This window comes from Copadichromis virginalis, linkage group LG7 (genome assembly GCF_057382275.1).
Source record: "Copadichromis virginalis isolate Kocher_CV1m ecotype Utaka linkage group LG7, C_Virginalis_male_GT1.1, whole genome shotgun sequence".
NCBI lineage: Eukaryota > Metazoa > Chordata > Actinopteri > Cichliformes > Cichlidae > Copadichromis > Copadichromis virginalis.
In genome coordinates, this window is record NC_140624.1 from 10,566,649 (window position 1) to 10,710,827 (window position 144,179).

The 144,179-nt window shown below is 39.3% G+C and overlaps 3 protein-coding genes and 1 long non-coding RNA gene across 5 annotated transcripts; 1 reads left to right on the forward strand and 3 right to left on the reverse strand.

Annotated features, from left to right (window-relative positions):
- Window positions 1-485: 485 nt before the first annotated feature.
- pclob (piccolo presynaptic cytomatrix protein b) lies at window positions 486-60,572 on the reverse strand. Of its 2 annotated transcripts, none has more exons than XM_085461659.1 (37): window positions 59,675-60,572; window positions 52,682-53,533; window positions 50,718-51,548; window positions 49,919-50,560; window positions 48,885-49,124; window positions 47,739-48,716; window positions 46,131-47,072; window positions 44,982-45,818; window positions 43,979-44,833; window positions 42,641-43,864; window positions 40,842-41,819; window positions 31,789-32,646; window positions 24,582-31,320; window positions 20,847-22,402; window positions 20,491-20,756; window positions 19,296-20,106; window positions 17,964-19,002; window positions 16,591-16,659; window positions 16,235-16,261; window positions 15,073-15,161; window positions 14,866-14,941; window positions 14,623-14,748; window positions 13,256-13,364; window positions 12,965-13,032; window positions 12,630-12,862; window positions 11,901-11,948; window positions 11,649-11,779; window positions 10,673-10,699; window positions 10,126-10,219; window positions 9,359-9,430; window positions 8,774-9,068; window positions 8,260-8,454; window positions 6,118-6,259; window positions 5,921-5,979; window positions 5,204-5,341; window positions 4,956-5,101; window positions 486-3,821 (listed from the first exon to the last, which is right to left on the reverse strand). In XM_085461659.1, the coding sequence occupies exons 1-37, from the start codon at window positions 60,485-60,487 to the stop codon at window positions 3,678-3,680; spliced, it is 22,749 nt and encodes a 7,582-aa protein (XP_085317785.1). In that variant the 5' UTR covers window positions 60,488-60,572; the 3' UTR covers window positions 486-3,677. The 2 variants fall into 2 exon arrangements, with proteins under 2 accessions (XP_085317785.1, XP_085317783.1); XM_085461657.1 differs by having other exon boundaries at window positions 44,982-45,824; window positions 48,885-49,423; window positions 50,215-50,560; window positions 59,675-60,520.
- On the forward strand, window positions 59,097-61,100 carry LOC146704486 (uncharacterized). The gene is made up of 2 exons (XR_014921174.1): window positions 59,097-59,204; window positions 59,836-61,100. It is a non-coding gene; the product is annotated as an uncharacterized LOC146704486 (long non-coding RNA).
- A 13,342-nt stretch (window positions 61,101-74,442) lies between these two features.
- Window positions 74,443-94,804, reverse strand: sema3e (sema domain, immunoglobulin domain (Ig), short basic domain, secreted, (semaphorin) 3E). Its single transcript, XM_085461661.1, has 17 exons — window positions 93,902-94,804; window positions 86,072-86,232; window positions 83,501-83,560; window positions 83,100-83,219; window positions 81,439-81,532; window positions 81,049-81,165; window positions 80,258-80,400; window positions 80,059-80,173; window positions 79,559-79,628; window positions 79,337-79,481; window positions 78,787-79,012; window positions 78,474-78,565; window positions 78,015-78,056; window positions 77,611-77,780; window positions 77,169-77,239; window positions 76,757-76,890; window positions 74,443-76,453 (listed from the first exon to the last, which is right to left on the reverse strand). The coding sequence occupies exons 1-17, from the start codon at window positions 94,032-94,034 to the stop codon at window positions 75,953-75,955; spliced, it is 2,394 nt and encodes a 797-aa protein (XP_085317787.1). The 5' UTR covers window positions 94,035-94,804; the 3' UTR covers window positions 74,443-75,952.
- A 10,668-nt stretch (window positions 94,805-105,472) lies between these two features.
- On the reverse strand, window positions 105,473-128,670 carry sema3ab (sema domain, immunoglobulin domain (Ig), short basic domain, secreted, (semaphorin) 3Ab). The gene is made up of 17 exons (XM_085461660.1): window positions 127,922-128,670; window positions 119,778-119,938; window positions 119,273-119,335; window positions 117,303-117,422; window positions 116,388-116,478; window positions 115,491-115,610; window positions 114,636-114,778; window positions 113,378-113,492; window positions 113,212-113,281; window positions 112,951-113,095; window positions 112,624-112,843; window positions 112,407-112,498; window positions 112,261-112,302; window positions 111,651-111,808; window positions 110,164-110,231; window positions 109,298-109,443; window positions 105,473-108,345 (listed from the first exon to the last, which is right to left on the reverse strand). Exons 1-17 carry the CDS (start codon window positions 128,037-128,039, stop codon window positions 107,818-107,820), a joined length of 2,400 nt encoding a protein of 799 aa, XP_085317786.1. The 5' UTR covers window positions 128,040-128,670; the 3' UTR covers window positions 105,473-107,817.
- Between the last annotated feature and the right edge of the window lie 15,509 nt (window positions 128,671-144,179).

The following is a 144,179-nucleotide window of genomic DNA, read 5'->3' on the forward strand; positions in this document are numbered from 1 at the left end:
AGAGAGAATTTAAATAAATAAATTTAACAAACGAAAAAATAGACACAAAACTCGTATCTGTTTGATGAGAATAAACCACAATGGGATGTTGAAAATAGGTCTACATCATAATCACAAGCACGACAAATTGGTACAGCGATTATGTGTTCCACTCCAAACTCACTTCTACTAAACAATTTTTAAAGAATCACGGTGCCTTTTTTAAATTGTTTTTGGCACTAGGATGTCAGTTTGTGCATACTTAATGTAGGTTTTTCTTTCAAGACCAAGTTTGCAGTGTCCACATGGAGCAGACGGTCAGAAGTTGAATTCACGTGTCCGTAGGCACGTCTAATTAACAAATAATGATTAAGCTGCTCCAAACACAGAAAATGAGTTTGTTCCTTAAAATAATTAACAGAGCAAGGTCTATTATCACTTTAAAAAGTTATTTTTTAAGTAATAATAAAGAAAGCTGTTAACAAAACAAAGCTCAACTCCAAATGTGCAATATAACTCTTCTTAATATTTATTCTTTTAGACTCAGGGGAAACGCTGATTTTTTTTACAGCACGATTTGCATATCTCAACACATCCTGTGTACAACCACAAAACCATAACAGTATATGTTTTGTTTTTACACTGAGTGAAAAACAAGACAATTTTACAAGCATATTTCTTTACACTCAGCATACAGATAAATCTATACATATTCTCTCTCTTTTTAAACGTAATCTTTAGGCAAAATATACCGACAAACCATCAACAAAACATGCAACATCCAAAACATAAAGTTTTAGACAACTATTGAAGTTGAGTAGATTTTTTTTTCCCCCTTTGTGTTGTTTCAGCAGTTTACGGGACGTAGTTGCACACATAGTCATTGGTTGACAGCACAGGTTTTGATTACACAGTCAACTCCCCTTTTACAGCTATAGACATGAACTGCTGTACAATTATATGTCTTTTGTGATTTTTTTTTTCAACACTCACATGCTCAGACTTTGGACAATATAAACATTCAATCTTTGTAGAAAATAAACACTTTATGTACACATGTCAAACAACTTGAGTCACATTCACACCCCTCAGAACAACAACAAATGAATGGATTCACGATTACAGGCAACAGCTGATCTAAACAAACAGTATTTAGCTTGGGTGAAGTCTAATGAAACACAGGGGTTGAACAGTCAAGGCTGAGCATTGAGATAATATGTCTAATTTACTGTACTGTGTACACAAACTTTTTTAAGTACACTGAGAGCATGATGCAGTTTAGAGTGATATTTATCCCCCCCCACATTGTGCATTACGTTTAGGAACCCCAGTGTGTCTGCATGTTTTTTCTTTTTCCACATAGATACAAAATGCACACCACAATATTTCCTGCCATCACATACACCATGACTCAGTTCATTTCAGTGCATAAACACAAAACACGTAATCCCGCATGTCATGATGGAACAAATGAGACAACGCAATAATAAAGTGCACAAGATCCATGTAGATGTTAACAGCCGTTAACGTCAATATATATTAAAATCAGTAAAAAAATCAGAGTATTTCATATTTTCTTTCATCGATGTACAAATTAAAGTTATTTTCTTACAGTTATTTTGAGAACATATGTTCACACTTAAAACATTTTAATTCCAAAAACACAAATGCATTCAAACGTATATGTTGCATAGAATTACTTCAAATGAAACAATGGATCTGGAATGTAAAAAAGAAATATAACTGTTAAGAATTTAAACATAAATCACGGTTGGCACAACAAAATAATTGTCAGCATTGAAAAATTAACCTTGTTTTCTTCCTCACTATACTCTCTTTTTTGTTTGCTTGTTTGTTTTACTTTGTAATTATTATAGGCGATAAGTGACATCTTGCTCTATGTTTGTAGTCTCCAGTGATATATTATAAATAGTTGCATTGGCTTTGTGATGTGCCTAAACACACTAACAGTAGTTCTGAGGGTCAATTTTTCATTCTGTACAGGTAAAGGTGACAAAACATTGTAAGACGAATACAGATAAATACATGGGTCACCTACTCACACCTTAGTACTGAGACTAGGCCCCATGCTTTCATTTGATCCTATACATCACTGTACGCCAGTGGGCCTGAGTGTTTTGGTTGCAGGCAGTGAAAGAGGCTGGTTCAATGTGTTGTAATGGGAGTCACTGACACAAAATAGTTAAGTGTTTTACAGTACAGCCAGACACACAAAAGAACCTTGACGTTTGAATGGTAAAGCATTTTTTTTTCTTCCTTTTGAAATAATTTTCAGGGAAAACTCAGACCAGAGGGACTTACTAACACAGAGACAGCAGGGCTGTCATACTGAAGTAATGACAGTTGCAGATCTACAGAGGATTTTGACACATATTGTATGAATTACATGTCTGACGATGGACTACACAGAAGGAAATATTAGCAAAATCTGAGCCACTATAACAATCTTAAAGCAAAATGTTGTACACTTGAGACGGATGTGTGAAACTCACCTTCCACAGTTGTAACATTCAACACAGCAGATGCTGTTCATTGTTAATTTAAATTTTAATTCTAATCTTTCCTAACAATATCATGCTAGTAAAATAGTAATCAGCCACTAGAGGTTGTCATTGACCTTGGATTTTATTTTTATTCTGTCACAGCCCTGTTCGATATAGTGGTGCATTAGTGTGATCAGAGAACCAAGGGAGCTACTGAACATGATTATTAACATCCTTGAGCTCACATAGGTCCACATTCACATAATAGTTATTGTGACTGCCTACACCATAGATTACTGGATTGTCAGTGCGCCACTCACAGCCTCAATCTAACAAGTCTGTGTATCTGTCCCATATTATATATATTTGTATATATAATCTAGTGACAAGAGAACAACTCTTATACTGTATATTATATTTAGATATATTCTGCATCTGATATCTGTGTATACTATATAAACGTCACACTGTACAATGTGATTCTCTGATATGCTCTTATATTTGCATGTGGGATATCTACAATCAGAAGTGCTGTACATTTAATCCTCATCCCACAGCAAAGGTCAACTGTCTGACTCAGGCCTACATAAGCTCTTTATTGTGTTTTTTTTTCCTTTTTCAATGAAACTGAAAGAATATTGTACAAAAAATGTATGCATTTCTTCATCAGTTAATATTCCAAGACCACTTAAATCCACACACATCACGATCGTAGCACAACCACGTCTCTCATATGAAGGAAATAAAATGAATTCCATGATTCTGTTTTTCATCTTTCCCTTTGTTAGATATGTTTGTTCAGTAGTGCAGAATCACATCTCGGCGTCTCACGTGGATTATGGAAATAGAACTGTGGTAAGAAAGACGTCACTGCCCTCAAAGCCATATTGCTGCTGAGTGTCTATCAGTGCCAGCTTTTTATGTTTGCATGTTAAATCCAAAACCAGCAGAGACTTGAAATGGGAAGAGGTGGAAATGTGCTGGCAGTGTTGGACTGATATAATTGCAATGTTAGTAGCACATAATAAACCTTTATTTTATGATTTATAAACCGAAGCAACGAATTAAAGGAATCTTTTTTCTTTGCTCTTATTCTCATTCTCTTATTCATTTTTTTTTGTCACATCTCTGAACTATGCACTTTGCATTTAGTGTTGGCTGATCTGCTGCATCTGGATCTTTTTGGTGTGGTGTTCAGGGGTTGGTCTGAGTGGAACTGACGAACAGCTTGTGCCAGCTGACCACTCTCTTCCTCATGTCCACCTTGTCAAGCCAGATGTAGGCTTCACCTATCAAGGTTTTCTTCATGAACTTCCCTCCATTAGACACCAAGAAAAGCTGGGAATGCATGAGAAAGACAAAGAGAATTTGTCAGTAAGTTATCTATATGTGCTTTGCCAGCTCAAAAAGTGCATGTTATTCAGTATGATTATTAATAGTTGCAAGCAGATTGTTACAAGTATATCTATAAGTCTAAAATTTAATGCATTTTATAGACCTGGAAATTTTAGAGCCCATATGAGCTATTTACAGCAGAAGAAACAGCTTTTAACCACGTTGTGAGTACCAGAGGAAACTCTGCAACTTCCCTATGTTTGGAACACTAAAAACACGGCCTTATGGCCGCACCTGCAGCCACACACCTCTGCAGTTGGGCTGTGTTATATATTGAAGTGCTGATTGGGCCATACCAAGTGCAGCTCTTGCCACCCATAGATGTGCATAAGTGACTTGTTTAGCCTTCTGCTGGGTATTTTTGATTTGAAGTAATTATTAAACTAAGTGTTGCTTTGTTTGTTTGGTGTTAGATAATTTGTTAGGATTTGTGTTCCCCTTATGTATCAACTTGGCCTGATCAGCCAGTATTTAAGTCCCCTTTGGTTCTTGCAGTTAGCTCAGTTTTGTTTGCTGAGTAGTTAATCTGGAGATATGTCAAGTTGCTGTTTTTGGATTAAGTTTTTTTCTATTCATTTGACTTCTTTTAAAGGCCCTGTATTATTAGTTCATTTTGTATTTTTTTATTTTTTATTTTTTTTTACAATTTTGGGGGGTAAACCCACTTTTTTCTAAATACTCACTGTGTCCTCGTGCTTAACCAGCCTAGTCTCTCACTCATCGCAACAAAAAAAGTTGGGAAGAGTGTAAACTAGTCATCCACAACTGGTTGTAATAATAAAATAAGATTATTTTTAAACAACACTCTCATATTATGGGATATTTGTGACTCCTTGTCAATACGCATAACAAATATTAGGGAAATCTATTTATGTTTTGTGTGTCTGAAAGAAAAAAAACCCAACAGAATATTGCCAAGTATATTGGATTTTTAAATCACCAAATATTGGTATCAGTCATAAATAGCCTTTATTGTCCAGACTCTAACACAATCATGATTTATTAAGTTTTATTGACTCATCGTATTTGACAATTAGCAGGGGTCTGAAAGTTATTTAGGTGCCTGTTGTACACTACCTGTATGGAGTGTCCAGTTGGGTTTAGGGGGAATCTGAAGGTCTCATTGAAAGAAGGCTCTCTATCATGTCGACAAATTCTCGTCTTCTTCTTAATGATCCTCTTCTGGGTGGCCACATTCACCACATACAACTTCACATACAGATCTGGATGCAAGTTGGATAAATAATAATATGAATTCATAAAAAGAGGACTATTGAGATTAAAAAATCAAAATGCATGTACATCAGTACTGATTGGTTCCACACCTGGCAGGTGGTCTGGGCTTTTGAACTTGTAAGTGATGTTTCTGCACTGAAGGATCTCCAAGACCAGTTGGTCCCCTTCTGTTTTCACCTCCTTCTTGAGAGCAACCTTGATCTCCCCCATTACTTGTGTTTTACCAGCTAACACGAAACAGAAAGAGCAAAATCAAAATCACATCAGGGAATATATCGCCAAAGTTTCACGTGTATCTCACCAGTTCTACATGTCCTGAAATAATTAAGAATTTTACAAGACAAGCTGATTTAAACTTGGTAAATTAGTTGTCAGGCACCATGGAAATGACCTCCCGACCTTCATCATTGTAACAGCTGCCAGGCTATACCCTAAAATGACCCTCTGCTCTTTGTAACAAATTGAAACTAGAGAGGGAAGGGAGGCATCGTGACACCTGAGCTACATGAAATGTAGATATAACAGCAGTTGTGGGACAGCATGGCAACCACTTCTCTCAAGCCGTGCAGTAAGTTATTATTCGGGTTAATATTGTTCATTGACAATAAGCACTTAGCTGACAATTTGACCTCGCAACTTAATAATGACATTAGCAACACCATTTAGAGGCAGTTAATTAGGTGGCTTGGTTACAAAGAAATTGAAAAAAAAATACAACAAAACCACCATTGCACAAAACACTCAACAGGGGGAGCCCTCTGACCAAGAAAGCAAACATTTGAAAACGTGACATTTCTAGAGCTTGCCTTCATTTTCTGCAGTCTCAAGTTGGTTTTTGTCTGTGCCATTAGGAATAGTCTTACCGCTGTGAGAAAAAACAAAAAAAAACAGAACAAATGAATTTATGAACACTGTTTTATACATTTAAAAGAGTATAACATGACATATACATTAACAACCGTTAATGCATAATATGCTTGCATGGAGCTACAAACAGTCTTACATCCGTGGCACTTGAAAAATGGCACTGTCCACTCCTGTGCCTGCTCCATCTTCACTATCCAGACCTCCATAAGCGTCTCCAACCAGGCTCGGGGCAGATAGTACCACTGACCCTGAAACATCACTCAGCCGGTGTCCTGGTCCTGTGGGTGGCAATACTGAGTGTGATACTGAGGAAATCAATCACTCAGTTTTTTCCTTCAAAATAAATGACTTGCATAAAAAACAAACAAACAGAGAATGTTAAACGACCCAGCTTTTACCACACATGCATGGGTGCCCAAGACATGTGCTGTATGTAACAAAACACACACCCAGCTATCACTCATTGACAGAGGCACTCTCCATCACACATAACTTTGACAACTTTGACTAAGCATCACATAACAGGGCATCACTGTAAATGTCAGCATCTCCTTGCATTTACGTAACAGTGCTGTGTAAAATCTCTGTAATACGAAGCAAATCCCTACATTAGAACTAAATGAAGGTCACTAAATTTAATGAAAAAAAAATACGATTAATTCACTGTAGGACATGGCATGGCAGTTTGTTCATACAATTAAATATTCTTTCTTGGCTCTGGCTGGTTTCTGTTATGCTTTTGCAGTAAGAAAGAACTTGGGAAAATATGTGAAGATTACTGTTGAAACACATTCGGTGACTTTCGGTGTATTTTTGAAAGATGATGTGTGACCACAATGTGTTTGAAGCACAGTCTGTTACTGAAATGCAATAATTACTCATTCTGTTCCTAATGAAAACAAAATCATTCGATAATAAAAGCGACACAAAATAAATATATAAATAATGAAATAATATATAAAATGAATATGTGCATTTCCAGACATTCATAGTGCTACATACAGAAAATAATTACAACAGAAATATCAATATTTACACATTCATTTATTTGGAAGGCTTAGTTTTAATTATTTAATTATAATAATTATTATTAGTAGTAGTTTTTTTAGTTGTTGATTAATATGATTTATTTATATATTTATAGAGTACATTTTTCCTATGTTGCCTCACCTTCCCTTGACATTTCTGCTTCCCTCATGGTTAGCTGACCGCTTTACACTCACTGGCTGGTGAGTGCAGCGTGAACCTCCTGTTGACTTTTGAAACCTCTTGGTGTTTCTGTGTTTCCAGGTTTGACTGGGTCATTTGTGCCCCCTTTGTTTTAGGTGGGAGGAATAGGGAAGGACTGTGCAGGGCGAGAAGACTGTGTGCCATACCTGTGTCTGCCTCTGTGTGTGCTTTTCTAGGGGTTAATTCTTGTGACACACACATGCACATACACAGCAATATTGCAGCTCCACAAAATATTCTGTGGCCAGGAAATAATAGCTAGGGAATCTACAGTTGCATGCGTATAAAAACCTCCAACAATGAGTTTACTTTCCTTTGTAAAGAAGTAGACCATTAGAGTTCATTTTGAGGATATCACATTGAGGATTATACACAGGTAATGGATGTTGTTTAAGTCATGTTAACACAGTAAAACATACAACATGTAAGGGATTGCCATCCTAGCTTGGTTTCTGTACTGGGGTTGGAGATCTCCACACCGGGGTTCTGTAGAAACCATATGCTTGGGATTGGCACATGCACAGTCCATGTAGAAACAGAGGGGTCTGGATTTCTAATTTAGCTAATAATACTAATACTACAAGTTAAAATAATCCATTAATTATGTTTGTAGTTTCTTAAACTATTATCCCATTTAATTAACTATTTAAGATGCCCAAAGAGAAAGCCAAAATATTAAACTGGTGAAAAATATCAGAAACAACACATAACAATTTAGTAAACTGAATGAGCCCCATCTCTAAAAATAAGATTTTAGAATTACATAGTGTATTAAATAGGATTTCACAGCAAGTTTATTTTTATTTGTGTACTTATTTGATTCTTTATCTGCCTTGCTTTTTGCTTAACAGTTATATTAATGAGATAGATCACTGTGACTTTGTGCTGGCAGAAAAGCAAGATGAGATGAGCAGAAGGCAAGGTAAACTGTTAAGGAGATGAATGCAGAGCAATTCAAGGCTTTATCAAACAATCTCTACAAAGCTTGCATGCAAGGGGAAAAGGTGCATTTCGAAGGTGGTTTATCAGGGGTAGGGGAAGGATTTACTTGGTTGCAGGCAGGATTGTTGCACGGCAGCTTCAGCAGCAGCAATTGCTATTCCAGCATCCTCAAGGTGGGCCTGAGTGACACTGCTCTTGCTTTGGCTTCGGGAAGGGCCATGGGAACGTAGTTGGCCGTCGGAGGAAGACTTGGAACTGCCTGGGCTACTGTGTGACTTTTCCAAAGGCATCATTTGCATGTCTAAAGGAATATTAAATGAATGGTTACAAGTGCCAAAGAGAAAACTGCAAAATACAGTGGCTTGCAAGAGTATTCGGTTCAAGGGGGCCGGATACTTTTGCAAGACACTGTAAATAAACCAACCCCTCTCAGGTGCAAATAATATTTCACAGTCATCTGATTGTTCCATGCAGTACTGATATGTATGTATTTACAGTGTTCAAGGTATGGTTATGAATACCTGCCAAGAATATTAATATTATTTATTGCTTAAAACTACTTATATGGAATTAATTGATATTTAGCAATCATTAACTGTAAGAATGAGGTGATTCTTTACCTTTAGCTGGATCAGGAAAGATTCCATGGCTTCTGCTCTTGATTACAGAGTTTTTAGGTGAATCATGACTCCCATCTCCCTGCCCTGGTGCTAGACTCTGACCCATTCCATACCCCTGTCCAGAACCTGAAATGTGGCCCTGGCCCTGGCCATGTCCCTGACTTGACCCAGACCCTGACGGACCTTGGGCAGCATGGTGGGCTCTGCTGTGTTCAATGCTTTCACTCTGCTCTTTCAAAGGCAGCCAGCGAGGAGTGTTGTCCAGCTGGGTGGTATTTGACAAGTCAATCAGTACCTGAGTGACAATAAGAGAAAATAAAAGAGAGAAAGAGTGAGACAGTACAAAATAAATAGGAATTTAATATATATAGTTATAGAAGCCAAGTTTAAATTTGGTGTTTGTCTGACCAGAGAGTTAAGTTAAGAAACGCAGGTCCACCAATAAAACAATAAAAATAAACCAACATAAAATAAAATAAAATAGCAAAAACCACTTTAATGAGGTAAATTGGTAAAAAAGAAAAAGAAAAAGTGAGCTAAATTTCACATTGTCAGATGGCAGACTCGGCTTCACAAGTCACTTACTTCTCCAAGGAAGTCATTGGAGGAGGACCTGTCATAGTCCCACACTGTCACCTCCAGCGTTTTTTTCTTCAGCTTCAAAGAAAGAAAAAATAAGTAAAGAGAGGGTCACAGATTATGGTGAGGCGTTGAGGCGATCGTGCGAGGGAACAAAATGTGTGAGGTGTGAGCTTGTTTGTCTGTGCGAATGTGGGTGGATGAAGGACAAAAGAAACGAGCTCGTGTACACTGAATGAGTCGTGCCTAAATGAGTGCAGCCATGAATGCTAATGAGGGGGTAATTTAATCAGCAAGGAAATCACGAGTTGTTAAATGCATGTGTGCAAATACGTGGACGTGTATAGAAACACTCGGAAGCATGTTGGAGGACATAACATATACAGATATACTTATATAAGTATGCGCTGCAGATTTTTTTTTAAGGCTGTGGTAAGACGATGGTGGTGTCTGTCACAAACAACACAAGCAAACACAGATGGCTAAAAAGGCATGCAGTTAAAGTGTCTGTATTGACACTGTAAGAGCAAGAATGTCGGTTGTTAACTTGAGGTTTGCTAGTGCTGATAAGAGGCTGCATGGAGGATACTGAAAACAGCCCGAGGGAGAGAGCATGAGGACGGAATTCTAAGTGTCGTATAAGACGCTGAGGCTTCCACATTGCCCAAAGTGGATCACAACAAATACAGTAACTACACAAGAGTGACTGTGGGAAGATGTTTGTGTGCATGTGCGTTTTAGTGTGGGACAGGAAGAGAGGGTCTGCACAGTACCTGCTCCAGATGAATGTTCTTGTAGATGACAGTCTGATTCCATTCTGGGTTCATGGTCTTCTGGGCATACTTGGTCCTTCTCTTGTTATCAGCACTGATAATTCATGACATTCAGAATGATTGGTTGTTAATAATACATTATTAAAAATCTCTCCACTGCTTGATCCCATGGCAACATTCACAAAACTGCAATGCTCAGTAAATGGGCTGAATAGATGCTGCTTGGAAAATGGTCAATATCCTTATTTGGAGGCACCAGAAAGATTGCAAACAAACTGAAATATTTTTGTTAATTGTCTGCTCTGAGTAAGATGCTTTTAAATTTTTTTTTCAAATGAGTACAGAGATAGAAGCTGAGGAGAGTTCAAAGTCAGAGGCATGGAGAGAAAATGTAATGGCAGAAGTGCTCTTAAACATTGTGAAATAGAGCAGATAATTGGACGAACAACAAAGGCCACAATAAAAGGATGGAAAACCACTTTGGATGGGTAAATTACACAAATAAAAACATAACACCAACTAAAAACAAAGATCAGCACCACACTACCTTGCATTCTGGACAACCATGACTTGGCTGAGGGAGTCCAGAAGAGGAAGAGGAGGGCATATATCACAAACAAGAAAAGCAAAAATACAAAATAACAGTCAGAGAAGCTCAAAGAGCTCAAAGAAAAGGCAGTAAAGGATAGAGAGCTGAGGCAATCAATATTCTCTTGAGGGTAAATCACTGTTTTTGTGCCTACACAGTAGATATGACTCAAGACCAAAAAGCCTCACAGTGATTACTGGCTCACAGGTGAATGAGAAATTCACTACTCTGACCTTTTGTTGAGACACTGCGGCTGTGAACTCTTTTGCTAATGTCAGACAGATGCATTTCAAATATATTCTTGCAATAAAGCAGCAGTACAAAGGTGCTCTCAACGAGCTTACATTTTTAACCTATACAGCGTTGTAGGTTGAGGGAGAGAGCGCATAATCTAATAAACAGGCCTGATGGAGGCATTATCTAAGAGCAGATATTGTTACAAGGGAGATAATGGCTGCATCGATCCTCTCTCTTGCTATTCACAAGCTCTTAGGAAGACAGTGGAGTCGACACCGATAAGAAGGAGGCTCACCTAGGGACAAAACCAAAGCACTCACTTTAGCCAAAAGTAGAAAGAGTAAGAACATGAGGTTGACCATGTGGACTCTCTGTTGCCAGCTAATTTGATACATTATAATGCAGCAATTTGGAAAAAGGCCGCCTCTTACAGCTTTATGTAAAGTCTAACACAACTCACTTTATTTATTTATAGACTAAAGCAAATCGAATCAAATTACTGCAGAAATGACTGCCTCATATCATCATGTCCTATACCATTTTCTCACACAAACTTAAGACGTTAGTCAGTGGGATACAGCAAAGTCAGTACAAAGTCAGGAAAAAAAAACAGGGAGAGAGAAAACAAAGCAGACACAAAGGCAGAAAAGCAGACACAGAACACATATTAGTTAGCACTAAAATGCTAAAAGCTCACCCTCTCCCAGGTAAAAGGTAGACCTTCACAAAAGGGTCAGAGTAGCCATCATTATCCCTTGGGGCCAGGTTTCTAGCTTGCAGGACGTGGACAATAAGATTTCCTAGGTTTCTGTCATAGTTGATCTGGAGCTGTTTGAAACAGAGTGTAGAGGAGGCTCTATGAGAGAAACTACAGGGGTCCATCTTTATGTTGTTGGGGGTAAATAGTGATATTTTCTTAATGTTTGTTTGCATGTGTGTGTGTTTTAACCTGAATTTCTCCTGTGATGGGATGAGGCATCTTCATCATCTCTGTTTGCTAAAAAAAATAGAACAAAAACAGAGAGGTCAGGAGGTGGAGTGGTTCTAGATTGATAGTTTAATGATTTGGCAAACAAATTTGTCTGGCCCACAATAACAGACTTTAGCCATTAACCTGGGATTAAGTTGAAGTATATATTAATAGAGTACTGGTGAAAGAGGTGCCCTTGTAGAATAGATATTAACATTTTTCATTGAACGTATGCACGTTGTGGGGGACACTGACTATCTGATCGGTGTGTTAGAAAGGAAAGTCTGTCGGTGTAGTGTGACACCATTAGTTAGTTTAGTCAGACATCTCGTGTTCAAAATGAGTTCTTTATTGCAGCATCAGACTGCGAATTTGGGGTTTGATAGGTAATTATCCCCCTTGACCCTACATGCGGATGCTAGGATGGTCGAAGCAGCCAGCTGCTCTGTGCAGAGGGAGAGACGAGAAACCCAGACTCTTAAATAGAATGCCCAGATGAGAGGTTGTGTTTGGTATATGATTTAAGGAGAATGTTTCATTTGTCTGATGCAGTGCAGCTCGAGTTGCCTGGCTGAACTTGCCTGCGGTCTTCACTTCATTTATTTAAAGCAAACACATTTCACAGAAATGTCAACAAAAGACTAATTTGAATAAGAATGTGTGTGAGGTAAGCCACTAAAAAGAATTTTAATGGATGAAATCCATTACCTTGTGTCGCTGCTTCTTGCTTATTGCAGGGGATGCAGGCTGGCCAGGGCTTGGCACCCCACTGGAGGCAGCCGATCCAGTACCAGAGTGGAGGAGGGCAGAGCGCTCTAGTGCAGACAGGACCCCCAATCCCCCAGCTCCTACTCCAGCCATACAAGGTGCTTGCTGCTGGGACACCTTCTGCAATTCTGCAGCTAACTGCTTAGGATCCACACCGGGGGAACGCTGTCCACCTACAGAGACGAGTGTATATAGTGACTCACATTTTATTTATGTCAAACATGTACGCAGGCGCATGCACGCATGCAGACGTAGCAACAAATTCTCGTACATACCAGCCTTAAGCTGGACATGGTGCTCCAGGGCTTGTGGGTGCTCAGGGTCAGACAGCATGTTTAGGTCGCTGTTTGGATCCATACAGGGAATTTATAATGGAATAACAACCAGTGCGTTGTAGGAGTAATCAGTCACAGAGTGGATATTTGGCAGATGAAGGGGTGTGGGACGAACAGAAGGGGAAGGAAAGACGAGAGAAGGTGTTCATGGCTGCAGAGTCACCATTATGTGACTAAACATGTAGGAGTTTCAGTGGGATAGAGGGATAAATGGTGACAGATGTTACTCACAGTCTCACACAAAGCTCCGCCTCTGCACATGTCTGGCCCATAATAGACTGCACTTCCTCATAAGTCTTTCCCGTTAGAGGGACTCCATTCCACTCCAACACCTGCATTCCTGTAATACGATGAAGGCCAGCATGCAAAATGAGTGACTACCCCTCATCTCTATACATGAAACGTGTTAGAACAGAGAGTGCAGTTTTCATGCTCACAGAACAATAGTAATAGCAAACAGCTCTTCAACTGAATTAACTCTGTCTTCATTCTTCTTTATTCTCAGTTGGGTTTATGCATTGGCTTTGTTCCATTGTTGGAACAACACCCAGCACAAAAGCAAGAAAGAAGAGTTTTGCCGATGATTATATTAGATGTTTTGTTTCTCACAAAGAATAATGTAGAAAAAATAGCATATTAGAAGTAAAAACACAGCAACAGCACAAGAAATAACCACTAATATTTGCATATTTATGATGTAATACACAAAACAAATCACAGCAAACTCAATTTTTCCACCCAGGGCCAAAGAAATATGAGGCCTCACTTACACAACTGAAACCTGGTCTTCAGATTAGACTTCTGCTTACGAAGCAACTCACCAGCTGCTGTGACAATAAAGGCTCACATTAATAAGTGCGTATCCTCATGCATGAGCCAGTATTTCTTCTTAGATTATTCCCTCTGTTCTCTGTGTATAATCTGTATCCTCCCCCACTTTAATTCACACTGCACCTAAAGGCATGTTCTGCTGCCAGTTTCTTTCAACAGAACATAAACATATGCATAGCATACAGCACACGCTTGAAAGTAAACCAGCCAACCTACTGTCTTGCCTTTTTAAAAAAAAAAATTTTTCTTGTTCAGCAAGACAAAAAGGGAGTAAGCTATATCAGAATTAAATGGAATAAGAAGCTAGAACCAATTATCTCATTAAAACTACTGGTGGAACTGCAATCAGTACTCAGGCGCTTCTCTTTCTAAACAAAGATTAGAGCATCAATTATTTGAAATTCCAGAAACTACAAGAACAAATTGAGCAGGGATTGTTGCATGGTAATTCACTGTGTGTGTGTGCGTGTGTTTATCTGTGCTTGCCTGTCTATCTGTATCTGTATGTTTACAGGGACGCTAAATATAGTCTAATGACTAACACAGCCCACTGATGTGGAGGGTGTGTTTGCGCGTGATGTGTTGAGGAAAGACACATGACAAACCAACACACAGTAGGCTACAGCCGCCTGTCACAACTCCATCTGGAGTGATTTAGGCATGAATTTTTACTGAAGGCGTAAACGGCCCTAAAATCATCAACACTTAAAAAGCACTGTGATCATGACTCTCCTGAGCCTTGAGAATCTTTTTCATTCTGCTCTTACCCTCCACAACTTTCCCCGTTTGTTCTGCCACCCCACCAGGGATGACCTTGGCAATGTACGCTCCGATCTCTCCACGACTCCCTGGAATCTCCTTACCACCTACCACACGGATGCCAAGTCCATTACCTAAACGGTAAAAATAGGGATACAAATCCTAATTACAAAAACAGAAATAGACAATCTTTGTGATTTTTTTATGGTTGTACGATAACTGTATGTCTGCATTTTGTAATAGTTTTATACCTGACACACTGGAGTCCTTCATGTCTCTCTTAAGCTTGATGCGAGTGTGAGGGAAGGCATAAGGCACGAGTTTCATCTGAAAATTCACAGGATTAAAAGAAGCATGTTTGTAAGCAGAAAACATTCCGGGTTTACATATTAAAACCAAAAATAAACATGGAGTGGAAAAAAAAGGACCAAGCTGAATATTATTAGCTTGAATCGCACCTGTCTCCTGTCTGAAACACTCCCACTCTGAGGATGTCCTTCTCTTGGCTTATCAAACCAATCTGTGTCCTCTCTTCTCAGGTGGTAGGCTAGACAAGGAAAGGATCGCATTAAAATCTATGCATGAAAATAGGGACTAGAAGCTTTCAGCATAGAATCAAGCAATCTCTTTTTTTGTATTTAAGAATAATTGTCACACATCCACCCAGATTTTCTAAAAGGCAGGAAGATCTCTGATCTGTCCTGACTGGATAGGTGAAAGCAAAGAAACAGAAACTCTGCTCCATCCTATCCACAAGTGTGAGATCAGATGGCTACTAAAAATACTAAATGGTGTATGAATAATTTCAAGTTTGATAAAAATTGATATGCTTTAAATGTTTGGAACGTTTTATTTTCTATGTATTATTTTACAGCACTGTGTACTGGAAGTCTCCCCCAAACCATCTTCATTTATAAGTAACGACTGGAAGATACTGACAGTCTCGTGCTCTATTTTACCATCACAATTCTAAATCATACCTTTAAGAGCAAAAATAATCAAAATATTGAAAGCTATAGTAATATCTCAACTTTGAAATACTGTTTTGGTGTTAAATGTAAAAGAATCCAAACAAAGATAGAATTTTCTATGTATTGGCGAGCCAAGCCCACAAACAGAAAATAGACTGCTACATATCTTGTAAATATCTTGAAAGCATTAGATCTTGAACAAATCAGTATATGATGGCAGCATTGGTTTTCAGAATTCTATAGAAGATCTTAAAATACTTTGTGCTGTGAATCTGCATGTTTTTGGTAACACTTATGCACAACACACATTTATTTTAGTGCATGGACATGAATACTGGAAATGGGTCTGATATGTTTACAAAACCACAGTGCAAACATTCCTGAATGACACATAAATTAAGTCTCTGCAGTGTATGACACATAAAAGATATCGAGTGTCATTAAGATGGGGTTCATACCAGCATGGAACTGACATGTCAACTACAAGAGTCACTAAATGATATGTATTGTATACGATTGTGAGGTGGGTCATTCCAGAATGAATCTGGTATGTTTACAAACTCAGCCAGAGAAGTGAACCATTCATGATATGCGGCATGGAGGCATACAGTCTCTAAGTAACTACATGAGAATTGCGATGCCGTCTCACCTTCTATATTCCAGTTTGGGCCTCCAGCTGTGGTACAAAGTTATATATGTTTTTAAGAAATTTGTTCAACATATGTTCATTCTTCTATCAAGCTACAGGAAGTAGAGTGCTAAGACTAAGATTTGTACTGCAAGTAGGCTAAAATTCAGCACATGCACTAAAAGCAATAGTAGGAGATGCATGCTTTACTGCATTTACTAGCCTGACAGACAGATCACAAATTTAAGCAGAAGCACTATGAAAAAACCCCCCAAACAAAACATATAAGATGTTTCTTTAGGAGGGAAAGCCATATCAAGATTGAGCCACATTATCATGAGAGGCAGTAACTTTAACTATGCTGTAAGATACTCTACCGTGTCTGATACTTTCATGAAAGATTCTGGCATCATCTCTGTTCAAAGCCAACATGGACTCACTTTGTGCTGCAATTGAGGCAGATGAACACTTTTATGTAAGGTCAAGACAAATGCTTCTGTCTCAACAAGAATGTATTTACATTGATTCCTCAAAATTGGCCTTGAAACAAAGCTAAAGTTGCGGAAGATATTCTTGTTCGTTGGCACTATCTGACAATTACATCAGACCCTGTGCTTTTTAATGCTACTTCATATACAAGATACTTACCAAATAAAAGATAAATAATTATAAAGGCACTGGATTTACCTAAACTAATGGAACACTACCAGTCCCATTCTTATGGAAATGGAAACAGTGCATGTCAATATCTGCTGTGAATCACCGGGGAACACAGACATCTCACACCACAAGGAGACATCCACAGCAACAACCAACAAGCAGAAAACATTAATTTTATTAAGATGAAAATGGAAAACAGATGTACATGCAAGGATGAAAATAAGACCAGATTAGAAACTGAAAGGTTACAGAATCAACGCTTAACACAGTTGACACAATTTTCTTTAAGTATACACAACAACATCGGCTTTATAGAAAGCTACTGCATTACATCTTTTTTGATCTATATAAACCATCCATTTGGAAATGTCTAAATTGGCCTGGCACTGGCTTAGCAATTTAGTTAGAATGAAACAAAAATACCTGTAGAATCTGCAGAACATGTATATCACCATGATTCAGCAGTACTCTTTTAAACTTACTGCTGTTGTTTTCGAGCAAAACTAAAGGAAGAACCTTAAAAATGTATGTATTTCTTTTTCTATACGTTTTCTGTGCCACTGAAAAAGGGCTCCAGTGTAGGCTGTTCAATATTGCTCAGATTTTTAATGAAATTTATACAAAAAATAAGGCAGCTGCATTGTGAGCAGTATGTTTACTTAGCATATCTCTTTGTAGTTCATAAACAGATAACATAGATTCTAGAGAGGATCTAATTTAACATTTTTAGAACTGTTTGGGTCTAAGAATAAGGAAGGACATTGAATAAATTAAACTGAAAAAAACAAACAAACATCAAGCTGATGAAATGACACAGAAAAGCATGGATAGACGTGGCATACATAAACAAAGAGTGTTATGTATCGCTGACCACGATAATTAAAAGAAAGGAAAAATCATGCAAAATTATGACTTTACATTTATCGTGACAGAGGGAAATATTGTAACAGACAACAATAATTATCTGGAGCACTGATAACTGAGAAAGAAACAGTTAATCCAGAAAGTCAATATGACCACTCAGTATTAGCATGCATGATAAGCACGTCGATATGGTCAAATTGTTGAAGCAGTCTTAGGCTCCATTTACCTTCACTGTCAGACATGGCACCTTGCAAGTCATCCATGATGAATGCGATGTCTCGATCATAGCCACGAGTCCGAGATTCCTCTCTCATATGTTGCTGTACCTCTGGGAGGGAATGGCTTGACCCAAATTGGTCCCTGGAGTCAGCAGAAATGGGAGGGAGAGGACCAGCTGAAGCTCTAGCCATACCCATTGGTTGCCCCACTGGACTCAGAGGACTTTCCTCCTCTGAGTTCTGAGCAACAATGGGGATGCGTCCACGGCTTTGGCTTATAGGTAAACTAGTGGGTTTTGCTCTGGCTACCCCAGGGGCAAACGCTGCATCTAGAACCTCTCCCTCTGATTTAAGTCTTAATGAAGAACTGGACAGATCCCGTTTAATAGATAGATCCAAACCATAGACTGAAGAGGGTCGGGAGGAGGGGCGAGAACGGGTACCACTTGGGTAGGTGCCATCATCATGGGCAGTTGCCCTGATAGTAGAGCCAAGTCCAAGAGACTGACCAAGATTAAGAGAACCAGACAGGTTGGCCCCTAAGGAGGAGCCTAAATATTTTTGTTGCTCAGACAAGTTTTTTCTTAGCCCAAATGTAATCTCATCCTGAAGTAGCCTAGCTCTAGCAGCCAGACTGGACACAGAGGACGCTCCAGATCCCATGTAGCTACCATATTCAGGCTCAAGGTCCCTACTCTCCTGAATTGGGGAAAATTTTGTGATGGCCTTAGGGTCTATAAGGGCCTTTTTGTTCTTCATCTGTTTCTGGTAAAGCATAGCCGCTGGGAGTTGTTTTGCAGCCTGTTTTTCAAGGGTGAGCCTGCCAATGCTATATTTCTCTCCTTTAGGGAAATGGCGAAAATTGCTGTCACTGGGGAGATATTGTGGTAAGCCCAGACCAGTCAAGTGTTCGAGTCCCTCAGTTCCTCGTCGGAATTCTTGCTTGATCTGCTGCTTCAGTAGCTTCAGCTCATAAGGTTCTTCCATAGTATCATCTTCTCCTTTGCCATAACTCTGAAGCCGAGATGAGCCTAAAAATTCTGCCACCTAAACGGAAAAAATAGATAAAATTATACGCCACATGTTAAGTGTTATTGTGTAATTGTTCAAAACACTGAAGTGTTTTGAACAATTAAAAGGGCTATATCAGTCACACTGTTTTCTACATTCATGCAAGCCTAATAAAATAAAACTGGAGAATCAGCACTTCAAATTGTTGAATCGCTTTTTTAAATGAAAGAGCCAACACTAAGAAACACTAACATTCTGAGCTATTAGCATTTGTCTGAGGAGAAAAAGGTAGCAAAAACTAGAAACTAAGTTAACAGTATGGGATTTACCTCTGCTGTGCGCCTGAGTCTGTCTGCCTTGGACATCTCCTTATCAGGCAAGTTGAATCCAGAACCCAAGCCAGTATTGCTCAGCCCTGTTGACGCCTTGGTGAGCTCCCCTATGTCTTCTATCAGCACATAATTCCTGGCATTATGGTGGTCAATATCAGCATAGAAAGAATCAGCAGAAATGCTAGACATGGGACTAGAGGCCATGCTCCTCTCCTCAAGTCCTAACCTCAAGTCCAAGCTTCCATACTTGCCCCCTAGGTGAGCCACTCCATATCCACTTTCTGTGGAAGTTGGCACAATGAGCAGTGGCTGGTTGCGTATCACCTCATAGTTAGTGGTGATTTTGGGCTCTAAATCAGACAGGTTTGTTTGTCGCTGCTTCCCCTGCTGCAAGAGCAGAGCATGTTGGTAGCTGCCTGGCTGAGTCTGGGCATGGGAGAGGGACATGGTTGGGTAAGGAGACACCTGTTGGTGGTAAAGTGATTGTTGCTGATACATGTTCTGTTGGGTGTAGTGGCTAGTGGTTTGGGTCTGGGGAACATACTGGCCATAGTGAGAGTAGGGACTAGTTAGTGTGTTGTACTGGGAATCAGCTTCTGTCTGTGGGGGGATGAATTGCTCAAATTCCGACTGGGGAGCTGTCCGTGGTCTCTCAAGACCATCACCTCTGGTCTCTCTGATGTTGCTGACCTCACTGTCAGACATGTAGTCTCGCTCCTCTGCCACACCCTGAAGATAGGCTCTTTCTCTCTTCTCTCTTTCTTTCAGCAAGGCCTCCTTACGACGGTTGATACCCATCTCCAAGTACCTTGAATAAATAAATGAAATAAATATATATATATATATTTTTTTACAATTTTAGTACTCAAAAGTTCTAATAAAAACCAGGGGAGGTGGCAAACAATATTCTGTTTTCTCACACATTAATACCTGTTACTATGTGTGAGTGTTGAGAAGTCTCATTGAGAGATGTCAAGGCAGCCTTTTTGCCCATAAGCTATCAAGGTAAGAAGGGAATCATGCAGACGAATTAGGAAGATTGATGGCATGAGATGCAATGACTGATGCAGTGGAGTTAGCTTGAATCATTTTCTGAGGTATTAGTTATTTATTAATTTAATACAGTAATACAAGTATAGGTAACTTTATATCCTAAACTGCGATGATTTAAAAAAAATTTAATGTGTCTCACCGTAGCTTGGCATCAATCTCTTTTTCTTCTTCATCTAACTCAGCCTGTTTCTTTCGAAGTTTAGAAGATTCTCTCTCCACTAGATCAAGCTCCTTGTCAATGTCCTGCAGGATCTTTGCCCGGGCCATAGTTGTACTGCGAGCTAGACGGCGTCGAGCAGAGTTGGTGCTGTAGCCTGACCGTCCTGAGAGGGAGTCATCTTCAGGAGGGGGATCTGGCAGTGTTCTCTTTACCTTCTTACCTGTACTAGAGGGAGAGCCTCGGCTCTAGAATAAAAACAATCAAACAATCAGTTTGTCAATTCAGACTACTATATGACGGCTCATATTTTTCCATTCATATGTGATATGACTTACAGAATAGCTGTCTGCATAGTATCCACCCATCCTGTCTTCTGTGGAAGGACTAAGGGACTTAGGGTCAGATAGAGATTTTTGACCAGCCTTCAATATCCGAGGACCAGAAGAAAATCTGGTTGGGTCTGCAGTCAACATTCTCTGTCCTCCAAGTGACTTTTCTGGGGACAGTGGGGAAACTGTAGTATAGAAGGTTTTGGACTTAGCGGGGATGTCTGCTGAGAGGTGTGTGCTGTAGCCCACCTCAGTGGGAGCATGTCTTCTGTCTGAGTCTGTCTGACAGCTCAGACTTCCACCTCTCTGAGAGTTCTCTGGAGCTGATATATGTTTAATGATTTCTACTTTTGTGTCCATCTGGACATTAGGTCGCTTGATAGTTCCAGAGTGATCAGTCTGGACAGATATCTCTGCCACTGTCTGGATAGCAATGCTAGAGACCTTGGAGCCATGTTTTCCATCACTGCTATGCTTTCGAGAGCGTCGCCGAGCTTTTGTTGGAGCATCCCATTCATCTTGGTCTTCATCGTCAGTCTGAGCTGAGCTATCAATGTTTCTTTTATTTTTCTTTCTCCTTCCAACGTGTTGTTTCTCTGCTGAGTCTTCATCATCTGTCTGCACCCCACTATCAATTATTTTTTTCCCTATGTCCTGATCAGCTTGAAGCTTTACTAAATCTTGACTTTCCTCTATGTGTGTCCCAGCAGATGGAGTCGTAGACTCATCTCTGACTGGCCAGTACTGGCCACTGTCTCCTACACCTGCATATTTAGCATCTAGAAGATTTCCAGTGGGACCAGTACTACCATAGTGCTCGTCTAGCTGCCGCTGGAGTTGCAGTTGGAGCTGCTGAATTTGCTGCAACTGCTCTTTCTGCTGTGCATAGGTCTCCTGTTGAGCCACCATGTGGGCATGATGCTCCTCTTCTTGCTGAAGGAGAAGCTGCTGTTTCAGAGCCTGAAGTTCCTCAAGCTCCCTTTGGACCATAAGCTGTTCCTGTTCTCGATATCGCTGGATTTCTTGCCTTTCCCATTCCAGCTCTTCTGCAAGACATAGTTGCTTAAGCTTCTCTAGCTCTAGAAATTCCCTCTCCATCTGATACTGGGCCATTTTGGTGTTATCTAAGCCAGGGAATATTGGAGAAGAAGCTAGGGCATCCAGAGAAGCAGCAATAGCTTCCAGGGTGGCATCAGAGTACATCTCTGGATAACCAGTTATGATGTCAGCCAAAGCTGTAGGTAGAAAATCTTTAGATAGCCCAGAGTCAAAAGGAATTATCTGTCCAGGGTCTGTAGTGGGGATAAAGCCATATGGGTGTGGTAATGGCTGGCTGTGGACTATTGATGTGGGTGTTAAGGTTGTGCTAAAGACAGAACCTGGCTGAGTCGTAATTGCATATGTGGATGGAACTGGGGCAGCAACAGAGGAGTAAACTATTCCATCTGATGTCCTTAGAGCACTATTTACACCAAACCCAGCTGCAGGGATCTGGGAGTATTGAGCAGTAGTCATCAAAGGGTAGACTCCAGTCGTTTTGCTAGTGTAGTCTAGTGCTTTACCTGTTGTAATAAAATATATATTTTATTCTTCTAAAAAACTTTTATTAAAAAAAACCCCAAATGAGTCATGCAATTTGGATTAAAAAAAACTGCACATGCATATCTGAAGTCATTTTGGCTAGCAAGATGCAAAACCAAAATACTGAGGGAGCACACGTAGGCAAACACATGCATCTGTATGAAAAAACGGAAAAGAAAAGAAAAACAGGTTAATATTTAAGGAAATCATGCATATTAAACAGCAAAGCAAATTAAATAATTTCCAAAAAAGTTAAGGAGATCATGCAACCTATAAATAAAAAACAGAAGATTTAATCATATAAAAGATTTTATTAGAGAAGTGTAGAAAATATATAAAATACTGGTGATTTTTTTTTTCAAACAAAATGTTTCCAAAATGCTTCTTTGCTTGAAATCGAATTTTAGTTGGTAATCACTTCAGGGAATTTTATGTTAATTTTATTATGTGCTAAAGGGTGACGGGTCTTGCCTTCAGGCAGCAGGCTTGGACTCTTTGTAATATGTACAGAATTTTCCATTATCTTGCTGATATAACCAAGCTTCTCACTGACAGAATCATTGTTCAGCATTAATGGTGCCTTGAAGAAATTAAGTTTTCCATGCTATGTGCATCAGTGGAACCTATAACTATTCAGATTGTCATGTGTCTGCTGAAAACAAGCCAGGTGGTCAATGGCTGCTTTAGCCTAGAGTACACAACATCTTCAGGAGACAGAAACGCTCTCTACTTTTAAGATTAGGCTTACTTTTCTTTTTGATAAAGCATATAGTTAGGGCTGAATCTTCCCTTAGTTACGGTGCAATGTCTAGGCTGCTAGGGGCTTCCCATGATGCATTGAGTGTCTTTCTTTACTCATCTTTTTACTCACCATGTGTCTATACACATTAGTTATTATTAATCTCTTTCTCGCTTGACCCCCCAGTGATCAGGACAGATGGTTCTGCTGCAGATTTCTTCCTGTTAAAAGACAGTTTTTCCTTCCCACTGACGCGCTTGCTTATAGATATTCATATAATTGTTTGGGTTTTCTCTGTTTTCTCTGTATTATTGTCTTTACCTTACAATATAAAGCACTTGGAGGTAACTATTGTGATTTGGCGCTATATAAGTATAATAAAATGGAACTGAATCTATGAATCAAAATATTTTTTTAATTTGTGAAATTACAGAACACATCTTTGTATGTTCTTTGTCTATTTCTGTCTTAAAGATAAAGGGCATTTATTGTCAATTTTTCTCAAATTATCAGAATCTTCTAATGATATTATATACCACAGTTGGTAGAGTTATCTTTTTTACCCTGATTGAATAATAATTTTCCTAATTTGTTATGAGATATTCCTCAAACTATGTCCTTCCAGCTTTTATAAAGCATGTTGCTGGCATTAAATTTAAAATTGGCATATATGCAGTGCTGGTGAGTAACGGAATACATGTACCGGCGTTACGTATTTAAAATACAAAATATGAGTAACTGTATTCTGTTACAGTTACCGTTTAAAAAGGTGGTATTCAGAATACAGTTACTTTGTTGAATTAAAGGGATTACACGGCGATCTTTTCCTGTTTCATACGTTATGTTGTCCCCTCTCTATTTGTGGTAATTCCACCCTGGTGGAAACCCAAACGAAACACGTATTAAGAGGCTCTAATTCCTCTGTCTCAATCTCGCAGCCCATGTCACCCCTACTTGCAGCCCGTATAATGATGCGGCGAAATATTTTAAAAAGTTATATAATGTGAAGGCAATAGGCAGAGTGTTACAGGCATAGCCCTAAAGAATGTAGCCTCATGGGCAGTGTAGCCCAGTTGTAAGTAAGCTATTAACTGTAAACTGTGTTTGTGTTTTTCTCCATTGGAGCAACCTTTCAGCGCCTCCCTCTGTCTCTCACTAACAAAGTTGACCCAGACAACAAAGTAAAGCTAGTGTCCTAACTTTTTTGGAAACAGTATGCAAGCAAACATGAAATAATAAACTTCCAGGAAAAATAAGTATGTTTATCTTCAGAAAGAACTGAACTGTAAAAACATACTATATGTCATGCAGAGGCATTTTAAAAGCTTGATTCAAGCCAATGGAAGCCCACTCCCCCCTCTCAAAAAAAGAAAACACGGAAGTAAAAAAGACAAATCATGCAGAAGTACTCTCATACTCACCAGCAGAAAGTTTAGCTGCAGTGAGGTCTATAGCGCCATCTGAAGAGCCACTGAGGTAGTCATAGTCACTTTTAGGAACCATGGAAAACAGTCCTGCCTCTGTCAAGTTGGTTTCAGACACTGATGCTTTTATGCCATTAGTTCCTTTGATACTATACAGTCCAGCATTATCATATTGATAGTGGTCATCTCTGTAGCCAAAACGGTTATCAGGTTGGCTTGTAACTGGAGGCTGTGTTCTGCATGATCCCGTGAATGGTAGCTTGTAAATTACATCACAGCAAACACTATGCCTTCCTGCTGTAAGGTCCATTGGGGTCCCTTCATCCTCTACAACAGTGGTCACCACTCCTGGACTTGTACCAGACAATGCTACCACAGCTCTCATTGGTTTGTAGTTTGTCAGATCCATGGCCTCTGTGGCCTCTAGAGAAAGGACAGGCCCTCCATTGCTGAGAAGTGTGGGGACTGACGTCAATGGCTGTTTTGCTCCAGAGGACACAAGAGCTTCAAAGGAAAGATTAATTGGTATATCTTGAGCTGTGGATGCTACAGCACTCAGCATGGGTTGGGTGCTAACAGGTCTGTATACGATCTGTGCTAAGGGCTCAAATGGTTTGTATGTTGTGAGGGATAGTGGCAATGATGTAACGGGGCCTTGCAAATCAAGCGGTTTCTCTGCTGGAGTGTTGCTATATGAAGCAATAGTAGCTGTGCATGTGACAATTGTGATGCTGTCAGTGACAACAGACAGTGTGGTTGCTGGGGTAATTGCTGGACTAAGATTTACTATCTCCGGCTGTACTGCTGTAATTTGACGGCCACTAGAGTCACTTGAAAAAGACTGTCGACTTGATTCAGGCGGAGTCAGGTCCATGCCTTGCGCAGTCATCTTTATACCAACCTTCATTGTACGTAAATCAATAACATCACCAGGATATATTTTACCATTCTGTTTGGGTACAGGTTGGACTTTAGCAATGTCTGGTTGTATAGTTATTGCTACACTAGGTGGAGGGACCTGTGGAAGTCTTTCATGGACAACAGAAACAGTGGTCCTCTGGACCTCAGTGGTAACTACTTGAGTAACTAGGCTAGGAAGGCTTTCAGGTGGCTGGCCTGAGGTGGAAATTGAAGCTGAATACATATGGCTCATACTAGAGACCACCTTTTCTGCTCCTCTTATCTCCTGGCTTTCAATAGACTCTTGCTGAATTTTAGTGATGGTGACTGGAGAAACATTCTGTGGAATGTCTTGCACTGTGGGCCGTGAGGTCCTCGCGGTGTATTCCTCAGTGGTTATTAGCTCCACAGGGTGATCATATTCTGATGAATAAGTCAATGCATGTGGTTGGCGTTCTGGAATAGATTCTCTTCTGTAGGGGAGCTGAACAGCATAACCATCATTAGAAACATCTTTTTCAGCTGGCAGGTTTACTACCTGTGCTAATTGGTATGGTTGCTGCATGGTTATGGATTCTCTTCTGGTGGCAGCAAAGGCTTCAGCTGTAACCACTTGTCTGGGCATTTCATACTCTGTAGGACAAGTAAATCTTTCAGTTGTGGCATATGTTGGCTGTACTATGGAAGATATGGATGTCCTCCTCTTATGGGTGGTTTCCTCAGTTGTCATAACTGGCATTCCAGGCCCAGCCTGAGGTTGTATCATGGATGATGATATTGAAGAAGCTATGAGATCAGCATCCTTAGTTATAATTTGTGTAGGAGGCTCAAATTGAGGTTGCAATGCCAGTGGTGGCACTGAATGTGTCATAACTGAGGATGTTATTCCTTCACAGACCTTTGGAATATATATATGAGGAGGTATATTTGGATGTGTAACTATGTGTTCAACTTCCATGATAAGAGGTGATGGTGTTTCCTCAGCAGCTGTAGGAGATATCTTCTTATCGTCTATAGTTAATGGCATTAACTCAACAGGGGTAATTTCACTTACCACAGGTTGATGATGCGGTAATGGATGTACCATTGCTATCTCTGGTATTCTAACAGCTGCATCAGTTGTAATAACTTCTGTGAGTACATCAGACTTGGTAGGGAGGAAAACCCCTTCAGCTACAAGAAGTGGTTGCTGAGTAGGCAGATGTTCTGTCACTGCAGGCAGAACTTCTGAAGGTTGAATAGTTTGTAGAACAGGTGAGGGTTCAGAAATGGTCCAGCTATAGTTAAGACCTGTGGCCAATTCTTGATCTTTCGAATGAGTCATTGCTTCAGATACTGTAAGTGGATGCTCAACAGGGATTTGCTGAACACCTGGTATCAGTGATCTTAATGAAATTGCTTCTGCAACAACGACATCAGTAGGTACATCCTCGTCTGTATGTGGCATTTCAATTTGGGCTGCAGCTTGTGCATCAAAAACAGTTGCAGATGGTCTATCTTGGGCTACAGGTTTGTCAAAAGATACTCCAGGCTGCAATGAAGTAGAAAAAACTTCAATCAGAGGCTCTGGCTGGAGAGGTATGGTTGGTTTGGGAGCCCGAGGAACCAGTGCTTCACTTAAACTTTCTGATGGAACTGTTATGATCTCTGTAATTGTGGCTTGGACTGGATGAATGAGAATTTTTGGCTCTGGGGACACTGTGATGACCTCAGACAGTGTTTTAGGTTGTGACAGTGGTGGAGTCATTGATTGCTCCTGGTGCACAAATGGTTTCTTAATTGGAAAAGGCACAGTATGTGCTTGGACAGAAGTTTCCTGGGCTAATGGCAATGTTACGATATCAACTACAGGAAGCGATGACAGCATTACAGATGGCATAGTGTCTGTTTTAGCTTGGACTTCAGAAACTACTACCTCAGAAGTTGTCATTTGTTCAGGGACAGCTGAAGCTACAGATATTGGAGGTGGATGCCTTACAGTAGGGACCGAGGCTCTCCTTACTGTAGCCTGTGCTGAGAATACTTCAATGGGTGCTTTCTGCTCTGATGGTGTTGTCCGTATTCCTGACACTTTTGTGGAAGGGATGGACCCTCTTCTTACAGGTGCTTGGACAGTTATGGACTCTGTTGGTGAACCAGGTTCTGATGGAAGCGTTATCACTACATAGGTTTGTAAACATTTCGCATGTCTAGGAGATACAGGTGATTTAGGAGATGTTGCACCCAACTTAGACTCCACAGGTCTTGTCAGACTAAGTGATAGAGCCTTTGGAGGTTCTTTTGTCCTGGGGAGGGTTGCCGCTTTGGGAGCTACAGGAGGTGGCTTGACACTCTCTCCTGGTTTATGACTGAAAACCAGTCCAGCTGGAATTGATACAGGTTTAGGTGGTATGGGTGGAGGAGGCTTGGTAGTCTGACTAGGAATAGAAGCTGCAGAAAGAACTGGTGTGAAATTTGCTTTAGCAGTTGTCACTGGAGTGGGAACTGATTGCTTTGGAACAGTTGGTTTGGGTAAAGTGGATGGAGGTGTTGGACTAGAAACTGTAATGGGTACTTCTACTGTGTCTATAACTTTAGGTGAAATGGGTGGAGCTACAACTTCCTGCACTGTTGCCACCTTAGTAGGAAGTGAAGATATATCTGTACTGCACACATCTGAAGCAGAATGTGGGGCTACTTGGCTACCATATGGAGCAGAAGCAATGAAAGATATTGGCCCTTTGCTAGGTATACCTTGGTTTCTGGCTTGTTCAATCAAAGCTTTGTTCTCTACACTGGGGACAATGATAACTACATGCCCCTGTCTATTTGGTGTTACTAACTGAGGTACAACTCCACCATCTGATTTCATGGCTTCCATTCTTGGTTGGATATCCACAACAACAGATTGCATTGGCTGTCCAACAGCTGTGGTTCCCATAGGTGATGTAGTCCGAGTGGCATGCTCAACAGGTTTTACAAAAGGAACATCTTTATTAGTTTCAGGTAATGATACCGAAGTAGATCGAGGGGGAGGAGGAGGCGGGACCTTCTTTTTGACTATAGTAGTTGAAGCTGTTGCTGCTGAAGGCATCTGGGCGGTTTGAGCCAGAGGTGGGACTACCACTGGACTGACTGATGGGATGGCTGATTGTACAGGGACTGAGTGTACCACTATAGTTTCAGCTTGAGCTGGGGTAGTAACAAGTGCTGAGACTGGTAATGGGGGATGTGTTGGTATGGGAGCTGTGGTTGAAACCAGGTCAGGCATCTGCACTATGACTGGTTCAGGACATGAAACTAGAGTGACAGAAGTGGAAAGACTGGCAGATGTTGGAGCCGAGACTGCAACAGGTCGGGCTGCTACTAGGGTTGTAGAATGAATGGAGACAACAGAAGGTGCTGGACTTGGTGCTGAGACCTGTGAAATAGCTGGAATGTTGTCAGGAACCTGAGATGGAGATGAAACCAAGTCTGGCATTTGTACCACAACAGGTGATGCAGTTATGGCTTCTACTGTAGAAGTCTGAACTTGAATGGCTGTAGCTGTTTGCACTTTGGATGGATCAGACACAACATCTGGTATTGTAACTATAACTGTAACTGGAGAAGAAGAGACTGAGTTTTCATTAGATTGTACTCCTGCATCTGTGGCAGGCAGTGGTGAGGAGATCTCTGGAGGTGATTGTGTTTTAAATGAAGCAGAAGGTGTTGGTGTAGACAGTGGAGTTGAATCTGATGAAAGAGGTGTTTGAGCCTGGAATGGAGATGAAGATGTAGCATTAGAGGCCAAACTGGAATCTGCACTAGCTGGTGAGGTTGGAGGTGACACTGGTGATACAGGAGAAGGTGTTGTAGTTAGTTCTGGAGCTGATATTGGAGTTGGAATAGGTTTTGGCTCTGGAATTTCACAGACTACACATATAGGATCCATCTCAACAGTTTCAGACAAAGATGGGCTTATGCATGGTTCTTCTTTGGTCTCAGAGTCATCACTGGGGGTAATGTCAGAGGAAATACCAATGCCATAGTCATCTGCAAGACTGTCATCCTCTTCTTCCCCAGATGAACACTGAGTAATCTTGAGGTCTGGTATAGGGAACAATGCTTTCCTTAATGCAGGATCTTGTTGAATCATAGGCCTAACAAAACTTATAGCCCCACTAGGAGTACTAGGGACAACAGTTATGTCAGGACGCTTTGGGGGCTCAGAAGGGCGTGGAGGGGCTGGTCGCTTCTTTTTCTTTGCTGACATGTCACTTAAAGTTTCAGTTTCTGTAAGAGGCATTTCAAGTTTTTCAGTTGGGTATGTCTCTTCTATAGTCACTACACAAGTTTCAGCAAATGAGGGAGGGCAAGTGACCTGTGAAGCGCTTGAGGCAGAAGATTCCATGGCATTTTGTGCCTGCTGAAATTCATGCTCTATCATCATTAACTCTCTCTTCTTTTGCATCATCTCCTCATAAACCTCCTCAGGAGACCTGAGTTTTTTGAGAGAATCAGAGCCAGTATCATTTTTGGGTTCTTCCCGAGATTCACTCATTTTAATTTCAGGTTCCTCAACTAAGGATTCATAAAGATAGTCCTCTATTGCCATCCCCCCATAGAGTGGCTCAATATCAGGTGGACTGTCTCCTGGAATAGCTTTAGTCTTCTGAATAATTTCCTCGTATGCTTCTTCTGCACTCTTTAATGATTTTGTCACACTGTCCTTTTCTATAAATGGATCAGAAAGGGTGTATGGTATGACTGTTGGTGAAGGTTTACGTCCTCTCTGTACAGCTTGAGTGGCTTCTGATTCTGATTCTATACTGGCAGAATACTCCGAGCCAGATGTTCTATGAGTTTCCTTTATAACTGTGACTTCTTTCAGATCCTCTGTGGAGGAAGAATCTTTGTGTGGGGACAGTAGTTGTCCATGGGGTCCCATCTTCTCTTCCTCAGAGGAGTCTTCGATGGTAGGAAGAGGCTGAGTTGGTTGCCTGTGCTTACCTTTGCGATACTGTTTGTCCCCACTGGGTTTCCTGCGACTAGGGCTGCTATCACTATCCTCTTCCAGGGAGGAGGCTGATGTAGGTGAAGATTCTGGAGTAAAACTGGATGCTTGAACACTAGATGAACCCTTTGACACAGATTCTGTGATGCTTTCTATTTCTTCATCTGTGCTTTGTCTTTGTCTCATGACTGGAATTGCTTTCTTGAAAGTAGTTCTGGGTAATGTTTCAGGCACGCTTTGAGCAGTCATGCTGTCAGTTTTTGGGACTGCTTTGTTCCTGGCTGGGCTGTCTTCATTATCTGTGCTACCTTTTCTAGAAAGTGGTTTGACTGTCACCAATGTATTATCAAGGTCAGTATCCTTTATAGCTTGTACATTCTCCAAATTCTTTTCTTTCTCATCTTCTGATACAGACATTTCTTCTTCATCACCCATACCCATTATCTGCTTGCGGATGAACTCTTCGTCTTCCACAGAGGAGTCAGCACTCTCAGTTTTGATGTCCTCACTGCTGGATGAAATATTGCTCACCTTTAGTTTCCTTCTCTGGACTTTAGGTGATGGTGAGGGTGTGAGTTCACTTTCACTGCTTTCATCCATTGCTTGGAAACTCAGACGCCTTCTTTTAGCATTTATCTGCTCCTTTGCTGGTATAGAAGAATCTGCACCATCTTTGCTTGCACCACTCACTATTTCATCATTCAATTCATGTAATATGGGTAAAATCTGAGGTTGCTCTTCATCATGACCCTCTGGTTTGGATTTGGGCTTAGTAGCTGTTACAGGGACATCTGTAGGCACCTCCGCAGTGGAAAGAGAGTCTTTTCGTTTCTTACTGAGCTCTTTGTCTTCATCTTCATCCTAAAATTGTGAAAAGGAAGACATATCAGTGTGCCTGTGATTACATTTCTTTAATAAATGAAGTTGACTCTTAATGCTGTGGAACCCAAGATCTGTCATGAGCTAACTTACTGCAGAAGACACACCAACAAGCTTAACAAGATTCTGTCCCCTTTTGAGTTAATCAGTGTAACCAAATGGAGCTGTAATGTACAAATTTCCATATTACTCCATATACTCATGAAAATGCCATCACTGATGTGAACAACTTTAACGTTCTTATAATTTGAAAGATAAAAGTCAAAGTTTTCAAGATTAGCAAAACAAGAGTTTGGAATCTGATGTGCTTTGAATATAAAAATACATCTAATCTTATACAGGTAAAGTATAGCCAAGACTAAAGAACAGAGAGAAAAGCTCTTGTTGTTTAATTTTTTATCTCTTTTAGATAATCTAGATTTTTTTTCAACAAACAGGATAAACTCTTACTTTTCTTTTTGGAGAGACTGGTTGCGACTCAATGGTTGAGAGGATGTTGGTAATTTTGTCAGCAGAGTCATCAGCAAATTCTTTGCTGTCAGTTACTGTGACTGCATCTCCTTCCATAACCACCTGCTGCTGTTCTTTTGACTCTGGTTGCACCATAATTTGCTGCAAAGATTTTGATGAGTCTGTCAGGATGGTGCGATCATCAGTGTCTACCACCTTAATAATCCTCTCTGCAACAGACAGGTCTTGTTTTGTCTGAGCCTCTGGAATAACTTGAGCTACTGCAACCTCTGGAGTGACAGGGGACGCAGAGACAACTGAAGCGTCAGGAACTGGAACTGAAGAAGGTTCAGCTACTCCTGCTTCAAATTCAACTTTATGAAGATCCGTTTTAGACTCTTCAGTTTTGCGTAATTTTGTCGTGCTGAAATCTGTTTTTGGTACCTCTTCTTTCTTGGTAACATCTGTATCTAGAACGTCAATCGTTGGTGTTACCTCTGTCAAAGGTTGCTTTAAAACCTCTTCTTTGGTGGGTAAAGGTGTCGTCTCAAGCTCAATATGTGTAGACGCTGCTGTAAGCATTGTTTCCATTTTGAGAGATGTTGAGTCTACATTTGCTTTTATGGTTGAAACTGTTGGTGCTGTCTCAACAGGCACGGGGGTGGGTTGTGATTTTGTGGGTCCAGGCCTGGTCTCTGACTTCGTTGAGGTGGTTTTGGGCTCTGTCTTTGTGGTTACTGGTGTGGCCTGGGTCTCTGACTTGGCAGGTGGAGGTGAAGGTTGAGGCATTTTTCCTGAGTCTCCCAGCTGTCCTGACAAAGCCCTCTGAGTTTGGCAGTTTAAACACAGCCATTCCTTCTGTAATCAAACAAAAACAACATAATTAGGAAACACATTAAGATAAAAAGTCACAATACCAAATGAGAGCTATTGTAATCAGGCTAATTATGGTCCTTATCCAAAGAATTTATTTGTTCAAAAAGATAACTGAAGCGTTATGCCAGAGTTGTAAAGTCATGAATGAATTAGCTTCTTTGTCATGCTTCACACCACTGCTTTTTCATTAGCTTCTGGACTAGTACCTGATGATATGTATATGGATGGCCCTGCATAATGATTTAAAATCTTGACTTAGAGCCTACTTAAATAAAGTATTATACCTTAAATTATTAGTAATAATTAAAATGAAACTGTCTGGAATTTATGACTAAATTAGTACTTGGTATTTAGGTGGGATGTCTCCATGTGTGTACCAATGCCACAGAAAAACAGCGCTCTAAAACCAAGCTAGCAGAACAAAGAAATTGTTGAGTAATTGTTTGGCTAGCCCATTGAGACATTACACAAAAAAAGGATATCTATTCTGTAATATATATAACTGTGCCTAACTAATTATTAGCCCATTACCTTCACTGTTTAAGAAAGGGAATTATATCAGCTCAAATAACAACAGACTAAATCTGTGCACTGACAACACTAAACTTTGTTACATGTCAGGTGCTCATTAAAATCCTGCATTAAGATCACAGTAAATTACCCCACTGTGTGCAGAACTCAGTTTTCTTGTGCATGCATTTTTTCTGCTTTCTGTTATGATGATACAGAATCTTGTGTTTTATATGTCATTTCATCCATACACATTCAAAAAAAAGAGTCCACGGTCAAAAGTAACCTGGCCAGGCTGAATTAGACAGAAAGGTTATTTTTCATACAAAGTGGAACTATTAAAGAAAAAGAAGGGCTTATGTAAGTTGAATCAGTATCAATCTCATTTTACAAAAGCCTCGCCTCAGACTTTATTTCTTTTTAAACTGCTTTCAGAAAGACAATTTGCTGAAAATAGTGCCAAATTACTTGAATGAGGCTGCTTTATGTCTTTACTGAAAGGAAAAGCAAAAACAAAGAAAAACACTGAAGAAAAACAACAAGCACAAAACAACAAAAAGCAAAAATACTTGAAGAACTCAGTCGTGTGATGTCTAGACTTTTTCCTGTTAAGTACGTTTGCAAGTAATAAAAGTTCCAAATTATGTGTTTTAGACTAAGACATGATAATTCCTGATGGTTTTCACATAGACAAATATTATAGTCAATACAATACAGTTTTGGATGCTGAGTAATACCATAGCACTCTAAGTGATCTAAATTCAGTAATCAGCTATCAATGCTGAAAAACAGACTTAGATTTTTAAACTTCTTAATAAAATAATATAAACATGCTCAGTACTGTTACAGTAGACCGTACATTACACATGAAACAGCAATAGAATGCTTACCTTGCAAAAAAGCTAATCTCATTTTATAAGGAATGCTATTACTTCAAAATGTACTCCTCTGAAGACATTTCCTATCACATCTAAGCTCCATTAATGGACAGCTAAAGAGGACAAAAGCCATAAGCTGCCAATACATTAAGCACTGTGTCTGTACTAGCAACCTAGCAGACCAAATCACAGCAATGCGCCTGCCTCTGCAGAGTCAGGGAGAGCTGCTCTCATATAGGACAGAGGGGGAGTTTATAACACACACATATCCTGTGAAACACCACAAAGTTTTAATTACTTCATCCATGGTTTAATGTATTAGACCCATACTACTTATACTGTTTAGTGTATATACATTTAGAATATCATAATTATGCTAATACAGTGGTCATATATGCATAACAATGCCCATGTAATTCATAAACTAGTAACACAGTTACTTTGTTTTTTTCTCTTTCATTTTACTTGTGAAACTGAGCTTTTAAAATACCCCTCTTGTTTGTATATTTTGTCCCACTAAATTGTATAATTATTGCTTGTAACTTTCCAGAACTACCACTGAAGACTGATAGCGTACATCTACTGCAAATAGAGCATGCAAGGAAGTGTTTATATTCAGAAAGTGTAGGCAGCAGTAACACTGCAAGATGAATATGATAAACTGCATGAGCGTGTTTTGTTTCTAACTGAGAAATATTAATTGAAAACAAAATTACAGCCAGTGAGAACACATTAACATAATCTTTGATAAATAACGCCATAAAAAATGGGGGAAAAAATGCTAGACTTAGAGGAAAAACTGATGCATTCAGTTTGCCTGACAGTGAGATGTTTTTGTTCAGTGAGTCGTGATTCAGTCAGGAGGATGATAATCCTATTTGTTACCAACAGTAACAAATAATACCTCATCAGCAGAGTGTATGATGCTGATAATTGTGTTAAACACAAAATGATTTGAGTCTCAGTTTCGTGTGATCTGATGCGAGTTCAGCATCAGTGATGTTTACCTTTGAAGTTGATCAAACACTAATTACCAGGAGGTTCATCTAAAACCCATATTTGCTGAGAACAATTCATCAAGAATACAGAATATGTGCTGAAAAACCTTTTAAGTCTAAAGGTTAGGGTTAGTTCAAGTATTCTAATATAATCCCAACATGTCCTTCCATGCTCCATATTCTTCTCTGTCTTGCTTACAAGATGTAATCACAGGTAAGGTGTAAGATGCTCTTCTTGCCTGTGTATGCTAATCAGCAATTTCATGTCACTACCAAGGCCATTCAGAGGATAAATTAATAATCATAAACTTCTGCTCTTCCTGTTTGTTTGATCATCTTGTAGACCCATTACAATATGGTCTGATGGGAGGCAGCTGATTATCTTTATAACTAATGTATACTAAAATGAATACAATTTTTCCTGTGTATAAACACCTGTGCCATTTGTCATTTTCAAGGAGATGAAATCGCAAGTAGTCATAAGCAATCTTAACTTTAGTTCGAAGATGGATATAAAATCAGATACATTTTACAATCATTGATTACAGGAGATGTTTACAGTTGTAATATTTCTGATATTCTATTAGTCAGCATCAATTTATTAGTTACCCTCTATGGATTGTCTTTAGTAAAGATAACTGCAAACTGAAATTAAAACATATTCACAACACAGAGGTTGTGACAAAGCTACTTGCCGACAATCTAATATGGTTCACGCCATCTTCAGGTAATAGTATTACACTGGTCTGAATCGTATTAATTGATCTTTTTCAACCGAAGTGATGAATGCATGTACTGACAAATTGCAGGAAGAACGTAAACAAAGCAACTCACTTTTGCATTGCGTATTAAATGGTGGACAAGGCAGCTGTGATAAACAAGTACACCCCTCACTGCACCAGTCTAGAACCTGATAAGTCATTTAACCTCCTAATGCAAAATCTGACAGCAAGGCAGAAAAAAAAGAACTTCCGTCAACAAAAAAGACCCTTCACATCCCCCACTAGCGCCAGTCACTGCTTCAGAGTCATGCATCAGAGCCACAGGGCTTGGAAAGTTGCCATCGTTCTTTTGTTTAATTAAATCTATTTTATGAGCAAAGAGCAGGAGCTTATAGCAGAGAGCTGTGGGAGAGACTGCTCCACACGATTAGCCTCTGAGCTGGATTATCAGACCTTGACAATGACAGCAGTAAGGAAAATAGGCTCTTGACACACAGGTATGCTGCATTAAGCTAGATCTGCTGAGCTTATGAAATCATTTCCCTGTTCAAATCACTTAAACAAAAAGACAAATAAATTATATATGTCATTCAAAATGTGAGATGTTAAAATACTTTTACTGTTATTTATGTATGTTAAATAAAAACATTTGCCAGATCTCTTCTGATAACTCTCAATGGATCCTCAGTACTCTTAGGTCGTCGTAGTGTTTGGGATGAAAAGTGACTGGTTCAGCAAAGACACATTAATCAAAGTGCTCCAAAGACCAAAAATGTTTTAGTCTTGCATTTTTAGACGAATGAAACAATTTTTTTATATTGTTTTAATAATGAATATTATTTGTCACTTCTTAGACACCTATCATAACTTATCGTGGTGGTGCTGAAATGTATCTTAACATAGCTAGATTCAAGGACTCACTATTTCTCAGCCTTTCTTCTGTGCTTTCCTGCTGATGTGTCGGATCTAGTAAGGCTCTTATTGATTTTCTGGCAAGCACCTTTAGCAAAGGCTGTAGCTTGCTAATATACTTGGCTTCCAGCAGCCCCCACAGAGCAGGGTTTCTCATAAATCACGCACTCTGATAATACAGAATGTTGACCTACTAATCTGTAATAACCACAGTGACTCACTCTAAAGACAATGAAATATGCCCATGCTTTTTCCATTGTGACAACTGGTGCATCAGCAAAGTTTCATTTGATGGCAGAGTGCAGTGGGGATAAAGACTGTTGTGGGACCAGTGGTAAGAGGGTGTTCCAGCATTAGAAGGAAATGTTACAAATTAAAGCTATAAGCTACAAACACAAATAGATGAATAGAATAATATTTTTTTAAAGCAATGAATAAATGCAGGCACAGAATTACTGATACAGAAACATCAGTGTTTCCAAATTCCAAATATATTTTCTACGATTCTTGTTTATAGAAAAGAATTAAAGCATTTGAACTAAAGAAGCTCTTAGAAATGATCATGTATTAACATATAACCCCTAATCACTGTCAGTACAGGAGAGAGAACGCATCTTGAGATGATGTGGAATTTACAAGCATTTCATTCATGTTACTTATTATTCATTTCTATATTTATATTTAGATACTTTAAGCATTAATACAATTTTTAATTATTAACTAACTCTGTAAAATGAAGTAATAACAGGTTATGTAAGTACAATTTTGAGTATTTGCTTTGTAACATAGCACCAAGGAGTTAAACTCCCTCTATGTTTTGTAAACCAAGCCTTTCCTGTTCGGTGTTTTCATAGCTACTTTTACAAATTTAGTGAAAGTCCTTCCCTATAATTTGCAAGTCAGAGCAAAAAAAATAAAATGCTTACATCTGCTCTCTGTTTCACTGTGTGTTAGTGAATAACATACCAGCTAACACAATAGTAAACAACATCATCAGTTTACCTGCTCTAACATATCATGGCTGCTCACCGAGAGTTGGTGGATGTTTTTTTTCTAATAGTTGGTCTTCTGATTGTCAGTGAAATGCAAAAGAAATGTGAAGGTGCAACTGAGATGCATTTACTTTGCAATGTGACATTCAGTGACTAATTCAATACGCCCACCAGCGATTACTCTCGACACCTGACATAAACCAGAAACAGCCATCACGCCTCCAGAAGTTTAAATTTCCATTTAAGTTCAAATTTAAGTTAAGACCATTTTTTGATGGTTGCCAAGGGTGGCACATGCACTCCAAAGGTGGCCTTCTTTGATAAATGTTGGATCTTGTGACTAATTTCCATTGCTTCAACTTTCATGAATTTAAACTGGGAAATTCTTAAAGAACATTCAACAGCTTCAGCGTTTACAGACTTGTTGTTGTCACCTCTTTAATGCTGGACCGCATCATTAAGCTTATGCATGTGAGATTTTCATACATGATATTATGCTCACATAGCGGTGACTGTAGCTCAGGTAGAGCAGATTAGCTACTGATTGGAAGGTTGGTGGTTTGATCCTTGGCTTCCCCAGTCTGCATGTCAAATATTCTTGGGCAAGAACCAAGTTGCCCTCTGATGCGTTCATCGGAGTGTGAATGTAGTGTGTGTGTAGATTAGTTTGCACTTGAGTTTAGTTTAGAAGTGCTTGTGTGAATGGGTGAATGAGGCATGTTGTATATAGTGCGTTGAGTACTTTGGGAGAGTAGAAAAGTGCTATATGAGAATCAGACCATTTACCATAATATTGAACTACCCCGCAAAAAATAATAATTTAAAAAACATTAATTAGCCTGCTGACTGATTACTTTTTAACACCATAAAATTGTGAAATCATGCAAAATTAGCTATATATCACACAGCTCTTTCTAGAACGATTAATTTTTTTCTTCCTATTAGCTGAAATGTAGCAACTTAACATAGCAATGTCAAGGTACTCCTCTGTACCTTGACAGTACTGTCTTACCTTGAGGCAACTACTGGGTCTCATAGTAAACCAATTTAAATGGACAGTAATAATGTGGGGCTTTTGTACTGGTAAAGCTGAACAAATATTCTATTTTAAACCAGTGGTAACACAGAAAATAGAGGAATCATCATTCATACTGTCACAGCTGTCACACTCTAAGCTTTAGCTAGCAAAGCACAACACACGTGTGCCCTACTTGTCAGACAACAGTCACTCCCAGGCTTTTGATGGCATCAGCTGAAGCAGAACAGGCAAACGGAAAAAAATGAATAGACTTGCTGATGGCACTCACTTTACCTCCTCTTCTTTCAAACATTACTTTTTGATATTTTAAAAGGGTGCTAAAAAAAAACCAGATAGTAAACTGGTGAACACACCCATTTTGGACAAAGCAGGTCATAGGACAGCAGCAAATATGGCATCCTATCGTGCTATCCAGTCATACTGAAGCTTTTTCTGTTTTCATCACATATTTAGAAAAAACATGTGCATTGAACACCCAAAGCAGCAAACTCTGACTCACATCCCCCCAGCCCCCAGAACACAATCCAAATTCAAGCTCCAGGTTATTACCATTTTGTTGTGTCAATGAAAAAAGTGACAAGTGTCAATTGCATAAATGGCACATGTCATTCTAGGTTATCTGTCACTGGGAAAATGAAAGAAAAAAAGATTCAGGTCTGAGTGTGCCAGAACAAATTACAGCATCAACTCTTAAATCCACATCTCAGGAGATTTAAAAAAGCGTTGTGGTATTTGTTCACTTAATTATAGTAAAGTCTAGGATTTCACAAAGAAAGAGTAGACAGCACTGCACATTTCATTCAGCTACACGTTGTATGTGCGTGGGTAAGTCACAAAGCAGGTACACGTGTATATTCATGTCACCAAAACGAAGAGGAAATTGTTGAATTACATGGAGCCACTGCTGCGTGTGAGAGCAGATGGCCTGATAAGAAATGTCTGCTCTTCTAATGTACTGCACTGTTTTGCTGGACTTAATCTGTTTCAACTCTACTTATTGGCATATCACAGGGCTTTGCCATCTCAAATCTCTTATGGGGGATGGAGATTCCCTTGACCCGGGTCTCCTATGGCAGTAGATCCCATCTCGCTAATGCGGTTGCGCAACCGTCAATCACTTTAATACATTTTCAGTGCTCCTGGCCAGCTGAAGCACTCTCCTCATGAGCAGTTATGTAATAACCCTGGCATCTTCCGTGGAGAGAGAACCACAGCAGTTAGAGAGAGTGTAGTTTTGGTATGATTTGTTTTACATTGTAATTATTCCAAACACTAAGACATAATAAACTGAATGGACACAGACAGCTCTTCAAAATCAAAGTCTGAAAATACATATAAATTGAAGTTCTCATCAGATTCTAGCTGCTGTGGCACCTTCATCTAATATTCTACTCCACTTGTATTTTATTTTCTTTGTCAAGAAAATCAAACAACAGAGCAAAATGCTGCCTCGGGTGTGCTCTATTTTCAGAAGGAATAAAAAGCTTTATGACAGTCAGTCTATGTTTTTCCACCCTTTGCAACAGAAAGGAATATTCCTCAGAGTAAAAATGTGCTAAAATATGTTGGTGCAGCCTGAACACTCCAAACCAATATTTAATAGCACAAGAAACACCACATAAACAGAAAGTGTAGTAAGGATACAAACTTACTGTACTGATAAATAGCAGCATTAGGACTACCAAACACTTGTAAAGTCATTAACATGCTCATTAACATGTCTCAGGTGCATTGCCAAAACGTGAGTGTTCTTATATTAGATTTTATGCAACTTTTACATGAAAGCCAACAATGTGCCTGACCAAAACTTTTGTACTGGAACAATTTGTTTTATATAAAATAAGAAGCCACTGAAATAAATTATGTTGAAAAGTGTGCAAATGGAGCAACATGGCCACTTCACTATCACTCTGTGGTGCTCTTACTCATGTTTGGCTCCCCAATGGAAACACTGAATATTAAAATAAGGTGCTTTTGTCACATTAATGCAAAAAGACATGATCATGATAAGGATCACTCCTGCCAGTTGAACACAAGGCATATCAGCTGATGAAAAAAACTCCCTTTTTTCTGTAAATTGTAACTGAAACATTAATATGTGTATTCAAGAGTATTTTTGTACTTACCACTGCTGTATGAGGCATGGGGTTAAATCCACAAAGATTGCAGACAATGTTCTTGCATTCAGTACAGGTGTTGTAATTGGGTGGCTCCTTCGTTCCCACATTGAGTTTGACCTTACAGAGCAGACAGGTAGACAGACTTTCTTTAGGAGCAACCTGAAGCACTTTGTCCTGTGCTAATGGTGTAGCCTTGGCCTGTTGAAGTGGATCAGGTGTCTGTGTTGCCGGTGGTTTACTATCCTTTACTGGGGGCATCTTAGGAGAAACCGGAGGTGTAGGTTTAGGGCTGACACTTGTTGTGGTGGACATCTTCCGTGGAGTAGGTGGTGTAACTTTAGGTTCATCCTGAACTGCCGAGGTTATCAATGTAGATGCAGAACTTAAAATTGATGAACCAAAACCAAACATCTTCCCAGTCACTGACTCAGCAGGCTTTGGAACAGTAGGTTTAGGGGCACCAAAGCCAAAGAAACCACCAGACTCCTGTTTCGCTGGTTGAGCTGGTGGTGGGGCAGGCTTGGGAGATTGGGTCAATGGCTTTGATGGCTGTTGTGGTAGTTTGCCAGCTTCTTGTTTTGCGAAACCTGACTTTACTTCTGGCTTTGTAGGTTGTGAAATCTGTCCTTGTGGGGGTTTTTCCACAAGCTTTGGCTGGCTGGCCACATCCTGAGCATGTCCTTGTGCCTTTTCCTTAGAATCTTGCTGTGCTTTGTCCATCCTTTGGACTGCAGTTGGCACTGGAGCCTCACCTTTGAGAATTTCTTTTCTGGGTTGAACTATTTGAGTAGCCTCTTTTTGGACATCTGCATACTCTGCAGCTTTCTCCTTCTGGACTAATGTCGGTGTGTCCTTCTGTTCAGAGCGAGGAGGTGTAGAAACCTTGCTTGGCATGGGCTGGGGTTTCACCACAGTAGGTTCAATGGCTTCAGATACTCCAAGGGCTCTCTGCATCTGGCAGTTTAAACAAAGCCATTCCTTTACCTGGAACAAGTGTAATGGAAAGCATAAATCACTGTCCAATAAATAAAAAAACAATAACAGTGTTCTGAAATCAGATGAAGGTGCAATGATTTTAAAGCACAAAGAATATCCAATGATATCAAGGTTACTAATGTAACGTGCATATATTCAAAGGGGATTCATTCATACAAACAAATCATGATCATTGAAAAATAAAATGTGTTTAATTTCTCAAACTGTTTTACCAGTGTAATGTAGTTTTTATTTTCTTTTAATGCAATTTTAATAAGGCATAATTATAAAAAAAAATCAGAGGCGAACTTTTTTTTCAAACAATAGGAACTGTGAGAGCTCCTGTATTGTTTTAAAAGCTTTTCTATAATGCCCAGCTTTGTTACTTTTATTTTTTATATTTTTGACTCAGAGTAGCGTAGCTTTTATCAACTCAATCTGATAATTCTTCTCCAAATGTAAGTTTCAAAAGTTACAGTCTCAAATTGGGGTATGCAACATGTTTTCGATGTCTCTTGAAAAATAAAACATCTATATTTTAACAAATTATTTCTCAAATTTGGTATTCAAATTCTTCCTATAATTTGTGCATTTTACTGGAGATAAATGGCAAAAATTAAGCCAATTCAGGCAATTTATTACAAATAATTTAGATTAAGTCTTTAGATTTAGATTAAATTCAGATTAACATCAGTTAAATATTCATAAAGCTGTTATGGCTGGATTGTTTTGTAAATCAAGTAATACTTGATTTAGTAGGACCCACAATAATTGAGTGACAAAAATATGAAAACTACAAAAAGGGCAACAATAAACAGAAAGTTGCATACCTTTAAATCATCTGGTACTGGATTAAAGCCACACTGATTGCAGACAGTTGTCTTGCATTCTGTGCAAGTGTTGTAGTTAGGAGGATCTGTGGGGCCCACTGTAAGTTTCACCTTACAGAGTGGGCAGACAGACTGATCTGCTTTTGAAGCACCTTGGGTGTCTACTGGCACCTTAGGGGGCTCTGATGGAACTTTGTCCACTTTGGCTTGAACTGTTGAAGGAGTCTTATCCTGCTGTGGTTTCTCTGGTTTCTTCTCCTCTGTTTTCTGGACAGGCGGTGGTTTGGTGTCCTTTGCAGGTAATGTTTTAGGAGAGGCTGGTGGTGTAGTTTTAGGAGTGACACTGGCTGTGGTGGACATTTTACGTGGTGCTGGTGGTGTAGTTTTAGGAGTGACACTGGCTGTGGTGGACATTTTACGTGGCGTTGGTGGTGTAGTTTTAGGAGTGACACTGGCTGTGGTGGACATTTTACGTGGCGTTGGTGGTGTAGTTTTAGGCTCATCTTGAACAGCTGATGTTATTAAATTGGATGCAGAGCTTAAGAACGATGACCCAAAGCCAAACATCTTTCCTGTCACTGACTCAGCGGATTTTGCAGCAGCAGGCTGTGTTTTAGGACTGCCAAAACCAAAAAAGCCTCCTGATTCCTGTTTTGCAGGCTGAACAGGTGATGGAGCAGATTTAGCTGGAGGGGTCGCAGCTTTTGGAGGCTGTTGAAGGGGTGCCTTTCTTGCTTCTTGGTCTGATGGAAGAGCAGACTTAGCTAAAGAAGATGCAGCTTTTGGAGCCTGTTGAGGGGGTGCCTTTTCTGTCTTTGAATCAGGGGGAGCGGCAGGCTGAATTTTTGGAGTTTGTTGCTGGGGTGTGTCTGGCTGTCCCTTGGGAGTCTCTGCAGAAGGCTTTTGCGAAACATCCGTCTTTATGATAGTGGATGAAATCATTTTGTCAGGCAATGAAGCAACTTTTGGAGCAACCTCCTTAGTTAGGTCAATATTGACAGGGGAGACAGTTTCTTTGGCTGCAGGAATGATAACAAGGTCACCTTTGGGTACATCTGGCTTAGAAACATCTTTCTTAGAAGCTGTCAAGATGTCTGTCTTCTGTGTGCTGGCAGGGACCTCTTTGCTTGGTGAAGGTTGTGGTTTTATCATTGGTAGGCCTGGAGGTTCAGAGGCTCCAAGTGCTCTCTGCATCTGACAGTTGAGACATAGCCATTCCTTTACCTGTATGAAAAACACACATGAGCTCTGTCAATCTCTCTCTCACACAAGCAAATTCAAACCAATACTAGAACTATGTCTAAATAGGCATTCTACACTGATAAAACATTTAATTACCTCTGTTACATTTGGCATAGGACTAAATCCACACTTGTTGCACACAGTGGTCTTGCAGTCAGTGCAGGTGTTGTAGTTTGGAACATTTTTGGAGTCCATGTTGAGTTCTGCTTTACAGAGTGGACAAGTAGAGTGAGCCCCTTTGGGAGCAGCTTCTGGTTTTTCAGACTCTATTGGTGTTTTATCCACTGTTGTCTGCTCTGATAGAGGAGCCTTGACTGGCTGAGGTTGCTTCTTTTCCAGTTGTGGTTTCTGAGCAACAACTTGGTGTGATTCTTTGCTTAGGGGTTGTTTTTCCTGTATTTGATCAGAGGATATAATCAGCTGTTCAGCTGTTTTCTGAAGTGTTTCAACTTTATTGTTTTCCTTTTCTGAATCTTCTTTAGGCAGAGGAAAACTTGGTGTGAGATCACTTTTCTTCATAGCTGAAGTTTCAGCATTAGTGATAACAGGTGCACCTTGGGAAGGCAGTTGTCTTTCTTCGCTTGGAGGTGCAGTGATGGCTTGAACATCCTTGGCAGGCAGTGAACTAACTTTCTCCTCTTTTGCTTCAGCTGAAACAGTAGCTGTGGTGTCTTTTGCAGGTGGAACGATATCTGGAGTTCGATGTACGATATCCATTTTCTCTGCTGGTGCCTCTGGTTTTGGACTTTCTTTCTGCTTTTTCTCTAATACGTCTGTTTTCTGTGTGGGAATAATATCTTTCGTTTTAGTCTCAGAGACATCTTTTTGCTCAGCGGCAGGTGCGGATGCTTTGCTGGGTGATGCCTGAGGTTTCATCAGTGGAGGCTGTACTGATTCAGCTGCTGTGAGGGCTCGTTGCATCTGGCAAGTCAGACACAACCACTCCTTCATCTACAAGGAAAAGCATATTATTTTGAGTAAGTGTGTCTTTAACAACTAAATTTTTAAAATAAAAGCATAAATCGCCACAGTTAAGAAAACATAACGTATATATTATACATAACATACATTTTAATAACTACATTTTTGGTTTATTTACCTCCGTTTCATTTGGTGTTGGGTTAAATCCACACTGGTTACAGACAGTTTTCTTGCATTCAGTACAGACATTGTAGTTAGGCAGATCCTTAGACCCTATGTTGAGCCCAGCCTTACAAAGTGGACAGGTGGACGGGCCTTGTTTGACGGTGGTTTGGGAGGCTTCACCTGTTTTTGGAGGTTCTGATGGAGCCTTGTCAACTTTGGCTGAGACTAATGGTGGTGTCTGGATCAGCTGGGGTTGTTCAGCCTTGGTTTTCTCCTGGGTAGCAGGGGATTTGATCTCTTTTGCAGGGGATAACTTGGGAGAAACTGGTGGAGTCTTAGGCTGGTCCTGAACAGCTGAGGTAATCAAAGTGGATGCAGAACTGAAAATAGAAGAACCAAAGCCAAACATTTTCCCCGTCACAGACTCTGCCTGCTTTTCAGCATCAGGTTGAGATTTACCACTGCCAAATCCAAGGAAGCCTCCCGATTCTTTTCGTGGTGGTGGAGTGGCAGTACTCAGCTTACGTTCAGGCTGCCTGATTTGGTCTGGTGATTTGTTAGGAGCTGATGTTTTCTGGGGCTTCTGTTGTATTTTCTGAGAAGAAACCGGGGTGGCCTGTTTGTGAACCTCTGGCTTGACTTTAGTCTCAGATGTAGCAGGCTGTGCCGTTACGGATAGTTTCCTCTGAGGTGACTGCTGTGCTGAATACACCTTCTTTTCAGGTTCAGCTGGGCTGGTGACATCTTTCTTTTGGGGTTTCGCAGGTGTCTGAGCATTCACTGAAATTACTGATGGAGGCTCTGTTACTCCTAGAGCCCGCTGCATCTGGCAGGTAAGACATAACCACTCCTTTGCCTGAAAGAAAAATTAAATAAAATTAAAAGTTATATACACACACACATACTGTTAGGTGATCTATTTACAAATACTGATTGTTTATTAAACTAGTTATTTTTATTTTAGTTTACTTTTCCAATGCTGTAATACATCTAGTAATACGTAGTATTTTTTCATTATTTAATATTCCTAAATCCTGGATGAATATTCCTTGAAATCCTGAAATCTAGGTCAACAAGAGACATTTCAAAAGTATAAGTCTGCTGATATTAGTTAAATACAAAGTGTCAATAATAACATGTTTTGTTTTCTTCTTAGTCTTACCCCAGTTCCGTCTGGCATAGGGTTAAATCCACACTGGTTGCACACAGTGTTTTTGCATTCAGTGCAGGTATTGTAGTTGGGCAAATCCTTGGAACCAGTGTTAAGTTTGACCTTACAGAGTGGACAGGTAGACTGATCTGGTTTGACAGCTGCTTGGGAAGCTGCTGCCTTTGGAGATTCTAATGGCACCTGTCTTGATGCTGGTGTTTTGGTCTGCAGGGATGGCTCAGTTAACTTCTGCTGCTCCAGCTTCTGGGAAGCAGGGGGCTTCATCTCTTCTGCTTTTGACTGGATTGATGGTGGACCCTTTATCTGCTCTGGTTGATCAGATTTCGTCTCCTGTTCTGGTTTCTTTACAGTGGAAGATTTGGTTTCCCTTGCAGGAGACATCTTAGGTGAAACTGGTGGAGTAGTTTTTGGCTGGTCCCGAACTGCTGAGGTTATCAAAGTAGATGCAGAACTGAAGATTGAAGAACTAAAGCCTAACATTTTTCCACTCACTGACTCTGCAGACTTTGCAGCTTCAGGTTGAGGCTTAGGACCAGCAAAGCCAAAGAAGCCTCCTGACTCTTGCTGTGTTGCTGCTTTGGCATTAGTTTGCTTACGACCAGGTTGGGTTGCCTGATCTGGGACTTTTTCAGGAGCTGTTTTCGCTTTTTCTTCCGATGTTTTACGTTCAGGTGCTGGGCTAGCCTGTTTCACAGATGCTGTTGATTGTTTTCTTTGTGGGGAGACTGCTTCTGAGGTTTGCTTTTGTACAGCTGTGTCTGGACTGTCCTTTGTTTGAGGAGTAGTCAGTTTGGAAGATTCCTTGGACTGGACTGTAGCAGGTAAAGAAACTTTATTGGGTGACATTTGTGACTTTAGTGATGGAGGTCCAGTAAGCTCAGAAGCTCCTACTGCTCTTTTCATCTGACAATTAAGACACAGCCACTCTTTTACCTAAAATATAATAGACACTTGGTTAAGTGATGCTTTATAACTACAGATTATATCATCAAATGTATACATTATGCATCAAAACAAATTCATCAAATCTCTACTTAAATATAGTTTAATACCACAGATGATACATCTACAAATAAATTACTTTAAAAAGCAACTTTTAATGATTGAATTCAAAAGGCCGGTACCAAAGATTAAAGTCACCTACACAGTATCTGGCCCAAAGTGAAATAGGATTATTATATTACCTCTGCTCTTGAGATAGAGCATTGGATAATGGCTTGAAAAATGTTTTAACTTCTCTTTATAAGACATCATCACTATATCTTTTAATCCTATTAGCCATTTATATTAAATTTTATAAGAATTATCATCTGATTTATTAATTATGACAAAAGGCATATTTTCAGCTCACAGTGGCATTGACTTTTGATAACTAAATTCTGAGTACACTACAGTGTTTGGCTAAAAAAAATTTTAAAAAATCACATGGTGTGTTTGAGATGTTTTCAAGTCTGAGATGCACAGACATGGACACAGATGACCACAAAAACATGCCTGAGACTATAACTGCTGCCAGCATGGTGGTATTTGATTGTTTTGACACTACAGGCAATGTGGAAAACAGACAATATTTTTTAAATCTTGTATTCATGTACTTACCTCTCCTACTGGCATGGGATTAAATCCACATTGGTTGCAGACAATGTTCTTGCACTCAGTGCAGGTGTTATAGTTAGGTGGGTCCTTGGAGCCTATGTTAAGCTCAGCCTTACACAGTGGACAGGTTGTCTGGCCTGCATTAGGAGCCATATGAGACACTTTTGCTACTTGTGGTAGAGCTTTATCATCTTTGCTTTGGTGGGATTCTTCTGGTTTCTTCTTTTGTTCTGGCTTCTGAGGAAGAGTTTTAGGCTCCCTTGCCGGTGACATCTTGGGAGAAACTGTTGGTGTACTTTTTGGAGAACTCTTGGTTGCAGCAGACATCTTCGGCGAGACTTGTGCTGGCGCAGACATTTTTCGAGAGCTTGGTGGTGTGGTCCGTGATTCGTCTTGAACTGCAGATGATATCAAAGTGGATGCTGAGCTGAAAATGGAAGATCCAAAGCCAAACATCTTTCCACTGATGGATTCTGTTGTTTTTGAAGTATCAGTTACGATTTTACCACCCAAACCTAGTGGGTTTCCAGACTCCTCTTGTGTGACTGTGGTGACCTTACTCTGTTTTAATCCCGGTTGACTTCCCTGGTCAGTTGGTTTCTCAGGGCCTGATGCAACTGAAATATCAAGAGGCTTTTTCTCACCAGGAGTTGGGCTAGGATGTCCTTCACTTTCGGGTCCTTTAGCCTCCTTAGATGAAGGTGCTACTGCTGTGGACCGTGTCTTCTGAGGAGAGCCTAGTGTGGCTGTGTCCTTCTTTTGAAGTATGCAAGCCCCTGGAGTCTCCATCTTAGGAGCTGCATCTGATTTTATTTCCTTTTTAGTTTCCACTTGATCAGTAACTATTGCTTTATGATGTACAGCAGATGGAGAAATTTTTTTATCTCCATGGAGGTGTTTCACAGGAGGCCCTGTGGGTTCAGCTGCACTAAGAGCTCTCTGCATCTGACAGTTCAGACATAACCATTCTGCATAACCAACCTGCAAAAACAAAGTATATTTTATTAAAATATGAAACATTTAAAATAATATTAACATCTAAATTAATGTTGTAATAACAATTCAATTACAGGTCTATATATGTAATTTATGCCGTGCATTTTATTGAAGTTTTATTAAAGTAAAATGAGTAATTATTGCTTCTCCTACCTCTGACACATTTGGCATTGGATTGAATCCACACTGGTTACACACAGTGTTCTTGCATTCAGTGCATTTGCTGTAGTTTGGCGGTTCCTTTGAGCCAAAGTTGAGTTTCATCTTACAGAGTGGACAGGTAGATTGGCCTGCCTTTGGAAGAGCTGGTGAAGCTGGCTCTTTCTCTACTTTGGCTTGTATCAGGGGAGAGGTCTTGGCTTCTTGAACTTGCACAGCCTTCTTCTCCTGCTCCTGCTTCTGAACAAATGGTGATTCACTCGCCTTTGAGACAGGAAGCTTAGGAGAAACTGGTGGTGTCTTTTTGGATTCATCTTGGACAGCTGAGTTTATTAAAGTCGAAGCCGAACTGAAGATGGAGGTACCAAAGCCAAACATTTTTCCACCCCGTGATTCACCAAGCTTTGTAGAATCTGAGGGAGGTGTGGAACGGCCAAATCCAAAGACAGCTCCAGACTCCTCTTGTGTAGTGGATGTAATACTACTCTTTTTGATTTCAGTTGGATTTCTCTGTTCAGGTGGTTTTTGAGGTCCTGTCTTTTGGCTCTGCGGTGGCTTTTCTGGTTGCTCTGCTGGTTTTTTCATCTGACAGTTGAGACATAACCACACCTTCCCCTATATTAAAGCAAGGAAAAATTAATTAAAATATAGTCAGGGTAGTTTTAATGCAATAGAATATTTTACTATTAAAAGACTGTAATAAGTTCATTGACAAACATTTATATATGTAATATGTATAGGTGATTGTTCAAGTATTTTCTTACCTCCTTAACATTTGGCATAGGATCAAATCCACATTGGTTGCAGACAGTGTTTTTGCACTCAGTACAGGTGTTGTAGTTGGGAGGGTCTTTAGAACCCATATTGAGTTCCAGTTTACAGATAGGACAAGCTGACTGGCCTGTCTTAGAAACGACAGGCAATGCAGGTGCTGTCTTGGATGCCTCTTCAGGAGGTTTGCCTGCTTTTGTCTGTACTGATGGTGAACCTTTGTCTTTTTGTGTTTGCTCTGATGTTTTCTCCTGTACCAGTTTCTTGACAGTGGGAGACTTGGAGTCACGTGCAGAAGACATCTTAGGAGACACTGGTGGTGTCTTTTTGGATTCATCTTGGACAGCTGAGTTTATTAAAGTCGATGCAGAACTGAAGATGGAGCTACCAAAGCCAAACATTTTTCCACCTAGTGATTCAGGGGTCTTTGCAGAATCAGGTTGAGTTGTAGAACTGCCAAAGCCAAAGAACGATCCAGATTCCCCTTGTGTCGATGCTGTACTACCCCTTTTAGATCCTGGTTGATTTATCTGATCTGTTGGCTTCTGAGGACCTGTCTTCAAGCTTTGCTGTGCATTTTTCTGACCAGAAGCTGGACTGGCCTGCCTATGACTTTCAGATCCTTTCACATCTTCAGTCTTTGCCAGCTGTTCTCCTGGCTTTTGCACTTTCCGCTGAGGTGAGCTTGATGGAGAGGGCTCCTTTAATTTAGATTCAGCAGATGTCACATTCTCTTTCTTTTGAAGTTTATCCACTGGGGGAGTTTCCTTCTTTAGGGCACTGTCTTGTGCAGTGACTTTACTCGGTGAAGCCTGTATTTTCATCATGGGAGTTCCTGGAGGTTCTGATGCTCCCAGTGCTCTCTGCATCTGACAGTTGAGACATAGCCACTCCTTCACCTACAATGGAGCAACAATATTTAAAAATTCAATCAGTCGTGCTGCGGAATACATTTTAATGTTAAGACATTTTAAAGTGACAACAATAAAAAAGACATAATGTCACAGTTATTGTTCAAATAAATTGTTATATTTGACACAATTCTTCTTAACTTACCTCCTTAACATTTGGCATAGGATTAAATCCACACTGGTTGCAGACAGTGTTTTTGCACTCAGTACAAGTATTATAGTTGGGAGGATCTTTAGAGCCCACATTAAGTTCCAGTTTACAGAGAGAGCAGGTAGACTGGCCTGCCTTGGAAACAACTGGTGGAGCTGATGCTTTCTTTGGTTGCTCTGATGATGGCTTGTCTGCTTTTGGCTGTACTGGTGGTGAGCCCTTGGCTTTCTGTAGTTCCTCTGTTTTTTTGGCCTCTTCCAGCTTCTTGACTGGAAGAGGAGATTTCGAAGTGGGGGGTTTAGAATCCTTTGCAGCAGACATCTTGGGAGAAACAGGTGGTGTACTTTTAGGTTCATCTTGAACAGCTGTGGTAATCAAAGTAGATGCAGAGTTGAAAATGGAGGAACCAAAACCAAACATTTTCCCTGTCACTGAATCTGCAGGCTTTGTAGCATCAGGCTGAGTTTTAGCACCACCAAAACCAAAGAGGCCTCCGGACTCTTGCTGTGCAGCTTTAGTGGTGCTTTCCTGCTTTCCTACAGTTTGATTCGTCTGCTGCGGTTGTGTCTTCTTGTTCTCCTGAGATGCTGTCTGACCAGGAGCTGGGCTGACTGCCTTTTGACTGTCTGGTTCTTTAGTCTTTGCTGGCTGTGGTGCTGATGTTGGTACTTTTCTCTGGGGAGAGCCTGGTGCATTAGTCTTCTGTGGTGTAGGCTGTGTGGGAGTAGTCTTTTTGAAAGATTTTCCCAAAGATGTATCAATTTGAGGTTCAATTCCTCCAGCAGCCCGTTTCACCTGGCAGTTTAGACATAGCCACTCCTTCCCCTTAAAAGAACAGCATAAAATACATTATAAATGTATTAATCCTAAAAACACAAAAACAGTCTTATGGAAAAAAAACCACAAAAAGAGAAAAGAACCATAGAAATACAAATGCACAAAAAATGTTATAACTACAGTAAGCAAGAACTGTGGTGGTCCAAAAATCAGCTTAAGATTGGGATAGTACTTTATGGTGCTATTTGTAGCACCAAATATTTACATGAGACAATATAATGTATTTTAACTGTATCCAAATAAATTTGGTTTTCCAACTAAAAATAGTGCAGCAAAACAAAAGCTTAAAGAAGGATTAATCGCCAATAACTATTTGTTTAACTTACAAATTAAAAAACTGAGAGCAATAATGATAGTATTATTTTAGTTTAAGGCAGTATCACAACACAGTAGGTACTTTGTCATTTACCCTCAAAGGCTTTACTTTGAGCAGTGATGTATTTTGAAAACACCTTTAAAAGTAAATGTCTTTGTCCAAAATCCAAGAACAGGAACTTGCACAGTATGAATGTGAAAAAGCAACAACACTGTTCAAGCATTACTGAGCATTTTTATTTCTTGTTTCTGTTATATAACCATATAAGAGTGGTAAAATTATTGAAAGAAATAAAATGCCACTCCCTTTTACTTGAAAAGAGATCTAGGTCTAATGGAAAAGACAGCTGTTTGCAGGAGTGTGAGCCTTCCCCTGCTCAGCATGATTAAAGGATCTGACAAATAGCATTCTCAGTGTGACTCTTAGTCAAAGTATCAGACGTTCAACAGGACTGCACATGAAAACAAAAACAAACAAAAACAAAATAGCTTTCTCGGGTAACTTCTGTGTTCATAAAACTTTGTGAAAAACGCTCAAATGTAACAAAATTTTGTATATCATCTAACATGTAATGGTTCTTTGATAATAGCTCTCCAATCTATGAAAGAACATAAAAAAGGATCTTAACAGCTTCAACAAGCTTAATTCTTAAGCATGCCTCAGAAGTCCAAGTAAAAGACACTTCTGAGAAATCTGTAAAATATTACAGCAAACAAATGTACTGACCCTTTAAAACTCCAAAATTAAAAAGATATACATTTTATTTTAATTTTCCTAAGTTACTTCAGTAAACTGCAACTCTTACCTCATTAACGTTTGGCATGGGGTTAAAACCACATTGATTGCAGACAACGGTTTTGCATTCAGTGCATGTGTTGTAGTTGGGAGGATCCTTCGAGCCCATGTTAAGCACTATTTTACAGAGAGGACAAGTGGATTGGCTTGTAGTCGGAGCAGTGTGGGAAGTTGTTGCTGTCTTTGGAGTGACTGGCAGGGATTTTTCTGCTTTTGCCTGTCCAGCTGGATGAACCTTTGCTTGTTGAGGTTGTTCTTGTTTCTTGTCTTGTTCTGACTTTTGGATAGAAGGCGGTTTGGTCTCCTTGGAAGATTGCATTTTAGGAGAAACCGGTGGAGTTGTTTTAGCCTCATCTTGAACAGCAGAAGCTATCAAATTAGATGCAGAACTAAAAATAGACGAACCAAAGCCAAACATCTTTCCAGTCACTGAATCTTCTGTCTTTGCAGTTTCAGTTTTAGTACCTCCAAAGCCAAATAAACCTCCTGACTGCTGCTGGGGTGCTGAGGTGGCACTGCTTTGCTTGCGTTCAGTCTGATTAGTTTGGTGTGGCTTAGGAGATCCTGATGCTCTCTGGGCCTCAGGTGTCATTTTCTGAACAGGTGCTGGACTGCCTTTTTTTTGAGCCTCCGGTCCTTTAGCAGCTTCTGCCTTTTCTGGCACTTTTGTTGATTTAGACTGGATTTTCTGCAGTGAACCTGGTGCTGATATTTCCTTTTTGACAGGCTCAGCAGCTGATGGTGTCTGTTTTTGGGGACCAGACATTTTGTTAGGTGTGGGGTTTTTCATGGGAGGTCCTGGCAGTTCAGAAGATCCTTGAGCTCTCTGTATTTGGCAAGTAAGACAAAGCCACTCGTGTGCCTGTACAAAAAAACAAAGACAAATAAATTTATTAAAAGATATGTGCAGATAGATGCACATAATGTAATAAGGTGAAAGAAGAAAAAAAGTACATTTCCCCAAATTATTCAAGGGACATCACAACTGAGTTTTGAAACTTTTGAAAATTAAAAAAAATGTAAAAACTAGTGATTCAATAATGGTACCAGATTGATTTAGCTCTACCAGTGCTAAACCCGTGTTAATTCAATACTAATTAAACACAATCTAACAGCAGTTTTCAAATACATGACATAAAATGTACAATACTTGCGATAGTACAATATTTCATCTTGTAAGAACTTTGGTGTCACCAAGTAGCTTGCCCACTACTAGCACGGTAAGGGTTCCGTGTCCTTTGGTAAGACATTGAACCCAAAATTGTAAAACCCCTTGTGTGTGAATGTGAAAAGACATTGCAAAGTACTTTGAACAATATACTTTGTTCAAAGTATATTGTTCAAAGTACTTTGAACAATATACTTTGTTCAAAGTATGTGCTAATGTGCTAAAACACATTAAGTGAAATATTTCAAGTCTTTGTTGCTTTAATTGTTAGATAAAAGATAGCAATTTTGATTATAGCTTATATCTCAGGAAAATCAGAAATCTCTATCTCAGATTATAAGAATATCAATCAAAAAAGGATTTACAACACAAAATATCAAACCTCTGAAAAATATGTTCATTTATACACTCAATACTTGATTGGAGCTCCTTGAAAACATACTATTGGATCAAAATGGACTACATAAAGAAATGTATAATGTTTATGTTTTGTTCTATAAGGACTGCACTGCTTCAGCCAAATCCACATACTACTCTGGTTTAATCAGTTCTAATGAAGGTAGCTCAAGGTCTCTCTTTTCAATGTTCAGTAAAATTACAAAACCTCCAGACATATTACCCTCCCATATGTATTCTGCTGACTTTTGTAATTCTCTTATGTCTTTGTTCACCTGTAAAATCTCAGATATCCACCGTCAACTTAACTCTGCAGGAGCTTCCAACTCTGAAGTAGACTTCCTGTTTCCCCTCACTTTTTTCAAGCTTTCCTCTTCCCTCCATAACTGATGTATCTAATCTTATTATAAAATCTAAATCATCCACCTGTCACCTTGACCCTCTTCCCACTGTGTTAGTTAAAGCCTGTCTTCCCTCATTAGCTCCTCTCATAACCAGTATTATACATTCCTCCCTTAACACTGGAATCGTTCCTTCATCTCTGAAAAAGGCTTCTTTTATTCCAACTCTCAAAAAGCCTGGTGCAGACCCCCATAACTTTGATAATCTTTGCCCTATATCAAATCTACCCTTTATTTCAAAAATTCTTGAAAAAATTGTCACCTCCCAGTTCACTTACACCTCAATAAACATAATCTCTATGAACAATTTCAATCTGGTTTCCGCCCCAGTCATAGCACAGAAACTGCTTTGTTAAGGATTATCAATGACCTTCTGATGGCAGCTGATTCTGGTCTCCTATCCATCCTCATCCTTCTTGATCTTAGTGCGGCGTTTGATACCATTTCTCACAATATCCTCCTGAACCGGCTAGCATCCATTGGCATTAGTCATACGGCCCTTGCCTGGTTCACCTCCTATCTCTCAGACAGCACTCAGTTTATCCAATTTAAATTCCATTCTTCAAGTCTCCATCCTGTTTCTGCTGGTGTGCCCCAGGGTTCAGTATTAGGGCCTCTTTTATTCATTATTTACATGCTCCCTCTTGGTCATATATTCCGAAAATATCATATAAATTTTCACTGTTATGCCGATGACACCCAGCTCTATATTTCTTCTAAACCCAATTCATCCCTCCCACCTACCTCCCTCTCAAACTGTCTTATCGAGATTAGATCCTGGTTCTCCTCCAATTTTCTTAAACTAAACAGTAATAAAACAGACGTTTTACTTGTTGGTACAGCCTCTATCTTATCCAAATGCCACAGTTTTTCCATTGACATTGAAAGTTCTCCCACCCTTTCCTCCCCTCAGGTTAAGAGTTTGGGTGTCATACTTGATAATACTCTTTCATTCCAGTCCCACATTAATTACATAACCTGGTCTGCATATTTCCACTTACGCCCCTTCCTTACTCCCCATGCTGCTGCCATCCTTGTCCATAGTCTTATTACGTCCCGCATTGATTACTGCAATTCCCTCTTATTTGGTCTCCCTAAAAGGTCCCTTCATAAACTCCAACTTCTTCAAAATTCCACAGCTCGGGTCATAACGCGTACTCCTTCAAGAGCTCATATTAGGCCAGTTCTTCAGCAGCTTCACTGGTTGCCCATAGAAGTCAGGATAAACTTTAAAATCTTACTTCTCATGTTCAAATGTATCCATAAATCTGCTCCTTCCTATTTGTGTGACCTGCTCCATATCACCACTGTTTCCCGCCCTCTCCGATCCTCATCTGCTATTCATCTTACTGTTCCGTCCGCACGTCTTACCACTATGGGGAACAGAGCCTTCAGTCGCTCTGCTCCTCGACTCTGGAACTCTCTTCCTCCAGCCATAAGAAATATAAACTCTCTTCCCACATTTAAGTCACAGCTCAAAACACATCTGTTCAAACTGGCTTATTCGCTTTAGTGCTGATTTTATCTGTTGTCAAGTTCTGCTTTGCAATTTTAACTTATTTTATGACTATTGCTTCTTTTATTAATTTTGTTCTTTTGTAAGGTGATCTTGGGTTTTTGAAAGGCGCCCTCAAATAAAATGTATTATTATTATTATTATTGTTAATATGCTGTGTTGTGACATACAGCAGACCAGCTTGCTAAGGTGTTCTTGAAGATCAAGTTGCTTTAACAGCAACCTTCATCTTGTATACATTCTCAGGTCAGGTGTTTCTCATCTTCCTCTTGACAATACCCTACAGATTTTTAATGAGGTTCAGGTCAGGTGAGGTGGCTGACCAATCAAGGACAGTGACAAGATAGTCAGCGAATTATTTGTTAGTAGTTTTGGCACTGTGTGCATGAGCTAAATCCTGCTGAAAATGGAAATATCTTTCTCCTTAGCCAAGATAAGACGATTCTGACATTGTCTCTGAGTATTGATTGTTTGGTATGATTGATAATAGAAATTAGATAGTTGTAGACCCTTTCCTGAAGCTGTTTGTGTGTAGTGGTTCTTGAAGTTAAGTGCTGTGCAAAACTCTAGAGCGAGCCCTCATTTCTCTTTATTTTATTTCCTTCTTGTAATTTTAAAGTAGTAGAGCAAGAGTTCCTCAAGCTTTGTGAAGGTCTTTCAAGGATTTTCTTTGGATATTAGATATTGACTAAATTTTCCCATTTTCAATACAGTCCTTGTACCTAGCAATTATGAATGGAATGCTTTTGCTTGTTTGTTAAGCCACTTAACACTGGCCTATGACTCAATCAAGCATAAAAAGGCACCTAACTCAATGAATGAACTAGTGTCATATACATACACATAACAGACAAGTTAGCCAAGAACCAATTTTAAATTATATATTTAGGCACGTTTGTTACCAGCAGCACATCGCAAAATTATATAATTTCTTCTGAAATTAAATCAATGAAAAGTCCAAAAATAACACAGTTTCAAAGGCATAAAATAGTTAATACAAGTTTTAGATACTTTATTTATAACTAGCTATAGTTATAAATTGCTATAGTTATAAATTGTTATAGAAATAGATTCCCAAAGAGCTACTAGCTGAAAACTCTCCATTTCTTAACATGTTGTACAGAGTTTACTTAAAATTTTGCAGAAATTTGACAAGTGGAGAAAAAAGAAAATGTGTCAGGACTAAAGAAAACCATCAATAGGATGTCTGTGAAGGTTCTCAGTCATCCAGGTCATCGTTGTTTAATGTAGACTGTTCCTTGCTACACTGTACAGCACTGTTGCTGTACAGTGTAGCGAGGAACACTGCTGTACAGTGGAGCAGGGAATGCTCAGACCTCTACATTGGAGAGAGCAAACAGCCACTTCATAAACGCATGGCACAACATAGAAGAGCCACCTCGACGGGACAAGACTCTGCATCTAAAGTACAAAGGTCACTCCATCGAGGACACCAATGTTCACATTTTGGACAGAGAAGACAGATGGTTGGCTGATTGTGGCCTACACCCATTTTCACACCTTGGTGATTAGGTAGAGGATCATTAGGGGGTCCATTGTCCCTCTTGGGGGACTCCCATAGGGCTTAAATCTGGGACTCTCCATCATTTGACCTTAGAACTGAAGAAGCTTCTCAGATGAGAGGTGAAACGTTTTCAAGCAACTTAAAGAATTCGAGACGCTTTTCTTTCCAAGCTCCTTAGACCATCAATAAGATATGAGTAGTATCTGACAGTCATGTTCTTGAGAAATAGGAAAAAAATCAAGAAAACACCTGACACTGGTCCTTAAGTTGATCCATGTACTATTCAGTGAATCTTGAAATGGTCTCAGTAGAAGGGTAGCTGTAAATGAGTTAATCTTAAGGAAGGAAAACAAGGAAGTATGCCAAACTACTCCAGAAAATCGGACGTTATTTGGAGTTGTGGTTGCTCGTTTTCCTTTTGTTTGCTTTGTTCATTTGTCTCTTTTAATTCTATTTTTTTTTATACTTTTTCAACATGTTCAAAATAAAGATTCAATCAATCAATCAATCAATCAATCAATCAAATCAGTGGCAAAACCAAATTTTAGTTCAAATCATCATCAGTACATACAAAGGATGTCAGAAGAGAAGTACAACAGTGAGTACTGTGTCTACAGGTATCTGTAGAACACGCTGGACACTCTGTCATGTTTTGGGGCTGCATTTCAGCCTCTGGCACATAGAAATCTACCATCAGATTTTCCACCAAGCAATACCAACTCGAAAATGGCTGATTGGCAACAGCTTCATTTTCAGCATGAAAATGATCTCAAATATACTGCCTAAAGCATACCTGGATAGAAAAACACAGTGGAAGACTGTTAGTCATAGATTGGTCACTTGAGAATCTAGCATTTAACATTACTGAAACAGTGTGTGATCATCTTGGGATAAAATGGAATAAAAGGCAACCAACATCCAAAGAAGAGGCTGAACGTCCTTCAGAAAGACTGAAAAACTATTGCTGAAGACTACTTAAAGAAATTACAAGAAAACCTGCCTAATAGATTTCAAGCTGTGTTGGTGAATAAAGGTGGTCATACCAAAGACCGACTTCCATGCTTGTCAGAATTATACAAACACGATTTTTGCATTCTACATTGCATTTCCATGTAGTTTTGCAACAGCTTCAGTAAACAGCTGAACATATCTCACATTTTCATAGCAAAATATAAAGAAATGAGGGGTGGCTCAAGATTTGTTCACAGTATTGTACTAACATGTTACTTCATTCTATGCAAAGCTCTTCAGAGTTCTTCAATCGATTGGTCTTAACAGTCCTCTCAAGGCTGCACTTATACATGTTGCTTGTGCACCTCTTCCTACCACACTTTTTCCTTCCAGTCAAATTTCCATGAATATTCTATGATACAGCACTCTGCAAACAGGCAGCCGTTTCAGCAATGATCTTCTGTGGCTTACTCTCCTTGTAGAGGGTGTCAAAGATCACCACCTGAACAGCAGTCAAGTCAGCAGTCTTCCCCGTGACTGAGGTTGCGTGCACTGAATTAGACTGAGGCATACACGGTATTTATACTGTTTGAGTAGAAGTTTTAATCTCAAACTGAAATATTTGAATAATGTGAGACACTGATTTTTGTATTTTTGTGAGCTATGAGCTGTGATTGTCAAAATGAAAACAAAAAGGCTTGAAATATTTAAATGTGCATTAAATATTACCTTTTTTAATTAAATGACAAAATGCATTTTTTATGATATTCTGAACTTTTAAGATGCATTGATAGATGCAAATGAATAACCATTCAACTCCTGGCCATTTGCCCTCATTGTCTCATGATATCAATTAAAACTACACTGCATTAATATTTTTAATTACATATGTATTAATTCTGTAAGTGTAGTGTATAGCAAAAGTATCCAACCAAAGAAAACTGCTTGAAATTTGTAGTATCAAATAAAAGAACATTTGCATTGAAGCAAAATTACGAGAAAGCATAAAATAGATCACATTAAGACTAAATTAAACCACTACTTACATTAGAGTCTGGAGGGCTGAAGCCACACAAGCTGCACACATCCATTTTACACTGTGTACAGGTTTTATGGTTAGCTGGTTCTTTTGTAAGTTGTGTTGTTTTACACACTGGGCAAAGCTTTGCTACTGCTGTTGACCCTGATCTTGCTTTGGCTGTTCCAGGTGATGAAGACCCTGCTTGTGTCATGCCAGTTGGACCAGGTCCCTTACTCCCTTGCTTATCAGAGGACTGCTGTTGGGATGTGGCCCTGATGCCTTTCTGCTCTGGTCCTGCCTTAGACGAGTCATGCTGTTGCTGCCCAATTTTTGGTGATGCCTGCTGTTGTTTTCCAACCTCAGACCCAACCTTTGTTGACCCTTGTGCACCAGTCTTAGTGGGGTTTTGTTGCTGCATCCTTGTCTGTTGTTGAGCTCCAGGTTTAGGAGAACTTTGCTGTATAGGTTGGTTTTTGGGGGGTTCTCCTTTAGGCTGGACTTCAGGTTGAGCCCCTGTCTTTGAAGTTGTTTGTTGCCCAGCAGGTTTGTTTGAGGGGCCAGTTTGTCCATTTCCATGTAGCTGTGGTGAACCTTGCTTGGGAGGTTGTTGGGTCTTTTGCATAGGGGGAGATTGGCCTGGTTTATGGGGATGCGGTTGCTGTTGATGGTCTTTTCCAGAGCCTGCTGTTGGCTTCTGTTCTCCAGATTGCTTTTGCCCCTGCTGGGGAGGTGATTTTTTATCCCCCTCACCATCATCTCCAAACAAACCAAACTTATTTACAGCAGAGGACACGGCATTGAGGGGGTTTGCCCCACTAAGGAATTTGGAGGAGAACATTGTTGGGTCTTCCTCGTCCTCCCCCTCTTCCTCCTTGCAGGAGCTGGAATCTACAGGACTGTCAGAGTCAGAGCAGGAACTGTCTCCACTTTGACCCGGCTCTCCCACAGATGCCTGAGGGGGGGCTGGACCGGTGGAGAGGGCATCTACAGCCCCACTCCTGCTGCTGCTGCTGCTGCTACTGCTGCTGCTCCCTGGGCTCTCCTCTGGCTCAGCATCTACGTCAGACTTCCTACATACATGACAGACAAAGAGAGGATGTGTGAGGTGACAGAAACAAGGGAGGGATAATGAAAGAGAGTAACATTTGCGGACCACAAGTATGTAGAAGAAGGGATAACGTAGTTTCACCCATCCACTCAACATTAACATAAAGTTGGCTTAATCTAATAACTCAACTTTGAAGACCATCAATGCATTACACAATATGTACTTAACTCGATTTAGACAAGTGTATCCTTATCTGAACCTATTAACTGCATGGTTTTCAATAGAGAAATTTTCATATAAATATTCTGTAAGAATCTGTGTATTAGACACACCGGTGTTTGATAAATTATATTTATTTCCATTCTGGTTAGAACTATTATTATTTGTCATTAAAGCCATTAAAGATTCATTCTCTTTGATTTACTCCACACCGACTGTTGCTTTCAGTACCATTGACGGGACCAGAACCGCTCTGCTGCTTGCAGCCTATACAAATCAGAGAGATCCTTGTCAGCCAGTTAAAGCCTACGATACAGCCTAATGTGCAATACAGGAGGGGGATGTTGCTCTCAATTGACCGGGCTACTACAAATCCTATTCAAATGACTATTGAAGGTGGACTCGCGGGTCCAGAACACCATTTTTTTTCACGGTGACAGAATTCGATTTTCATTATCCGAATGGCACCGATTGTCACGGAGTGAAAAATGTCACGCAAGACGTGTTTTACAGCAGCCAGACGAGTAAACACAGGAAATCTAGCGCTTTCACTGGAGAAACTGCAGGCACATCCGGGTAGCGGCCCAGCAAATAATGCATGGGAAGTAAATACTGATAGTTTCTTGGACAAAAGCAACATCAAGGACAATACAAGTCTGTGATGACCAATTATCTTTCTAAATAGGCAATTACAGCTGCGTTCGGCGTTTACTACGCAATGCTCACTTGCAGCTCAGGTTCACTCATACGCGGTGGATCTGAGGTATCCACGGCGCTTTACCGATATGAAAAGGCATCATGCATAACCACCAACCATTCTAAACCGGACAACATCTTAGTCCGCAGAGGGTACGAGGTGATAACAGCCCAAGCCCACGGGTGAGCGAAAAAATGGAAAACACATTCTCACCTTTTTCTTGTGTCCTTGACCAGGTATCTTAACGAATATTTTTTATACTTAATGTGTAGTATACTGTTCTAGATTATTGTAAACCAGCGTAAAACTGTGACGAAACCCAGTAACAGCTCTGTCATCCCTGTGATTTCCCGAAATACCATCTGTTATCCACTCTGCGCCCCCCGCTCACCTCCTCCCATCCTGCATGCAACCAAGCATCCTTCACCCTCCACGGTCACAATGTCAAACACTGAAGCGCAGAATTCAAGAGAAACCGAAGAGAAACAGTACCTTCATCAACAGCTGATCTGTCTCCCCATCCTGCCCAACCTTCCTGAGATATCCCCTATCCGTGTCTGTCTGATCGCCGGGGGATAGAGAGCACAGGGCAGCGGATAGAGAGCGATCAGCATCCACTCCGCCTCCCACTTTTGCGCGCATGCGCCACATCTGACAGGTGATCACAATATATATCACGCACGGAAATTGAAATTAAAGGGGACAAGCGATTTATTTCCCCTGGAGTCACGTGTGATCAGACCTGAAAATTTACCCTTATGCTGAACGTCTTCTCAGTGGCCGCTGACAGATTTGATATGTCATTGCTGTGATCGTGAGTTGCAGTATAGCTGGATAATAATAATAATAAAAAAAAGAGCAGCACTGGATAATTTCACATCACTTTAAATGTTATACCCGATTAATTGCATTTTCTAGACAAATGACGCTCCCCTGTCACGTTCACTTATTTCTCTTGTTCCTGAAAGCACAGTGGATTTAAATCAACACTGAGCACAAGAAAGGCAAATAATGCCTCATCTGCTTTATGTATGTGCTAGGTCCTCTTTTGGATTTGCAGTGTGAGCATGCCCGAGCACCATTAAGAAAGTGAGCAAGCTATGACCCTCTGTTGTCTGAAAGACAGAATGAGAGCGCTTTCCCCGGCTTATATATTGTAAAGTTCAGCTTTAGACTCTGTCTTAGAAGAAATTAGTTCATCTGACCTGCCTCTAAGTTTTCTTCTTATAGTGCTCTCTGTCAATTTAGTTAAGGTAAATGTTCCAACCAGCCTTGGTTCCGGATCTCTTCCACAGTAATAATGGGCTAGATATAATCCACACAGCCTCCATTATAGAGTATCAGTTCATTTAGTTTCATTAACAAATAAACATGCTTAGTGAAGCAAAATGCATGAGTAACTCTGTGCACAAGCAGCTCGTGTTGTTTTATTTAGCTCATACAAAAGAAATTCACACCAACTGCCACTGTATATCAGTTCTTCCATGGTTCAGACCTGGACACCTGTCAAGATTTTGACTGCATAATCTCGTTTTTTCCCCTTGTACTAACTTTCTTATCTCTGTCACAACTGAAAGAGCAGGTGTGAGGAGAAGAGACAATTTGGACAATCATATCTGGTCCTGCTTTGGAAAACTTTTCCAGTTCAAGGAGGTTGCATATCATGATCACAGCTTTTGGCAGCTCTGCAGAATTTATAATTATATTCGAAACAGATAACCATGTAAATGCAAAAATGTGTATACTACTAAAATATTCAAATATGTAGTTTTCTTCCTGGTGAACTGATGATATGGAATATATCACAAAGTTTAGCAAAACTTTTGCTCTATTATTTATCACTTCTGTAGCATCCTGCTACCATAAAAGAGGAAATTCACCCTCAGCGATTACTCACCACCACAGTTCATCATTTTTGAGCACTAATATAGATCCACCATGGCATGCATGTTTACTCAGTCGTACAGTCAATAATTTCCTACTCAGTGTCTGGTAAGCCTGAGGAAGCTCTGTGGGAAGGATAGAGAGCAAGTGTTGTGTGGGCGTGTGGAAGAGTTACGTCATGTGTGATGTGTGAGCAGCAGAATCGCTATGATCTCTCTTTGGAAAGCGCCAAATCTGGCTTCACTGCAGACATGTACACATACACAAACAGATACGCACACAGGAAACATGTAGCACAATCTCCATCTGGGGATATAGGCTGTAACTTTTCCGTGTCCTCCTACCTGGGCTGAAAATCCATTAAGTAATCTCAAAACTGCTTATCTCTACCTCATCCTCACAATCTGCCGCTTCCTTCTGTTTCCTCTTTTTGTTTTTGTAAAGTTTTAGAACAGAAAAAGAGTAGAGCTAAAATTATGTTAATGCACACTAATACCTTTATGTGCCATTAGGTAATGTCTTAGGTCATTGTTGTATCGTGAGCTTTAGGTTTCATATTTTCTTCTGACAATGATTACGAGATAAATAATATGATTAGCTTTGATATTTAAAGCACATTACAGTAAACAGGCTGTCTATAATTTAGTGTTTATCATTAAACAGTTTACACTCTTCCTCACAACAGATTTGTTTGTCAGTCAATATTATGTAAGACAGCAGGAAATCACCAGATGTGGGACGAGCATGTTCTTTTCTTTTGTTCCCTCCCTACTTGTCAGTTTAAATACAATAACCAAAATCTCCACTGTCACCATCCTTTTTCCCCCCACATACTCTTTGATAAGGGCAGACCAGACTTTGCTCTCACACAACTAAGACATCGCAGATTTTTAACTGCATCACTCACATGTTTACCAGCTGACCTCAAAGTGAATTAGAGTCTGTCACGTGTATCCAGGAACGAAACAAAAACCAAGTTGCTGATGGGAAGCTTTGAAAGCTCACTTCTTTTCAGTGGCTTCACATGTATAGAAAGTACAACCCCAATTACTAACAAGTTGGGACATAAAATTTAAATAAAAAACACAATGCAATGATTTGCAAATCTCATAAACCTATGTTTTATTCGCAGCAGAATGTGGAAAGCATATCTAATGTTTAAGCTGAGAAAATGTAACATTTTAAGAAAAAATAAGGTGACTTTAATGATGATATGGTGATGACAACACAGCTTAAAAAAAGTTGAAAATGCATGTTTACCACTGTAACATCTATCTTAACAACAATCCTGGGAAACATCTGGGAACTGAGGAGACCAATTCCAGGACTGTCCCATTCTTGTCTGATATAGAATCCCAGTCCTCAACAGTCCTGGGTCTTTTTTTTTTTTAAATCAAATAGGTGAACGGTCTAGACTGTAGGCAGATTGGTTCAGCACCGAGACTCTTCTAGCACAAACCACACTGTTACAATAGTTGGCAGTAAGCAGTTTACCATTTTCTTGTTGAAAGGCTTTCACTGACAAAAGATTCTGCCTGCATGGGAGCACATGTTGATTTAAAACCTGTATATACCTTTCAGCTTTGCTGCTGCCTTTCCAGCTGTGCAAGCTGCCGATTTAATAGGCATTAAGTCGCTCCCACATCATCAGAGACGCAGGCTTTTGAATGAGCACTGATAACAAGTCAGATGGTCCCTCTCCTCTTTAGTCCAAAGGATGCAACATCCATGTTTTCCAAAATGCAAATTAGTCTGACCAAAGAAACATTTTCCACTGTTTTCAATCTTAAATGAACTTTTGACCCGAAAACACAGCCGTGTTTCTGAATCTTGTTCACATATTGGTTCTTCTTTGCATGATAGAGCTTTAACCTTTGTTTGTGGATGCCATGGTGAACTGTGTTCACAAACACAGAAGTGTTCTTAGGCCCAAGCCCGTTTCTATGACAGAATCATGCCTGGTTTTAATGCAGCGCTGCCAAAGATCACAGGCATTCAATACCGATTTCTCCAATTTGTCATTTGATGATATGATGTACTGTAAATGATGAGAAGACAATTTTATGTTGAGGAACATTATCCTGAAATTGTTCCACAATGTAGCTTTTTGTCCATTTTTACAAACCTCTTATGCGGTTTTTATATCCAGCTACGTTACTGACCTGTAGCCAATTAACCTATTTGGGATGTTTTGTTTTGTTTTTTTGCTAAATGTTCCTCCAGGTGTTTTTTTGTTTTTTGTTTTTTTTGGTACCACTTACTTTTCCAGATTTTAGTTTTCCCACGTTAATGCCATCACATTCAAAATGAGGTGATAGTTTTTTGTGAAATATGAAGATTTTGTAGTTTAAACATTTGATATGTTTTCTATTTTGTATTGTGAATAAAATATGTTTTATATGGCAGTTTGAACTTCAGACCTGCTTGCACGGGGACAGAAGAGCTTCTTGCTACTTTGCTTATCTGTTACTAGCCCAGTAATAAAAACCATAAATGTGTCTTTTATAGGAATTTTAAATAAGAAAATAAACATGATGGCGTGACTAAGAAGAGTTGACCAAACACATCTGTAGTTCTCGCTCATGTAGTAACGCTCTTGTATTCTACACTTGTATTCTTCTCTCCACAGTTGATACCAACACCCACACACCCGTCCCTATTTCTCTCTCACTGTTTCTCTATCAGGCTGTGTACACAAACAAACTCAAACAGATTTGAGAGGCAGTACTTATCTCTCTCTCATTTTAATTAAGCAGACACTGTGGAGCATTATGCTGCCTAGCAGTTTCTAACTTCCCTAGCTGCAATTCTCACATATGAGACTGCTACTTCCGCAACAAGAACAACAGTCAAACATTCACTTTTTTTGATAATGTTGGAATAAGTTTACAAAAACACACACCTCTGACGTTGACCCTTGAGGAATTCAAAGCAGTTTTTTCCCGGCATGGTTTTCTCGGGAGCAGAGCCGGAGCAAGGTGGAGTGGTAACCTGCATCGAGGTGTATTGCTGTCCTCTGTAGGTCTCTAGGTCTCTGTGCCTGAGTATCTGGCAGGTTCACAATGTAATCTATACAGTAACCTGATCACACACACTTTGCCAGCATCATTAAATTTACATATCTGCCCCTGGGAGGGGAAAATATGGACTTGCAATAATACTCTCTGAACAGAACCGAAACACATGTGGAAAGAGCAAAAATCACTAATATAATATTAACAGCAGATGAAGGTGTTTACAGGTTCTGTATTTCAGGAATCTAGTTCTGTGTGTAATTCGATCTAATGCAGGCTGTTATTCGTTGCAACATGTTATTAATTGCCAGAATATAGATCCTTACATCCCTGAAGGGACTGGCTCAACAGTGGACAGGAAAAATACACAAAAATTGCACACTCTGTCATGAGTTGTTTTTCCTGTTGAATGCGTTGTTTACAGTTCGACTCAAGTACAAACTGTGTCACACATAAAATATGTTCCAAACAATGCAACTGACTGACCGTTAACTTGATTGTGTTCGAATGTACATGAGACACAGGTAGAGATTAGATTAGATAGAACTTTATTAATCCCTCGGGTGGGTTCCTCTGGGAAATTCGATTTCCAAAAAAGCACAGCACCGACAGAAGTTACAGAGTTATACACACACACATATATATAAATACAGAGACAATATAAATAAAATATACGAAGGGGATAAATAGAATAAATAGGAATAAAAATAAAAATAAAAAGTTAAAAAATAAAGAGTTACCAAGCACTGGCAGTCTGATGTGTGTCACTTGGGAGAATGGTTTGTGCTTTGTGCCTTCCTCACTCAGCATTGTGCTAGAACACTGAGCAAGCCTCTAAAGCCACCCAGTCCTTTTTCCTGATGAGTGACCACTGCTATCTCCCGTACTAAAAATACTCTTAAAGAGACAGCACCGACAAGACATCTGTATGGGCTTATCACTGCCCCTACTACTCTTATCTTGCTTTTCACACCAGCCCCTCCCTCTGCTGCCATGTCACGGGAGAAATTTGAGGATTACCCAGTTCACGCCCCCAAATCCTCCAAATCAGTGAGCACAAAATCACTGCTGATAGAGTCAGACTGGCATAGGTGAAAAGGATGGACGAGAATAAAAATGAGTCTTTATTTTCTAGTCTGACAGGAAATAAGCACTACCTTAATGAATATCTTACAGCCGAGAGGAAAAAAGTCAGTGACAGGTTTAGCAGATGTAGGACCAGGCAGTATGAATTGTGCGTCTAGAAAACCCAATTTGGCTGAAAAGACTCACATCAGCTTTAATGCTAATGGAATTGCTAATGGAATTGACAAAAGCCTTAAGTAAAACATTTTGCTGTCTTTTTCAGGCATATCTTGCTGACATTATTAAGCTTTAATTATAAAAGGCATGGAGAGTGTGTGCATTTGCTTTGTGTTTCCAGATCTTACAATATCATACTTGGCAAATCTCTGAAATCCGCATTTCAACCATGTGACAGCATAAACCTTTGTGCACCTCAGTCTATGTAGCATGTAATCATACAAGCCCTGAAACGGCCAATCTATAATGGTGTCGGTGCCTGAATGGCATCAGAATGTTTGTACAGGTTCTGTGATAAGGTCCAGACAGCCAGCTGTATATAATTGAAGAGGTGTAAAAGAAGATGGGGTTTTAGACTACAAGGAGAGTCCTGCACTAACAGTGTACAGTGTCAGGGGTAGCCTTTCTTCAGCTTGCATGCAGGCACTTTAACTAAAATGTATATTTCTTTTGCAAAGAAATCCAAATCAAATTCAATAGCATTGCTACCAAATGTTTGCAAAAAGAGCATTTTTTTATTATTAGTATTAGTATTTTCAAATTGCACTTTATTCTCAAATGTTTTCAGTGTATATGGTATTTATATACTGCATGCTGCAAAATGTGTTTTAAAATAAATATTATTTCTGACTAATATGAACCAATGGAGATGTGCACTTCTTGCATTAGTTGCTTGTTTTCTATTTGTGTGGCTCTCTTAGTATTCAACTCTTGCGGCTTGAAAGCCTCTAGTGAAAAAGAGACGATGACCTTGCATGTGTGCGTAGTGTGTGTCCTGATGATTTCTAAGATGGACACCATGAAGAGTGAGAGGCATCACTTTCTGGTGTATTTTTCATCAGGGAGTTTTGCAGTATACTCTTATATCACCTTCACTGGCACTCGCTTAGTTGCTGAACAGCAGAGAAACTGTACCACCTGGTGTATGTGTGTGCACCAGGGTATATCTGTATGTGTGTGTCTGTGAGTGCGCGTCTGTGTGACTGAGTATGCACACTGTACTCAACCTGCCCAGGGAGAGGATCTATTCTCTCATCAAATATTCACCAGCAACCACAGGCTCCCAGCTGCCTGCTGCTATAATGCACACATATTGCTATGTTATTCAGTGCTTGACGAACATTCAGCTGTCAACTGAAAAAAAAGTGCCTCGTAAAATGTTTGAACAGTCCATTTTGAGAATCAGTTTTCAGTGTCTGCAGCTCCCCTGGAAGTGTACACATAAATCACATGTTTAAAATTTATTCACAACCATAGATCAAATCAACAATGTGTGGCATTTTCATGAAAAACAGATCATTAAACTATGCTTTAAAAGCAGTTCATGTATTTTAATGCTAACATTCAGGATGTTTAATTTATACTAAAAAATATAACTGGGTAACTCTTAGCTGAAAGAATAATACTGGGTTCTGCCTTCCTATACTTTAATAAACTAATGCGTATTAATGAAGAAATATAGTAACGCTATTGGTTTTATATGTTTCAACTAGACAATGTTAGTTTCAAAGCTCAGACTGTTGAACTGTTGAGGCAAATTTGGAAAGTTAAACTGCATTTAAATGTGTGGTTCATGAAAGAACTGGAGTGTGGCAAAAGAAAAGCTGTGATCACTTCCAAAGTATTAGTGTACAACACGACGCTTTGAAGAATATCTCTGAAAGTGTCATGAAGTGCTGAACAATCTGCTTAAGACTACTAATTTGATCACTCATACAAATCCGTGTATTTTCTGTGGATGAAACTAACAGATGCTGGTACCTTACAGCCTTAAGCACTTTCTGTTTTCACTCAGGGGCCCTGGGATCATTTAGCATTGGGTAAAATATCTTTGTCCTCATTGGTTTCTTCATCTTTTATCACCTGTCTGCAGCAGAGGATGCTTTATATTTGTCTTTACTAAAACACCACACTTAGGTTTAGTTACATTTGGTCTCTTATACCGTAACAATTTTTTTCATTTTATGTTTGTTTTCCTAAGTATATTTCACAAACAGGCAAGAAGAAAATCACATAATGCAAATAATAATGTCCAAACGTCATCATTATTTTCCTTTGCTCCCTCCCTCTCTCTCTCTCTTTCTGTGCATATTGATTAGATGAATGGTTGAGAGGCTTCAACGGACAAGCAGGCTGAATGCCTACTGTATATGCTTACTTAACAGGATGCAAATCCTTGAGTACATGCATTTCTGTAGCTGGGATCAACAATAAATATAGATTAATTTTTGCAGCTCCATAGTATGTCTGAGACTGTTTCACTTCTCTGTAACCAAATAATAATCTCTACATTTATATGTAAATCAAGACTTTTCATTGTATTACTCCTGCATATAAAAGCCAATACGACCAATATTTGCTGCTTCTCAGTGCATGTTGTTTGGTGTTTAACAGCCTTGGCCAGCTGTTGGAGCTGACATGGTACAAAGGTCAGAGTTATGTAATGAGCAAGACGCTGGGATAAAGAGATGGATTAGAGGAGAGAGCAGCCCCCACAGGGACATAAATGTAGTGATTACACTGAGATTCATGACGCAGTATTCATGCATTACTTTCGCTAAACAGTGCACTTTACTGAATAGAGATGTTAAATAAAGCTGCACAGATGCATTTTTTTTAATTGATTTTTTGTTTATTGCTTTGTTTTCCTATCTCCTGACTGTGTTGTTGTTTTAAACTTTTTTTCTTCTCTCTTCAAAAAGAAATTTCATTTCATATTAGTATGTAGGCATTCTGTTGGTAAAATATACAAATAAATGCCAAAAAATAATGAGTTGTGCTGAGCAGCATTACAAATTTTTACCTGTCTGTCATGCACGATATTTTAGGGCAACCAAGTTTTTCACTTGCATCCGGTACCTCTCTTGGAAGATTTCAAGTTCAGGTTTCCAGATGAGGCAGTAATATAATTCAAAGTTTGTTATCCCTGGAGAGGCAAACCCCAAAGGTGACGGGAGCACAGAGCTCCCCATCACACACCTCAGTGGGTATACGTTACTCTGTGCCCTCTTTTCTTTGCTTTATTCTCTTCACAATTTCCCTATCTCTCTTTGACTCATTCTGCTTTCTCTGCTTTCCCTTGCCTATCAGTCGGAAAAGCCAGATGATCTACACTTCCCATCTTTCTCACTCGCTCAGCTGTCCTTTCTAAGCCTCTCGTGTCTTCTGAAGTATGGGCGCTGTGGGAAACATCGCAGCTCCCATACTGATGGCTGGTAGATGCCTACCAGCCATCACATTGATGGCTGGTAGGCATCTACCAGCCATCAATGTGATGGCTGGTAGATGCCTACCAGCCATCACATTGATGGCTGGTAGGGATCTTTATTATTCACAAAGTCATTCCTGGGATCAGAGAAAAGCACACTGACACATGAATCAGAGTGAATCCTCTTGAATGTGTAATTTGAGTTTTCATGTCTTGTATAGGTGACACATGTGCTATTGCAAGCAATATACAAAAACAAAGCCCACTCAGGGGTCAGTACAAGCTCTCTCACTTTGGTTATCTAATGTAGTGGCTGCTGGGGAAATATACTTCTATGACAGCTTTGTCATTGAGATAACACTGGGCAGCATAGCACATGTTGTCCTGTTGCTGTGTGTACAGTGTTTTTGTGTATGACATTTTTTGTATTATCATCCATCATACAACCTCATTTCCTGAAAAGTTGTCACAATATGAAACATTCAAATAAGACAGAATGATTTGAAAATGTTATAAACCCATATTTCATTCACAACAGAAAATAGAAAACATCACATTTTAAAATTATTATTATAAGAAGAAAAATAATGTAATTTAAAGTTTTATAGGAACAACCTGTCACAAAAAAGCTGGGACAGAGTCTTGTTTACCACTGTGTAGCATCCCTGTTTTCTTTGAAGAACGGTCTGTAAACATCTGTGAATGGAGCAAATATCTGGACTTTTGGATTCGCAGAAATGTTCCACTCTCGTCTGATATACAATTCTAACTGTCAACAGTCCAGGTTTATAGTATTTTTCATTTGTGAAACAAATCTTTTTAGTTGGAAAGGTCCGCAGGCAGGCCGGTTCAGCCCCTGGACTCTCCTAACACAAAACTGTGTCGTTATAATATACATGCATATACCTTTCAGCACTGATGTTGCCTTTCCAGATGTACAAGCTTTCACTTCCATAGCTAATAATTCATTCCCATACGTTGACAGATGCTATAAAATACAAAACAAAACCAAAATATACTAAAAAATATTATACAAGAGAGAAAACTATGAGAGCTATCTGTTCATATTTGCTGGGCACAGCACAATCAGTTGTTGCAAAAATGCACAGGGACACAACATTAAAGAGTGTTAGTACTTGTAGCAGATCATTTACCATTTGTTCATTTTCCACTGCCTGATAACCTCCCCCTTTTTTCTGTGGCATTTTCACTTGTAATCAAATACAGTGGATTCTGATGGAAGCAGTGCTGTGTGGCAACAACAAAGACAACAGGGGACAAAAATGGGAAAATTGCAAACAGAGGAAAAGACTGAGCATTATCCTCAACAAAGCCAAGGAAGGGTACTGTTTTTATTACAGAGCCCTTTGACTGTTGGGGTCTTTGTTGGTTTACAGAGTTTTGAGCACAATTAATTTGCCTCTCAATCCTAAAATGCATAATTAATATGAGTTGTTCCAGATTTATTTTTTTCTTTTCCATCTGTTTTCATCTACTCAGATGGAATCCATGTGTTGGATCAGAAGACAAATTTAGGAGGTGAATTAAGGGTTTAATTCCATAAGAAAGGAAGGCACTTTGGAGCTTAACTAAGAGAACAAGTTTCATGTAGTAGAGTATGATTTATGAGTGACCACAGGGACTACTGGTTACAGGGGCCCAAGAAACAGTGTTAAAAACTTGACCGAAAGAGAGAAAAGGATTCTTTGATGAGGAGGTGAGCTGAACTGAGTCTGTTGCTATGGTAGCCATGTGGAATAAATCAGCAGCATGAATTCCATTCTGAAATGCCTTCAGCACCCCACTGACTCAGGTAGACCCAGGCGGAATGTGAATGAGTCTGATGTCCCAGTATGTATTTCACTCTGGAGAATAAAAAGAACCCTGAACAGATGTTATTGGTTGCGCTAGATGTATTTTTCGGTGACGGTGACATTTTATACAGGTAAATACATACTGCACTATAATCAGTGTTGGGGGGTAACGGAATACATGTACCGCCGTTACGTATTTAAAATACAAAATATGAGTAACTGTATTCTGTTACAGTTACCGTTTAAAAAGGTGGTATTCAGAATACAGTTACTTTGGAATATGTAACGGAATACGTTACAAAATACATTTTGGGTCATGTATTCTGTAATCCATAGTGCAATATATTTTAAAAGTAACCTTCCCAACACTGACTATAATATAAATGCAAAAAAAAGAAAAGAAAAAAAAGTGGGGCTGTGGTTCATGGCCAGCCATCTCCACTTTGGTCTTAAGGACATCAAGTTCCAGAAGTTTTGTACTTTCTTCAGGTGCAGCTCGGCAAACCTGAACTATGCTACCACCTTCTTTTAATCGGGAAGCAACCTTCTCTTGGCAAAACTTCAAAACAAGCCATAGTTGTCCAGTGCAAATGGCACTTTTCTGAACTTTAACGTTTGATATTTTGATTGCTGCTTACAGAGTCTGACATGTAGTTCTTTTTTGCAGTTTCTCTGAGCATCCTCAGTCTTGCTTTCTGATGAATTTGCTGGGATGTCCACTCTGGGAAGATTGACACCCGTCTTGAATGTTTTCCGCTAGTGAACAGTCTTTCTCACTGTAGAATGATGGACTTCAGATAGCTTGGAAATGGTCTCATAGCCCTTCCCAGATTGATCAGAGGCAATAGTTGCTCCTTTAAGGTCATTGCTTTCCATTCCCTTTCCTTCTTTTGATTATGTTTGTAAATCTAAAAGCTCCAGACCAACAAACTGTCAGAACTGCTTTCCTAGAGGTGCCCACACTTAAGGACAATCAAGTGCATTTGATCATAAGCACCAGGCTGCTACTTACTCTCAATTTTTACGGAAGCAGTAAGGGTGTACTAATTTTTCACACACTTCTTCTGCATGTTGGCTTAATTTTTATTAAATAATTGCACAGTGTAATATGCCATGTGTTGCTTACCAAATTTTAAGACCTACTATGCTGCTATGGACCAGGTGATTTTTATGATGCCCTGATATGTAAAACCTTAGAACTGACAGATGGTGTGCTACCATACAATAGTATACAATATACATACAGCATACAATACACATAATACTGTCGGTACATTTGGTGTGCTTTCTTTTTAATAAAATATAGGAAAATCTTGCTGTGATCATTTCAGTTGTTTTAATGTTGATATTAAAACAAAGAAGTTCTATTTGCTGAGAAATAATAGAGGTAAAATAAATATAAACATATATTATATTATAGTAGATTATTATAAAATATATATATATATATATATATATATATATATATATATATATATTTTGTCTTTTTAATCACTACTACTGCATAACCACTTTCTCCATCTGTTTGTGTGTGTATGCTGTTACACACACTCGGAGTATGCGTTGCCATTATTGATTGCTTAACCACAGAGGTGACACCAGGGAAGGATGGTCCATCTTTTTTTAATGACAAGAATTTATAGGGGGTATAGCAGACACAACATTTTATCAAGAATACTCAAGGTGAATGATAAGTGACATTAAGGCCTGACATAGAAAAGTGGATTTTTTTTTAATCACATACCATAAAGATCAAAACAATGTAAAAAAGAAAAGAAATAAATAATAAAGAAGAAATACGGTCCTCTGGAGTAATTACCACACGACTACAGTGTATACTTCACTGTAAGATCATTTCTTTTCTTGTCATTCCAGGATAAATTGAATATACATACCGACTCATCAGTTTTGCTAATGATATGCTTGGCTAGTGACCCTATCATTTATTTGGTGTTTTTCTTCACAGAGAAATTTGGTGATGTACATTACTGTTTGTGGTAAAGCCCATCTACAGCATCACTCATGAGAAACAAAATCATAACGTGGCTTTAAAGAGTGTCAAAAGGAGGAAAGAGAAACAGTACGAGAGAAAACAGAAGGCGAACAGGTCAGGAAGCGGAGAAGGATAAATCATTTTTGGAATACACAGTTATAATTATCAGATATGCACATAAGGACCACCCTGAATTTTAGATAAATACAGCATACAATACACACAATACTGTTGGTACATTTGATCACAATAGTAGACACATAATAAATGCAGACACAGAGCAACAATGAGATCCACTACTAAGATCACATTTCATCCAATGTATAAACTTTTAGAAGTGCTTAGATAATAATTATTTTCATCAAGGGTGCAACTGTAACAGAAACATGCCTCAAATATCAATAACAGTGGCATCACAACACGCCTTGTATTGTGGTCATTGTAACTACACACCCCAAAGCCATGACTGCAGTCTAATCAAAATAGCAATATTATAATGCTCAAATTATTTTTCATTGTTCAAAAACAACACATTCTCCAGTTAATGACACCTAAAAAGCTAAAGTACTCAGAGAAAAAAACCAAAACGAAAATAAGTTACCGTAGTAACAAATAAGGTAAAAAGGCAGTTGTTCCCTCTCATGGCACTGTAGGTGCCGTAAGAGTTTGCTGGATTTTACCGTTGTATTAGAAGTAAAGCAGCCTCTGTGTGCACTTCAATTGACAGCTGGGATGGGGTAGGCTGGATCAATCCAAGGGAGCGGATATTAACACGTCTCTTCAGATTTGAAGCAATGTTGCTGTTGTCCATATGCTTCCAGGTCACTTTCTCCATACTGACACTTAAGTTTGTAATGTTGATTGGCGCCAAAAATAAGTTTATACGACAAAAAAAAAAGGCAGTGTTTTTTAAACAAGAGGAAACAACACAGTCAAACTACTCAGTAATGAATGTAGCTACAACAGCGAGGCAGCTTGCTACTGTTCTTTTTCTCTCTTTTTTTTTGTACTGCTCTTGTCGAAAGCAAAGTGAAAACCTTTTACATGGTGCAAACACTGAGCGAGTCTGACCTTTAGACTGTGTATGAGTGCATGTATGTATGTGCAGTGAGTCTCTGCTCTCCTCAGGTGTCCAAGGTGTGCCTGGGAGCTCTGTGGGAGTTCTCCCCTCCCTTTCCTTTCACTCTCTTCTCACCAGCCAGAGGAACATACTTTTTTTTAGTCTTTTTACGTTTCTTATCAGAGCACCACACTCTCTCACAGTACTCTTCCACTTTTTGAGCATCCCCATAGCCAATCAGCTGGAGGAATTCCTTGTACCACAGCCTGGAGTGGGAGCCTGATGCCAGGGATGGTGCCAGAGATTTGGGGCTGATGCTGGGGCGTGGTGGGGGACCCATGGAAGAGTGACACAAAGCCGCTGCTTTTGCCCCATCTCCATCATTGACCATGTGGATTGCTGATTCCACCTTCTCTCCTCTGAGCACATGTAGAGTGATACGTAGCAATGTGTGCACATATCCGTGTTCCACCGTCTGACATACGTACACACCAGCATCTGAACCTCTTACACGTAAGAACAGCAGCCCATGTGAGGTCACAACAACTCGTTCATCACCTTGAACCTACATGAAGCAAGAGATAAAACAACTTTTTATGCCACTGATGTCATTTTATGAATTAGGTTGACAGAATGTTAGTATTTTAATAATATGCTTAACTCAGTGACTTTTTTAAAAAGATTTTTAGGAATATAACCTTTCTGACTTTCTCTACACTACTGAATTAGATGGAATGTAAGATATACGCATTTAAATCTGTAACAATCTATGGACCTTGTCATCTAAGTAAATGTGACAACTTGTTTATCACAATAACATACTTAATACAAGTATGTTCGTTGTATTTTAAACATGCATCAGACTTACCTGATGGTTCTCCCCTCCTTTCTGGAAGAACCAAAGGACCTTGGCTTGAAGTGATCGCGGGACACATTCCAATAAAGTGCTATTGCTCTCCACCCCGTACACCAGCCTGTCTTTAGCTCTGTGCCATTTTTCATCTACACACCAATACGCACACATCATAAAACATAGTGAGGCAAGAAAAATGACATTGAGCTGCTTTGACCTTTCATTAGTTGGTAAATGTACATTGAATTGTTCATTGTTCTTTTGCTATAGCACAAGTGCACCAATCACATAGTTTTTTTTAAAAACGGTTTTTGCAACATGTAACCATATTTGTCTGACAACATTTTTAATATTCTAGTAAATACAGGCAAGTGGCCATGCACACCCACACAAACATGCACATCCCACAGTTCTTTTATACACTAACCATCAATTTGCAGCCCATTGCACAGCTGGACAGCGTTGCCATGGCGCACATCCTGCCGCCTGAATCGTCGGCTAAAAAGTGAGAGAGAAGCAAAAAGAGAGTAATTTTGAACATGTGATGAAAGTGCAAGCGATGGGTGAAAAGAAAGACAGAGAGAACGTGAGCGTGGGGAAAAGAGAGCAGGAAAGATGGAAAGAGGAAGAGGGTGATCAAGTGCATACTGATTGGCATTACATAACATCTGGCTGGCATGTCTCTCAGTGTCTGTGATAATGACTTGGGAAACCAGCTTCACAGCATTGTGACTTTCAGTGCAAGATCCTGAAATGGAACCCGAGGGGGTGTCTACTATTAAAGGTGCAAACAGATGATAGCTCTTGCAGACATTTGCGATAAAAAGAAAATGACTCCTGTACTGAAGGCTGTGTATATATGCTGTTACCTCCTGCTGGGGTAGACTCCAGCAGGGTAGTATCTGGAGCAGGTGATACCATCCCAGGCACAGTAGGGATCTCTGGCCAGACAACAGTCAGCACATTCTGAACCATAGAGGTCACACTGATGCAGTCTGACCTGAGCCAAACCCTCTTCTGACCCAACATACAGCTGTTGCTGTGAACCAAAAAAATGTGGTCCATTAGAATTGATTTGCAGGCTAATTAAAATGAGACTTTGTATATACATTATGTCTTTTCCTCAGATCTACTTAACAACGCACAGGCAATCATGCAGATCATGTCAATACAGTGTTATGCATACTGTCACAATGTTATCATCTTGTGGCTAAACAGGAGAACTGCAGAACTGCATTAGTAACACAAATAACTATTCAGATTATTGTCTTACCCTTTTAGGTGATATTAGGATCTCTGTCACTGGTGTTTTTACCTGCAAAAAAGGGAAAAACTTTACTGTTATTTAAGAATAAAGCTGAATAAGTGGTTGGTTCATTGTATGCTATTAAAAACCATAGCTGAAAGCCTCTTGTCATTCTTCTGTCCATACCAAATCAGCTCTTAATGAAAACAGCAGCAACCACTTCTTGTTGAGTAATTTTCAGATGTAACTGATCTTAGTAGAGAAGAGCTAATGTATTCATGTTATAATGAAGATCTCTCAGCTGTCAGGTTGAACAATCACACTTGTACTCTTCTGATGATCGAAAGCAAGAAAATCAGCAAATCATTATCCTCTCGTGGTGTCGCTGCAGCAACTGAATTATGGTGTGGATGTATTATAATGCAGAATTCACTTGGGAACAAAGTCTACTTTGCTTTCACATTCTGGAGCAAAAAAATATGGTACCCTGAAAACTTCTAGCTCTTCCAGCAGCACCTCCTCCATAGTATCTGTGTCTTTGTTGTAGATGGTGATAAATTTCAACACCACTGAGTCATCTAACAGAAGGAGAGATAAACATTATACTTCTGCAAACAAAAGCAAACAAACAAGTTATGTGTGAAATGGTAAGAAAATGTTGTTTTAAAACTATTTATGCAATGACTTTGTATTTGTTTTTACAGAACACCTATTAAATTTCCTTGGTGTCTTTTTTGATGAAATACTCATTACTTGCACGTTTTGCATGGATTTATGCAGTCCAGTACAGTGCCTATACCTGTGCCAATGTAAAGAACGTGGTAGTGTCCATCTTGGGCTTGGACTCTGTCAACTGCAATCTGGGTCAACTTTCTTCTGCCTGGTTCTGTCTGTAATAGGACTGGTCTATGATGTTGCGGAAGGACTGGATTATACATCACTGGGTGAGAACGCAAAAAACGCAGGACCTCATCAGGGAACTCCTTAGAGCTGGAGAAGCCACCACCGTTCACTTTACTGGCACACTGTGATGTAAGCAAATAGAGAAGAGGATGGGACAAAGATAAGCAAAGACTATTTATTGCTTCCTCACTGCATAAGTTGAAAAGAAAAAAGCTGACACGCATTAGTCATGCTCAAACTGCCCTGGCATGACCTGCTAAGGTAGCCACAACAGTGCTGACATTCACTGACACTGCTCTGCATTCTTTCAGCACTCTGTATTTTAAAGGACATCCGCTCTGAACACAGACTGGATGTGAGAATAGGAGAGTGCCCTCGATAAACAATGCTGGTGAAACTGTTAATTAAATCACATAAACGTGATTTATTTCAAATTTGGGTCTCACAGATCCAGGTCGAGGATAGGGGACTCTGTCCTCATAAGGTGTCCAGTGATGCTCAGGTCTCTCTCTGAAGGCGAAAGGCCCATTGAAGGCTGCTCTGATGTCATCCATGTGATAGACACAGACTGCATAACCTTTAAACACCGTACTACAAAGAAAGGGTTCATCAGTAAATTTGATAGAGAGCGAAATTCTTTAATGAAATGCTGACATCTCATTTCTCACCTTGTTGTGCTAAAGAGGCAAAAGACTTCTGGGTTTTTCTCATCCTTGTTGTTGAGCACAAACACGTCCTCTGAAACACAAAATGTATCATTTAGATTTAGTGTGTATATTGTTGAGCACACATGAAGCTGACATTTTTTTTGTCTCTTATCATTGCCATTCTGAGTATGTTAGCATGCTGGCATTAAAATTTAGTTCAAAGTTTTAGAGAAAGGTTTTTTTTTCATGCAGATGGTTAGATGTGCCTTTAATGCATCTTTGACATCTCCAGTAAAGCAGTGGGAGTTGTTCATTTATTCTCATGATGTCTCATTAATCACATTTTTCCCTCTAAATGGGATGGTTTGTGTGGCAAAGGCAGCAGTAATGAATGAGACATTGACACAAGATGTGATGAACATCTGAAACTTGTAAATGTGGATGGGTGCAATATAAAAAGAAGAAGAAGAAAAAAGCAATCATTAGATAACGTGGCTTGTAAGGCTTTGTTGTTTCTTTACCGAGCTCATCAAAATGCGTATCGATGCCATTGGGTCCAGCCACAGAGCAGATCAGACGAGTTTTCAGGAAGGAGGTCCATCTGTTCACCAGCATCCTCTGTCCTCCTTGGTCATTCTGAGAGATAAAGGCATGTATAGGTTTTAATGTCACGGTCAGTATAAACATTTTGGTTGGATTTTGTTTCTGTAGTGTTCTCACCGCACAGACCCGTCCAATACGGGAATAAACGGCCTTGGTCACACCTTCGGCATCCATCTCTCGCTCAGTGAAGAAGAAGTAAACTTTATCATCACCTCTGTCATCATTGTCAGGTATAACTGCAGACCCAACAAATTTGGGTTCTGTAGGAAGAAGAATTAGTTGCATACAATGAAACATAAAAAAAAAGTGTTATATGAACATTTTTTTAGGAAAATAAATGTGAATATATGATTTATTAAGAAAACATATAATAAATATGAAAAAATCTCAAAGCTAGTACTAATTAGCACAGTTACACTGATCAGCCACAACAATAAAACCCCTCCCACACCATAAAAATGACTTCAGTGCACCTCCCCAGCAAAAGTGTCTAACAATACAACAAAGAGTGCATGCCCCTAAACTCTGGAGGTCCAACTGAGATTGAGTACCTGTGGCACATGCCGGCGCAAGTCAGATCAAGAGGCCCTACCACACAAACTAGTGGACCCAGTGCATTTGCTGCAAATGCTCATGAGCCAAAACCACAGGACACCCAGACAGCTGGTTTTGATGTTGTGGCTAATCAGTGTATATTGACTTTAATTATGTAGTGTAAATCATGAGCATCTTTTTTAACATGATTATAAGCCTTGAAGCTATGTTTGAGAAGAAACATGTGTGCCAGATAGTTAACGTCACATTCGACACGAGTAGGAGGTCACAGTTTGCACTGCCACGCCATATGGACATATTTGCCCTTCGCATTAATAAGGACATGTTATTACAATCCTGTAATGTACACCAACCATTTAGCTGGGATCTGTCGTTTCTTTCTGTGCGTGTGTAGGTCTGGTTGTTAAGTCGACACAAAGCACCATCGTTCTCCCAGTAGTCAGTGTAGAGGCCAATATAAAGCTCTCCTCCTAATGTACACATGGACAGACACAAAGTAATAACAGTGCTATTAAAAAAAAATAACAGCAGTTTCTTTAAATATGATTAAAATGATATAAAGTATAATTATTTATTAAAATAAATTAAATAAAAAGACCACAAGGTGGCAGTGTTTACTGGCCAGAGGAGATTTACATGCTTTACCATGGAACTAAAATGAAAACATGGTCATTTCACAACTGAGCCTTTATCTTTTAACCTCAGATGGGGAGGTGTTGAGTGATAAGTTGAGCAGTTCTTACTGGATAACGCTGATGTGCAGGAACTGTTGGGGTCATATGGACTTCGTCCTCTGCCACTTGTAATGCTCTCTTCTTCAAGAGCAAACAGCCTGTCCTGAGGAAAACATGCAAACACTTTGATATATGTGTAGTTATTTTCACAGGGATTCACAAAACAGGGCCACAAACACACACTAAAGAGTTACTCCTGCGCAAAAGCTTTGACAGCACCTAAGCAAATCCCTTAAGCTGATGTGTAGAGGAATAAATCGAAAAGAACTGCAGAAAGGAAAGATCAGAAAATGATGGATTAGAATGAGGGAGGAAGATAGATGAGACAACAAGTGATGGATGACCAAATGGAGGACTTCTGTCTGGATGGGTATAACCAGCTATTCTCTACTCTTATTTCATAATGAGATCACCACTTTTACCGTTCAGATGCTAACAGCTGAAGTATGCACACACAAACAGACCCACACATGCTTACAAATACAGATCTGAACTCCCTATAGAACCACAGCTCACATGCTGTGGGCCACCAGTGATTTTAACAGTCAATGGCAGTCCAGGGGAGATGTCATATACTGCAGTGATTTATGTGCAGCCACAGAACCCTGCTGTGAGGTGACTACCCCCCTACGCATGACTGTAACAGAAGCCAGTTCTGGGGTTAAACTCATTCATCATAAGAAGTGGCCTATCAAAACTAAATGGAAAAGAGCAAAAATACATCTAATCAATATTACTTCCAGTCTGTACTTTGGTATGTGATTTGTGCTTTTATTGAAACATCTAAGCCACCTGATATTACGTTGATTGGCCATTGGTTGGCATAATCGATTTCAATAGTATCTATTAATCTTGGTTTTCCTAGTGTATACATTAATAAGATCAAAATTAAAGGTAACTAAAGACTGAATACAATCTCAAGTACTACATGTATGATTTCGGGAGGCAATTTGGCATGTAAGTTTTCTGTGCTTACATAAATCAGCCATATCTGAGTTGTGTGCTCAGCTATGAGCATTCCAATGACCTGAGTGATGACTGAGTGTGGTTCCTGCCTGGAAGCTATCCCTGGCTTGGTTGACCTACTGGACAAGTGCTGGAATGCAGGGCGGAAACCTTATTCCTTCTGCTCACTAAATTTATAAGCAGAGAGTGTCCACATGGACGCTCACATGCACAAAGCCTTATGCTCTCCAAAACCAAAGCTTTACATCTACAGCAGCATGTGCAGTGTTTTTACAGCAGAGCAGACCCAGGGCTGAAACTTTATCAAAACACTTCATGTTCATATCCATCATAAGGGGTTCCTACCCCTTAAGAGTAAAGAACCTGGGATTAGTTGCTCATTTTGATGCCAGTACCTCGTTGTGAAATCCACCATTAACCAATCCAACATCTTTTTTTAGTATAAATATTGAAAGTGAATAATTAGAATGATGTAACAGAACTAAAGATCATAATTCACAATTCTGTTTGACCTTGAAGTGTCTGAAATTAAGTTTTTTAAACTTTTGGTTCCTAAAATGATTGTTTTTTTTTTTTGGTTTTTTTTTCTGTATCTTTTACCGTTTGACCTGAGTTTGTCTTTTATGTTTGGTGTGATTGTACAGCACTTTAGTCAGCCCTAGTGGTATGGTATGGCATTGTATGGTTCTTTCTTCTGGGCTCACCTGCCATGTATGCCCAACTCTGACCGCAGCACAGATAGGGTTGAAGGCTCCTGTTCCACAGGCCAACAGATGGGTCTGGTTGTACTGTTGTAAGACCTTTATGTAGTTTGCACACTCTTGCTGTTGGAGGAATTACAAGGATGAAGGTAAAGTCGGTAGGGAGTTGTTCTTTTACACTAGGACCAAACAGTGAAAAATGGGCAATGGAAACATGCCAGGGTGTTTCTGGATCATTAATAATATTGATAAAGCATGTTCAGGTTCATAATCATATACATATCAGGCCAATAAATATTCAGCTGGTCATTAGTGCTTACTGTTAACAATAATAATAACAACAAGTTATAGCAAAGAACATAACCATCTGTATATTCAGTCATATTTTATTGCAGAAGCCTTACCTTTTCCCTCCCTTTCATGAGACATTCCTCCACCTGATAGTCTGTACTGGCCCACTGGATCTGAAACACAGCACAATTGTCCCTCCACATTTACTCTTTACACTCTTTAAATATCACACAAAAGAATTGTTATGGCCACTGATGTGTCTTTTCCTGTCTTCTGTCAATGATTGATGTATCTGAGTGTGTTCTTTTTCCCTGTGTCTTCAGTTTCTCTCCCGTTTTCTCATTTCTCGGTTTGCACATCTTAAATTTGCTTCTTCTCTCTCTACCCTCATCTTAGTCCCTCCCACATGACATATAAGAAAAGAAGAAAGCAAGGAAGATCAATCGTGAAAGAGGAGTTGGAAAAGCAAGCATTTCATGCTTCAAAACTATAATTTTAAACCACTTTGCAATTAAACCCTGCATGTGGTACATCTGCAACATATGTCCATTGTTTTGTAATAACCCCCCACTATATTTTATGATGTCTTCATGAGCATAACTGTTTCCATGATATATATATATATATATATATATATATATATATATATATATATATATTTGCTTTTAATTTTAGGAGACTGTAAGAGAAATGTGGTAAGAATGTCAAAAAATATCTTTCTTTTTCATTATTACGCCTAGAATTCATGAAGAGTCGAAACTTTGATCATGCACTTGATCATATATCATAACCAGTGACTTCTCTCCTGCTTTTACCATGATTTATATATTTAACGTCAAGACTCTGTCATACATTGCGGGTGAAAGGGATACACCTGTTCACCATCCCTGCTCATAGCTCCGCCAGCAAGACTGGAACCGAGTCTTTGTTGTTACTTAATACGCTTTTTTCATCTCCTTTGTTGACCGTCCACCTGTCTGAGACTGAAATCAATTTCAGCACACCACGCTGAAAGATGTCTTAATTCCTAAAATGCATCTGGAGTCCAGAGCAGAGAGCAATCTTGCTAGAAGGGAAAAAAATCAAAGATGAAAAGGTGTACTCTCTGTAGAAATGTTTTCACCCTCATTGTAAAAAAGAGGCATGACACATGGCTTGAATATACAAACCAAGGTGGGAGGAGAAGTTTTGAAACAACTATTCAAGTGCTATTTATATTCATTTGTTGATTAAGCATTTGTGATGATCCACTGCATGTTTAAACTTTATGAAGCTTATGTGTAAGTTCAATAAGGAAGGAATAAGGAAGCTGTAATCACTCATGTGTCTGCTTTGCTGGGTGTTCGGCTGCTTTTCTTTTTACCTGTCTACCGTTTTCCCACACTGCCAGTCTTACAACTGACATCGTTACTCTAGTCCATGGGGTGGCTGTAGCTCAGGTGGCAGAGCAGGTCAGCCACTAATCAGAAGGTTGGTGGTTCGATCCCAGGCTGCCTCCTGGCTGCATGCCAAATGTTCTTGGGCAAGATACTAACCCCATGTTTGCCTACTGGTGGCGGTCAGAGGGCCCGGTGGCGCCAGTGTCTGGCAGCCTTGCCTCTGTCAGTGCGCCCCAGGGCTGCTGTGGCTACAATGTAGTGTGCCATTGTGAATGACTGAATGTAGTGTGAAGTGCTTTGGGGTCCTTAGGGACTGAGTAAAGCGCTATACAAATGCAGGCCATTTACCATTCATCTTCTCACCTGCCTGCTTTGAGCCAGCCATAGTTTAAATCTGTGCTCTCCATCGTTCTCCCTTTCAGACTGTCTTTTGCGCAGCCCACCTCCTCCCCACCTCCACCTCAGACACTTCAGCCAGAACACTATTCAAGTCTGAGTCTTCATCTTCACCACCACTAGACTTCAGGGGTCCTGTTCTAAATCCTATCACAGCTGGGATTCCATTCTGCCATCATGGGTCATCTGAGTCTAATCGCAAAATACATTCATTTGTCTGTCTCCGTAAATCATGTTCAGTTCTTCCAATTGATCTCTTCTTACTGAGCTTTATATTGTCATATTGTGCCATTCTGTGATTATAATTAAAACTAGCAGAAGTTAAGTTATAACAAAACAATTTATTGATGCCTAAGCATTGCAGTTGTGCCAAACGTCATATTTAATTGACATTGCTTTAAAATGAGGCCCTGAAGCAAGGCTGTCTCGTTATGTTAAATGCCTGTTGTTTCACTTCCTGTCTTCTTTGTCTCCTCTGCTCGCATCTCATCAGACAATGTGAGGTGAGGATGTAGAAATTCAGAAATGAGAAAGGGCAGATGTGTTAATTGCATCCTGTCTCATTCTTATCGCCGCCTCTGTCATTCTCGAATTGTTTCCAAATGTTCCCAATTAGCATTTGGCCTTGTCAGTCCTGCTGGTTTGTCTGTTTCTCCCACTCTCCTCTTGTCTCTATAACTTTTAAATAATTTATCTGTTTTTGTGTTCACCCCTTAACCTTACAGTGCCTGTTGTTATGTAGCTCTCCAGTAAGTTTTAAAAAACGTCCTCTTTATTTATTCATTTCCATATTTAGCTCATCATTTTGAACCCATGGCAAAGAAGCGTTTACATTCATTTTGGCTAGTCTATAGACTTATGGGTCTAAATATCGCAGTTGCTGACAGGAAGGAAAGAAACCAGGCTCACCTCTGCATGGTGTGTGTTAACCTGGTCCAGGCTAAGAGAGAACAGAGCATTCTTGGCACCAACATAAAGCCTCTCGTGGCCCTCATCCAGCAGCATGGTCTGGGGTTGAAGTGACACTCCATGTTTCTGGAACACCCAAGTCCTGTTCAGCTGCCAAAGCTCTATATAGACAATACAAATAAATTGATTACAATAATAAACACAGCACACATTTAGATATACTTTACATGTATGTAGCTTTTTGACTGTAGTGAAAGTCAATTTCAGCCAGACACCCTTCCTCAAGAGATTTCTAACAACTGTAGAAACCTGTGCCTAAAGTCCAACTGCTCAAGTGGCCAAGGTCATATTGCAACATGTGTTTTTGATTCATACCAACCTCATGAGAATCACAGACAGCAAAGGTTATCTTTCCATCTTATGTCTCCCTTCTCAGTGATACCTATATCTCACTTCAACAGTGGTTATCATCCCTAAATCTGAAAGAAATGACAAATAAGTGATTTCTTAGAAGATGACTCTTTTTAGCTACATCTCGAAAATGCAAAAAAGCTGAAACGATTCAGGAAGTAATCTTTTGTATGATAGAAGGGTCATTTGAGTTGCACTAGGCTATGGTTTCTTGTACTGAGAGGAAGCAGTTTTGTCAGACAGGAAAGCGAACTGGCTCCTTATCAGCCATTAGTTTAGATGAGCTGCCACTCCCTGTCAGTTTTACTTTAGGTGATTTGAAATCTTATTCTAAAAAGGAGGCAGTGGACCATCACATGCATGTCATTTTATATAAACATAAACGCACCAGCAAACACGGTTTGCATCACAAATACCACCCATGCACATGCACACCTGAGATTGAGCTTGGCAGGCTGCCCCACCATACCTGCTCTCTGTAATCTTCATGAAAGACTGGGGGAGAGGGATTTAAACTAAGTCCCAGACTTCCAGAGGCATGCACTTCCTCTGGGTTCCACTGGCCTGAAAAACCTTTCATTAACACATGATCGGTTGGGCTAGGTGCCCTCGTAAAGGAAGAAAGAGGATCTGGTGTGTGTTAATGGTACTTTTTGAGACCTTAGGTCAAGCCAACCAGACAAGCTAGAATTTGTGAAAAAAACCCAAAACATTTATTCGTCCTACTTTTCATGAAAATGGTAGTTCATCTTCACACTGTACATCAAACTCCTTTTGAAAGAAGAGAAAAAAAATAATAACCTACTTAATCATATTACTGTAACAGCCTTTGGACTATTTAAAACAATACTGAGGTGCCTCTACGTGCCAGGGCTGCAGGGGGTAATTGTATGATTTGTTTTTCTAGGCGCTGTATATTTTTAGTGATACTCGATCTCCAAGATAGGAGGAGAGAGTGTTTATCCTATTTTGCAGATCACTCTTGGCAACAGTACTCCACTCCGTGGAAAGTTTTATTTGTTTAAAATAGGATTAGGTATCCACAGAGGAATGGGTGATTGTGTATGTTTTGTTGCTATTAAGATTTCTGCGTTGGAGACAAGTGACAGTTTGTTTGAGTAGAATTAAATCTTTGGTGGTTAGGTGGCAGAGACGGAGAGTGGCAGTGGTGTTCTGCCAAGGCTCAGACATGCTTCCTGTAATTATCTAATCCACACACATACACATACAGACAGCCCCCACCACACATACACGGAATTCTTTCAGTTTTTGTGTCACTCACATGCAGATTTTTTATCTCCTTAATCCCTCTGTGCTAAGCTGGACTTGCATTGAGCACAATCCTCTAACACTGGCTTTCAATCAGCTCTTTCTTTTTTCTTGTGATGTCAAATTTGCAGCTACTCACTTAGATGACTGACTTACAGGGCAATTTAAAATGATGGAATAAACAGTGTGTAAGTCAAACCCATTTTTCGATCTGCTTTTCACTTGTCTATGTCAATAAAGATGAGTTGCAGCTGATTTATATGGACACATGCACATAACAAGGCACTAAGATAGACCTGTAGGAGTCTCTCTCTCTCACACACACACAAGAAAAACTGCAAATAAACTTACATTTAATTGTGTAGATTTGTTTGTTACATTGTAGATATATGGTGTTCACCTCTTTTGAACTGGAATGTTTTTACAGTAAGCAATGTTCATTTGAAGAAAGAAAAAGAAAAGGAAATGCAAAAATGCAAGTTCTAAAAACCTATAATCACATATAAAAAATGTTATAATTACAGTTGAAGTTACAAAAATACAATCAGTGGATCTTCTGATTATACAGATGAACTGAAGGGTGTTTCAGAGGAGTTGTTTAAAGATTTCTCCTCTGTTATTATAAGTGCATGCCACCCCACTGGCTGAATAAAGGAATGGGGGGATTTCCACAATTCTCCACACTTCTCTCTGTCTCTCTCTCGCTCTCTCACCATCTGCAGCCAGTGACAGCTCCTTAGCCAACAGCTAAGTAGTTGGAAGGAGGAAGAGGGTGTTTCTCTACCAGCAACTTTGCCAAAGAGACACATGGCCCTACTGTGATCCCACTTCAAATGACAGACACAAAGAAAATGGACTCCCACAAGGCGCACACTTTCATCGGTTGTCTGAGGAGTGCTGATAGATGTTTAAGGAGATTTGATGTGATGAAATCAAAATAAACTTTGTCATCTCTTCTTTATCCATGTATGGAAATACTGTTTTGCTGTATGAGGGGATACAGTATGTGTATGCGTGTGTCTCCAAGTGTGCAGCAGTACTTTAGCAGCATTTCATCTATGGCCACATAAACCAAGGTAACTGCACACAGGAGATCATGGAGAAAAAAAGAACATTCCCCTGGAAACTTAAAAACACAAATTAAAGTATCTATCATAATTTTGTATATTGCCAAGGACTAAGCACACATTTAACCTAAACTTGAGGTAGACAGGCTCGTATTTCCAGCAAAATAAGCTTACGCGTATTACACTGAGTAATGGGACTTGTGCAGGAACAGAAACAAAGAGAATTATTGAAGTGAACTGTTAAAGGGTAAAAAAAAATGAGAAGGGGGTCTGTTCTCCTGAAAGCCTGAGTGAGACTGCAGAACTCCTGGGGGTGGGGTCAGGAGCAGAAGAACTGTGGTGTTATGCCATTATCGGTATACAGCCTTGTGTTTCTATATTCCCTTGTGTGAGGGGGAATGATGTCACAGAGCAAAATGAAACCCACATGGTGTGTCTGTGGAGGGTGAGACAGAGTGTGCTTCTCTGTAATGACAAGAGTGCAAGTATGTTTCCTGAATAAAGTTATAAATTAAGATAAGATAAAAGATAAAAACCACATCAAAAGGCAAGCAGATACATACACCTCATACGTATTTCATCTCTTTGCAAGGTTTGTGAATATATCACTGTGCCGTCTTTGACTGACATGTAATTAAAGCCTGTCCCCATCTGTTACTCCTTCAGTCATATATGAAGTAGGCTATGTGGCCTCTGAGATAAAAATGAAGGACTTACTGGATAACTTGATGTATATCGGCGCTGTATGTTAAAGGACCAGAATGTACAAACTGATTTCAATGTCAATTCCAGCACGGTGAATGCAGTACTGTCCACAAGTCTTTAGCCACACTAGCGATTTATTGAATCATACTAGATATGTGGTGTATATGGAGTTTTTCAAGACTTTTTTCAAGGTTGTGTTGAAAAATTTGCTAAGCTCTCCAACACCACTGGCTGAAATGCATCCCCAAACCATGACAGAGCATCCAATGTGCTTTACAGATGGCTGTGGACACTCACTCTTTTGAACATAATTAGCTGCATATAATTAGCTGGGGACATTAAAAACGCTTTGGATCAATATTGTGTGAAACCATTTATTACAGTTCTCCTCTCTTCTTATTTTCCCCCCAAAAGCTGGCAGAGTGAAATAAGAGAGACCTTTCCTGTTATTTACTCTCTTTGATGCACCAGCCTACAACAAACAATATCCACAATGAATCCATCACTTTTGCTATCCTTCATCCTCCTCCCTTGTAATATCATTGCAGCTTAGACTCTACAGAGGCACCATTTTTGTCCTATCTATGCTTCTCTGTTACAAACTTAACTCACCTAGTCTTCATGCTCCCTTCACTGCAAAAAGGTCAGAAAGGATATTAGAGTTTCACCAGCTGCCTTCCCCTCTGGACATCTCATTAATGAACCAGAGAACACATACATAACACAATGGGTGAAAAAAAATGACGGTGAGATGTACACACACAAAATGAGAATATGAGAAGGGTGATTGTAGAGGCGACTGGAGAAGGCTGAAAGATGATCCCTTTTCCTGTGCTAGCCTAAAAGGTGTGATTTACGCCACCATTCCCTTCATTTTCTAGCTGTTTGATTAAAGGTCTACAGTATGACTTGTGCTGTGACCGCGATGCAGTGTGGTAAATGCTAATTATAGGCCTCTTCACACACAGAGGCAAGAAACATAATGGGACTCCTCACTTAACACATTATATGTAAGTAGAAAAAACAAGAAGCAAAAATCCCCATTTCTTTTGAGGCAAACACATCTAGAGTCACACTGGTGTTTTCCATCTTAGCCCCAGATGAAAGTCACCCACATATTCATCATTTCAAGATTGTAAAGTACACAGAAAAAGCTTTTTCTTGTCTGGAGTGGCACCTCTAAAATTATAGTTTCAAAGGACATGAGTAATTGCTACCTGTGCTCACAGATGCTTGCACCTCTGCTGCCTCTGCTCAAATCACACAGTTTTACAGTTTCTACTGAAGAAAGGCAATGCTAAGCACAAGCTTTGTATTTCTCGACCAGTGTATTTACTTATCTATACCTACACTGTAACGTTTCTTTAATAAAAAGCATGTTTTGCTCACTCGTGTGAAAGAAATAGTAAATGATGAAATTCAGCTCACAAGTTGTTGTTTTTTGTTGTTTTTTTTAAACTTTCTTTCTCTTGAAGTTTCCAATTGGACAAAATAAAGAAAGTGCATCTGTTTATTTATATAAGCGGTATGCAGTATGATTTTAACCTTGCCAGAACACCTTTTTCCCCTTTATTGACTCGCTGCATTAAAATATTTTTGTTACTAAATGCTTACAGCTTTAGTGAAAACGTGTCCTTGGCAGACGACTGAGGAAATTCCTGGTCAATTTAATTATTTTAAAATGGTCATTATTTTTCTTCCTTTTTTTTTACTGTTCTGTGTAGGTATCTATTATGTGGCAGGAGAAAGTGATGTTTTAGCTTTGCTAAACAAGCAATTTATTGTTCCAATTTGTTCATAAATTAAATGCACACGTTTCTGGGTGTGACTTATTTTTTCCAGCTGGGTCATTAGAACTATGCAAACTATGAAATCTGCTGCATCAAACTCTCAGCAGCTTAGGCCAAGTATGGTGAAAGTGCTGAGGAAGCAGCAGAATACATCTAAGTCTGACCACCTATCTGCAGCCTGTCAACATGCTAGCTGTGCAACAGCTTCATTAGCAGCAAAATTGATGGCTGTCCTAAAGGAAGAGCTCATTTCACTTCACAGTCCTGGAGAGCTGAAAAAACAACCTGCTGCCAAGCACCTTGAATGATGCAAATCCAAACTGCATGGCTCTGTGGCCGAAAATTTCAAAACAAACAGTATCTTTTTATTTTTGTTTTATGGTCAGCATATCTCGCTAATGGGGGCTTTCTGTGCTATAGTCCAAGACTTAGGGGGTTTTATTGGGCAAAAGCCCAAGCAACTGAGATGCATTAACATCTTTATGTTATTTTTAAAGTCTTTTAAATCTTTGCAGCAGAAGATTACGGTCAAACAGCACAGAGTCTGTGTTTGTAACTCGATACACCATATGATTTAGGTAACAGCTCGGAGTTAACTGGATGTGTAAGCACATGAAAGAATGAGTGGGATTAAAGTGAATTAAATGCATTTAAAGAGGTCTTCACTGGAACAGAAGTCTCGAAAAGAACATTGGGAAAAGATCAAAAAAAGAAATAGTGAATAATTCTGCCATAAAACGTGCAAAGTATGGCTCACATAAAAGCGCAGAGAGGTCCATACTGTATGGCAGTAATGCCATCTTTAAAACACATGGTAATGGGCCCAGAGGAATTCAATCTCACAAACTCTGGAAATTTGACCTGTTCATTTATTGAGCTTTCTATTGATCCCACATCATGGATCGGCCCATCTAACCAAAAGCAGAATACAAGTATTTCATTATTGATATTATAATATTTTCTTTCCCATTATTAAACCTTCTCTTAAATAGAAGAATTTAGTTTTTCTAACCTGCTTTGATACCAAATGTTATGATAATATGGTCATACTTCTAGGAATAGGTTAGTAAAACCACATCCATCTCTTTCCATCTTCCTGAACTGCATTCAAATTGTCAGTGTGTGAAGAATTTACAGAATTTCTTTCTCCGGTACATGTGTCTCTCTTTGTTTATGCATATGTGTGAGTTTAGGGTGTGTGCAAAAAATCACTGACAGAACAGCCCATGAGGCATAAATTAGGACTTAGATGTTTTTCATTCCATAATGATAGGATCCAACTGCAGCCATTTCAAGCTCCCCTGTGCTAGCCAGAGCATGTAGCGAGAGAGAGAGAGAGGAAGAAAGAGTGCTAGGTGGTATGTCAGTGAGTGTCTCAGCTCGCCCCTTGGGCAATTAATGAACCGAAAGTAACAATCATAATTAATACCTACTTTTTGTGACTAAGCATATCAGTGGTGATTTTCTAACATTTGTTTTGGTGCGAACTTTGCCTTACTTTTCATTGTAAGTTATTGTGCTATTGCTGACACATGAGCAAAGACGAGAAAAATAACGCGTGCAGTACATATCATAAAACAGCACACCCTCTTACTAATGAACCAGACTTGTCAGCTTTCATAACTGAGTCCAAACACGTATTTTTGAGTTATTGACCATCCAAATTCCACACCTATTTTCAACCATGACTAACAGGCTTATGTGAAATCATCACCTTCTGTTGCTGTAGAGATCAAAGAAACTGTGAGAAAAGGCCAGTGTTTACTCAAGAGTTTTATCTGCAAAGATAAAACCCTCATTATTGTCTAAGAGATACACAAAAATCAGTCTACATACCAGGGCATTGCAAACTCCCACACACACTTTAACTGGCACGTGCACGCACGCACATTCCCGTGCACCAAGAAAAGAAATAAACAACGTTTCCATCACACCACCAGTATAGCATGAGAGAAAGCCACATTTTAGATTCTCAACCACCATGGCTGGGGCACCAAAACAAACTACAAGGAGGCTCCTTACATATCAACAGTGGGTGAAAAAAAGGGTGCACTTCCCAAAGTCTTCCCTGAGCCAACGCTGCGCAGTGCCAGGTTAAAACATAAATCTTCAATAAACATCTCATTACACGGTAATGATAACTAACAGCATCCTGAACTCACGTCCAAAGAATAGCACTTTTTTTTAACTTCACTATTTTTTCACTGAGCATTTGATGCATCATTTCATTGCTTATGTATAACTTTATGCATATTTTCTGCAGGAAACTATAATGCTTTAAAACTGTATAAAAACTAACATTAGCTATTAAATTTTTAGTGCAGTCATCAACTATGCTACAGTCACTACTGGCAGAGAGCAGAAGTCTATTAAGTATGGACAATGATTTTGCATTATACCTGTCTCATTTCCAATTTCCAGTTATTAGTCTGTGCAGAAAAATCAAAGTGCGCTGATTAATTTTTGACAGTGTCAAAAAAATCAAATTGTCTCTATATTAATGAAGCACAGGAAACATTTTAAAGCATGCTATATAAATATTTATTGACAAAATAAATGAAAAGAAACACACATTAGATATTTCTTACCTTTGTTGGAGAGACGTATCCTTGGGTTGATGCTGTGTGCTGTGTGTGTCATGCCCAGCAGAGCAATATACAGCAGCATCAGTGAGAGATACACAGTCCGTATGCACTCTACCATCATCATTGACATAAACATTCTACATTTGCCTATTTAGAAGCCATGCAAGTCCAGAGTCTCAACGTAGCCTCCGAGGTCTTTGGAAAAAAGAAATTGCCCACAGGTGTTTGCTCAGCAGCGTTCTGCAAATACTGTTCAGTAAGATACAATCTTTAATATAACAATCCAACAAGAGCTTGCTTGGAGGTAGCAGTCCATTTTCTAATGATCAAAACAATGTGAATTGGCTCAGTGTATCTCTGCAGCTTCTATATAGCCCCTGCTTTCCCCTATAGCAGTCGACTGAAAGCTGCATCCACCCACTACCTCTGTGGACAGGGTAGTGCTTTGGGTATTATCCTTGTTTGGTTTTAGTAACCAGGGAGAAGAGAAGTCCACTTGCCACATTCACGCCGCAGTGCTCACTGTCCTCTGTCCATATGTCAGTCCGTCTGTTTTTTTTTTTGTCTGTCTGTATGAACAGCTTAGATCCACTCTTTCTGATGTGATGAATGAAAAGAAGGTAGAAAAATCAGATCTATGAATCCCACAAAGGTGTAGATGCTAATTTGTAAAACCTCAGTGTATAAGTCTATCCCAGTAGGAGGGCAGACAGGCAGATCTGGAGCTGGAGCTGGTGTGCTCTGTCTTCAGTCTGTGTTCCTCCTCTTGGGTCCACTGGAGCCAGTCATTCTCTGGACGAGAGCCCAAGCAAAGGATGAGTAGAAGAGGGGAGGAGTGGAGAGCCTCGTGCCTGACGTGCGGTCTCTCTGCACTAGGAAAGAAAGTAAAGCTCCAGCTCCTAACTCTGCTCACGCTCAGTCAGGGAGGCTCCAAACCTCAGTTGAAACCTCTGTCAGTCACTTGAGATGGTTTCTACCACAGCTACTGATCTGGGCAGAGGCCACCTGCCACAGTGTGGTGTGTTTGAGTAAAAGCCTGTGTGTGTGTGGTTAGAAATGGACTGAGTTTGTATCAGATAGAAGGGCTGAAAATTGCCTGCTCCTTCCTCTAAACTGCCTCAGGATCTGTCTTTCCCTCCCAGGCAGCTGGATTAAGTGCAGTGTGTCTCCCAGGCAGACTTCCCCTCCTCTAATGTCACTCTACAGACTACCCCCACTTCTTCTCTACCCTTGCTCTACTCCTTCACTACCTTCATTTGGCTCCTGCCCCTTCTGCATTAATATGGACCACAGCCAAGGTTAACTGGCACTTCTTTTCATTTTCAATTATTTCCCTCTTTGTGCTTGTTTCCATGTGGATAGTCATTACCACTGTTACCATGGGTTTCCATGTACAAGGTTCCTTTCATGAAGATTTTTCCTTTCTTGCTTAGGTTCTCTTTCTTTTTATCTTCCCCACCATCCATCAAACTCATCAGTTCTTTAAAACCTTGTTATTAGTGTATGCTGCACCGTCTTCTCTGATTTATCCTACCAGGACTTTTGTTTCTGTAGTCTGTCTAAAGTTAATTTCTATCCCAGGTTCCCGCAGCCCTTGTGTATCTGTTACGGTGTTTAAGTTGAGGTATCCAGGTCTTGTCAGCATTGTGGAAAAGATTGACTGAACATGTTTTGCAAACACATGCAAAAACTTACTGAAACACGCAAAAATAAGTACAAGAAGAGATTGGAGTCATTACTGAATCTGCAGATACCCTTCAAGAAAATAACATAGACGTCAATCCACTGGAGCAGATCTATATCTGTCTTCTGTGAACCTCTCTGAAATACATCTGTTTTTCTCTGTTCTTTCTCATGGCAGTGTGTTGACATCAACATTAAGTCATGCTGATCCATGCTTAGCACCCCAAGTAACCCATCAGTCACTACAGAAAAAAAGAAAATAAATTTGTTTTGTTATTCTCAAATCTGTGTCTGCTTTGCATTGCTTTTCAATTTGTGAAGCAGGGATTTAATGAGTACATTTCCCAGTGACAGTACTCATTCATATTTGAGATCCCCGAGTCAATTAACAGCAGCAAAAAGGGGAGTGCAAAACAAACAAATGTGACTTAGTAATTAGAAAGAAAGCTTGAAAACAGCACATACAGTAGTGTTAACATTACAGATTCTATAAAAATGTCCTCATCAACAAATAGCAATTAAAAGACATGCAGTCACAGAAATGATTGCATTAGGCTGTACGTGGCAGCTGCACCAGCAACCCCACGCCCCTTCCCCACCCTAGGATATCATGACTACACTCCCACGTTGCACCTGTTCCCTGCAGAACAGAAGGACTTTGTATGTATATGGAGGTCTTGTAACATATACTATCTCTGTTATTTCATTGCCTGGTGCAATTATAGACTCTCATCTGTTGTTGAGCATGAGACAACTGTTCATCGTCAAAGTTCCCAGAGCTGGCACCGTCAGATTGACTGTGACACAGAGTTTCATCAGTTTGAACCCAGGCATTAATGCAAGAACATATTTTAGCTCCGCTCCAGATGAAAGCTTCTGCAGAACATTTTCATTTCCGATCTCTTAAGCCAGTGCCTAAGATTAATAGCCTTTTAAAGAGTCTAATGTAGATAGTCTGGCAATGCATTCTTTTGCTTACATTATCCCATCATTGACTGAATGGGTATCTAATTCCTCTACCCTGTCTAACAGCAGTAATCAGTCAGGAATATGCCTCAATCCAGAAACAATAAAAGCTCAAATAACCTCTGTCTGCACTCCTTTTTTATTTTTTGTACTATCCTCATTCAGTGTGTCCCTGCTTCCCTTACGTTTTCTTGATTTGTGTGTTTCATTTCAGCCCTCAATGTTGCTATTTGTACGAATCCAGTTTCACTGTTAGCTTTTTACCCAGGGCCCATCAAAGCAGCACCCCTACACATATTAACAACAGCAGCTACTTTCTTACCAGCTCCATTGAAATTCTGTCCTCTTACAAGTGTCCCTGGGATTCCACCAATGCCTGAAATTTTTATTCAGTATGTAGTGCACTGCAGAGATATTTGGTCTGCAATGTCTGCAGTCTGTGAATGCATCAGATTGCAAGGATGGCAACATTCATGGTCACATTTTTTTTTGCCTGTTTTCACATCATTAAATGCCTTCTTCCTTCCTAGTTGCTGTTTTAGAAGCCTGCGAGGGTGAATGTGTTTTTGATTGAATACTGGTGTCTAATGTTTGTTTGAACAGGCCATGTCAAAATGTCTGGTGGCTTTCCTTTCATGCCCGCTGAACACAGAAAATATTTTCATTCATGATAATGCTGTGTCAATATGCACCCTGTTCAACAGGAGCCTCTCGCACCTCCTGTTTGACCTGCAGAGATTGACATGCATTCCCACTGCTCTCCTAAATTACACATGCAAACTCTCCATTTTTGTCTTTTTAAGTATTGTACAGCAATGCGCACTGAACTGCACTTTGTCATAATTTAAGAAAAACAAAAGGAAATAAAAAATATTAAAATCAAGCACCGGGTAAATATGCATAGATTGATACATACATTTATGCATGAAACTGTGCCTATGTGTATGTCTACTACTGACCACCTGCAGAGCAAAGAGGTCATGTTTCTGGTCTTCCGTAGCAACAGAAGCAACACTCTGAGGATCCAGTGTTTTCGAGCCATGATGCACTCCAAGCGTTTACACAGGTGGTTATCATATGGCCAATAAGACATACTTAGAATCTGCAGGCATGTATCAGTACTTGTTTCCTCCAGCAGTCATTACACTATATGATATAACTGGAGTGAGTAATCTTTGCAAGACACATAAATGCACTTTTTGCATTTCGTCAGAGAACTGAAGTTTCAGTGTGAGTGATATCACGCAGAGAAGGGAGTAACATGGAGAAATGAACCAAGAAAGAGAGACAAGCAGGGGCGCTTTCTGACCGGGAAGCCGGGGTGTTATGGTTGGCTTAGCTGTGTCTGCTGAGTGTGAGTATTACAGTATAAGACCTACTGTGCACACCTTCATGCATATGAATTTATACTTGGAACCACTTTTAACCTAAGTCTTGAGATAAGTGGAAATAAGTCTGTATATACTCTGTCACAGCCCATTTGTGCTCAACCTCTCTCCAACCGTGTGCTGTCAATCCTCAGCTGAGGCCCTATGTGGGTGTACATCTTGCATGGATGTCTATGGGACCAAAGTGTAGTAAATGAATTCGCCCTTTGCAAAAACTAATGCTAAAGACCACAATGTGTCAAAGCTCAGGTGGTTACAAAACAGTTATCAAAAATGCTATGTGGTCACCATTTTCTTCTTCCTGTGATTCAGCTTTCAGGACATATTTCTTTGTTATAGGTATAGTAATGGGAAATACAGACCAAGGCAGTGGTCTGCGGTCACAGACTGTGAAGAGGAGGAATGGGTTACGCCTCTGGAGTGATGTGTGGAAGTTGCCATCTGGTCTCTTTTGGATTCTCATCCATCATCATGGTAACCATCAACATAACCTACAGGTGAGGGGGTGAGGGTGAATTTTTGTGAACGCATATGCGTTGTTTACATGGGTTTGTGAAGTCAAAGTTTAATGCCTTGTACAGTAAAATGACTCCACGTTTAAAATAAGGCTAAATCAGGCCGTTTGAGAAAAAAAATTCTTTAATACTCTCTGCCTTGACCATTGGTTTTAAATATGTTTAACCATGATTGCTTTTGGCTGACAGATACATATAATAATAATGGTGAGAGGCACAGACTAAACATCTGCCTTCAACATGTACTTACTGCTGTTTTTTCTACCTCACTGGTGGGTGATTTAAGCGCATACAGAAATGGCAGACACATTTCCGTCAGCAGCAAAACGAAAACAGAGGGGGATGCGCGGAAAAGCAGCAGGGCAGTGTCGTGCACTGCATCAAAATGCACAAGATCTTTTGCTCAAAGAAAACCCCTCAGCATAAAATCGTTGCTCCTTGGTGTGTATGACTGTGGACATCTATCCATGAACCCTAGTGTTTATGAAATATGAATAGGGACACCTTAATTGAATCAGTAATCCCAGGCTTGCTCCAGGGCAGGACCACCATGTGTTGCTACGAAGAAGAAGCACTTTCTGACTGTGTGCTTTGAAATGGCTGAAAAGCAGTAAGAGTTCCTGAAAACCGTCCTCCTGGAGTTTTTGTCAGCGACCAGCAAAACACAACTCTTATGTTTAAACCCCTCCTTTAATTGCACAACCACTGTTGTTTGATATACAAAGACAAAAACACTGAAAACAAATTAATTGAGACCAAATGCCACATCCACATCACGCATTTAAGAGTCTGAGTCATACTATGTGTGTATCTTCGGGCTTGCCTCTTTCCTCTAGTAAATAACTGTTTTAGCTGTTTCCTACATTTTTGCCACCTATAAATATCAGGCACTCTTCAAATCAACGCCTCACCGTTGTCTAAATTGGTGCTTTTCTTATCAAAGGGGACTAGATGGGAGGTGAACCTTCAGCGCTATCAGGGTCACTGTGCTTCAGTTGCACCCAATGAACAAACACAGTGACAAGTTGTGTATATTAGTCACTGTCAGAAATGACCCAAAGTGTGAGTTGGAACACTAGTGCTTTTTCCAGATGTGTTGTTCATTGTGGAAGAACTATCAGTTAACCTGTTAACCTGCTCTATATCACACTGACTGCTCCAAAAGACACTGTCGGTAATTTGTGTCAAAAGCTCCTGTTAATCCATCTGTCGATGTCACTGAGTTTACATTGCTCCCTAACTGATTAATAACAGTTAGCAGTCGTTTGGACCACTATGAGACAAATTCCAGAGATATGCAGTGTAGGCTGACATATTGTGTTGACATTTTACGCGCACACCTATGTACAGAAACATGGCAGGCAGCGTCAAAACCTTGGAAAAATAAAAATGGGGTTAACATTAAAGCAATACTTTGGAATTTTCAGTGTCTTATCCAGCTAGATGAGGAGATTCATGGAGACATTCCAAAGTTACCACAGACAGCTGGTTTTCTAAGCTTACCACAAAGACTTAAAAATGTGGAAAATGCTACAGTGGCTCTATCCAGTGTGACAAAATCTCACTGAACACATCTTATCTTATTTGCTTTAAGTGTTCAAAAGTACAAGCATAATATAAACACATTTTCAGGGATTTTGCTATGGTATTTGTCACGGTCCGCTGTGACGGACCGAGTGGAGAATGCGTGTAATGGACCCAGGTGCGTACACAAGTGAGCAGACGGGAGTGAGTTTTAACAAAAGGCGAGCCTTTAATATGGCTGAAAACAAGGTGTGCAAATACAGCAGGGATGGCGTGGCTAAACAAAAACCTAAACTGGGAACAAACTATGGTGAGGCTATGGCTTGGAAGACAACAGACCAGGCATGGAAACACGGAGGGTGGGAACACAGACCACGCGACACAGACTGTACGAAACACAGAGACTAAATACACATGAGGGATGATCAGGGGAAGTGGATGCACACGGGGAACACAGGTGACACTGATAATCATAACAAGACACGGCAGGAGTGAACGTAACACTGATGGGAGATGGGCAAAGTAAAGCAGGAAGTACACAGAGGTTCAAACAGGAGGAGAGAGAGCACGGGGAGAACGCAGACATAACGGGCTGGGGAAAACATAGAATAAAACACAAAGAGAGACGAGGGCTCATAAATACACAGAGGGGCACACAGGGGGTAAGAGTCACGAAGGGAAAACACATAAGGAACAACGTAACAGATCAACCCAGGAAGCATGGCCTAAATAAAGAACAAAATACAAAAATACATGAAAACTAAGAATACTGGGCCCACATGGCCCAGGACCATGACAGTATTAGACATATCTTTTCAATCTTCAGTCTTCCTAAAAGGCTAGTCTTTTAACTTCAGCTTGCGCCTAGTTTTAACAGACTAATAAAGTTTTACAGAAATACTCACAAATAAAAAATAAACTCCCTCATGCTATAAATCCATTAAAAAGTTTCAGGCTGACGCCACCGTGTCAGTACCGCCAGTAAGTTTTGTGTCAGCGTGGCTGTTTCTCCACCAGCTTTGTTTGTCACTTCATCTGTCCATAATTACTGGACTTACAATTCCACAAGATCCGCTTTTGCCCTTAGAGGAGGACAGGAGATAAACACCGGACTTTTCAAAGTCACTCATTTCTGCACTTTATGTTAACTGACAAACACTTTTCCTGGAACAAAACACACTTGTTATGGGTCACATATTTTGAGCCACCAGTGTACACTCATCAGCATCATCTCACACAACCAGTATGAACTATAAGGTGGCGGAAAAAATCTCTTCCCTTGACCACTAATTGGATAGTGTGGCAACAGAACAAAACAGAAGTGTTATTTTCACATGTTCACCACATGAAAACTTTAGCTAACAGTTAAATTTAGACAAGAAAACATCACAAAGTTCACACCTGCGTTTGAAGCGTCCGTCAAATGCCACAATTTGTTTTCCCATCAGATTCTGACACAATCAATAAATTCAAATAATACAAAAAAACAGCCCAACAGTTTAATGGACTTCAGGAATGTGAGCTTAATGTGAGTCACATCTAGGGCATGCCTATTGTCTTACTCTGTCCTGTGCATGACTTGACAGCGGTAACAAGATAAAATATAGACTTTTGTTAAAACACAAAGATTAATTTTTTTTCACAGCACAAGATCAAAAATTCATTTTTTAACTGTGAAGGAAAATTTATCCCTAAGTTTTCCTGGTAAATGTATGACTAAAACCTTGATGCAACCATGAGTGAATTTTGCATACAAAGTCCAAAATAAAGTGTTTGGCCATTAATAAAGGAGCAACATTTGATCACTGACAGTCTTGTGTGAACTCCTTTCCAGGCTAAAATAAAAATGTAAGCAAGACAATTAAAGCCACTAAACATAAAAGAGAAAATATTCCACGGAACAGTAGGCATAACATTATGCCTGAGGTTGCTATTTGTGTTGACTAAGTGATGGGTTATGCAGGGAGAGGAATAAGCGCTGGAATATTTTTGAGTGCACTTCAGAACAAAGATCTGTTATGTTTCTGATATATTCTCTTCAGGTTCAGTTGCTTTCCTATGAAGAGACAGATATTTTTATTCTCCTTTTAAGTTTCTTGCCAGAATGACACAGCGCTGAACCCACCGTCCCACTTGTGGATAATGTTTTGCAGGCGTCTGAGCTAAAGCTAGCTTATGCACACTTCAATCAGTTACAGATTAGAAGTGTGCAAGGGAGCAGCCAGGCAACAGTCAAACACATAGCAGGGTACCTATACATTTTTCTCTGGATAAATTAACCTCTTGCTCCTTGGCGCACCCTCAAACCATCTCAGGGTCAGCTAAGGTCAAGCTATGGGCCTCATTCCCCCACTGTCTAATCCTATCTCATCTTCAGCTTTCATGCTTTTATTTTCATTAACTTTTTTCAGTTTCTAGTGTTTCTTAACAGCATTTCCTTTCAAGCCTCTGCAGATTTTTCTTCTTCTTTTTCTTACCCCTTTTTTGTTGTTGTTAAAAATACACCACATTTTTACACTGGCAACAGTACAAACTCTATAATACCCACAAACATTTTTGCCAGTAATGCCATTTCAAAACAATAAAAGCACTGTCTGGAACTACATTACACAGAATTACACAGAGTACAGATACACTGATTTGCTGGAGTTTGTATGTCATGCAACGTGCTTACAAACAGGCTCAGTATAATGTACCGTCCCTAGTGACAGTTATTCTTGTGTGATTGCAGGTTTAGATGATTACTTTATGAGTCAAGTGTGGATGCTAAAGGATGAAAAAGACATTACTCTCCTTTTATTTACTTTATTTGTAAGCCGTTGTCTGATTTGAGTTTTATGCTTTTGAGCCGTCCAAATCATGAAGGTAATCCACTGCTTACAATGTCATTCAAATTTACTAAACCAATAAAACATCTCAAAATATCTGTTTTATGTCATGGCAGCTTAGCTAGCATAGATTGTTATGTTTGTACACCCGCATGATGCGTGCTTCTTTTATTTATAGATGAATATAAATGAATTAAAGTATATTTTGCTTTGAGGTTATATCTGTATATGAACCTAAACACTTATTATGTATAAATAGTAACTTGGTATGTATGTGCTAAAATAAACAGTATATAAACACCGTGATATAAGGTCAATATATGGAAAGATCATGATGCCTGTTTCCCAAGAGTTCCATAGATGTAAGCAGACTCCAAAATGAGCATCCTGTGCAATAACCATAATTACAACATTAGAACAGGTCTTTTCCACATAGGAAATGAGCTAAAGGTCTTGTCATATCTCCAGTTTAATTTTTTTGTGCCAAGCTGTCACTCATAGCAGAAAGGCCCCCAAGATTCCTGCCAACTTTATAGAGCACTACCAGGCACCACTGTTGCTAAGCTGCCACAGCTGTCACAGCTAGAAACTATGTCCTCTATTTTACCCCAGGCAACGGATATGTCCCTACATGCTTACAAAATCTAACACCCTCCCATATCCTCATCGAGAGAAGCAGACTCTATATGGTGACAGAAAAACCCGATCGTGTTACAGAGCACTATCCATCGATGATCTAGTAACTTCCCACCCTCAACCCAACCTGCAAACGGAAGATTTATGGAAAATACCATCCCACTCACATTTTCACTTCCAAGTGTGCTATTCCCAGCAGTAGGGTTACAAAGTCTTTGACTCCACAAATAAGTAACAGAGGGAAAGCAATAGATTATCACCTCACTCAGAGAGCACCTTGTACTGAAGTGACAAAACTGAGGTATGTCAAACTGATGCAGCCTGTCTAATAGGCAGGATACTGTCAGGGGCCATCATTTGGTTGAGTAAATGTGAGACATGCTGTGGTTGAGTGGTTTTGGCTGCACTGATGCTTTGGTAATGCGGCTCTCTCCACAGATTCCAACTATGCAGAATATCTTTGCCTTATATTCAGTTCGGTTTTTGAAAATAAATTGCAAGGAGCCTCTGTGTGGTTAGGCTTATGATTTGCAAATACTGACAAGCATGCATTTATGCTTAAGTTAACTGAATCTTCTGCTTTTGGAAATGTTAATTTTCCAGATAGACCAAGGTGTTGTATTTTGAAGTGATCCAGAACAGACCAGCTGGAAAGCACCTGTGATCCATACAAGTTTTTACATGTCTCCAGCTGCTGGGTGTAGTGAAGCATCAGTCTAGCAGATTGTAATAAGTGCAAAATAAGCGCTCTCTGGTGCATTTTAGTTTTCCCACGAGTCCAGATAGAAGAGAATACAGTCTGTCTTTTCTGATGTCTGTCTTACAAAGAGTATAATGTTTTCTGCAACATGTGCTCTTACCTGTGCATTCAGCTGTATGCCAGGTGATTGCTAATCTGTTTTTTATGGGAAAAATCCGTTTCAGATGATTATAGCTATTATACATGATTATAGCTAGCTTGCTATCTCATTTCTATAATACATATGCATTTCTTCTCTGGAATATTCTTTTGAAGTTCAAAAGCATCGTCAGTGCAGTAAAAACAGCAGCAAGAAAGTTTTTAACTTCTCTGTTTTCTTTATTCTTGCTCTCTGACTTTGTCACTTCTATGTCAGATTTTCCACTGAGTTTAGTAGTCCTTTGTGTGAGTGTCAGGGGTGTTTTCACTCAACCATGGCCTTGGCTGCGAGTCAGAGGGAGTTTCTGTTTTCCACTGGACTGGAATGGTGGAAAGATGTCTCTCATCAGCCACTGGAGGGCAGTCACGTGCTGTATAACTACAATAGCAGAAGCAATTGTATCAAGGCTCTTTGGCCTTTTTTGAAAGCGCTTCTTGATCCCTTTGCTGAATCTGTGATAACATGACCAAATGGAACAATACAAGTTCAAATGTGATTGAAATACTGAAAGAGAATGTAAGAGCATTTATAGCACACACACACACACACACACGCACTAATATTCTTTCCACAGTCCAAAAGCATATATATACATATGCTGTATTTATTTTCCAGATGAAATACAGCAGACAGGCCATAGTAATACTCCCTTTGAAGTGTCTGCTTGAAACTTCCGTGGCCTCAGCTGAATTGACTGCAGAGGTCAAGGTCATAACCCAGGTGGGACATACACCAACCGACCTTTGACCTCAGGCCAAAGGTGTCACCAGATGCTCAAAAGTGATAAAACAAGTCTGCTGTGTTTCCAAACGCAGCTTCAGGACCAAAAATGTATAAGAAACACCTTTATGACTACAGTAAATGCTTTACAATCATATAGAAGAGATATTTTTTTCCATTTATAAAAGAATATGTGCTGTGATAAAATAACCACTAGAGGGCGGTAGTACAACACACTTAATATTTTGTGGCAGGCTACGCTGTCACACCCTCCATGGGTGAGTTTTGGCAACTTGTTTTTTCTCCTCCTCATTTTTTTCTTTTTATAATTTTTGTCTGAATTGCATATGTCGAGAGTCCAAGTTGAAATGTTTGCAGCTCATGTCGGCATGCAAATACAACAGCTAGGCTTCAGTTAGAGACTGTAGGGGTCTAATGTTTTATTCACAGCACATCACCCATCAAGGTTTTAATATCAACTTACAGTAACTCTACTGCCTGAGGCACACAAGAGTACACAGCTTCACTTTTTCAATACACACCATAAGAGGCACTTGGGCTGTCTTTTTAAGCAACATTGATTTTTAATATCTCTTATGTTAATTACTTCAGCTATAAATCATTAATTAGTCAGTTTTGTATGTACCATACAGCAGTTCTTGTCTGCACAGAGAAAAGACAAGCACACCATTAAATGAATCCCAATATTAAGGATACGTTACATGAGGGAATAAAAGTTTTCCTCATTACTATGCAGATGTACCAAAAAGGTATTTCAAGATCTAATCCGATCATCTACACTACACGAGCTCGCTATACCATGCAAGCAGCAGGGCATAGTATATTAAAACAGATTTAATGAAGCTAGCATTTTATGAAAAGACATTTATTAGATCAGTAGAATACATCAGCATCACCATCATCATGCCAAAAAGCAGCAAGAGCAGCACTTCATTTCCTCAGAGCCACTCCATGTGCACTACAGGTCCCCCACATTTTCTCTTTATAATCATGATCTTATCATATATGCACATTCACAACTGGTGTTTAACTTGATTTGTGAGCCTCACATTTCTTGAGGCTGGCCCCAGCTGTTTCTCATCTTCCTCTGTCTTGGCTTCCAAAAGCAGATGAAGCTCACAAACACACAATGTTATCTGGCATACTAATGTGCTGCAGAGTTGAACTGGTTACTGTTGTTCACTGGTCTGTGGCCATTTTAATCCATAGAGATTATGTTTAGTTCTTGTTTTATATCAAGTATACAATTTAGAGTCCTAACAGAAATAGTATGTACAGCTTTCGAATAATAACTACCGTCCACTAGATAAGCAAACAATTGAACTCTACAACATCAGACTGGTTATCAATGCCATAGTAAAACAGCAACACTACAATAGCACTGACATGCACTAGCACATACTGTCATATTTCTCAAACATATACCATAGTATTTATATTTACATGGTGTTCACAGCTACATTCCAGGTTTGTGTTTGCGTGGATATCGTTTAACATCATATTCAGAAAAAAGACTGTCACTGCTCTGTGAAGAATATGGATATGAGTCAATAAAAGGGAAAAATAAAAGTATAGATACTGGCTTATTGCTCAGTACATTTGATATGTAATGCATTTGACACTGAACAAAACTTGTGATACTGTACTTCTAGTTCTACTGCAGACAATACAGTTATTTGATTAGATTGGTCCTGCAAATCAACTTAATCAAACCAAATATTAACCTCCAGGAAGCCTCCTGCACATGAAAAAAAGGAAACACACAATGTACAGAACTGTTTATCAATAAATACACAAGTAAAGGAGACAAAGTGTACACAAGGTACAATTAAATAAATATGGAAGAACTCAGAATGAGATTTGGCATACTGAAACGATAGAGTTGGCAGCCATCCATATACTGTGAACTGACACTTAACTTTAAATGTTGAGGCTAGAAGGAATCTGATAACTACAAAAAAAAACAACAACAGAACAAGTCTTTGTTTTGGAAGATTATCTAGGGGTAGGACACAGACATGTACAAAACCTCCTTGTTTACAACAGCTTTTGACAGATATTTTTTTAAAAATAAATTTCTACACGGGAAAGCAACATGAAGCAACTTGATAACTACAAGCATTCCCTTTCAGATGAGCAGATGTTACAGAATACAGTATTTACACATTTTAGTTACTTAATTAGTTTTTTTTTTTTAATGAATGATAAATGCTCCTCTGGATTTCTTGCAGTGATCGGGCATCGTGTCCTTTTGATGAACTTCATGTTGTTGTTGTTGTTGATGATGAGTCTTTTAATTTTCAAGACTTTATTCGTATAATCTCAGCTACTTTTGTTTTGTATTTCTGCAGCAGAAATTATCGGGTGTTTATCTGCACTGACAGTTAAAAGCATACCATGTAACTGCCACTGTCAGATCCACCTCCACTAGAGTCTTTAGGGTGGATATGTCACTCTGCAGTATTCAGACCGCATGAGCCAACTACGATAACATGCTCCAATGGTCTTGCGTGATACAACATCCTGATTCCTGCAGTCCTCCATACTGGTGAACTGTAAACATGGCTTCCCACGCACAGAACACTCCAGCTGACACTTCAGGGTAGTATCTACTTTTTGAGGTTTCCATTCTTTGTGGAAGAAATCTGTGTCTCAGAACAGAGAATAAAAACAGGATGAGTTTACTGAATGAGAACTGAGTGTGGTTAAAAGTCTGTGCTAACAGTCAAGGTTTGTAAGTCACACACTGCGGGGAGCCCTCTCCAGTTCATGGGTCCTGCGGTTGCGACCCTTTTGCCTCTCTTGCAGGTGTTTCCACTTGGCTGCCAGCCCTTGAGCATGCATGTGGTTGCGAGGACTCGTCGCAGTCTTCTGCTGCTGTTGCTGATGTAGTTGCACTTTCTGTACCAAGTGAGATTTTTGCCTCTTGTGCTTCCTCTCCCGTTTCCAAACTTGCTCGCAGAACTCGTCCACACTATTTAGAGTTGGGTGATTGACCAAAGAGAGGAAGTCCCTGTACCACAGCCTTTGATTGGGAGTTTCTCTAGAAGAGGAATATTCATGGGCAGGGGCACTAGCTGCTTCTTCATCACGATGCAGAAGATCTTCCAGACGCTCCGTGTCAATGACCTCTAAGTTAACTTTTAGAACTGTCTGCATGAAGCCATGTTCCACTGCCTGGCACAGATAAATGCCTGAATCCTTCTTGTTAAGTGCGCGAATCAGGAGGCCCTGCTCGGTGTGGATAAAGCGCTCCTCTGATTTAATCTAAAGAGTGAAAGAATCAGTGATGAGAGAGGCAGAGTGAAGGACAAAGAGAAAAAAGACAGAAAAAATGCATTCAGAATCTGAAATCTATTATCATATTATACTGTCCAAAAAATCAACTATAGTATTTGATTTAAAAAAAAAAAAAAAGGTAGGCGACAGGTATGTGATTCAAGGACAACCTGAGATAATAAGAAATATAACAGATACAGGTACTTCTACACCGGTGCACTGCATGATTGTAATTATGCAATTAACATTCAACAATGGTCTAGTTTGGCAGTATGTATTAAAATGCTGAGCAGGCCCAGTTGATTCTGAATTTGTATCAAGATATCAAATAGATGTAGATACAATGTAAGTGATTTTGGAAAATAATTAGTTACTACGACATGGAGGGCTGGAGCCTCAGTCAGAAATTGCAGTAGATTTTTTGATAACCATAAAGCATTTCTGTAGGTGCAAAGTATTTGCAAAACGGTCAATACCTGCATCAGTTTTTGGGGTTTTTTTGGTTTGTTTTTTACAGTATAATAGGTTTTGGGGAAAATGCACATGGAGTATAGATTTGAGAAATCATCTGTGATGAAAAGGAATGAGTCCTTTACTATACAGTGACTATATGGTAAGTAGAGTTAACATCAAAACACCAAATACATTTTAAGAGAAGGATGTTCCATCCCTTTAACGTTCCAGTAGCCAAGGAATACCAGCACTGATTTGACAGCATATGGTAGTTCAGTACTTTACTGAGTACTTAGATACTTAGTCTGGTTGTTTTATTGGGGTTTTTTTTGTCACCTGTATTATGTGTTACCTAACGCAGTGTCTCTTTCTTTTCTTTATTTACTTTCTATCAAGACAGACTGTATCCGAGTCAAACTGATCCAGATGCAGTCTGAATCTATTTTTCTGAAATGAAACACATTATGTGTGCTGTGATGAAGCCCACCTCTTGTTTGTGGTCATCCGTTGTGGATTGATACTGCCAGTATGTCGTAGCTCTCTGGGACTTTGGACTACACTCCAGGAAAGTGCTGCTGTTCTCCACACCGTACACAGTTTTATCCTGGAGGGTTGACTGCCCACTTAACTCATCTGGGAAAGAAATGAATTTTGTTTAGGTATTGCAGGTTTTGGCTATGTGATTTATTTACAGACAATAAGTTAGAAATATTAACTGAAGGTTATTCAGTTACTGACATTCACAAAATGTTCTCCTTTCTCATCATGCTCAGTCACAAACAGCATATAAAGAGGCAGCAACAACAACAATGACATTTACTAGTCAATATCTGGGTTGTACATACAATTAAATATATACGCCACAATTTTTATTAAGGTTTTTTTTGTAGTGTCTGGTTAAACCTTGTCAACTTGGAAGCTTTTGCTAACATTTTCTTCTTTTGTCTATTTCAATTAAAGAAAGAGATGTATAATTAAGATAGTGAGTAAGTATAGTAGACCAGTCCTGCTTTTGGACTAAGTACAATTACAGTGCATTAGACTGAAGGGTTTGGCAACAGAAAGCAGACTTGGAGGATTCTTTAATGTGTTAATTACAAGCTTCACGTCAACTGACCTTAATCTTTAAACCACCAGAAAACACATAAAAGACGTAGATACGACACCACACACATTCAACTCTACTATCTTCTCCACCCTTTTTGAGCAGGTCAGGAAAGGCCAGTGTCATTTAAATCTGATTATAATTTGTTTTAGCACATTCTTTTGGATATTGAAATGTTATTGTCTACATTACAACATAAAATCTTAATTGAATGATATAAAACATGTACATATATCGAAAAAAAATACCATGGTGTTGCAGATCTGAGCACTGTGTGAGTGGGTCTCCATTCCTGATATCTTGCCTCCTTGTTCTCCTGCAAAAACACACAGACAAAATTTTTTTATACACACACATATATATATAAACATTTTCCCAGGTCAAAAGAAGCAATGATTGCATGGGTGTGCTAAAGAAAATAGGTGTTCAGTCACTTTGTATGTGTGTGTGTGCATCTGAATGAGATTTGCAGAGATTTGCAGCTGTACTGGTGGCCAACACAAACAAATAAGCATCATTCAGCTTAAAGCTTAGCAGGAAAGCTTTAATTATAGGGTGTGTGACACAGGAATTCAAATTAATAAATCTTTCTAGCCTGTCATCTCTGTCGGTTTCACATGGAAAAGAGATAGAGTTTCATGTTTACTGTCAAGCATTACCATGAGAATATTTCAACCAACAACAATTTAAGCAACTATGGAGACACCAAAGCAAACGGAAAAATAATTCACCTTTGTTTCCTCATGTTCCAACTCAAAGTTTTTATATTGGTGTTTAAAAAATATTAGAGTCGAATATAACACAGGATGGAGCTAGCATTTAAATCAATAAGCCCCATGAAGCTATGAGTGGGCGGCTGCACAAAAAGCACAACCACACAAGCGCACATCAATCAGTCCACGTCTACTACAGCATAACCAAACCACCACCGAACCTACCTCACCCCTGGTTCACCCAGGCAGCCTCCAGACATCACTGACACTGGCTCTCATTTGCAGTCAACACATGAGGCAGTTTATATTTCTAGTTTTGTGCTAGAAACAGGATCCTGTACCTTCAGGGGATTTTGGCAAATACGCAAAGCCTGCACTAAAAGTGCACCCTAGCTCTAGTGCTGAATTGCGGCTATGTCCTCAGTCTATTCACATAATCAAGTTTTACCTCAAAGAAGTATAGACCATAGATTTAACCAACACAGTTTATTAAACAATCATGATTAAAACCCTAACAGGACAACACTTGTGTTTTAAAAAAGCAAGTTGCTCTAATAAAATATGCTGTATTTATGTACATGCATGACAATATATAAAATGTTGTATGTGAATTGTGCTGTTGGAGCATCATTTCCATTGGGGTGAAAGTCAAGCAGGCCATTTACCAATCGGAAGGTCGTGAATGGATTCCTTGGCCACTCCAGTCTGCCTATTGAAGCATCCTTGGACCAGATACTGAACCCCGAGTGCCCCTGATGCCTACATGTGACTGTGTATGTAAATGTTAAACAAAGCTCTTAAGTATGGAAAAGAGTGTGTGTGATTGGGTGGATGAGGCTAGTAAAAAGCACTTTGAGTTCCCAGTTAGAGTACAAAAGTGCTATATAAGTACCAGTCCAGGACATTGCAGGCAAACCTAAACTTGCTCTGTGTCTTACAGATCTGATTAGCTGCAACGTAAAAGATCTCAAGCAGCTTCAACACACTGGCAACATGTTAAGTATGACTGTGAAATTCACTACCTCTTAGCCATGGGAAAGTATCTGGAGCATTCTGTGCCATCCCATGCACAATAAGGGTCTCTTGCCAAGCAGCATTCAGCACAAGCCTTCCCATAAACCTCACAACGATGCAGAGGCATCTGCGAGACCCCGATGTCTGAACCCAGGTAGAGTTGTTGCTGTAAACAGAAAAATTTCAAATATTTGTTATTTTATGTCTTAGGAGCTTTAGTTTTGCTACTAAGTCTGGGTGGGCAGTGTGGTTTCATTAACTACTTTTGTCTCAGATGTTGTTTCTCAGTAAAGCAAGAAAAGAAAGATAGATACATTTTACTACAATTATCAATTATCCTGCTCATTTTGTCTCATCCTGCAATTTCAGTTGACAACCCAACTGTTGCGACAAACCCAACAATCAAGATTTTTCTGTGGCAACATGCTGTTGTTTAAATTGCGCAGACAAGCATGTCTTTGTTCTGTCTTTTTACCCTGAAGCAAGATGTGTCACCAATAAGAGAACGCTTTCTCAGGACGGTTTTTCAGACACACTTATATAAACAAGAGTCACTTGTTTGTCATGAATGTCTACAATATGACAGCTGTGTAAAGTTTAATCATAAGCAGTCTCTACCTGTTTTGTAGATAGTTCCATAGCTGTAATGGCTGCAGGCTCCTGTAAAATATAATAAAACAAAAATAATTAAAAACAAACAACAGATCTTTCTGATTTGATATTCTCCAAAACGAAATAATATGGGTGATGGGAAAATAGCCTACTCTGAAAACGGTCATTTCTTCTAATAGGACTTCCTCTAAGTCATGCCAGGAGCCTCTGGGGATGGACACCACTTTCAGAATTGTTCCCGCATCTAGGATATAATGAAAGTACACATTTTAGGTCAATACTGCTTTGTAGTTCCAAGCGATTCCTTACTACAGTATGATAATGTTTAGTTATAAATTACATAAACTTTATACTTTTTATTTGTTTTACCTGTGCCTATGAACATAACATCGTAAAGGCCATCTTCTGCCTCGACTTTGTCCACCACTATCTGGGTGAACTGGTAGTCCACATCTGTTTTGACTATGATTGGTCGATTATTAATGGGGTAGACAGGGTTGAACATGGCTGGATGGCTTCTGGCAAACTGCACAACTTCATCGGGGAGGTCCTTTGTTGTGTCAAATCCACCAAATGTCTTGCTCGGGCACTGTGGGGGCAAATAAAGGTAACAGTGTCTGTTACATTGTTGGTTGTAAAGAAGCAAGAACTCACAAGCTTCAGTACATCCTCTTGTAAAGAGGATATTGTACTCACTGTGCCAGGTCGTGGATAGGGAACACGTCCCTGGAAGGGCACCCACTGATAGCTGGGCCCATCTCTGTGGGCGTACGGACCCAGGAACACTCTTCTGATGTCTGTCATGCTGTACATACACACAGCTGAACCTTTGAAGATGTTGCTAATAGAAGAAAGAATGAGACAGAAAAACACATGTAATTTTGAAGTTACAAATCGTGTATTAAATGGACATGAACTACTAAAAACCATTTAACTACTTCAAATGAGCCACAGTACCTGGAAGTAGTGAATACTGCATACACAACTGGGCTCTTGGGATCTTTTGTGCTCATGAGAAAAACATCCTCTGAAAGCCAAAAGAAAAGGCAAGACGTAAAAAGACATTGTGCAAATATTTCAAATTAAGGAAATAATATGTGGAGGTTTGGGAGCGATCACTTACGTAATTCATCAAAGTGTGTGTCTATTCCATTATTCCCGGGCACAGAGCAAATAAGTCGAGCTTTCAAGAAGGTTGTCCATTTATTTACCAGACTCCTGTGACCTCCCAGGTCATTCTGTTGGACATGGCAAAATTTTTTTATTGTCTATGCTTAGTGATACTGTCATTTTCACTTTTTTAACACTGTTTAAAGCATACTAAAGACACAATACTAGCATTCATGTTATTATTATTATTATTATTATCATATTTAGTCTCTCTATTTCCTATTTTTTATTCAGTGAATGCACAGTAAACTCTCTGTACAAAATAAACTACCAAAAAAATTCTATAACATATTAAACAAGTCTAATAAGCATCCATGTTTGGGTTTTTAAAATGTATTTCTATATTTATATGTATATTTTTATATATATTTTTGTGAATAATGCAATTCTAGATGCTGTACAAAAAGAGGACAGCACATATTGAACTGTTTGTTCCAGTGCACTTCTTAATAATATGCATCTCTGTGCCTTACAGGGTAGTGTTTGTCTTCATGAACATAGCACAAAAACACAGACGCACAAAGCTCTGGCTCATAAAAATGGATTTCACTTTGTGTTGATTTATGGCAGTAAATTATAGTGTATCCAAGACATGCATATGCTGGAGTTAATACCCCATTTTACATAATGGATGGCTTGTCTTGTGTTGAAGATAGCAGATTCTTGACATTCTAGATAATCAGGCAGTCATGAAGGAGGCATGATGTGCAGCTAAACAGGGGTTTGAGGCTGACATCGCTCACTGATCTGCAGTAAGCTTACTGAATTCCTGCTAAATGAATAAGAAATGGATTTAGGCTGTGAAATTTGATACGAGGCCAGTTCTTTAACATAACCATCCCCTGGAGCTAAAGGCCCAATAAGTGCCAAAGCTTGGCATTAGGATAACAGTGCTGCCATTGATGGTGTGTTTGCCTCTCAGGTTCTGGCGACATTTGACATTTCTCTCAGGTTTCTGTCTTCCGGGGCAGTTGTACCACGCAAAACAAAGCCCACTCTTCTCCAGGCTAAAAATAATCACAGATAACAGCTCCTGAAAGCTACCATTATGAAAGCCACTCAGACACCCGTCAAGTGTTTTTTCCAGATACAGGAGCTATTTCACATAATGCTGGTGTGAACGTGTGTGTGCCTTTGTCTCTCTGCTATTGTGTATATTGGGATTTTCCTTTGTAAAGGCCATCCTGCATGTCCTCTGTGTGCGTGCGTACTTTGCAGAGCTGTCCGACGCGAGCATGTGTGGCCTTTCCAGTATGCTCTCCGTCTATAGCATTTTCTCTGAAGAACAGGTAGATTTTGTCATCTTCTGGGTTGTCACTCTCTGAAATAAGATGAATGCCTAAAAACCTAGGATCTGCAAGCGACAAAGACACACACAAAGTCAATGTTAGTTTTTGTGTTTCTTAATCTGGAAAAAACTGCTCTGTATCTAGTTTTAAACCAAGTGCTAGATACTGTGTGAGAGTTTAAAGATGCTGTGAAATAGCAGACATGTACTCAGGGACTTCCCTCTATAGAGCCTGAAAGGCAATAACAACACTTAATATTAAATTTCACAACTCCACTGGAGACGGGCCAGCTAAATGAATTATGTGCTTCTCGTTCTTTGTCTGGACTGCAATATTTTGAGCCATGAGCAGACAAGCTGCAGCACCTTAGCTGAAGCAGAATATGATGAATTGGAATAATATTAACTGGTGAAAAACAGTAAGTAAAACCTACATTTGAAAACTTGAGGTATGCCATTCCATCAACAGAGATGATAGTTCCGGTTATTATAGGTATTTCTTGTATATTTTTCTATATTTTTCTTATATATTAGCACTCAGGGTAGTTTAATTTAAAGTTGTTTTAAGGTCAAACCCCTTTTTTTGTAGTACCAAACTGTGATAAATGTAAATCAGGTGATGATACATTGAGATCCATGTCCACGAGGAGATCAGTGACGAACTCTGATCATATCTGAGCTCAAACAAAAACACAACTGGGATCAAAGAGTCAGCTTGCAAAATTAAAAACAAGAAAAGTACTGTATAATCAGAAGGGATTTTCCTCATCTCTCTCACCATTTAACCATCGGGAGTCATGCTGCTCTGTTCTGATTGGGTGATGCTTTCCAAGAGTGCGAAAGATGGCAAAGTCCCGCCCCATGAAATCAGCTGATGTTCCTGCATACAGTTCTCCATCTGAGATTAAGAGGAATAAACTGAGTTAGCTTAGTAATGTCAGATGAGTAAACAATCTTTAGGGATTTTTCCCCAATGATGAAGGCATAAAACTGAGGGATTGTACAGGGGCTTGGCAGTATAGATAAACTTGGAGTCCTGAGAGAAAACAGACAGTGACAGATGTGATGAACATCAGGAGTGTGAAATTGACATTAACACCGTAGGCAGGGCTAAGAAGGGAGGAGAGAGAAGGATGAATGAATAGGTCAGAGGAGGAGGGACAGGACAGAGGTGTGAGATAGGACGAGTACATAATAAAGCTGGTGAGAAAGGAAAGAGAAAAGGGAGCAGGGATTAGGGGTGATGGGCTGGAAAATGGCCATCTGCTAGGTTAAACACTCAGATGTAACGCAATGTGACTGGCAATGATTGGAGTAAGAGAGAAAAGGCATGCTCACATAGTTCACTTGCCAAAAAAATGAGATTCTATGCAAAGAAAAAACTCAATAAAGTGTCACTGACCCCACACCCACTACTTAAATGATGTATAGTCACGGTGAAAAGAAGTTTACAATCGTGCCAATGAGGGGTTCCCAGTGCTTAAATACAAAGCTGCTCCACTTATAATGAATGAGAAGAATGCCTGTGTTCTGTTATTTGCTTTTACTTTGCACCCTATATATCTGCTGCAATGACAGAGCAAACCAGTGGGTGTATCTTAACTTACTTGTTTTTATATGACCTCACTCTAACACACACAGACAGACAGCGCAGGGTATCCGCTCTTAAACTCACCAATTAGCATGGATGCAGTGAGCAGCTTGGGATCATAGGGACTCTTCCCACGCCCATTTTCCACGTGGGGCTCAAGTCTGAAAACACTGTCCTGTACATAGTTGAACAGACAAGCACAGAACCTTCAGTATATCATCAAGTATCAGCTTTTGGAAAAAGTAGTTTCCATTTAAGTGAAAGATTTCTGGGAAAGTCATTTTGCTGTCAGCATTTCACAACTTCCAGAACGGCAAAGCTAGAGAGACCACAGGATAGTATTTATGTTTTGTTTGTTTTTTTTGTTTTTTAGTCCAAACTATTTTGGAAATATTGCGACACGATGCAAAAGTTGTTTTTGACAAATACTTGTGTGATAATGTTAGAGACTGTAGATATAATATATAATATCAGTGTTAGTCATTATGTAAAATAGGTTCAGTTTAAAATATTGAAGCATTTTGAAATTTTTACAGAACAAGTATTAAAACAATAAATTTCATTTCTCTCTAACTCTGTGACACCAAAGGACGCCCTACAGAGGAATTTCATATTTTGTTCATGATTTCTACACACGAGATAGATGGATTTCCTGCATCTAATTATCTGTAAATAGCTGTTTAATGAATTGGAAATTCACATCAGTCAGACTCAGTGACATTTGGAGGAGAAAAGAGCGCGCATTAGACTGATGCACTGGAAATTCGTCAGACTATGAAACCCTGCGTTTCCACCTCATTTTGCTGAATGAAAACCACTTTTTATGCACTTATATAATCATCTGTTAGAAAGACAATTCTCTAACCCTCATGGCCACTGAGAGCTTTAAATACTTATACTTGATATGTCAGGAAACTCAGCTTTTATATTCTAAGGGATTATGTGTTTGATAGAAATTGAAATTGGAAACTTCAATGGAGGTGTAGAGTGTGCCTGTACCTCTGATTTCTTGCCCACGTCCAGGTAGGAGCACACAGGGTGGAAGGCTCCTGTCCCACACACATAGACATGGGTCTGGTTGAATGGCTGCAGCACCTTCACAAAATTTGAGCATTCTCTCTGATGTAACAAAGACAGAAAACAGTAAAATTATTATTTTTTTAAAGTGTCATTCAGAACAGAGTGTCATTCAGAAAAATCCAGTGCCTGCATAAAAAAGACTGGAGACAAAAACAGAGCAAAGCTTAAAGTAATCTGCTGTATTTCCCAAGAGAGTGACCCATAAACCCTACCAGTGTGCCGAGTAATAAATCTGGAAATAAAATTAAGAGCCCACTAAACACTGTCATCTGATTCTGTTTTTTTTTATTACATACTGAACTCAAAAGTCGAAGAAAACAGTGTGTGTGTGTTGTTGTGTTGCACAACTGTATATGAAATATTGCATTGCTCTGCAGCCATATGCCACATTTCCTCGTGTTCTTGCAGCACATGCCTGAGCGAGCCTGACCTCAAATAAAGCTGAATGTGTCACCACATTTTCACAACAGAAAATGTAAAAAAATAGAATACTGCCACAAATTATGCATGACTAAGTTATCTGGTTATACTAGGTCACGAGCAGGAAGCAGCACTGTTTTGCTATGACCCTGACTGACCTGACATTTGCTGTGATAAACTCGTAACACTTGTGCTTTTTAACTTGTACTTGTCTGTCACACATATCAGACCTTCCTGCTTCTCATTGACTCTCCGTTTCATCTTGTTTGTTTTGATTGCATTAAATAAGATTAGTGAACAGACTCTTCATCTCCCATTAATTCTTACTCTCCTCCAACTATATAACACAGAGACCACCCCTCAGGATACCCTATATATCCATGACATAATGTTTATAGAATAAAATAACACAAAAGACTTTAGTACACTTCAAATCAGCCACACAGAAGGGCTGATGATCACAGGTACAGCTGATACACATCCAGCATTTCCATGATTTTACATTCCAGCCTTTTGCTTCAGGGCCCATTTAGAGATAAAATTCATAACATAGCTTACAGAGAGCAGGGGCACAAAGTTTCACCACATCACAAAAGCTATTCTAAAAGATGTACAGAGTTAAAAAAAAAAAAAAAAAAAAAAAGGCCCTGAATGTAAATGCCAGAACAACTTGGATTTGTTTAAGACCAGCTTTAGTTGGGAGCAAAATTTTAGAAAGTATTTTCATCCAGAGAACTCTATAATCTAAAATTATGAAATGTTGTGTTTTATCCACAACTATGCTACTGTAGGTTTCAATATATGAATAATGTGATTTAATGTATTGTTTCTGTGGTTTTGTATGTGCTAGTTTAAAAAAAAACAGTCCCACAGAAATTATATTAGTAATGTAATGGGATTGGGTGACACTAGTTTGTCTTATTTAAATTTGGCAAATTAGTAGTCTTTCAGCTTCAAAGGCCTCCCTTGAGGTTAGTCTGTCAAATATTAAAGCAGAAACAGAGGAAAAACAAAGCCCAATAACACTGGAACACTACTGTCTGTGATCCCTGAATATATGGAAGTACTGGTAGTTATTAATAACAAAGAAATGTTATACCTAAAAGTACGTTTTTATAGGCTAAAACAGATCTTTTAAGGAGGAGAGAAATTATTATGGTCTCAAATATGGCTCTGAGATTATTATCAGATCTATAGCGAGTCTTTGAGTTGTCCATATAACATATTGTCAACAAACTGCTATAAACAAACTGAAAAAAAGAAAAAAATCTCATATAATCTATGATTAAAATGCCATATAAAAAAAGCTCATATAACCCCAGTGTAACTCCAAGGGTGATTTGCTTTGAGACCTGCAGAACTGCACATTTTTCATCGTATGAGAGAACAAAGACATTTGAAAAAATTAGTGGGAGTAGAGGGGCAAACTGCTGACACCCACTTAAAAGGTGGATGGTTTTAGCTCTTACCGAGAGATCTTTTCCTGCCCACTTGCATTCATCTCTTCTGGTGGAAGAAGCTGGCCAAGGGATCTGCAACATAAACACAGTTCCTGCACATGTTAGAAAAGAATTACCCCCACACAAAATCAATTTTACAGAGTCAGTCGAAAGAGGAACAGCTTGTGTGCATGGATGTGTATATATGAGAGTTGAAGGGGTCACATTGCGATTTGTTATCCACTTTGTTTCGGTTTATTCTATTATTCATCCAGGTGTGCAGAGAGCAGCTTACATGCCTGGCACAGTGTGTGATCGTGTGCAACAGCCCTGCTCTGAAATATTCATGAGGCACTTTTCGGTAGGAACAGAAAAGAGATTCCCAAGACACCTGCGCCCCTGCCTGGCACTCTGGATGGAGATGCACGGATACGAGCGAGATAATAAGTCGGTCAGAAACAGCAAACACACATGGAGTCTGTCGCAGAATGCATGAAACCAGTCATGCAGTCTATAAATTATAGGCTTCAGCTACCTGTGCAAACTCTTTGCTGATATTGAGAAGATTAAAAGAGAAGATGTGGTCCTTGGCTCCAACTACTAGTCTTCCTTTCTCTTCATCCAACAGGAAGGTGTGGTAAGCCGAGCTGTTGGGTAGGCCTTCAAATGTCACAAGGTTGTTAGACTCCAACATGTCTGCAAAGAAAAAATGGAAAGAAAAGCAGGAATCAGCATAAAATATTCATCGAAATAAAGGGTTTGTGGATTTGTGTTGCATGAAAGTCAAATCTAATTCTCCAGATCAGTATATTTTTCTGAAATTCTATTACATTTTCAGTATCTTTTTGCTTGACCACTTGCATGTCTTTCCATATCTTAAAATCTTGCTGCTATACCTCTATTCCCCACAGCTACACTGAGCCAATTTAATCAAATGATATTGAGTTGTTTGTGCTTGTATCACCTAAGAATGCTGTTTCCATTTTTATCAACCCCTTTTTTTCACTTCTTTATATGTTTTGATTTTTTACATAAATGTTATTGCTTCCCCTTTTCCTTCACAAATTGCTCTCATAACTAGAGACTATACAGCTTGGCCTAGCTGACAGATAGTTTAGAGCCTTTGCCAAGCCAAATTGAACTCGGCAGGTAAAGCCAAATCTGGGAGCCAATAATCAGACAGTCTGCGCTGAGAAGTGACCTTCACCAAAGCAGCCAAGCAGAACTTTGTACACTCAGAGTGGAAAACTGTGGAGCATTTATAATGTCATATTACTCTGCTAATATTTCATAAACCAAACTGCAAGACTACTCTAAACCACATAAACTATTAGCAGACTTTATTACAGGCTACAGCTCACGTTTTGGACCTTAACGCAATGGTCTGCCAAGTCTAGCAGCGACATTTGGTTTCCCAGCAGAAAGCCAGACTTGACACAAACACTGAGGATCTAATTACTGTAACGACCTCTAAAGGTGGCACTATGACTGTAGTATTGTAACACCTTTTGTGTAATCTGTGTAGATACACACACAAACACATGCACATATTAATTCTTTCTCCTTCTCACATTTTGTTCTCACCAACAAAGTCCAACCACACCATGGCCCCCCTCCCATTGACCACCTACACAAAAGGACAGAGAGTTATGGGAGCAGAGGAGAAATGGTGCCTTCCTCTCTCACTCTCTCTTGCTTTCTCATCCTCGGTGAGGCAAACAACAAAAAACTCTCATGAATGCTTTAGCAGGGAGAATGCCCCTTCTCTTAAGTGTGTCAGAACCCAAGAGAGTGAGAAGACACAAGCTAGAGGGAAACTGGTACGAGAAGAAAAACATCAAAGAATAGAGGGCATTACACTAAATGCTTTTAGGGTGTTTTTCTCAATCATAAATTCTAATTTTATTAAGATTTTTTAGGTTAAAACCTACATGGTCATGAATATTGTGCTATGGAATCTATACATTATTTACCATTCACCTAGTCCAAGGCTGCATGGGTTCGTACAGTATGAAGTTTAAATTTAATGGAAACATTACCATATGTGTATATGTCTGAGATATTTGCCTAAATGCAAATTCAATCAATATTTTGTATCACAGAAGAAGCCAGATGGCTGACATTAAGGGGGTTTGGAGGGGTGGATTTATGGGTATAGTCTTGATAGGGGGGCAACAATATCTACATCACAGGAAAAATAGATTGGTTTGACAAACTGACCGACAAACCTGTCCAGGCCGTACCCCAGTTGGGATAGGCTATCCACCAACACGTGCTGGATAAGTAGAAGAAAATGAATGGACGAATGGTTTGAAGAATTTAAAATAGTATTAAAAGGTGCTGAAAGACACCTGTGAAAAAGAAATGCTACAAACAGACAATCCAGTTGCCTGTTACATGAAGACTTACTTGTCCTTATGTGATTTTGGTTTATGTATCATGGCATTTTTATAAACATGTGCCTAATTCACACACACACACATGGACGCGCACATGCACACACATGCAAATAACAGTACTCATTGGATGGTAATACAAATAGACTGACACCCTGTCATTATCGCTGTCTCTGTAATTTCGTTTGTTTCCTGTTCCTTAATGCAAACTGTGAGAAATTTGGAAAAATCATAAATAATAATAAACTAATCTTTCACTCCACTCCCCACTCCACAGTCTTATTAAAAAAAATCTAACCTTGATCTAACAGTCCCATGAGTTTCCATTAAATTATAGAGAACAGATATTTTCTGGTGCATAACCGACTGAATCTAAACCCAAATGACACAAAGCTTTAATACAAACCACTGTGTTCAACTTACAGTCATAATTATTTGTTAAATAAATGCTTTTTGTTGCAGTTTGTGAAACATATCTTTGTAAATCATTTGTTTTCTGTTGCAAGATTGATCTAGTTGAATTTTATTGAACATATTATTTTGAAATATTAGACATTTATTTCATAAACACAGTTGGAAAGAAGATTAAAGTCATAAAAAAGTACAGTCGAGCCCGCTCTGTAACCATGGTGAGCAACCATTAGTTGATCAACTGTAAACTCTGCACTGCACAATAACATCTGCCTGCTACCTCTGACCCTTTTTTACCTGTACCGTAGACACATTCGTGTGGGGTATGACAAAGACAAAGTCAAACCAGAAGATGAAGACTTATTCTCGTTCTCAATGTAAAAAAGCACAAAAGGATGTCTGTGTTATTTGTCATTAATAATTAGCAGTAGCAGTAGGAAAACTACTCTTCACTTTTCCCTAAACCACATCACTGTTTGACAGCAAGGGGAATGGCATCACAATATCCACCCACCAGATACATACAGACACCCACACGCACACATCTTTGGTTTGTGGAAATTGTCTATGGGAGTCGTGTCCATGGCAACAGACCATTCAACAGAGACTACAGCTAAGTTATTAAAAGCTAATCATCCAGAGACAGATACTCTGTGGGTATTGTGTGTGGATCTGTGTGTGTATGTATGTTTATAGAGCATACTGTGCTGTGTGTTATTGGAAAGAAAAATGTGTTTACGAGCCACACCGGAGGTAGTAGCCTATACATGTCTGAACTGGTGTCCCCTCAGGTCAAATTTATGTATACATTAAACGGCACTTGTTTTTTTTTTTGTTTTTTTTTTATTCTTTCCTGTTTAGAGTTTGATACTGTGCTATACAAAAAATGTTTGGATGCAGAACAATAGAACAGCAGAGAGAAAGAGACAGACATGCAAAAAGGAGAATCAGAATCAGAATACTTTATTGATCCCTGGGGGAAATTATTTAGAATGTGTGGCCTATTAGAGATTTTATGTTACAACTGACAGATAGATTAGTTAAAAAAAATAAAAATAAATTCTTGTTTCTCCAGCAGTTTTCTACTTCCTCCTGCTCTCTCTTTTTCTTCCTTAACATTGCTTGGTAAAAGACAAATGTACTAACTATTCTCTTCTGGGTCAGGGACGGGGAGTGCAAAAGAATGAGTTAGGGAACTGGAAAGCAAGCAAGTAACAGACACAAAGGGAGAGCGAGAGATGGAATAGATGCGAAAAATCAACAGTCCCATGTGAGACTGATAAAAATAAACTCTTTTACCCTACATTCTGTCCATCTTTCTCAACTGGAGGGCACGTAGAGTGTTATCTAAGTGCTTCCTAAGAAAAATACACTTCTTAATAATAACGCACACATGGCAGCATAACGCACTGATGTTTGGCCCCGGTTCAGTAGCTTCACTGATGTTCCTTACTCGCACGACTTGTTGTATTGTTGTACACTGTCAAATCCCAACATATCATATACACTCTCCAGGTGTATACAGTTACTGATTCACCTATGCCCAAGGGTAAAAAAACACAGCTTCAGTCAAGAAATTTGCTCAGTGTCAAACAGAAATGAAGGCAGACACTTAGTCTTGCTTTATTGTTGTTGGCTGAAAGAAAAATGGTTTTGAACTTTTTCTTTTTTTGCCAATGAAGTTATTTATCAAACTTGACAAGACTGATTTCTTCAGAGCTGAACAAAATCAAATGTAGTAATATGTTGTTTTTGTAGTTAGAACTTTGCAAAATTAAATTTAAACATTCAAGTAAACATGAAAACAAATGCAATTCTGTAGAATGTAGCATATTGTAGAAAAAAGAACATAATTTTAGTTTAATCCGATATTTTCAAATCCGATCTGGGTCACTTTCGTATGTGGTATTGAATCCGATACATATCTGATGTTTTAGAAAGCGACTGCTGTGTGAATGGTCAGGTCGCATTAAATCTATCTTTTACGTTACTGTCACAACACAGACGCCAATTATCAGCGCCGGAGAAGACATCGCGAACACTTCCTGGCCATCCAGTGAAATTGTTGGGAAGACAACGTTGGAGAAACGTAAACATTTTATTTGTACTGTATAATCTGAAGATTCTGACAGAAATCTGCAACTATCCTTTGAAGCACCGCTCCTCTCTAAAACAGCAATAATGATAATTATTAGGCCATGTAAATAACAAAATAACATTATAACTTAAAGCAAAATTGGGAAACGTAAAGTCCGAAACAAGTCTTTATATTAAGGGCCATCAGTCAAACAATATTGTTTGCTCTGGGTCTAAACAGAGTGCGTTGTGTGTGACGTCTTCTTTTGCGCATGCGGGCCGCTTTGAGGGTTCACACTAGAGCGCGTTTGCTGTCGCATTTTATTTGTAGTGTGAACAAGCAGACAAAAAAATCGGATTTGATCAAAAAATCAGAATTGAGCATTAAGACCTGCAGTGTGAACGTAGCCTAAATTACCTGCCCAACATGTCTTGAAGTTCTCCAGAGGCCTGGGAATGAACTAATCATTTGATTCAGGTGTGTTGACACAGGGTGAAATCTAAAACCTGCAGGACACCGGCACTCGAGGCCTGGAGTTGCTTACCTCTGGTCTAGCTGATAAATGATTTAGTTTTGGAACTGCATCCAGAAATATTGATTAAACAGAATTAGCAGCCACTAAACTGATTCTGTGACTCCCTTCATATCACTGGAATACTAAAACCCAAGCTCTTCCTCTTTCTCTTAGTCCATTTTGGTTTCTGAGACTTTCAACACATGCCCAGTAAACTGAACGAATGGCTTGTCTTGGTCACCCAATTTGAGTTTTCTGCATGTTTTCTGTATTTACAATTTAGAAATAAAAGGACCCCAAATTACTAAAATATGAGCAACTTCAGACCCTCCATGTTCATACTGATAATTCCACACCCTTTTAAGATGGTAGTTACTTTGTAGCTCTATATCTCACTACAGACACATGTAAGTCAGTAGACACAGGAAATTTTGCAAGCAGACATCTTCCAAGTTAATCTTTCAGATATAGATTAAGCTAAATGAACACTGCAGAATAAATCATCCAAATCCAGTTAGAACAGAATACTGAGAACATTCAACTGAATGTATGGGATACCTTCCATGGCCATTCAAGGCCAGTCAGAGTTTATATTGTACACACCCCAAGAAACCCAACTCCACTCCGAAGATTCTTAACATGCTTATGGATTAAAGGCCTTTAGGAGAACTTCTCCATTCTCCAACTCTGATTAAAAGTCACACCACAGTGAAAACAAGAAAAACACCATTTGAAAAAAAACAGATGAAGTATGAATGCTGAAGAGATATTTTGTGGTTAGTGAAACTAAATGGTTTCTAGTGTAGCATCATTTTTCAGTTCTTTGCTCCTTTTCTGTCTTGCTATCCAAAGCAGGACTTTGTTGTGCTCCTCTGAATGCATTTGCCTGTACGTGTGGCTGCAGATATGTGTATGTGCTTTTGTTCAAGCCGTTGGCTCAGCTAAAGAAAGGGGTGGACAGGTCGGGGGAAAAAAAAAAAAAAGAGTACTTTTGGCAGAACACCCACATTCTATAAAACTCAAGTACCTTCTTTTTTTCTTTCCCTGGACAGTAAACAACATGTGCTCTGCTGCTTGTGACCCATAAACTTGAGAGCCATATGTTTAATCCCTAAAGGGCCCATTTACCCAGAGGGTGTGAATCGATCTAACATCAATTCATGCCAAAGTATAACATATGTAAAACATTCATGGTGCTTTATGGTGTTGCCAGCACTGTAGGTCCATGGCCTTCTACTCCTACTTCTTCATCATCAACTAGTCACTTAGTTGTTGATACAGTTGGACCTCAGCTCATGTTTAGGTAGCCATGGGGTACCACTGTTATCTTTCCCCTGCTCCATTGCCCTTGTGCCCCTGAACCCTTGCTTTTAAAGATCTCTTGGAAGTTTCAGCAATGTGTATATGTGTGTGTCTGTGTGTGTGTGTGTGTGTGTCTTGGGGTGGGGGTGGGTGGTAGGAATTGGTAGGTGTGTCTCAGAGTAATTAACTTTGTCCACTGGGGGGTTCATACTGCTGTATAGCTACACCATTCCAAGATAAAACTTTCATTCTACATTCAAATGAATGAAGTCTGCAAGAAATCCCAAAACACGTGCCAATGTGAGACCTGCATAATCAGATGCATCTAATTTGACCATAAACAGATTCACCCCTTGTTCCCGGAGACCTGTAGGGGTCAGGTTTTCTTCACCTCACAGAGCAGTATCTCACTGATCTGACACTGCTTCCTCAGGACTGGACAACTTCTCAGACTGTTTAGGCAGGTACTGCTCTTTAATCACCACAGTGAACAATCTGATTTCCTCCACGAGTAAATGTACTTCACCTACACAGGGGTAATACATAATTTATATTATGGCATACATTATTCATAATTCAATAATCCCATGTCACTTGCCTAATGGGACCTACAGTGGATAATGTTAAAAATTTTTCTGCAGTATTACAGGAGCAATGTTTCAACCACAGTGCAAGCATGAAAATGATACCTGCTCACTCTCCTATTATTAAGTGCATGCTAAGCACTAAATACAAAAAATGAAGCACTGACTCCTCATATGGGAGAGGTGCAAAATCCAAATTAGTACTAATAGAAATAATAATTATAGAGGTGACTGCAAAAAACAAGCTTGCCAGACTGCTACCTGAGGATCTAACTTGAAATAGAGATATCGCCACATGGGCGTGTTACACCAGTCTGACAGCATGCGGTTTTAAATGACTGATACCCTCACAGGTATCATTTGCTATCTACAGATGGTCATGCATTTATGTGCGCAAGTGTGCGAGCATCGTTGCATGTGTGTGCATGTGTGTGTGTTTATGTATGTGCATACTTGTGTGTATAATTATGGATCCCCCAGTGCTGAGCGAGAAACATTTCTCTTTGGGAGAGCCATCTGCTGAAACAGACCTGCACCATTCATCCTTAGTATAATTGCCATGCAGGAGAGAATTGAGTGGAAAAATGACATTTAGGAAAAAAGGAAGCAAGAGAAGGATAGATGAAGCTCAGTTGCAGGGGAGCCCATATCTGGCACTACTTTTATTTCAAAACTGACAACAGCAGTTGATCAAAACAAGGACAGAGAGGCAGAAAGAAAGAATGCATTCTCTAATAACCAGTTCATTTATGCATGTGCATTAGACTTGTGGACTTTTACTAACAAGCTGGCAAAGTTACCTTACCTAATTTTATTAAACTGTTTTCTTCGCTGGATTTATATCATATAATATGTTTTATACTCATTCCTATTTGTTAGTCTCAGCTGATTACTGAGTCAAGACAGAAATATTTTTAATGGTGCAAAAGCTTTCCATGACAACACCAGAGTTTCCCGGCTACAGGTAAATTAAACATAATTGGATATAAAAAAACTCCAAATAGTATGAATGCAGGTCTGTAAAAAGACTGAAACCATATAAAACAAATATGCACAACCCTCTTAAAGCCAGAGCCTAAACCTGATAAGTCATAAAGTTTACAACCTTGTAAAGAATTTATGTACTTGTTGTTTAATTTATGTATATAGCATTTTCAGAAGTAATCATAACTAAAGCCTCATACAGACATCTAGGGACTCACAGTTACTGAAACTTTCTATAGACACTGCCTTTTTTCAGTCGCTTGACCAGCACACTATACGTGCTGAAAGGATTGGAACCTGCGTAAGAAGGAGGTAAGAGTCTAAGACATAAGATCTACCTCAGACAAAAAATTTAAGGGCAAATCATTTAAAATAATAACATTTGAAGACAATAAAAACTCACAAACGCACCTTTATAGGAGAGTTTTAGCCGGGGGACGTTGTTCTTGGTCTGCTGGGCTCCGCTGCCCCCCGTATTGAGCAAAGCCACCCCACACAGCAGCATAATGCTGCCCCAGAAAAAGCCCATGATCCTGGGGCTATAGGGGCCAGAGAGTCCTTTAAATACCAAACTCCAGTGCCGAAAGTCTCAGATCTGCTTTAAGTTCTGGTAAGAAGAAGAAAAAAATTGTTTTCCAATAATTGTGAAAAAATGCTGACGGGTCAGTCCAGGCTGATTCACAGCAGGTCTCGTTCACTGCCAGATCCAAAACCCTTTCCTATTCCAGGGGTCAAAAGACAAAATTAGAGTCCAGCTCAGACCTGCAAAGCAGAGTTGGGGGTTATGGGTCAGTGTTACTGCAAGTGAGCTTCCCACACCGATAAGTCAATGCTAAAGTTAACCAAAGTAGGCCCACACTAAATGCTAGGAAGAGCAAGCAGGTATGACTGCCATACTTTTCTGCCCTGGTACCTGACCAGTATGTAACCCAGTGAAAACAGCCATCTGCATTATCTACCTCTACAGCTACCTTTAGCTAAAAAAAAGAAAAACAGTTCCACTTTGTTTCAACTGTTAAGCCTGTCTGCCGGATAATCATAATCTTTAGTGGCTTTCTCTTTTCCTGTCCACTGTGATCCTGTCTGCCACTCTACCTAAGACTCCTCTAAACTAGTTCAGCCCCACTCAGCGCAGCTCTGCCCTGTCCCCACAGCACAAGGCACACAGTGCAACTGAGAACAGCTGAGGCAGACAGCGCAGAGTGAGCGAGAGACAGCGAGAGAGGGAGTGAGAGAGAGAGAGGAGAGAGATTGAGAAATAAGGGGAGTGTGGTGTAGGCGGGAGAAAGTGAAGAAAGCATGAGAGAAATGAAAACTGTGAGTTGGATAGTAGAGAAAAGGTTAGGGCAAGCCAAGAGGTTATGAAGAGTGAGAAAATAGCAAAACACAGCTGATTATTACAGTGCAGTGTTTTGAGCAAACTGCTTTGTGAGAATTTTTTAAAATGATTTTTTATGCTTTGTTCATTTTTAACTGCTGTATTTTTATACAGATAAGACTTTTAGATTAGAATAATATGGCATCTTCAACACCTTACAAAAATAAGCCCTGGTTCAATACAGGTGAGCGCAAAACTGTTTGTAGATCTATTACCCTTTTGGTCAAACATGGCATTATTTATGCCCAAACTTACATTTTAGATAATCCCTAACTCTTTTTATTTTACTTATATTGTCTTTTGCAAAAGGTCTGTACTTATATTTTTACAGTTATCACTCATGGATGTATGAATAAGTTGTTGGGTTTTTTTTGTTTGTTTCTTTTGTATAAATCAACCAAACCCTCTTGCGTTGTTCTTGCTATCTTTCTCTGAGAATCTACAACATGTTAAAAAGCATTCGTTCATTTTATAATCAGTTTCGCAGGCAGCCAGTTGTATAATACACTTTTACATACTTATATCCTCTTTACTTTGTGATTTACATCACAGAAGAAAACCACCTACATCATTTAACTGGATCATTTGTAATATGTAACATCATCAGCTTCATTTGAATCAGATGATTCAGTCTGATGATGATGATCTGATTAGTGATGAAGATGTGATTGCAGTGTTTCCGTGTTTAGATAAAAACAATATCTATGAACAAACAGATACAGATACCTCGTATCACGTCAGTCTGATTAGTGATGTCACAACTCAGGTTTTACAAATAAAGAAGAGAAACCAAGAATCCAAATGAACATCAAGCTAAACTTTTGACTTTCTTATAGAATAAAATATGGAAAAAATACAAACCTTTGAAAAACCTATTGGTCCTAGGATGGAATCCAGGGATTTTACCGAGGTGGGAATAAACTTTGACACTATGAGCAAACATAGCGTCGCGGTCTTGGTGAAAAGCTGTTTACGTCCCCCAGAAACAATGCCTAATGTACATAAACACACTTTTCAAAAGAAAATTTTAAGGGCCAAATTAGCCATCTAAAATAGTTACTTCATTTATTGGTCACTCCATCAGAGACTGAAGGGGAGTTCCCTGTCTTTTCTTTCAAACCATCCCAAATGAGATGTCACTCTCAGTCTAAACAGCAGGCCCTCAGTGAGCTGATTCCTTCTCGTGGTGAATGATAATGACTTTGGTGGCAATAGTGTGGTTAAGACCTTTAACAGGCTGTATCCATCTGGATAAAGAGCCATCAGACAGTGGGAGGAGAGCTGAACTAATCCTGTAGTGAAGGGATGGGCCTCACGGTTATGCTAATGTAAGCTGTTCTCCAGTGAGAACACTAGAATCTATGGGGAACAAGTGTCACGCCAAAGCCTGTGCTTTGCAAACAGACTGGATTAGAAGCTGGAAGAGGCAGATTCTCTCTCTCTCTCTCTCCTTTTTTCTACTGGGATTGGCAGTGTTGATGTAGTAGTTTAATATTCCAAGGATCATGCAACCCAATCTGCCATAACTAAGACCAGGAAGAGCGATGGTTGGGGGTGAAATAGCAAGGAATGGCCCTCTTAGGAATTTTACTCCAACTTTAGGGGGCCATACTTCTCGCATGTTGATAAGATGAAGATTTTAGTGCATTTGATGGTTAATTCTTAAAGGAGTAACAGTAACAGTAACTTTCTCATACAGTGTGCGTCATCAGCAGTGCTTTTTTTAAAGCTCAAAGTTACTGAATATTTTTAAAATTCAGATGAATTCTTCCCAAAAATGGTCACGAAGACTTGAGAATTCCATGTTAAAGCTTCATCTTCCTCATCTTTCTCAATTCTCATACTTTCCACGCATGTTCCCAAACATTAGCCCTTACCCTTTTCATTTCTTTATCTGTGTTGACATGTTATTGAGCTTTATAGACTTGTTAAAATCTAGCTATGATTGAAAAGTGCACTGAATATCACGGGTCCAATAAAAAGAGAGACTCGTCCTTGATAGGTTTATACACCCCAAAGGAGTTGTGTGCTTCAAGGAGAATGAGCCTGTTCTGAAGCAGCACTTGTATTCAGTAAGACAGAAGCTTCAGAGTACCCTGACCATCAGTTCATCAACTCATACGTGTGGGCACAGCAGGGGAGGGGGGACTTCTTTAACTTGTGGAGGGGCATTGGTATGTTTAGAATTGGGGCTGATGAGGGCTGTGAAGTGGGGACAGCAGTTGAAGAGATCTGTCAATACCCTTTTTGAAAGCTGCCCCCCCCATCAGAATTCACTTCACCCTCTTCAAATAATGGACTTCCCTTCTCACCACACACCCCCGCCTACGCAGTACACCCCTAATCGTCACAAATTTCCACTTACAAAATGCTTTCCTCTTCGGCCTCTCTCTAGGCATGAGCTCCCCCAGTCTCCCCAAGTGGACAAGAATATACATTAAGCATGAATGGACTCAGGAAAGAAGGGATGGGGAGAGTTTTTGATGGGTGTATAGGTGCAGTAGGGTGGAAGACATGAAAGCAAGCCCACAAAAATCCCTTTCAATCACTTCCTTCATTCCTGTCTATTCATCGTTTCAGACCTCCACCCACTCTTCGAACCTGAGAGTGCATGATCCCAAAAGAGAGGATTTGGCTCAGCAAAATAAACCACAAGTAAAAGGCAACCACATCTGCCTCCCACCTATCCTTTAACAACCCTTTAACAACAACAGCCTGCACCCCTAGATCAATGCATCCAGCTTTATTCGAGACTCCCTTCACACCAGATACAAGTAAGCAATATAAATGGGCAGCCTGCAAGGCATACATGAGATCCAGAATAAAGGAAGAAATCTTTTTAAAAGTATTATTGCCAGTTAAAGTATTGATTTAGAAAAGGATTCATTTACCATTTGTTTTTCACATCTTTAAATTTTAACATAGGAAAATTAAAATGTATTTAATAACTGTCTTCTCGTGTTCCAAATGAAATGAGACAATGCAGTGATGCCGTTTACCCCACTGACATAGATATTGGGTTGCTGCCTTTTTCATGCATGATGTATTGAAACTGCGGTTATTGCAGACATAATACACACATACACAAACATGCAATGATGGAAGCCAGCTGTGTGGAGCTGCAGGTCTTGGTATGAAAGAAAAAGCTGATCCCAGTGCTCTGGAAGCTACTGGAATCAGTTCAGGTCCTCACCAAAATTACCCGAGGGGCATCTTGGAGACAAGAAAAACACATACAGATCGAACCACGGCTGAACACTAGTAGTATTATTTAAAACACAAGTTTGGACAGAGTACAATTGTACTTCAGTATATTTGTCACCACAAAAAGTTTTAAACATTTTCTTCTTTGACTCTTCCATGTAAGCAGACTCATGAGAGCATGGCATAAATAGACAGCGTACGCAATACACTATTTATGATGGAATAAACCACATGCTGTTGGTGACTGACTCTTTCTTAATAAAATATGGATGAAAAAATAAAGCAACAAAAACTCTGAGCTGGTGCTACTGTATGAATAAGTGACTGAAACGGTTTTGTCTTCATCCCTGTGATGACCACACCCTTTTTGTGGTGGCAGAGGCTCTACTATGACAAAACTGAATTTGTTCACTCGTAGGGGATAAACAGCATTTGTGAGTGCAGCGATATTAAAAAAAGGTTTATGCATTTAAGAACTTGACAAAAAATAACAAGAATTTAATCTCTAATTCATCTGAAACATTCAGCATGCAGAAAAAGACAATTTGCCAGATGACGAAAACACTACAATGAAAACTTGTTTTTTAGTTAACAAAAACATGAATTTATCATCATCCATCAATATTTCAGCCTTTAGGCCTACCTGCATGTCCACAGGGACAAAAAAACAAACAAAAAAACCCACAGTCTCTTTCTAAATCACATGCACATACCCACCAATAATACACACATGGACTGGGGGCAGGGGCAGATCCAGAAAACTGGTTGCAGCTTTCAGATTGCACACTTAAAAGATAAAGGCACATTATTAAATTCTATTCATACAAAACTTCTGAAAGAAAGACAACGTTCTGTGAAAGAGAACTTTGAAATATACATTTCCACAATTAATTACGTTGCAATCAAAAAGACAGTGGTTGTATTTACGCTCAGAAGCAGTGCTTCCTGGATTCAAATTGTTTTTATTTGAGGAGTTTTTTCGTTGATGTGTCTTGATTGAGTTGTTCGTCAAAAGCTGATGAAACTTACTGTTATTTAGTTGAGCTTCTTTAACCTCCACTTTGACTGCTGGGTCAAATTGACCCAAACAGTATCTGTGTAATATAAACATGCAGAGGGGGTTGCACATATGTGAAAGGAACTGCTTTTATTTTATATGTTGATTACCCTTATTAAGCCAAGTAGAAGAAGCTTCATGCTGAAAAAATACTTTGAATTATTTTTTTTAGATTTTTAAAATTTAAAATGGGTCAATTTGACCCGCATCATAACAGGAGGCTTAGTCTTGATTTTAAGTCAGCGGGTCAGTTTGACCCAGAACAGAAGAGATGTCACATGTTATCTATATCACTACATAAAAAGAAAAAAATTAAAATTATTTAAAAAAAAAATGTAAATAATCAATGCCATGTAAAACAATTGTGTTTTATATGTAGGTCTTTCAAACGCACATTAAAAAAGTTTTAAAATGCATGCATGCAAGTGAATTATCCTCATTGAACCATGATCTGTGAGAGGTAAAGAGCACCATTACACCAAATATTAATTGAAATAGTTAGTAATGGAGTTAATAGTGAGATATAAACAATGTTTATTCAGATTTTTTGGTTTCTGACACTTTCGGATAAGTAAACATGAGGAGGGTTAAAATATGCAGCAGAAGTCATTAACATATATTTGTGCCTAAAATCTTCTTATCATGATCTTTTGAGTGCACTATTACATTTAACATGCATAATGTAGTCACACAGAGAGCAGACAGTGATAAATGAATAGCAGCATGGTGTGTGATATTTGTGAGCAGGATTTTCATGACTTCTTCACAAATAGCCTAGAAGCATTTTAATGTAATGTGTTACTTTTTGATTACCCTGCTTTCAGGAGGTTAGAGTACAAGGGTTAGCACACTGCAGACTTTTAGTTTTTGTTTTGGTTTGTTCATTTGATTGTGTTTTTTTGTTTTTTTGCTTGCTTTTCTTTAATGTTTTAGCGTTAATACATTTTGAGGCATCAGCTTAAGTCAATTAATAGAAAATATTCAAATTTTTCTCCTATGTGAGATGTTTAACGCTATAGCAATTCCAAGGTCCTTGGCAAGGCTGTGCAGCACCTCATGTCAAACAAGTTTCATTTTCTTGCCAATATTTAGCACTCTTGGTCTTCCTTTTCCGTGATCTGTTATCATCGTGAATCAGCTTCATCTCTAAACTGTATTTCTCCCAGCGAAGCTTTTACAGCTGAGAGATAAAAAAACAGACATAACAGTGCAGCTTAAGTTATGCACCACTTCTGTTTTAGTTATCTATTAATGCATTAACTGGAGAATAATGTTAGTGTTATTGCTTAGGAAAAACATTATCATGCTCTATGATCCAGTAATACTTTTTCAAATATACTTAAATAAACTTGGGAACTGTAAACTGTTCTTCTACTGAAAATATCACTGATAATGATCAGAACTGATTCTGGTACACAAATACTGCCTTTCCTCTAACGAAAAATCCACTTTAAAACAACATATGTGTGACTTGAACACTCTTTATCACCAAAAAACTACTGAGTGGAATGTCATGAATGACGAGGGAGAACAGGTCAAACCAAGAAGCCATTAAATTTTAGTTTGGATCCAGTCTCTCTATTGCAAAATAGAGAACTGTTCTTGGTGTAAGATGAGCTCTTTGTGTCCCCTAGATGTGTGCCACAGAAAAAACAAAAAAACTAATACATTAGAAAAAAATATCCAAAAAAGCAAGCTGAATTTAGGTTGCACAACGGCACAAAGGGTGAAATGAAAACACTAACCCACATCCCATTCTTGTTTCAAATTGATCTTTTAGGATTGTCACAATTTCTGATTGTTCTTAACCATTAGGCTACAATTTTAACACAGCTCTGGCCTGTTTGTATACAGCGCTAATGGTAATGTGGCCACATTAGCCGTGCATTATACTTATACAATGAATTCATGATGTTGTGTGAGCAGTAACCATCAACATAAATAGCAATCCACTGGGTGTTCATTTTATTAGATGCAGGACGAGCATGAAAACACTTACAAAACGTTTTGTGTGTGAGACATTTTTAGAGAAGCAGCCCTGTGCAGGTAATACTGGTGGGCTGAGAACCACCGGTATGGTAGCGTTTCTCATTTTAGGTGGTCAAATACTGCAAATACTGTAAGATGAAGTCTTGAAAAGATGCTTGCAAGGTGTCCTTTCGCTATAGTGCACTGACAAACAACCCATGTATAAGTACGAGTCTGTTTTGGATTTACGCTTTCTTTTTTCACAACCTCCAAATATAAAGTCTACACTTTCTAGAAACATTACAGTATCTTGTGTTGTTTGAAATACTTTCCAGAATTATTTCCTATCATTCATCACATTAATTATATATAAGGTTTGAAAGGTTGTGTTTTTGCAGATTTACTGTACCCCAAAAAACAACAACTCTTGAGCATAAAACACCCACATTTAAAAACCTGATGTGTCACATTCATTTTCCTTCAGCAAATAAAGAAAGGAAGTAGGCTGAGAGAAAGAGCAGGAGAATGAGTTACAATGTCAGTGAATGTTTCTGTGCATTTGTATGGTGGAGACAGACGAGCTGATTCTCATCACTAGTGACTTTACTCAGAAGGATAGTCATTTCAACATCACATGGCTCATGTCCTTGACACCGTTGCAAACTGAACTCCCATATGCACTTGAAGTTTTGCCTCTGGCACACTCCTGGTATTTAACATACTGAACCTTATCTAGTTTATGGTATAGAAAGGGAAAATGAGGAAAGAGAAAAAGAAAAATAGCCATAAGGCCCCAAGTAATAGCCCCGCATGTAATGGTATACCTTCTGGAAGCAGACATAACAATAACCTCTTCCAAGCTAACATGTGACAAACCCAAACATTTTTCCACTCATTGTGGGTAGTACCAGTGGCGAAATGGTTAGTGAAACACATAAGAGCTACTGTTTCTCCTCCAACCTGCTGATACATTATTCTTAGCACATTTACACAACTCTGCCAACTCACACAAAGTCTAGAAAAAATAATCAACATTCAATATTCTCCAGTGGGTTTTATTCTCCATGAGGGAAAAAAACAAGAATTGAGCTACTTTTACTCAGAAAATGTACTCTAGCTTCAACATGACAGCCAAATTCAGTCACCACTCAGCTACCATTATCATCGTGTGGTGAGGCTGAGACTTAGCGCTAAAGGTCAGATTTCATTAAAAACCAATACTGAACAGGAGTATGCCCCTGCTAAATCTTTGGTGAAAAGGGAAGGGGGTCAACAACACGTGTCACTCTGGGTTAAGTCTAACATCCATGTTTGTAGCTCCAGCAGTCTGAAGACAGAATCTCTCAGCACTGAAGTCAAAACATTTGAAATATTTTAAAGTAAGCAGCAAACATTCTCCACTAATATGATCACTGCAAATCTGTCAAATAAATTATGCTCAAAGAATAGACTGATGCTTATTGTCTGATGGATAAATAACAACTCATTTGAGATACCTCTTCTGTAATCTTTTTTATTAAAAAATGTACTGATTGTTGATGAGTGATTGGTTGTCCACATGTCATTTGTATGGATAGAGCATCCAAGTACTCATTACCAAGCAAACATTACATAGTTGCATTAACCTTGGTTTGTCTACATGTTGATGGATTATGTAGTGCATTATACATTTTGATCAAAATGCCTTTGCAGTTGACCCCTCAATGTGCACATCAGCAGCATCATTTCTGAATTAGCTGACCTAGTCAACACTATCTCAGGGAGCAAGGCCCTTGATAGATCCATTTGGAGCATCTTCTTTAATGGAGCGCCTGGTATTATGCCGAGGTCAAACAAAATGGATCCGTGAACCTCCGTCCATCCACGCAGATTTATATTTTCAGTCAGAACCTTGACTCTGACATGAACTCAGTGTTTCTTGTTGGACGTAGAACCATTCAGCCCTTGAATACAATCAACCTTAAATCACTGAGGGTGACACAAGAACTAAGAAAGAAGAGAGAACAAAACAGACACCAAAAGATAAATAAAGAAAGAAAGAAAGAAATGAAATAAATACAACGCTGATCATTTTGTTTACTTGGTGTTAGAAGCTAAAATCAGCTTTATATTTGTCCGAAGAAAGAATAATCTGTCAAATCATCAGTTAGCACTGATTTCACCTGATTTGTGCAAAAAAAAAGCATCCCATTACAAGCCTGGCTCAGTCAAGGACTCACTATTAATCTGAACATTGCCTACAATGAGAAGAATTTCTCTAAGATTATTATGAGTTGCTGTTTTGCCAGTGATGTAGAAAAGGCTTTTCCTCTAGCCCACACTGCCATTGCCTCAGACACCTTCTGGCATTTTATAACTCAGGTCAGAAGCTCAAAGAAGCTCATTAGTCAAGAGGAAATTACGCCTCATTTTAACTTATGGCTGAATGACTGTCACCCTGCCAAGTCAGCCCAGGTGATGACTCTAAATGTGTCATGGAACAAGTCCTTTACCATTATTTATGCTTTATGATTAAAGGGAAAATGATTCTTTGCCTAAAACAAATCCTGCATGTTTCTGTGCAAGACCTGCACTCACACTCTACATGCACTCTTTGTCCTAAATTTACCTTCATCCATTGATATTCTGTAGGACATACACCCTTCAACTTCTTCCAGCTGCAACAATGTAATTTTAACTGGTTTCTCAACATCCTGCTTGTAAATAAGTTTTATGATGGGGCGAGCAATTAGAAAAAGGATTCTACTTTACGAATGCCTCCCCATAATCAGAGCCTTTCAGTTGTGTTATTATTTAACTGATGTAGACACAAACTACACAAACTGTGTTTTTAACAGATCAAATTTCTGGTTAAAAGGGGGCTTTTTTTTTTAAAACGAATCCCCTGCAGACAAAAACAAGTCATTATGAATGGGTAGTGTGTTTAGTTTCACTTCTAAGTAGAAAGACAGCATTCCTGTAAGTTAATATAGTGCACTCACTGTCTAGCAAAAGCTTCTGCTCTTCATTACCTAAAGAGAACCTCTACAAAATGCAGGAAGGGAAGGGGGTATTATTGTATGACGCCCCGTTAAAGTATCAGTAACTACTGAGCTTGTCACAGTCAAGTGAGAAACAGTTTCTTGGAGGGAACAGGGAAAAAAAATAAATTTTTCAATCTTCGATTACAACACTGATCACAAGCAATCTCTCTGTGCTGAAGTAAAATCAATACTGGGAGAAGAGTACATTAGAGAAGAGGAGAGAGGAGAAAGTAAGATAAGCTTACAACATCCTCTTTTGCAAAAATATGCAAGGAAAGGGTCCAGCTGTCCAATTATGCTCCAACCCAGATACTCATGCCCAGGAAGGAACCCTTGGCCCTGCTTTCAGTACGCAGTGTATCACGCCACATTAGCCGGGCCCCAGTCTTTGCCAAGGCATCAAACACAACACAGCAACTACTCTCCAAGTCTAAAATCTCATTTAGCCACCCTTCCTTTCTCTAATCCCTTTATCTCATCCTCTTCCAAGCCTCATGTGGTTCTGCTTGGTTGCCTCATCATGGTTCCCATAGATGTATAGTTTTAAGTGGCCCATGGGTGAACAAAGATGAAGGCAACCACTGTTACAGTGAGCGAACACATTCTGGTAATACTGCTGATTCCATACAAACACAAACAAAGAAACCCAGCAAGCCATCCCAACATGCACAGTCACCCTAATTCTGCCTGTGCCCCTATGGCCCCTACATCCAGTGTATCTGCCTCACTGCCCATGATCACACAAGGTTGAAGCGTCCAGCCTAATGGCACCAAAGGGCAATTTTTGTCCAACTGGCAAAAGTTGTATTGATGCAAGTTGTGTTCATTATTGTGGTAAAGTAAATAAATATGATACTGTGAGCATTGTAATGTGGTTTAAATGGTGGTTAATGAGCTTTTTGTTTTCTTTGGGTGGTCTGTACAGCGTTCACTGTTTTAACATTCCCTTCACCGGAAACAATACAGTCATCTTTATGTGCATGAACACTCTGCATAAAAGTTGGCAGTCTAGGAATAGTGAAATGCTTTCCTTTAATGCATCACAAGCTAATCCAGTGCCAGTCATCCTACCGCTGCTAATATTTTGCCTTGTTTGTTTGACATAATCAAATCGAGTGGGAAAAGGACACAGTGAACAAAGCATAATTGAGAACACAACATTAGCTTAATTGTTAACTTGTGCAATTAACCAAACACACATCAGTGAATTATCCTTGGCTCACCCTCTGTGAGCATGTTGTTGCATAATATACTGTTTTGAGTTCGGACACAGGGGTAGATGAGAAAGTACAGCTGGGCTAAACAGGACATTATCCACAAATGAAAAAAAAAAATGTTTTTAACAAGTCCTACACTTTATATCTTCTATTCTCATTTTCCTTTTCTCTCTGAGGTGTAAGTGAAACTCTTTGAAATGACTGCTGTCACTCACACCTGCACAGACAGGATTACCCTAACCTTCTCCTTGAGTGTGCACTCCACGTGGAAGAAGGTGAGCAATATAAGAGGGAGGAGTGACAATTAATGGCACACTTAAGAAGGGTTCTCCAACCAAAGTGAAGCTCACCTCAGGACATCAGAGTCGTTAAAACAACGTGTCAATTTCCTTTCCTAAAAAAGGGACACTCCCTTAGGCCCTGTTTTCCACAACGTCTGACGAAGGCATTGGCTAAGGAGTCACATAGGGTCAAACATATTATAACTTAAAAGAGTCACATTAAGCTGAACTCAGTTGACACCATGTCTGCTGCTGAAAGAGAAATGAAATGCAGTGTTCTTTGGTTTAAAGAACATGCTTGCTTATCTATGGTAACAAGCAATTTTTTGGTGATTATTACATCGTCTTTGCAGGCAAATCCCACTGTACTGCCTCTTTTGTACTAACCGAAACAGTTTAACTATTGTTTAATTGTACTCATTTACATTTTTTAAGTCAAAATGTTTTATCTGAATATTAATAATACACCTTATTCTCATTTGAACTGGTATTTTCTTATTGACTCCGTTGCTCTACACAGCAGTTAGCAGGCTAGTAGACTAATCATCTTCTGATCACTTCATCATTTGTTCTGCTTCAGAGACATCCTCGCCTTTTTCTCCTTCCTCATCATCTTGGCTAGTGTCGCTAATGTCATTGCTAATTACAAACAGCAAGTCAGACGCTGGTATTTCTGCAGTTCTGGAGAAGCCCGAAGATGCTGATCTGTCAAAGTACTGAGCTCAGCCAAAGAAACCAACTGCAAACTTCCTGCAAATGTCAATCTCCAAGATAAATGAGCTGGATGTCATTTTAATTTAGGAAGCATTCTGCAGTAAAAGCAGATAAGTCGGAGGCGATAGATAATATGTAAATGGGTGTAACCGACATGTCAATTTATCATGTCTTAATTAGTCTTACCTTCATTAACTTTATCTTAATAACACTCCACTAAAATTAATGACTTATTAAGCTAATAGGAAATCTGTGTGAGACTGAAACAGACTGCATTTTATAATTATTTGCCTTGAGGGAACTTTAGCAAGTGCTAAGTCATCACTTAAGTTAATGTAACAGGGCTGTGTCCTTCACTGTCACAGACTAAGTTTTACTATAGATAAAGACAAGCACTCACGTTTTCCTTTGTTTGTTTGGTGAATGTGTGAGAGAGCATGCGCAGGCTTGTCTGCATGCACCAGTAAATGGGTATAATGCGTGGTGGGGGTATAATGGGTAATATAAACATACCGAGATCCCTTGTTCTTCCACGCTGTGTGCATCTAGAGAAAGGGGTAATGCTGATACTTTGTCACAGTTTGCAAACAGAAGCGTCCGGTGGCGCAGAGAAGTTCGCCTAATGGGTCAGGAAGCATGAACTAGCAAATTGTCCATCTGTGTCAGCACCAGGAGGATTTTGGTTTGAGAGATGGTGTGTGGCTGACATGAAAAGAAGTGAGTGGTGTAACAGAAGATGGAGAGAGAATAAAAGATTTGAAGAGTGTTACGAGCAAAACATGAAGCAAACAACAGTACAAATGAAAGGCAGGGTAGTGATGAGCAAGATGAGAAAGAAACTGATGGAGATTAAATAGGAATATACAAAAGGACCTCTGAGGAAAGCAGTTTAGTAAATACAGCAACACACTACTAAATGTTTGTACTAAAAGCTGCTGTTAAAGAGAACTGCCGTGTAGTCCACAGTTTAACGTAAAGCCATTAGTCGGGAAGTGAGTTAAAGGAAATTTGAGCTGGTGTGGGGTTGTTGTTTCTTTTTTCAGGATAACCTTGGAGATGTTTACAGGTCAGTACAATGTTACAGTGGTGTATGTTAAAAGGTGGAACACATTTCAAAAACAGTTAAGATACAGTACTGTGCAAAAGTTTTAGGCGGGTGTGAAAAACGTTGCAAACAAAGAATGCTTTCAGAAATATAATTGATTGTTTATTGGCCCCAAATGTATTCTGCAGCAGGACAATGACCCCAAACATACAGCCAAAGTCATTAAGAACTATCTTCAGCGTAAAGAAGAACAAGAAGCACTGGAAGTGATGGTATGGCCCCATCAGAGCCCTGATCACAACATCAACGAGTGTTTCTGGGATTACATGAAGAGACAGAAGGATGCGAGGAAGCCTACGTCCCCATAAGATCTGTGGTTATTTCTACCATCCAAGTTCCTTCAAAAACTGTGTGCAAGTGTACCTAGAGGAATTGATTATGTTTTGGGTGGTCACACCAAATACTGATTTGATTTAGATTTCTCCTTTATTCACCCACTGCATTTTGTTGATTGATGAAAACAAATGAATAACACTTCAATTTTTGAAAGCATTCTTTGTTAACAAACTTTTGCTCAGTACTGTATGCATTTCATCACTTGATCTGTTGTCTCTTTGTTCCTTTAGAATGACTCACAGAAGCATTTTTATGACTGATGTTCCTATCAGTGGGATGTGATCAGTGATTGTTGAGTTGTGAACAGTATTTTTTAGCAAGATCATGGTTTATCATTACACAGTCCTACAGTCCTTTTGATCATTTTTTCCTCCCTGACTTCCACATGATGCAGACTGTTGAACCATTACATCACAATTAATATGCCTGCTAGAGGGCTTTATCACTTGAAAGCACAGTTATCCCAATCTAACTGATGTTTGTACTTTAAAGCAGTGCACATTTAAGTGTATTCTGGACTGTAAATCAACAATGTAGTAAATCCCCTTTAAATTTATGTTGTCATTTATTTATTTATCATATGATCTAAAGCAATTTTATGTAGTAACATTTAATTGCCCTGTTATAATGTGCTCACAGTGACGAAGTTTAACAATTACTGCTGTTTAATAAAAGCATTGTGACTTACGTAGAAGGAAATCATTTTATCTTTTGAGCTTAATATGTAGATTATAGCAAAACCCCAAAGCATTTCTTGGCATTTTCCTTTGTTTACACTTTTCAGAAACAAACCCGGAGACAACTCACAGTGGGCCAATTTTTCAAGAGCCCCTTCATCGCTTGTTTAAAGTTGGAGTTAAACTGTGTGATTAAATATTATTTAGTCTCAGTGAAACTATTTCAATGAAAGAGTGCTTAACAAATCTATCAGACCACCATCCAATGGAAGGTTTATGGCACAGCTGTCCTAAATTAACGGTGGTGGTAATTACCCAAATCTTGTTTTATGTTTCTATCATGGTAAATCCACCAGTATGTGCAAGCCCTTTAAACGCAGTGAAATGCATATTGATTAATTTTTGACTTATATAAAACATCCAACAGCTGTTAACGATCAAACATTTGTGCAGGTTGCACGGTCAGCTGTCATTTCATTTTGTGGGTAAAAGCAAACACAGGGCTAACTAAGCCTTAGCTACTTGTATGAAGAGTGACAGAAAACCAAAGAAGAGACAATGCTTTCTGTCCAGTGTTAATGGAGTTGCTTTTTTAAACTTGAACTTTATAGTGATATAACTTTTGAACCATTTAAACCTGGTTGAGAAGTAGCAGATGCGTTAAATTCACCCCTTTTACCCTCACCTCCATGTGGTAACAGTCAGCTACACTTAATGAGAGGTACTCTGTTGTATTGTGCCCACAGAAAGCAGTGCTGTGTGCATGGTTCTGACTTTGAAACAGCTGACCATGTGAGAGGAAAAATTTAGACCAAATGCCAGGAGACAAAGTGTTTTCAGTTCATGCTGGCCCAAATAGAACGGAGAATCAGCATGTTGTGAATCCTAGAGAGTGCATTTAGAACTTTGCAGGCGCTGGGACATTAATAATGGTGTTTTCTTTATTTGATTCTGATTTTTAATCGTTACTTTGTGTTACTGCATGCAAATATACAAGTGGTCCTGCTGAAATAAGTGGTCCAAGTGTCCCTGTCTTAGTTTTCCTCTTTGCTCTTCTGAAGACAGGCAGCTGTGAGCAATCTCTAGCTCTCTATAACACATGAGGCTCTGCTCTCTGCTTGTGCGTGTACATGCGTGTCTGTGTGTGCGAGTGTACGAAGCACATGGATTTTTTGTGTTAGAGTATTTGGGCATGCTATTTGGACCAACTTGAGCCACTGTCAGCACTCTTAACAAGTCCCCAGCATGCAACATGACAGTAAATAAGCTTCCTTGCCTTTCAGCCACTCACTTAAAGGCACTTGAACTTAGCTTTTAATTAGAGACTTAAAAGACCACTGTTAACACACACAAACATGGGGTATACTGCCCAGAGGACTGGAAAATTTACACAACATATAGTCTTTTGCAGTTTTAATTCCTTTAACAATCTGAAAAATACCCAATGGGGGATGGGTCATGGGAACGGACTTACAGATTTGGGTATGTGTCTGTGGAAGGGAGAGTTTAATGTACATGCTCAACAAAGTTTATAGTGTGCAGTAGAAAGATTACTAAAATAGCAAATACGTAAGACACTGTACTTTTGGAAGGTTACTAAGTAAATAATCTCCACAAACAGCTGCATGTGATTATGGAGAATCGGCTCTGGTGTCCATTTGCAATTTACAGTACTTGAAGAATACTTTGAATCCTTTTGACCAATCAAA

Bases quoted from the DNA above. Each gene is read 5' to 3' on its own strand.
- sema3ab (XM_085461660.1), bottom strand. From the start codon at position 128,039: ATGGGCTTTTTCTGGGGCAGCATTATGCTGCTGTGTGGGGTGGCTTTG. The intron at 119,939-127,921 runs GTGCGTTTGTGA...TTTTCTTTGCAG, and splicing joins GCTAAAACTCTCCTATAAAG to ACATGTTGGAGTCTAACAAC. The intron at 112,303-112,406 runs GTAGGCTATTTT...TATATTTTACAG, and splicing joins AAGAAATGACCGTTTTCAGA to GAGCCTGCAGCCATTACAGC.
- sema3e (XM_085461661.1), bottom strand. From the start codon at position 94,034: ATGTTTATGTCAATGATGATGGTAGAGTGCATACGGACTGTGTATCTC. The intron at 78,057-78,473 runs GTACCATATTTT...CCTTTTTTGCAG, and splicing joins AAGAGCTAGAAGTTTTCAGG to GTAAAAACACCAGTGACAGA. The intron at 76,891-77,168 runs GTTAGTGTATAA...ATTGGTGTGTAG, and splicing joins CAATGGGCTGCAAATTGATG to ATGAAAAATGGCACAGAGCT.
- pclob (XM_085461657.1), bottom strand. From the start codon at position 60,487: ATGTTCTCCTCCAAATTCCTTAGTGGGGCAAACCCCCTCAATGCCGTG. The intron at 44,834-44,981 runs GTAAATAAACCA...TTTTCCTTGTAG, and splicing joins CAACACCAAATGAAACGGAG to ATGAAGGAGTGGTTGTGTCT. The intron at 5,342-5,920 runs GCAAGCTCTAGA...GTTTCGTGTTAG, and splicing joins TGAGACTGCAGAAAATGAAG to CTGGTAAAACACAAGTAATG.